At 41.3% G+C, this 144,179-nt stretch overlaps 3 protein-coding genes across 8 annotated transcripts; 1 reads left to right on the forward strand and 2 right to left on the reverse strand.

The window, feature by feature from the left end:
* The first annotated feature begins 2,252 nt into the window (after window positions 1-2,252).
* On the forward strand, window positions 2,253-26,681 carry gldc (glycine dehydrogenase (decarboxylating)). Its single transcript, XM_068311592.1, has 25 exons — window positions 2,253-2,679; window positions 2,794-2,872; window positions 6,309-6,444; window positions 6,808-6,972; window positions 7,220-7,297; window positions 7,890-8,037; window positions 8,306-8,502; window positions 8,657-8,753; window positions 8,982-9,087; window positions 13,250-13,389; window positions 13,477-13,557; window positions 13,772-13,869; window positions 14,305-14,389; window positions 14,484-14,525; window positions 14,879-15,021; window positions 15,724-15,799; window positions 18,839-18,964; window positions 19,201-19,350; window positions 20,435-20,547; window positions 20,748-20,889; window positions 21,502-21,613; window positions 21,730-21,825; window positions 21,976-22,148; window positions 22,279-22,359; window positions 25,114-26,681. The coding sequence occupies exons 1-25, from the start codon at window positions 2,392-2,394 to the stop codon at window positions 25,252-25,254; spliced, it is 3,093 nt and encodes a 1,030-aa protein (XP_068167693.1). The 5' UTR covers window positions 2,253-2,391; the 3' UTR covers window positions 25,255-26,681.
* A 144-nt stretch (window positions 26,682-26,825) lies between these two features.
* On the reverse strand, window positions 26,826-30,312 carry zgc:114041 (uncharacterized protein LOC574425 homolog). The gene is made up of 4 exons (XM_068311593.1): window positions 30,111-30,312; window positions 29,893-30,036; window positions 28,528-29,310; window positions 26,826-28,096 (listed from the first exon to the last, which is right to left on the reverse strand). Exons 1-4 carry the CDS (start codon window positions 30,310-30,312, stop codon window positions 27,909-27,911), a joined length of 1,317 nt encoding a protein of 438 aa, XP_068167694.1. The 3' UTR covers window positions 26,826-27,908.
* A 3,047-nt stretch (window positions 30,313-33,359) lies between these two features.
* On the reverse strand, window positions 33,360-66,736 carry jak2b (Janus kinase 2b). 6 transcript variants are annotated; one of them, XM_068310194.1, is made up of 25 exons: window positions 66,451-66,734; window positions 66,206-66,355; window positions 63,950-64,147; window positions 63,201-63,324; window positions 62,977-63,094; window positions 60,708-60,853; window positions 59,842-60,133; window positions 59,614-59,733; window positions 58,717-58,874; window positions 58,128-58,239; window positions 57,654-57,840; window positions 56,951-57,072; window positions 56,693-56,827; window positions 56,099-56,186; window positions 54,793-54,920; window positions 54,438-54,576; window positions 54,058-54,209; window positions 50,989-51,139; window positions 50,401-50,537; window positions 49,307-49,496; window positions 43,183-43,307; window positions 42,867-43,039; window positions 42,574-42,691; window positions 36,343-36,456; window positions 33,360-34,178 (listed from the first exon to the last, which is right to left on the reverse strand). In XM_068310194.1, the coding sequence occupies exons 3-25, from the start codon at window positions 64,143-64,145 to the stop codon at window positions 34,071-34,073; spliced, it is 3,333 nt and encodes a 1,110-aa protein (XP_068166295.1). In that variant the 5' UTR covers window positions 64,146-64,147; window positions 66,206-66,355; window positions 66,451-66,734; the 3' UTR covers window positions 33,360-34,070. The 6 variants fall into 6 exon arrangements, 5 of the variants coding, with proteins under 5 accessions (XP_068166295.1, XP_068166296.1, XP_068166297.1 ...); XM_068310195.1 differs by having other exon boundaries at window positions 63,950-64,176; XM_068310196.1 differs by lacking the exons at window positions 66,206-66,355; window positions 66,451-66,734 and having other exon boundaries at window positions 63,201-63,284; window positions 63,950-63,977.
* Window positions 66,737-144,179: the final 77,443 nt, after the last annotated feature.

Consider the following 144,179-nt stretch of genomic DNA (forward strand, 5'->3'; position numbering starts at 1 on the left):
GGGCAGAGCAGGATGTACTTCCTGAGGAGGCTGGCCTCCTTCAACATCTGTCCTAAGCTCCTTCTCATGTTCTATCAGTCCGTAGTCTCCAGTGTGCTGTCATACGCCATTGTGTGTTGGCGTGGGGGGGCCAGGAAAAGAGATATGGACCGTCTGAACAGACTCATCCGCAGAGCGGGCTCAGTGGTCGGGCTGAGCCTGGACTCTGTGGATGTGCTTCTGGAGAGCAGGACCATGTCTAAAGTTAAGGCTATCATGAACAACACCAGGCACCCCCTACACACCACCTTCTCCCAGCAGAGAAGCACCTTCAGCGGCAGACTGCTGTCACACAGCGCCTCCACAGAGAGGCTGAGGTCCTCCTTCGTGCCCCGTGCCATCAAGGGGTACAATGACTCTCTCAGGAGGAGCGGGGGGGAGGTGGCGAGGTCAGCACGGGGTTGAATGGATTTAATTTAATTTAATTTTATACTGTTTATATTTTTTTAAATTTTATACTGTTTTATATTTTAATTTAGTTTGATACTGTTTATATTTTAATTTGTTACTGTTTAAATTTTAATTTTATACTGTTTATATTTTAATTTAATACTGTTATATTTTTTAAATTTTATACTGTTTATTTTTTAATTTTATAGTGTTTATATTTTAGTTATAGTTTAGTATATAAATCCTGTTAGTGCTGCATGTGTCTGTTAGTGTAGTGTATGTCTTGCGGTACTGTATGTCCTGTGATGTCAGTGTTTCTTTTTCTCCTGGTGTTTATCCAGTATTATTTGTTATGTAATGCCTGAGCTGTGGATATATACAATTTCCTCCGGGATTAATAAAGTATCTATCTATCTATCTATCTATCTATCTATCTATCTATCTATCTATCTATCTATCTATCTATCTATCTATCTATCTATCTATCTATCTATCTATCTATCTATCTATCTATCTATCTATCTATTATTTTTCTGCCGCAAATGATGGTTAATATCTCAAATTATGCCTTATTAAACTACATGTGCCATGCCTATGGATAAATATGACTGTGACCTTCGTGCATTAAAGGAGATGGTGAACTGATAAAGACGTGTGCAAACACACACGTCTATTGGACTGAATGGATGATTCAAAACAGCAATGTACCAAAATCAATAGTTTAAATGTGATATGTAATGTATGAATCTGGTTGGTGATGTGTTGTAATGAGAGAGATGTTGTTGATTCAGGGGACGGGCATTTTACAAGCCAACGGCTTCTATCCGTCAACCCTTTGTGTTTCTTTTCGGATGTTGTTGTCGTTCCAAAACTGATGAAAGTGAAGTCTGCAGTAATACCACGTCTGGAAGGAGAAAAGATAAACTGACTACATATAAAATGAGACGCATGGAGCTAGAAGAACAGAACATTTCTATCTCCTCCTCCACCTGTTCCCTGCTCTCACTGCAGATCACAATGTCATCTCAAACATCATAGTCCATGGAGATTCCTGTCTGACCTCGTCTGTCAGCCTGTCCATCACCATAGCAACAAGAAGGGTCTCAGAGCTGATCCCTGGTGCGGTCCCACCTCCACCTTGTCCCACCTCCACCTTGACCTCCCCTGTCACACCTACAGCACACCTCAGGATGAACTGACCTCCATGGCTGTCCTACAGTCCTCACACAGGACTGTAGGACAGTGGTGATTGATCTGTGGGATTGATTTGACTATGAAGGACTATCCCATTCATCCATTTCAATCGTGCCGTCTTCCGCCTCTTTTCCAGCTGGACTCTATCCTACGCTGGCAACTCGTCCGGGACGCTGCGGACCTGGGGCGGGACGAAAAACAAACGTCCACCCTCGCAATATTTATGATCAATTTATAGCGAATCCTCCTAAACAGCACGTTTTTTTTTGTAGGTAAGAAGAAGCCGGAGACCCCGGAGAGAAACCCCTCCAGACAGACAGACTCCACACAGGAAGGTGTTTTCTCGCTGAGAGGCGACAGCATTGATAACTTTAATAACATTGATAACTTTAATAACTTTGATAACTTTAATAACATTGATAACTTTAATAACATTGATCTCTCGCGAGCCCAAACCTCCGTCCGTTAAGATCGGTTAGTTTCGGTTGCTCAGGTGCACTTTGAACTTTGCCCTGACCGTTACTTCCTCCTCTGGCTGGGAGGATGAGCGGCCACGTGAGAAAGTTTTCAGCAGCTGATAACCATGGTCATTGTGACGTCACTCAACAGAACGGCTGTGATTGGTCCGCTCGTCTGAAGCCGTGTTGTCCTATAAACTGCAGTAGTTGAGGGGTTGATTGAGTGTCTGACGGGGGACCGTCACCTTCTCTGAGTACAGGAAACTTTCGTTTGTTTTTTTTGCAGCTCGTCTTTTGAAGTTTTCTCGCCATGCAGCGCTGCGTCAAGACCTGGGGCTTCTTTTTGGCCAAGTCCGTTAATTCCAGCGTACCGTGTCGGCATTTGAGTGATAGAAGCCGCGTGGTGTGGAAACTTAAATGCAGGGTCCGACACCGAGGGGCATCTTTCACAACAGCATCCCGGGGACTGAGGACGTCTGCGGCGGCGTCCTCCAGACAGATAGAGAGAATATTACCCGCACATGATGATTTTGCAGAGAGACACATCGGTCCAGGTGAGCGGGAGAAGAGAGAAATGCTTGATGCTCTGGGAGTCGAGGTAAGGTTTACTCATTAAAAAAAAAAAAAAAATTTAAAAAAAATCACAAGAACTTTTATTGTTATTAACTGCGATGTAATGTTTTTATTGAACGAATGTATTTATTATTTTCAGTCGATCGAGCAGTTGATTGAAAACACAGTTCCACTCTCCATCCGTATGCAGCGTAGTATGAAAATGGATGATCCTCTTTGTAAGTTTACCTTCATTCATTTTTAAAAAAAAATGTCGATATATATAACAAAGCTGTGTCACACTCAACCCCCCTCCTCCCCCAGGAAAAAAAAATGTTTAAAGGGTCAGCTTAGTTATCCTTTTTTTTTAAAATTTGCTAATCATTCAAATAATTGCTCTTCCATTTTATTCTACATTGTGAGCTTTTTCCACGTGAAACCAGATGAAGCCGAGTGGGGTGGCTGGAATGTCGGCGGGGCCCCCTCTCCATTGTCCGTGCAGCAGCTCTTCCCCCGTTAAGTCTTCCTTTGAACATATTTGGAGTTGTTTTCGCGAAACCCGGCGAGCGGCACCAATCTCCTGATGGGAAGCCGATGCTCATAGGATGGCAACTGGAGTGTAAAGTTTCGCCGTGAGCTGCAGTTCCAAGTCCAGTTCAATCTGGTTACAGTGTTACCATTACATCACAGCCCGGGGGTGTTTCTTCTTAGGTGACTTTGGCTTGTTTTTCCAGACGTGCCACGCATGTTCTCCTTCCTGCAATGCAGCTTTTAATTGCCAAAGATTTCCTCAAACAAACCACCTAATTTAACACCAAATGATCCCGTACTCGATAAATGATGTCAACATATTTTTAAAAAAAAAAAATTGTGTTATAAAATTAAGTAAGCAGAGAATACTGTATATCTGTCCCCCCGAATGGGAAAGAGCTACTGTGTGATTTTTGAGATGTGGCCACCTTGAGTTGAATTAAACTGTGGATCACATGCAGATGATGAATAAATGAGCAGGAGAATAGGATTGTAGAGTTCTCCTCGTGGTGACTTTTCTTTTAAGTCATGATTTGTGATTTATCATCAGTCCGTTGATAGTTTAAACGTTCTTTTGTGATAGGGGTTGAGTTGAATTAAATTGATTTTGTCAGTTGTAAAAATTGGTGACTGCAGTATTTGTGTGTCCTATAAAGTAATGAAGTTATTGACTAATTTTTGGGATAGTTTGTTTTACCCTAAAGGCTCACGGTTGGTTAGTGACACACCCAGTCCCTTGGAAGGGAGTGTTGTATTGGGTAAGTTTGTAAGCAGGTCAAATTTTGTTTTGAATTCTAATCACCATTTACATAGGTGTGGGCCTATTGTTGGTAGATTTATTGGTAATGGTGGTCTTTCTACCCCAAATCCTCAAACTTATCACCAGACAATCGGATACTTTAGAATTTAATTGCCATTAACTGCTTGTTTTTGGAACAATAGAGGCACAGTCTGAAATGATAATGCTTTGATAGTCACAGGGTTTTGTGATTATAACTCATCAGTTTTCTGAGATGTGTACATAAAAAGGTAAATTTGTGTCCATATTGCAGCCCTATTGCTTGAATAATCTCTGGCCATCTTGTTTCTCAGGATAGAAAATATCTCAGACCACAGATCAAAGCTAATGCTTTGATCTATGGTGTTACTCAAACTGGCCTTCCTCGTCTTTCTATCACGGTTCCTGAGTGCACAAAATTTGAAATTTGACCTTGACCTAGTTTTCCCAATGTCAAGGTCATTTGATTTTCGATTTTTGTTTCATCTTTCTATCTGCAACGGTTGTGAAGATATTTGGTGGACGAACGGATAGACGAACACACAAACACTGACAATAACGATAAATCACCGCTTCGCTAGATGTAAATATGCCATGAGATTTAGTAATGTTGAGCATGCACTTCAGGTCGATTGGCCGGTCCCAAATTGCCCGTAGGAGTGAGTGTGTGTGTGTGCGTGGTTGTCCGTCTTTGTGTAGCTCCGCGGTGCACTGGCGTCGTGCCCGGAGTGTCCCCCGCCTCACGCCCTATGTCAGCTGAGTTAGGCTCCAGCTCCCCGTGACCCACTATGGCGGATGAAGTGGTAGAAAATGAATGAATGAGCTATGACCATGGCATGATCAAACGGCATCAAGTAGTACAGTATTTGAAAAAGCTACATTATGTGGTTAGGAGATGTTTTGCATGCTGATACTGTAATTTGTAAGCCATCAAACTTTTGAAAAAAAGATGTGTGACCTGACTACAAAAGCGGACTTCACTGGGTAGGCGTCTGCTCTCATTCCATGCTGTCAATTAAACAACAGGGCCAACACCCAAGTTCAGAGCATTTCTAAAATGGTGAAAATGACAAAAATTTCAGGAAGCAAATCATGAGATCCACATCACATCCAATATCGGATTAGGTTAAGCACACATAATTATTCATACCTGAAATAAGGAGGAAAATGTCTGACAAGGAAATGCTTAATAGATAAATACTGACAGGATTACACTTCCCCACATGCTTAGATAAATTTGATTCACAAATTCCAATATTTATAGAAAATTTGCATTGTCTCTGTTCTTTACAGTCAATCTGGTCCACCCTTGTGTTGGTCCCTCATGTGATAGTTAGGTTTCATAATGCAATAAGTCATGCTGAAGGAAAGAGCTGGATCCATGCTGGGTTTCTGCTTGTTCAGCTTTGAAGGGCTTCAGTTTCAGTGCCAGTGAGAGATTTTCCCGTCAACAATGGACCACCTGAATGATTCGGAATCAGCTGCCCCGCAGAACTCTGGTACCATGGGAAAGCAGTCACTTCACTGAAACAAAAATAGTGCTGTTGAGTATCCAAAAGCACCACTTTTTTTTGTGCTGAATCTGACTGGCTCAACAACCAAAACATTTGCATCTTTTTAGCCTTTGGAAGGAAGTGTAAACATCCACTTTCTTTCTCTTGTCCTCTCACATCCCTCTCTCATGAGCACTTATTAAAGGTGTCCTTCTTTTCTGAAAACGGGAGTAGTCAGGGTGCTTGGTTGGAGCAGGGACTATTGTCCATTCTTTGGAGTTGCTAGGCAATCAGGACAGCCAGAGGGATCTCAGAGTTTGGATATGCACTAGCAAAACTTCCGTGCAGCACTGTGGAATTTTAAGAAAAAAAATCCATGTGTTTGGTTTCCTTGGCTTTTGTTTGCATGATGAATTATGCGTACACTGTCTTCTGTTTCAAACAAAAAGCCCAGTTATTTGGGGGGAGGAGATTACTCTTAACAGTGTTGAATCTGACAACTTTAATCATGTCACATTGACCTTTCTTGAACTAACTAGAGACACAGTGTTCTTACTCATCACTTTTTACACATTTTATGATGCAAGTTGTAAATGATTATCACTGTTTTGTCAACATCAACTTCTTTTACAATTATAAACAGGTTTTGTTGATGCAAGAAGTTGACCTATTTTCATTAAATCAAGGGAAATGGAAACCAACGTTAAATATCTACTTATAAAAGTACTGGCATGTCTTAAGTTATTGCACATTGTTTTGCTCATGATCATTCCTACTTAAGATTATGTAAGATGATCTTTTGCTTTGAGGCTTAATAACATCTGGAGCATGTCGGGATTGACATAAAATCTGATCAAATTGAATACCTTACAGGTGAAAATGAGATTTTGGAATCCCTACAGAAGATTGCGTCAAAGAACAAAGTATGGAGGTCCTACATAGGCATGGGATACTACAACTGCTCAGTACCGCCACCCATCCAACGCAATCTCCTGGAAAATTCAGGCTGGTGAGTGTCCTCAGTTGATCCTCCCTGAGTGAATCTCGTGAAAATACGTTTAATTATGGTTTAGCGTAATTGGAAGCACTGCCACTTCTAATTATGCAGACTTCACTTGTGAGAGCTGTGTTTTAATAGGAAGCCTTATAACTCAATTTATTGTGATGTCTAGCATGTGAGATCTGAAGAGTTGGAACAAGACTCTTGTACACTTGAATCAATTGACTGTGCCCACAGTTTCTCACCCCCCCCCCCCAAAAGAAAATGTAGGAGTCTAGTCACACAACGTATTCCACTGTCGCATCTCAAGTCCTTCAATGCCAGTGTTTTTGTGCGATACCATTGTTATTCAGTTGCTTCTTTTGTATTCAGGGTAACTCAGTATACGCCCTACCAGCCTGAAGTCTCTCAAGGTCGTCTGGAGTCACTGCTCAACTACCAAACCATGATCTGTGACCTCACAGGAATGCCAGTAGCCAACGCTTCTCTATTGGATGAAGGAACAGCAGCTGCTGAAGCCATGCAGCTCTGCCACAGGTATTTTCAAGTCAGACTTGCAGTCGACAATATAAAGAAATGGAATTTTACGTGACTCAGAAGCATTGCAGCATAAGTGCAATCCTATAATAGTTGTTATATGTCAAAGAAACTAGACTGCATATGCATTATTCAGTAAGAAAACCTATTTATATTCTGTAAAGCAACAGTGTGTTGCTGGACAGACCTGAATCAACGCATTTTGGTCAGTTGATTTTCTGACTTCTTGTTTGTTTGTTCCTGATAGACAAAACAAAAGGAGAACCTTCTACATTGACCCACGTTGCCATCCCCAGACCATTGCTGTGGTGCAGACCAGAGCCAAGTATGTATGATATAAATCAACATCAAGAAGCTCTTGTCACAACTAATTTATATATACAGTGTGCCCTTGCAAATTCGCTCATCAACGCTTGCGACTTCACCTCATTGCGGCTTTTTGGTAGGCAGTCAGGTGATACCGTACACGCTTTCTATTGGCTCATGGCATCCGGAAGTGCGCTCGGTTCCGTGAGTCTCAGACTTACATGAGACACAAAAGTGCTTTAAAACAGTTGAAAAGAGTGTGGGGAAAAGTTCATACTTTAATATCAGTATGGGGAGGGTTCATAAACATTTAAATTACTGTAAATAATAAGATAAATTGTTGTTTTATTGCGGAATTCGTTAATGGCGTGTGGTTTCTGGAACTCATTACCCGTGAGGAACGAGGGCGCACTGTATAGAGAAGTCAAGTGGGTAACAAATAAAGGAAACAAATCTATAGTGAAAGATCCTCTGTATTGTAAAAACAGAAATCGCAACTGACAGCTTTCTTTTAAAACTGTAATCCACAATTAATCACATATTTTCCTTGTATGGAGATCACCGATGACTTCTTTTTTAGGAAAACCTATGTTTTCATTGTTATGTTGCAGCTACACTGGAGTAAAGATAGAGCTGAAGCTTCCTCATGAGATGGACTTCAGTGGGAAAGATGTGAGCGGTGTGCTCTTCCAGTATCCAGATACTGATGGCAGAGTGGAAGACTTCACTGCTCTGGTGGACCGAGCACACAAGGGAGGGGTAAGGGAGTGCGTGACTAATGGTTGTAAAATGACAAGATGTAACTTCTTGGAAAAAAAAAAACTCCAGTGTTGATACTGTATGTTTTGGGTTGACCCATTGAATATAACACATCTACAATGGATATCCGCTTACTTGATCCTCATGTTTCATCAGTAAGACTCATTGTATTACGCAATTTGTCATTGTTTGTTGTGCGATACAATTAATTTTCACACGAAAGGGAAAATGTGAGGTGCATCCTTCTTAATGTTCTCTCCTCGTCCAGGCACTGGCTTGCTGTGCCACAGATCTGCTGGCCCTCTGTGTGCTGCGTCCTCCTGGGGAATTTGGAGTCGATGTTGCACTGGGAAGCTCTCAGAGGTTTGGGGTTCCTCTCTGCTACGGTGGGCCTCACGCTGCCTTCTTCGCTGTTAAAGACAACCTGGTGCGGATGATGCCTGGCAGAATGGTTGGAGTCACCAGGTAATCCACAGCATTCAACATCTTAAGATAGCTCTAACAGGTTTTCTTTCTTGACAAGGTGCCCACTTCACAAATGCAACCTCATAGTAAATTCAATTTATCTGTAAAGCTCCCTTTGGAAACATATTTTAAAACTGATATATTTGCATTTTAGGGATGCAGCAGGTAAGGAGGTGTATCGGCTTGCTTTGCAGACGAGAGAACAGCATATTCGCAGAGACAAAGCAACCAGCAACATCTGCACGGCACAGGTATGAGCAGCTTTGATGTTGCTTCACCATTTCCATTCCAGTCCTATTTTAAACCCACATCCACTGTCAGCAAGCACCCACATATTTCTAAGCAGGGTGCTATTTTTAGGCATGCAAATGTGGGTATCAAAAAACTGAGCTGTCCATTCAATAGGCAAAGAAGCTTTTTTTTTTTTTTGACAAGACACTGTACTTTCAATAAGTTTTATATAAATCTCTCATCCTCAGGCTCTGCTAGCAAACATGGCTGCAATGTTTGCATTGTATCATGGCCCCCAGGGCCTCAAACACATTTCTGAGAGGACACACAATGCTGCTCTAATCCTTGCTGAAGGTAATTTTTATTACATCTCGCTTCAAAGCTGTGATGTATTGTAATTGTCAGTGTTCGTCTGTTCGTTGGTCCGTCCGTTTGTTCGTCCACCAAATATCTTTGCAACTGTTGCAGATAGGAAGATGAAACAAAAAGTAGATTACTTGGGCGGCAAAGGGGATGAAAATGAGATAATTACCTTGATCTTGAGAAAACTAGTTCGAGGTCAAATTTCAACTTTTTTACACTCAGGAACCGGATAAGATAGATAGACAAGGGAGAAGGCCAGTGTGAGTAAGACCATAGGTCAAAGCTACTGCTTTCATCAATGCCAGTTGGTCAGAGCACTAGCTCAAGTCAAAAGTCAAAGTCAGCTGTATTGTGAAATGTACCATATATGCACGACATACAGCACAGATGAAATTGCAGTCCTCTCTGACCCATGGTAAACAGTACAACACGGGCAGGACAGCACGGGCAGGACAACACGGGCAGGACAGCACGAAGTATAAGATGAAACACAAGGGATGGTTAACATCTCTATACACTCTAATCTCATAGGGGAAGTGACGTGTGCGCAGTCCCTGAGTTGACCTGGGGAGGGAGAGATAGGTAGTCAGGTGGTGGGGGGAGGGCAGGGCAGTATGAGGCTAGAGTTCAAGGCTATGGCAGGGGGCAGAGCAGGGAGGGAGTTGAGCCTCTTGACCGCCTAGTGAAAGAAACTCTCCTTGAGCCTGCTGGTTCTGGCCCGCAGACTCTGCAGTCTCCTACCTGATGGCAGCAGGCTGAAAAGGCTGTGAGAGGGGTGGGTGGGATCACCTGCTATGCTGATGGCTTTGCGGGTGAGGCGGGTGTTATAAATGTCTGTAAGGGAAGGGAGACGGACACCAGTGATCTTTTCAGCTGCTCTCACAATGCGCTGCACGGTCTTGCGGCAGGAAACGGTGCAGGTGCCGTACCACACGCTGATGCAGCTGGTCAGGATGCTCTTAATGTTGCCTCTGTAGAAAGTCAGCATGATGGGGCGTGGGGCTCTTGCTCTCCTCAGTTTGCTGAGGAAGTAGAGGCGTTGTTGGGCTTTTTTGGCCAGCGATGCGGTGTTGCGGTCCCAGGACAGGTCCCCGGAGATGTGCACACCCAGGAACTTGGTGCTGCTGACCCTTTCCACTGCAGCACCGTCGATGGTTAGTAGAGCATGCTGGGTGCGTGCTCTCCTGAAGTCCACAGCAATCTCCTTCGTCTTTTCCACATTCAGATAGAGATTGTTGTCCTTGTACCACATAGCCAGGAGGCCCACCTCATTCCTTCAGGCTGTCTCATCGTTGTTGTTGATGAGACCCACCACAGTCGTGTCGTCTGCAAACTTGACGAAGAGGTTGGAACTGAAAGTTGGTGTGCAGTCGTGGGTCAACAGAGTGAAGAGGAGGGAGCTCAGAACACATCCTTGGGGGGCTCCCATGTTCAGCGTGATGGTGCTGGAGGTGTTGTTACCAACTTGAACTGCCTGTGGTCTCCCTGTCAGGAAGTCTGGCAGCCAGTTGCATATGGAGGTGTTGAGTCCAAGCTGGTCCAGTTTAAAGATGAGCTGCTGGGGGATGGTTGTGTTGAATGCTGAGCTGAAGTCGATGAACAGCATTCTGGCGTATGAAACTTTGGTCTCCAGGTGGGTGAGGGTTGAGTGTAGTGCAGTGGAGATGGCATCATCAGTCGAGCGGTTGGACCGGTAAGCAAACCGAAAAGGGTCCAGGGTTGAAGGGAGGGCAGACTTGATGTGATGCATGACTTGCCGCTCGAAGCACTTCATAAGGATGGGAGTGTGTGCAACTGGGCGGTAGTCGTTGAAGCCAGATGGGGGCGACTTCTTTGGGACTGGGATGATGGTGGTGGCTTTGAGACAGGTATCGGACAACAGCCTGGCTCAGGGAGATGTTGAAGATGTCTGTGAAGACATCTGTGAGCTCATCAGCACAGTCTCTCAGGACACGACCAGGAATGTTGTCAGGACCTGGGGCTTTCCGTGCGTTGGTCCTTCTGAGGACTTGCCTCACGCTGTCCGGAGAAAGCGTCAACACCTGGTCGCCAGGATGGGGTGGAGCCTTCTGTGCCGGGATGCCGTTGTCTGCCTCAAAGCGCGCAAAGAAGTCATTCAGCTGATTCAGCAGAGTGGTGGAGCTGTTGCAGGACTGTCCGTAATGGACGAATCCCCCGCCACAGGTTCCTGGTGTCTCTGCTGTCGCTGAAGTGGGTGGTGATCCTCCTGGAGTACTGTCTCTTGGCCACTCTGTTTGCCTTGTGACTGGTTGGCCCTAGCTGTCCTTAGGCCTACCTCGTCCCCAGCTCTGAAGGCCACGTTCCGCGCCTTCAGGAGCCTGTGGACTTCACCTGTCAGCCAAGGCTTCTGGTTGGCTCGAACAGAGATCGTTCTGGTGACTGTGACATCCATGCATTTCCTTTTCACAGGTTTAACGCCTCTTACGAGCGGTCTGTATGTGGGCGTTAGCATAACAGTGGTGTGGTCTGACACCCCAAGGTGGGGGAGGGCGTGGACCTTGTAAGCATCTTTGTGTCGTGTAGACATTGTCCAGGATGTTAACTCCTCTGGTGGCAAAGTTGATATGTCTATGTAATTTTGGAAAACACTCTTGGGGTTTGCGTGGTTAAAGTCCCCCGCCAGAATGAGGAAGGCATCTGGGTGGGCTGTCAGCTGCTCACTGATGTGGTGGTAGAGTTCATTCAGTGCCTCACTCCTGTTGTTGTTGGAGGTGGGAGGGATGTATACTGCCACCAGCAATATGGCAGAAAATTCCCTGGTCAGGTAGAATGGCCGGCATCCGATGATCATAAGCTCCACCAGAGGAGAGCAGTGTGAGCAGACCACAGCAGCGTCACGGCACCAAGCATCCCTGATGTGAACAGAGTCCCCCGCCGTGGGTCTCCCCCCCCCCCCCTCGACGAGTGCTCTCTCAGCCCGGTAGCACGTTAGCCGGTCCAGCTGAATGGCACAGTCCGGGACGCTGTCAGTGAGCCATGTTTCCACAAATATAAAGACACAACACTCATCCACAGACTTAGTTGATGATCGGAGCAGGTGGATGTAGTCCAGTTTATTGTCCAGCGAGCGCGCGTTGGCGAGTGTGATGGTCGGGATAGCCGGCCAGTGAGAGCAAGCCACTAGCCTAGCCCGGATGCCTCCGCGCTTGCCCCGCTTCTGCTTTCACATGTTTCGCTGTGGCGCTTCCACTGCGAGCTGGGTGCAGGAGTGGGTGTCGGTGGTTGAGCAGGCCTCTGGAGCAGGCCACACTCGCGCAGCACTTCCGCGTCTGCTGGGTCTAAGTCCAAAAAAGTTGTCCTGCGCATGTCGAGCAGAAACTCACAGGAGTATGAGCACCTTGGGGTAAGTAGACATGACGAAGATGGACGTGACAAAGATGGACAAACACACGGAGAGACAAGACACAAAAAACACGGAAAAACCGCTGTATCGGGAGAGAGAGGAGCCGCTGCGTGTGCATGTGCCGCCATCCTCTGTATCCCCTTTGATCTTTGACCAATGCGAGTAGGTCAGGGTAAAAATTTGAATTCAGGGGTGTTGCGGTATGTTACAGTCTGTGACTACCTTGGTTCTAGTTGTCTTTTGTTTTTGCTTGTTTACTGCTAGATCAATATTTGATTAATCATAGCTATGGCTTGTATTACAAAACCTCTACTCAATTATTTCCTTGTTAAATCCAAAATCCAGGAACCAATAATAAAGTATATATCTAATATCATCAAGCATATGATAGATAAGTGACTGACTGATGAAACAGTAACAGAATTAGCAGAAACACCGTACACAGGTTAAACGGGTTATAAAGAGCAACCAAAGTATAGATTGAGTAAAACCACAACATCAACATAAAGCTCAGGTAGTAACAACAGGACAATTGAATAAGTGACTAGAAGATGGATTGCACAGTCATTAAACAGTTCTGAGTACTCTAGACCTTTTGACAACCCCACCCCTATCTTGTCATTTTTGAAAAAATAAAAAATTACTGTATTCCCATCTAGATCTTCTTCTTCTTTTCCTTTCGGCTTTTCCCTTCAGGGGTCGCCACAGCAAATCTATTTCCTCTATCTAGCCCTGTCCTTTGAATCTAGATGTAAACATTTAAATGTCCTGGATGTCACTATGTTTCAGGCCTGAAGAGAGCAGGACACCGGTTGCACAGTGAGATGTTCTTCGATACCCTGAAAATCACCTGCAGTGTGGCTGCCAAGGACATCTTTGAGAGAGCTGCACAGAGGCAGATCAATCTAAGAGTCTACACTGAGGGAGTGGTAATGCTTCAGATCATTTAAAAAAACTAACATGCACTCATGGTCCGGTAACATTAAAAAACAATTGTCCCTCCTGTCTTTCAAAAGCTGGGTGTCTCTTTGGACGAGACTGTGACTGAGAGGGACTTGGATGACCTGCTCTGGGTCTTTGGCTGTGAATCATCAGCTGTAAGTTGATGCATTGCTTACCCGTTATGTTAGTCACGGCGCTCCGATGTTATCAATCAATCAATCAACTTTTATTTATATAGCGCTGAATCATATCAGAAGACATTTCAAAGCGCTTTACAGACAAAAAGCCAACAATGCCCTATGTTACACAGTGACTCTCATTTATATCAGTAGCTTTGACGTGCTTGGATTTGAAATGCTCTCTCTTCAGGAACTGATTGCTGAGAAGATGGGTGAGCGGGTGAAGGGGATCATGGCAAGTCCTTTCAAGAGGACAAGCAAGTTCCTCACACACCAGATCTTTAACAGGTGGGTGTCACATTGCAACAAGCCCTAGTCTACCTCTATCTCAATCATGACACTTTCATGTTTTTATGGCATGGGGAGCTACAAATATCAACATCTGTTAGAAGCTGTCAGTACCACATGATCAAAATGGAAATTCATTCCAGTATGTTTGACTAGTATAAAAATATTTGAATTACTTAAAAATATAAGGGTTTTTCAGGACCTAACACCAATATTTTTTAATGTCTTCTATGACATTTAATGTCATCAATGCAATTTAAACAATAAGACTTCATTCATGTTGCCAGAGAAAAGTGTTTTCTTATTCACACAATGGCAGTAAGTAGACTACTCATGTTAGTTATGCATTCAGGAACATGGGGAATATTAGGATCTGGAAATATAATCAATCCCTTGATTCTCAATGTGTCTTCTGTGGTTAATCTTTGTCTGCAGTTATCATTCTGAGACCAATATTGTACGATACATGAAACGTCTGGAGAACAAGGACATATCCCTGGTGCACAGCATGATACCACTAGTCAGTATGACGTGAATGCAACGTATTGAGAAGTGAAATTTATCTCATAAGTCTTTTTTTTGTTTTTGGTACTAAAATCTTGGGTTTTTTTTAGGGCTCCTGCACGATGAAACTGAACAGCTCCTCGGAGCTCATGGTGAGTAATTCAGTGGGTGTTACTCACTAATAATAATAATAATCCTTTATTCGTCCCTCTTTGGGAAATTCTTTTTCACTTCACCCACACATGTGTGTTAATTACACACGAGGGTTACAGGTTACAGGCCCCTGAACACAACACATACTGCAATTAGTATACAGAGAGAGGTTTGAATGCATACTCACTGGTTTGCATGCCATTTTCTGTCAGGAAATTCTCCTTGCCAAGAAATTATTTATGGTTGCTGCCAATGGCCTCAGGCTGCAAATGGCCAAACCACATCCATGACAACTGAGTAACTTTTGAAAAGTGCATTCAGACCAGTTCACTGCTGTTCTTTCCTCCTAAAGCCAATCACTTGGAGGGAGTTTGCCAACATCCACCCCTTCGTACCTCTAGATCAGGCTGATGGCTACCAAACACTCTTCAGACAGCTGGAGAGAGACCTCTGTGAGATAACTGGCTTTGACAAAATCTCCTTCCAGCCAAACAGGTAAGACTACGTGGCTTTTCATACCTACTTATGATTACCATACCAGTGACTCGGCTGTAAAAGCTACCTTCCAAAGTTTTTGTGTTTATACATAGTGTCTTGTGTTGAACAATTTACAGACTTGAGACGTATTTATAGCGAAGTGCAAGATTATTTTTTTATTTTTCTGCTTATAGCACACTCACTCCTACTGCTGTCATCTCCAGCACTTTTATAAACAACAATTTCGACCTGGAGAATTATCATACTGTCACCCTCTCATATCACCTTGTCTGCCTGTATTTTAGTTACATGTTCAGAATACTCTTTGAACTGTGCTTTGTATGTGTTGTAAATTCCATGAGAATATAGATATAGATACTTTAATAATCCCGTAGGAAATTGCACCTATCCACTGCTCAGGCATTACATAATGAATAAATACTGGATAAACACCAGGAGAAAAAGAAACGCTGACACCACAATACATACCACAAGACATACACTGCACTAACAGACACATGTGGTATTAACAGGACATACACTAAATTATAGCTAAAATATAAAATAAAATTAAAATAAAATAACCAAAAATAAAAAGTGCAAGTGAAAATTAGCAGGAGGCCCACATGGTGGGTAAGGTACACCCTTCTTACAATGTAAGGCATCACTATCTAATATCACAACATCTAATATCCATATTATGTTTGTCTTGCCTTTCAGTGGTGCTCAGGGAGAATATGCCGGATTGGCTGCCATAAAAGCTTACTTGAACTCAAAGGGAGAGAGCATGAGAACTGTAAGTGTGCTCCTGTTGAAAAGAAGTCATTTGCAGTGCAGTCATAGCAGAAATCAGTAGGAATTGAATTATTTTCAATTTTTACTTTTCCTCTTTCTGTTACCTAATAATATTGAATTACATAATCAAATAAACCTCACGCTCTAGCTCATCTGCACTCCAAGCAAACTGTTTGTGCAGTGTCTAACAAAGTCAAAATATACCAAATATTTTTTTTAAAATAACTGTATACATATATGCTTACTTACTGACAGTTATTGAGAAAACCCAATTTACTTCACATTGACATTTTTATCGCATGAATTATGAAACTATAGCTTACAGATACGAACTTTCGTCAGCATTCAGACTTTTATACTGAAACAAAATAGCAATTCAAAATAATTTTTTTGCAAAGTGCAGTGACTCATGGCTCAATTTGCTTATGAATCACACAGCCACACCCAAGAGTCCATGTAGGCTGAGAAAATACCTTAAACTAACCACAACATGTCTCTCTTACTTCTTACTTTGCTTTTGATTTAAACCTTAAACATATAACTAGCTTTATGCTAAAGTGGAGCTGCGGTTGGGGGATTTTTCTACCATTTGACCAAGACAGATCAGAAAGTTTTATTTATGGAACACTCGTGGAATATAGCCCAAAAAGTTAAAGCAAGTTTCTGAGAATAGAGGGTCAAAGACAAACCATTATTCTGACTGCAGTGACAGGGCTTATGAAGTGTTCTCATTTTGACTGCAACATGACACAGATACAATAGCAAACAGTCAGGATCCGTGCTCTCAGTTTTCAATATCGTTTGGTAATCCATTTCGTGTACTCCGGTTAAACATTCTTCCAGTGTCATGATGTGCTGATTAGCTGTAGCTTGAGAGTAGGGCAAGATAAGGGTCTCCTCAGATTAAAGACTGGCTGACTCATGTCTTTTTATACATGTACTTTAAATTGGCCTTCGTTGTTCTTTGGAACGACTGCCTCATTCGTTCATCTCAGATAATGGTCTGAAACAGTCAAGGTCCAAACTAACGGCACAGTGCAAACAAAGAGGTTGAAAATACGGCAATTCCGCCACAGGCTACCTGCTTTCAAGATTCCATATTTGGAGGTTTTAAGACACTGAGACCTGCGAGTCAGTACTCTGACAGGCTCAGCTGTTTTTCCTGGTTCGTCAACCCACAGGACAACCCACAGGTCCAAGTTCTCCAGTGTTGCAAAATGTCAGAAGGTTAATCCTAATAAGGCATAAAATCTGTTGGTGACAAGTTACATATTTGTGTCAGCGGCTGGTGCCATCCAACACAAAATTCAACTAGTAGAGTTAGATTATTCCCACGTGAGTTAATACTCTACCACCATGCTCTTTTTCTATAAAGACATAATTAGTTTTACAGCATGAGTGCTGTACACTATTAATAATAGAGAAGCAAAGTCATCACTTGAGTGCAGATTGTGATTCTGAACATGCTGAATATTCCGGTGGTCTATAAAAAATAAATGGAGGTGATGTGCCAAATTTAAACTTATTTAATTCAAGGTGTTTTTATAACAGCAGTATTCTCCTGTTGGAATAAATATGTCTAGTTATGAAGAAATTCAGATTAATTTTTGATTACTTCTCGCTTCAAAGTGGTGATGTATTGTAATTGTCAAGTGTTGGTGTGTTTGGCCATTCGTTAGTCCACCAAATATCTTCGCAACCGTTGCAGATAGAAAGATGAAACAAAAAGCAGAGTAGTCAGGCTGCAAACAGGATGAAAATGAGATGACCTTGAAAGAACTAGGTCGAGGTCAAATTGAAACTTTTTGTACACTGAGGAACTGGATGAGATAGAAAGATGTGGGAGAAGGCCAGTGTGAGTAAGACCATAGAGCAAAGCTAGTGCTTTGATCTACAAATGCACTAGCTTTGATCTATGGTCAAAGCTAGTGCATAGCTTTGACCTACCCTGAAAGGTCAAAGCTATGCACTTGTCAGGTACTAATTTCAGGGTACCCTGACCTACCCTTAGCGGGATGTTGCAGTCTGACTGCCTTTTTTTTTATTTTTTTTTTTTTATACTATTATGATCCCTGAAGGGAAATTAAGAGGGAACACTCTAGTATTTGTCAAATAAATGCATGCATTTATACAGTGTGCCCTCGTTCTTTGTGGTTAATGCATTCCAGGAACCACAAGCAATGAACTATTTCCGCGATCGAGTGACAAACTATATCTTATTATTTACGGTAACTTAAACATTAATGAACCCTCCCCATACTGATATTAAACCACCTTCTATCTGTATTACCTTTTCCCACACTCTTATCGACTGTTTAAAGCACGTTTGTGTCTCACGTAAGTCCGAGACTCAAGGAATGTAGCGCACTTCCGGATGCTGTCAGCCAATAGAAGGCGTGTTCGATATCATGTGACTGCCTACTAAAAATCCGCAATGAGGCGAAGTCGTAAGTGTTGATGCGCGGATACGCAGGGGCGCACTGTATATTAGTGTGTACAGGCCCCTGTAATACACACACACACACACTCACACACAAGGGGAGCTATAAACATGCAGAGGGAGGTAGAGTTGCGGGCAGCTCCTTCATGGTGTGCCACAAAAGAGCAACTCTTAAAGGGAGACGGCGCCTGGCTCAAGGGCGCCTCGCTCAAGGGCGCCTCGCTCAAGGGCGCCTCGGCAGTGCTTGGAAGGTAAGCTGACACCTCCCAATGTCGGCTCACTCTCCCGTTGTCTGGGCGGGAGCGGGTATCTTTTTGTAGAACAGTTCAAGGAAGATCAGTAGACACGGCATGCCCCCGAGTCACATGGCAACATCTGTTAATACTTATGTATTTGTGATGTTTTTTTTGTTTTTTTTTAAATCTGCAAAATGACTAATTTTGGAACGAGGTCGGAAATGGTGTACTGTGAATTCTTTCCAAATTAATTGGACATAAAGTCAAACATCCACGCTAAATGCATCAGTTTGTTCATAATGTTGTCTTTATTGCCCATCCATGTGTTTATCCTGCTACACTGATATTCTTCCTTTCCCTTTAGGTCTGTTTGATTCCCAAGTCTGCTCATGGCACCAACCCAGCGAGTGCCCAGATGGCTGGCATGAAGGTTCAAGTGGTGGAAGTGGACAAGGATGGCAACATCGACTTGGCACACCTCAAGGCTCTGGTGAGAGTCGGACTAAATTAATGCACAAAACATACGAAAACAACTGTCTATTAGTTAGGGTAAACTTCCTTATGGAACATTAATGTCGTAATGTAATGGTATGAGAAATAGTTTGGGTTTTTTTTGGTATGATTTATACAGTAGTGAAATTATTTCAGGATTTCATGGTTGCTGCTCTTCACATTTTGCCCATTGTTGGAGGATTTCTGTCTTCTAAGTCCCACCATCTCTTTCAGGTGGATAAACACAAGGCGAACTTGGCAGCCATGATGCTGACCTACCCATCCACTTTCGGTGTGTTTGAGGAACAGGTCGGCAACGTCTGTGAACTTATTCACAACAACGGTGGTCAAGTGTACCTAGATGGAGCCAACATGAATGCCCAGGTAAACAATTCTTTTATGGCATAAAAATTCAAATGTCTAAATGGTACATGGAAAATGAAATATTACTCGACCTGAAGGCTAATACGATAAAGGTTTATAGATATTTGTTATCTTGCAGTAAATGGATACCCTTTGGCCTCTGATATGCAGATAATGATTTTCATTACAGTGTAGCGTCCACCAATCCCTGACAGACTTTCCGACCCTGCCCCCTCTGACTTTTAGGGCACAGTCATCACATGTGCAAATGTAGCTGTCGTGCTGTAATAATTTCACTGGTTTTGATCTAAGATGTTATACATGTAGTGTGGAACAATAAATGCTTAATGAAGCCACAACTATTTAATTAACTGGCCTCCTTTTCATTCACTTTATCCTTCGCTCAGTTTGAAGTTTATATGGTGTTAAGCAATGTTGGCTAAGTTTGTACAGTATTAAATTGTATGTCTGTCAATCTCTTGCTTTTTTTAGTCCTATTGTGCAATCTACGTTTTTCAAAAGCAGGAACTGTTTCAAATTTATTGTATAAGCATAGAAGTCTATGTAGGCTCAGGTCATGGTTTAAATCAATCCACTGGTATTTAAGAAAGTTTCTTGAAGACCTTTTGCCTCTCATCCAAGAGGCTTCTTCAGTTCTGATGGTGGCTGGTCTTGTCCCAGCTTATTAACCCTTTAGGGTGTGGTCAGTGCTATTCAGATTCCAAAGATCATAGTTGAAACCCATCTGGCTCTTCAACAATGGGTTGATGGGGTGCCAGGGGGTGTCAAAGGGGGGTTGCAAGTTTCACCGAGCTTTTGTTTACTAACGAGGGTCATTAACATGAGATTTATCACCTGGGTTGATGCAGCAGATTAACCACACCTCACAGGGTTAATAACCTGGGAGAAAACCAGCCACCACCAGGACTGAAGAAGCCTCTTGGATGAAGAGGGGAAACGTCTTAAAGAAACTTGTGGATTGTGTCCAGTGGATTGATTTGAAAAGCTTTGGATAAGCATAGAAGTGGGAGCCCTGATGCTAACCATGATGGGTGAATTTTCCAGCCACTGTGTCTAGCAGATGGATAATGTTCCTGTCTTGCAGGTGGGTTTGTGTCGTCCTGGTGATTATGGCGCTGATGTGTCTCATCTCAACCTGCACAAGACTTTTTGTATTCCTCACGGGGGCGGAGGACCTGGCATGGGCCCAATTGGAGTGTAAGTTAAAGTCAAAACGTTGAAGCCTCACTTTCAGGGGTTGAACTGGCATGGGTGCAAAATGTATAGCATTGTGGTGTCTAAAACAAGTGAAAATGTATTCACACACCTGCATGCTTATTCTGGAGAGGCGGGCTACCATCCTCAGTATCATTTTCACTTTGAGTACCTTCTTGAAAAACTGATCTGCTTGTCAACAGGAAGTCCCACCTTGCCCCCTTCCTCCCGAGCCACCCTGTGGTCTCCATGCATTCAATCAACACCAGTAGCTCGCTGGGCACGGTCAGTGCTGCTCCCTGGGGCTCAAGCGCCATTCTGCCAATCTCGTGGGCTTACATCAAGGTCAGCACAGACGATCAGGGATTTGACACACAGCTTAGTTCTGAAGTAGAAGCACTTTTAGGGGAGTTGAATCCGTTGAAGTTCAGATTCAGGTGTGCTGAACATGTTCTGGCCTTTTCTTCAAACAGGCACTCATGTCAGACAGACACCACTTCTGTCTGAAATGTTGTCCTCCCTGCCAGGAACTCGTTTCCCCAATCATTTTGTAAAAATTCACATGCAAATTATGTCAAATCAATTATCTTGGCACGTGATTTTCATGTCTGAGTCACCTTAGCTACAGAGTAAATTTGTCCTACACTGCCTGATAGAAAATGTTTAATGTTGTCACAACATCATTCATTAGGAGATTCCTTCAGAATGATTATAGTGTGGAAAAGCATCCAAGATAATTGAAATGTGCATTCTCTTATCTTCAAAAACCAGGGTTTCCAAGTATTTCACATTAAATGCACATTCCAGAACGTTGTAGGCTGTGTACCTGTCACCAGTCAGCCTTGCAAACGCCAAATAAAATGTTGCTATGCAATTACAAACCAGAAGGTGTCCAGTGGCTGTTTTAATAGTCTAATTTCATGACATGTATTTTAGTCACTCCTCTGCTTTGTTTAGATGATGGGATCCAAAGGACTGCTCCACGCCACAGAGGTAGCCATCCTCAATGCCAACTACATGGCCAAGAGGCTGGAAAATCACTATAAGATCCTCTTCAGAGGACGAAACGGTATGGCTGAAAAAGCATTTTTGAATATGGTGTACATGTCATATGTTGATTTTTACCATGTATGCCAATAAGGAACCGGGTTGCATTGTTTTTAAATATTGTGTTGGCTTGAAAAGGTTTTGTAGCCCATGAATTTATCTTGGACGTGAGGTCATTCAAGAAGACTGCATATATCGAGGCCGTTGACATTGCAAAGAGGCTTCAAGATTATGGTAGGCTAATTTATAGACATTCCTTCTTAAGTGTTATACAAAATGTATTATATGTACTTCTAGACTTTGAATATATACTGATTCTATTTTTTTTCTTGATCCATTAAATTATTTAAATACGTTGCTATACTTCTTGGTGTTGTTTTCAAGGTTTCCATGCACCCACCATGTCTTGGCCAGTGACTGGTACCCTCATGATCGAGCCCACAGAGTCAGAAGACAAGGCAGAGATGGACCGATTCTGTGATGCCCTGCTTGGTATTCGACAAGAGATCGCAGACATAGAAGAGGGACGGATGGACTCCCGCATCAACCCGCTGAAGGTGTGCTGATGACTTAACATTTCCATTCATATGAGGAAAAAGATGCATAAGATGCGCTAATGATTAGAGTGTGGAATAGATTAAACTGTGAGAATGCAGCCTGACCTCTAGATTTGTCAAATGCTTGCAGATGGCTCCTCACTCTCTGGCCTGCATCACATCCTCCAACTGGGACAGACCCTACTCCAGGGAACATGCTGCTTTTCCACTGGTGAGTGGCCCCACCAGTGTAAACTGCTCCCCTGCTTGATTTACCTACGTGCTTAAGAAATATACAGTGGTACCTCTACTTACGAAATTAATTGGTTCCGGAAGAAATTATGCAAGTCGAAAATTTCGTAAGTAGAAACGTGTTTTCCATGCAAACGTCCTAATCCGTTCCAAGCCCCCAAAAATTCAGACATGAATGTTTTATAAAGCAAAAAAATACATTGAAACATGTAAAAAATACATGTTACAATTAGATTATTACACAATAAATGAGATTTGTGCAGAACGTAAAAAAAAAAAGAATAGCGTAAAGAATAATAATGACGGTCATTTACCTTTTAAGTGCCGTCCTCAATGTTTTTTGCCCTCGTTGGTTCATGCGCTCCTATCTCACGATGCCGAACAACAGAGTGAATTCCAGTCCTCCTTTTGAACTTCAACTACCCACGCGATGCCTTAAACTTCCTTTTGTTTTAATAACGTGGCGATTGTAGATGCATTTCGGCCATATTTTTTGGCAAGATCAACCAAAGGCATCCCTTTCTCATGCTTTTCTATCATCTCGTGCTTTGTTTGTACGGACAAAAAACTTTTTTTTTTTCCTCTTCTCCGTCACTTTCTTGGGGTCCATAGCGAATACAAAAGGTTAATACAGTATATTTGCGCAAAACTATCAGAACACCTCATGGGTCGAGAGCCGAATGACAAGGACCCTGCGTAAACACCGATCCCTCTTAGCCAATGGGATGCCAGGAAGATTCTAGGTAATAGCCAATGGCAGAGCAGCTATGAGAATGGTGCGTTCAGGAACCTGTGGGAGCTGCGAGTATCAGCTGATACTGTATTTATCCCCTTACGTAAGTCGAATTTTTTTTCGTAACTAGAGGCAATATGTTCCTGCTGAGAAATTTCGTAAGTAGAAAATTTCATAAGTAGAGACATTCGTAAGTAGAGGTACCACTGTATTGTCTGTGTTGCCCTCTATTGGTGACAAGAATCTTGAACGTGTAATAACCTGATAAGTGTCAGTTATATTTAGGATATCAGGATATTTTGAGTTATTGATGAGAATGCATGATTGCTATTCAGTTGTAATGGTTATATTCAAATTAGGATAAATAAGAGGTTAAGCTATATTAATAATTTGTAGTTAAAGTATGCGCTTTAAACAATTAATTGCTGGTTAAATACTTTAAGCTGTTAAAAGTTGTGTATAACGGTATAAACCTGTCAAGTTAACTTCCGGCTCACCTGCTCTGAGAGGAAGTGGGAGGGCATAAAGCCGGCAATGATGCACAGGTGTACCAGCAAGTGAGGTGACAGCGTGCGAGCGAGAGCAAGCGAACTAGCGCGCGCGAGCTAGAGACGTTGCTAATGATGAACAGGTGTCCATCAATGAGTCATTGAGAACCATGGCGTGGAGCATGTAGACACAGAAGTGAGGAGACTGACTACCACGTTGATATACTTCTGTCTTGTTGGACTTTTAACGGTTCGCCAGACAGCATGCTCTCAACATATGAAATGAGTTGGTGACAGAGTGTGTCTGTAGTCTGCCAAAACGGCGTTAGCTGAGTTAGCATAGCCGCCGCCATCGTTGGAGATAGACATTCCTTTAACTGCACGGATGTCAGAGCTGAGGGCTTCAGCGGACGTTGTGGTTGTACGTGCTGAGGGAGGCTGTGGAGGCCAGTACTCCTCAAAGTTCATGGTTGCTGTGCTGGGTTCGATGAGACACCAGAAGAGGATTTCTTTGTGGTAGGACGCTGATTGATTTCCCACTCGGCGGTACCATATCTGAGCTCCAACTTTAAAGCGCGCCAACGATCAAAATGCAAGCTTGCTAAAGTGACTTCAACTAAAGAGTGCACTCAAACTACATTCAGAAACTAAGATGAAGAACTAAGACTAATTAATATAAAACCCTGGGTATTTGTGTTTGTATTTACATTCTATTTATTTTTCACATTAAAAGGTTAGTGTTTGTATTGAAATATTGGTAATATATGTTTGAAACTGATATCAAGTCTTTGTGTGTTTTTGCTTCCCGTTTATGGTGTTTTTGTGGAGTTTATATAATTATTAATGGTTAAATTCCAGAAGTATTCCCGTCTAGATATTTTTTTAGAAAGTGAGAATCATAATTTATCCTACTGTTACTTTACACGGAGATGTCTCTTTCACCATATAAGTATGAATATGAGTTTGAATAGGTTTACGTATTTATTTATAGTTAGTTTCACATTTTATGAGCCAATGGTGAAAGGGTTACAAACTTTTAAAAAAAAAAAATTGTTTTTTTACAGTAATCCCTCGTTACTTGCAGTAAATGTGTTCCAGGACCACCCTCAAAAAACAAAATTCTGTGAAAGAGCGAAAAAGTATTTATTTTATTATTTACAGTAATTTAAACATTTATGAACCCTCACCATGTTGCGATTAAGCCACCTTCTATCTATATTACCTTTTCTCACACTCTTATCGATTGTTTAAAGCGCTTTTAAGTGTTTCTTTAAAATACGGAAGTGCGCTGCATTCAGTGTATCTCAGAACGCAGCGCACTTCCGGATACTGTCAGTGAATAGAATGTGCGTATGGCTAAAAATCCGCGATGTAGTAAAGTTGGGCATCTTGAAGCGCAGATACACCAGAGATTACTGGATTCATTTTTGTGTTTTATCGCCTCACAGCAGATCACATGTAAGTCCAATTAAATGACTCTGCTCTCATTTGTCCTCCATATCTTTCTTTCAAGGCCTTCATAAAACCTGAATCTAAATTCTGGCCTAGCATCTCCAGGATTGATGACATCTACGGTGATCAGAACCTCGTTTGCACCTGCCCACCCATGGAGTCCTACGAGTCTCCATACGAGGAGACGAGAGCGTCCTCATAGATCGTTGCGATGGACCAGTCTCAATGTTTGCCCTGCATCTCTGTGGAGTTTCCACCTTTTTGCACACTGAAAATATGAGGAGGGTATAAGGGCTCAAAACACTCGATATTAGATTAGCTGGAGCAGAACCAGCTCTTCTGTCATCTCGCCCATATTTCAGATGTAGTGAAATAAAACTGACTTGCAGAATAATTACCTTTATAGTATAGTATATTATAAAACATAATAATGTGAGCTGTATCGTGGTTCTATTAACTATACATTCTTTGCTGTTAAGTTTTCAGACTGTTTTTTTTGAAGATTTTTCCCTAAAACTCTTCCATGAAACCAAAGGTGCAACCTTTGCACTATGCCACTAATCTTGTGAACCTACTGCAAGGCTGTTCTGTAAAATTTGAAATAAAGGACTAGGAGTGCAGTTGATTTCTAGACCAGTGGTTCTTAATCTATGTTCGATTGAACCTGAGGGGTTCGGTGGAGACAAAACTGGATACCAAACATACAGGAATCACTGTACGTTTGACACATCGTGTCAATTCGTGATGACACGCCCCCCTTTGCCATCACTGGCTGCAGGTGATCATGCTACAATTGATTAGCCTACCTGTGCTACATGGGATTTTGTGCACTCAGTAATCAATTTATGCCTGTCATGATGGTACGTCATCTGATTTAATATTTTAATTCATAGTAACTATGTTGAGCAAAAAAAAGTGGTCGGACCAATATGTGAAACGCGAATTTACATGTACTGTATAACGGAACGTGATGGGAGTCAGCATTCTGCATGATTTGCAACGTCAAGTTGAGCAACTCTAGTCTGGCACTGGCAAAAATAAAGGAACACTTCCTTAAGCTGCATGGAAAACAAAAGAAACAGACTTTGCTGTGAAAATGACATAAGAGTAGCACTTGCCAAGGAGAAGCCACACATGTCTGAACTGGTCTCAATAACAGCAGAAGTCACACTGATTTGCACGTAGGTAATTTCATGTGAGTTCATGCACTGTCAAGACGATTCATTAAATAACATACTTGAAACATACTTGTCATAAATTTGGATTTTTTTATTATTTTTTTTCACTAAAGGGCTCGGTGAGTGAGCATATGAAACCGGCAGGTTTCAGTACCTCCAACAAGGTTAAGAACCACTGGTTTAAACAAAGTACCCATTGTGCCTCAATTTTTATTTTGTTAAGCAGCTGTTTTGTCATTCCACTGTATTTTTCCAAATACCTGGCAAAACGTGGGTAGTACCTTGTACGTTTTTATTATGCATATTGTTTGAAACGCTGGTGTGTGTTGTAGCTTAAAATAGTAGTCTTGATTTTTAATCTTTTCAAATCTTAACTAAAGAAAAAAATGTAATAAACATTTGTCTTTAAATGTGAATGTTTTGTATAAAGCAGGTTGTTCATTTTATGCAACATAGCTTCCTAGTGCAGAGTGGAACACTTCTTGCAATCCATTTAGTCAGTATTTAGACAAATCCAAGGAAACTCCTTATTTTAACCTTTTGTTGAGAGGATATACAGACTCTTGATTGGGATGAAAATTATTAGTCAATTTCTAAATTTTGGGACTGTTAAAACTAAAGGGCCACCTAGAAATTCAGTAACTTTTTGATATTCCCTACTTTGTTCTTAAAAAACCCCAACAGATTCATAGTTCAGAAATGCTAATCAGATTTTCAGTGATTACCCTTTCCATTTCACAAATAATTTTAAGAATTTGATGTATAGAATGTCAAAATGGTCTAACAAATTTAGAGAAATGATTATCAGATTAGATAAGGTTGCACAACTGTTCTTAAATTGTGGGTCTAGTACCACACATTTTAAACAGAAAACAAATATCCTGGTATGAGCTTCCTGCTATGCTGGGCAACTGCTGGGAGCCTGAATGGGTTTGAAATGTGGCATTATGGGAGTGTGATGGAAATACAAAATAAAGAGACCAGCACAGTTTTTAGTAGTACGCTGTATTTTTTAGTAGACACTATCAGCTTTAACTCCTTGAAGTTAAAGCTGATACAGTGTCTAATTGGCCTGACCTGTAAGTCTAGCCATGACTTAGCAGTTCATGGAGGGTTCAGTAAGTGAACTTAACAAAGTATGTGTTTATGACAGATATGAGAAGATTCCCATCACTGTGGGTAAGACAATTAAAAAAAACCAAACATCTGAGACAAGCAAGTACCATTTGAAAAAATTCCATAATGACAAACATACTTTAAGGCATTTTTTTCTATTGACTATTAATCCAAAATAAAATACCATATAAATACCTGCACATTATGCAGACTGATTAAAAAACAAAACCTGACTATTGTTTTATTGTATAAAATAGCGTATATCTAAGGTCAAGAACTCAGACTAAGACAAATTAAAGAGGTCAAAATCTCCTTCAGTGAGAATTAATCATAGTCACAAATGTAAAAACATTTGTTTAAAAACAACCCTTTTCTTTCCATTAAGTTGAATCCAAGCTGAATTGCAAGAATGACAACTCTTCACTTTACCGAGGTTAGAGAGATACTAACAGTGGTTTGTGTGTAGATCTTTGTCACCAACCTCCTGTTGAAGTCAAACCACTCACCATCAGATGTGACAAAATGAGCAGTTTCTGCCACCTGAAGCAGAGGTGAAAAATTTCTAAGAAATGGTCTCCCAAGACTTTTCCTTGTCCTCCTGGTCAATAACTTGATGACCATCAGCCTGCCTACCTTTTCTCTTCTGAACAAGACGATCGACAAAAACGAGAATAAAAGCAGCGACAAGTAAGGAGGACCCTGCCAAGTAGAAAGAAGCGCTGTAATCCTCCAGCACATCAGCCAGCACACCTGAACAAGAAAAAAACTTGGTCTCATTTCCAATCTGGACCAATATGAATCGCAGCAAGTTGGTTAGTTCAGTCAGTTTTCCAAGCATATGTGAGCACTTCAAATGATGAACACTTCCAATGAGCAAACAAATACAATTTACTACTTGGAAAACAAAGAGTCATGAATGAGTGGTTCTAATGTTCAAATGGTGGTCAGAAATTTTGAAATAAAATGCAGTACAATCTGGTAAATATACTTGAGCCATTGAGGTAATATGCTGTAACCACAAATATTAAGACTTATTAAGACTTATTTATACCAAAGTGTCTTTGAAATTGTAAAACACAAAACGTTCCTATTGAGAAGTTTATTATATTCTATTTTTGGTGCAACCTTTTCTGAAAAGCATGCAAATGAAAATATTTTGGTAGTCTTTACAGTTTCCTCACCTGCTCCAAGTGGACCACTAAGGCAAGCAACGCCCCTAACAAACATGAGGAGAGCCAGTCCACTTTCAAATTCCTCCTGGGAAACAATGTCTACAATTGCGATTAGTTGAAGGGTCACTAGACAGCCCAACAGGAAGCCGTGGAACGTAGCAAACACCATGGTTGCCCAGTAGTTACGACTGATGGGTAGTAGCACAAGCATTATCCCCTGCAGAGTGACCACCATGGGAAACAGCTGCAGGGTCCTCACCAACCTCAAGTTTGATATCCAACCACAGAACAACCTCCCCACCAAATCTGCAAATGACATAACAGACAAGATGAGGGCTGGCCAGTAGCTGTCCGCCCCCAAGCTACGGGCAAAGGGTACTATAAAGGTAGGTGGTATTAAAATCCCTGCTCCCGCAAAGACGGCAAACAGTATGAAGAGGAAAAATGGAGGGTATTTTATCATTGAAAATTGGAAATGAATCTTCCTCTTCTGCGGCAGCACAGTAGGATTATTTTCTTGACCATCTGCATTTTCCTGCAGCATTTTTTGGACCATCTCTCGGGGTCTCATGAGGGCACCGCAGACACACACATTGAGCTGAAGACCTCCAATTATGAGCAAAGTGCCCTGCCAGCCGTACATCTCAAGCAGCCACTGGAAGAGAAAGCTGAGCAGGAGTGAGCCGAAAGGCTCTCCGGTGGTGAGGATACCGTATGCAATAGGGAGACGCCGATCGAAGTAGCCGCTCACCATGCTGCATGCACCAGTCCATGAGAAGGAAACCCCCATTCCTGGAAAATCAAAATTCTTTTAAGAAACTTTTAAATGCAATGATTTGAGACATTTGGTATTCTACCTAAAAAGACCCTGAATGCCTTGACGGATATTTTCAGTGCCCTGGCAGTTTGTCAGATGTGGCTTTGATTCTTAAATGTATGTTCCCATCCCAAAATGCAACACTATACCAACTTAAATTTTCATTTGGGTCGATCAAAAAAATATCAGATATAAAAATGCATAAGAAGCTACATAATGTTAGCTGGAGGCCTGAAGGGTGAAAACAGTTTTTGTAAATACTATGAATTGTATTCCAATCTATCTGTTTGATGACTTAAAGTGAAGACTTGTATGATTGCTATTTCTCTCAAGTAAATTTGAATAGTCATCTTTCAGTTCCCAGTAAACAGTTCTCAACACCTTCAGATTCATCTACAAGACATTATGGAACACTTGCGAACCGCTACAGACGAGAGTTAAAGCAACATGAAAAAATGACTCATGGCTCATTAAACTTGGTAATCCACAGAATTCAAATTATTATAAGGTATGAGGAGAGCAATGGTATATCCTACAGCTGACATGCTCTATGTTACCTTCCATAATGCCCACTGTGAAGTAGAGCCAGGGCAAACCAAGGTCCAGAAATGACAGCGTCAACCCTAAGGCAGCAAAGAGGCCCCCCATGATAATGACCACTCTCTGAGAATACTGGAGGGTCAGCTCAGTGGCCACTGGTGCTGGAAAGAAAATTCAAGCCTTGAAAAACAAATAATACAAAAAAAGAGATCTTACTATATAACCATGTTTTTACCTCCCAAGTTGAACATTAGACATGTGATGGACATGACCCCTGAAGTAGTGCCATTTGTGACTTCAAAGTGACTCTGTATGTCCAGGAAGAAAATGCCCATGTTCCTGAGGACACCAAGTGTAAGGCTCATGATGACAAAGGCTGACATTAGAACCACCCAGCCATATCCACCGTTCGGACGTCCAGCTCTATGTGAATTCATTTTCACTCAGCGGTGATCACCAGCCTGTGCAAATTATTTTCCTATAATAAAATGACAAAGGTCAAGGCTGGACTCATGATGAGCATTCACATCCCCCATACACAGATTTGCAGTTGCAAAACATGAAGACCAACATTAACAAAATTTTTCCATAGAAACTGGTTTGGCAGCATAAGGTGTACAAACATGAAATCCTATTAGTTTAGTCACAGAAACAAGACAGCACTGGTTGACAATCATAGATACATACAAGAAATTACACCAAAATCAGCCAGGGACATTAGCAACATGAAGAGACAGAGAGACACCTATAACTCTATATTGCACAATTGAAATACAAGGTAATGTCAAGGTGAGGCAGGACTAGCATATAACATAGTTATATAACATATAACAAGTGCATTAACCAAATCTTCCAGCAGCAGCAACAACACTGGTCCTGAGAATGAATCTGTTCATCTTGACTAAGGTTGACATCCTTACATGACTCAACCAGACTTCTAAAACAGAAAAAGGGAACTGTTGAACATTAAACAAGAACACATGGGGATGCAGTATCTCAGTCAGGGTCCTCAGACTGATTATTACATCCCGCTTCAAAGAGTTGATGTAATTGTCAGTGTTCGTGTGTTCGTTCGTCCGTCCGTTCGTTTGTCCACCAAATATCCACAGCCGTTGCAGATAGAAAGATAAAACAAAAAGCACATTACTCGAGCGGCAAAGGGGATGAAAATGAGATGATGACCTCGACCTTGAGAAAACTAGGTCAAATATCAACTTTTGTACACTGAGGATCCAGATAAAATAGAAAGATGAGGAAGAAGGCCAGTGTGAGTAAGACCATAGATCAAAGCTAGTGCTTTGATCAATGACATTAGGTCAGAGCACTTAGCTTTGATCTTTGACCTATGCAAGTTGATCAGGGTAAAATTTTGAATTCAGGGGTGTCGCGGGATGTTGCAGTCTGACTGCCTTGGCTCTAGTTTCCTTTTGATTAATTACAAAGTACCTTTGAAATAAAAGATGTTTCACCAGCTAATTAAACAAAATATACATATATTAAACCAAAAAATGACTCAACACAAGCTTCTCACTCAACACAGAACATAAGACATCCTTGACCCACCGAATAGTTTGTTAAAGTATCCAAAACATTCATAGAACTGAAATAGTTAAAATCTATTCTGATCCTTGTTTGACACGTTCTTTTTAAAACAGGTTCTGCGCTGCAGTCTGACGAACCTTCAACCTGTTTTTTCTCCTGCTTAAATAAATCATAATCTTTGCTTGGAACCGAAAGTTTAAAATCTGCCACTTTTTTTTTTTTTTTTAAATTCTTCCTGTGTTAGTTATATCAAAACGCCACTCACAGCTTCCACATTTGACAGACCACATCCCCACTGAATGAATAGCTGATCCATTCAAGCTTGATGGTTTAAATGAGAAGAGCAAAGAAAGCAGACAAAGTGTAGTCAAACTTTCTAAAATGTTAAGACATTTCTTACATATCAGAACATCAATACACATGGTAATTTAGCAGCCTAAGTATAGCTAGTACTGTACTATAATTTCTTGTCATTTGCTGTTTATGAAGAGACTTAATATCCTGCAGTGTTAACCTTCTAAATTAAAAGTTTAATTCATATTTATAACAGAATTCTACTGTGAATTCAAAAGTATTTTGAAACTAATAATGCTCTTATTGTCACAAAAATAATTCTGTAGAAAACAATGTCATCAGTTGAAAAAAAAATAGATACTTTACTGAAATTACTGTCTAACTTCACAAAACTCCACCTGCAAGCCCTCTGTCCAGTAGCAAAGAGGAGATGGCACAAGCAGGGCAGAAGTTATGTGAATTTGAACCCTGCGATGAAGTGTCAGCATCTGACCAAATTTGGTGAACACTTCTAACCTGAACTAGTTACAAAACTTAAGACACACATCCACACCACACGCAGAACATGCAGATTTTCAAAAACCAAACCAAAAAACAACAGAAAAAAAGTGAGTGACAATGCATTACAAAAATTTTAAATTGTTGTCGTTTCTCACCTTAAACGTTGTTTTACTCAACAGTAAGCACACCAAACTTTAAAAAAAACATCATATCCAACATATTTCCCCAACAGTCCTTCATGTCTTCAGAACACCTATCTTTGAAACACATCCCGTCGTACACGTCGGTGAAAACACATCTGTGCCCTACTTTGCTGTGTGATCTTCATTAAACCTACCTGTGAAGTGTACATGAGACCAGAAGCAATGGAACAGTTTTACACAGGTGTTGCTCATGAAGTGTACCTGACATGACAGAAATGTGGAAAAGCTCCACCTCTGCATAAGCACATAGAGTCTCAGTAAATATTCTACAAAATGTATATTTGAACAAAACGTTTTTTGGGAGAGATCAGGATCCACACTTTTTGATTTTTATTAACTGTTGTGGAATTGAGTCTTTCTGATGGTGTTTTTTCTGTGGTTGCTTTGGGCGAGTGATTGTAAAATTTTCCCCGCCGAGGGCCCCTGAAGTGGAGTGTGTAACAGCTTTCAGTGTGGATGTTTGTGTGTCACCATTACTACAGTATATATTGGAGAGCAATCTGTCTCGTTTATCATTATTCTAGACACGTTTTAACAAGTGTGATCTATTAACACGAAAGATGGAATGCAACATTTGTGGCTGATTTGCATCTTCTGCAGCAAATAAATCCCAAGTGAAGATGATGGATCGATCGTAACTGTCAAAGAAAGGCGTCAGTGTATATCAACGACCATCTCACAAGGATTTGAGTCAGAGTTGACTTGAATGAGAAGCATTTCCTTCACCTTTTAGTGGTTCCAATGTTACAGCCTTTCGTTTTTGGTCTGAAGAAATTTTATATTAACTGCTTTCGCAATAGATTTGAATTTTATATCAGTATATGCTAATAAGCTCAAGAACTACAGCAATCAATGGCAATAATATGTTGTTTCAAACATTTAAACTTTAAACACGAGAAGAATTTAAGGTAAAAAAATTTAAAAAATGCTTAACAAACTTGACTTGTTGACTGTTTATTTTTCACACAATCTCTTGACAAAACAAAAAACCATGTTTGAATCACAAATGTGTGAATTTCATTTTCACTGACATCTTGCCAGTAGTTCAAATATAGTATTTACTATACTTTCATTTTGTAATATTATAAAAATTTTCTTGACATATATACACAAATATAAAGTATTTATATACACACAAACAAATTAATATACAAAAAACAAAGACCATATATCTCCAGATGGGGGATGAAAACAGCCAGCCCAGCTACCTGTTTGCATGGATGTGGACACACACACACACACACACACACACACACACACACACACACACACACACACACACACACACACACACACACACACACACACACACACACACACACACACACACACACACACACACACACACACACACACACAGCTATTTTTCAGCAACATGAACAGTCTTTGGATCCAAGCCTCCATTTCCATTCTGCTGCTGGTCACTAAGCTGCTCCACCGTAAAAATGGTGGTTGAGTGTCTTACTAAAAGGCACTATAACAGTAGTGCCATAGTAGATTTGGGGCACGTCTCAGGTTCAAACTATTGTTTCAGTCATAATCTGCCACACTCTGGCACTCAGCAGGAGAAGCATTCCATTTTATGTTTTGAACACTAACAGGGCAACAAAATTAAAAGTGAGAGAGCAGTTGTGCACTTTGAGTCTCTGCTCTGTCTAAAACTCCTTACTGTCCCTGAACAAGTCGATACTCAATGTAAGCTCCTTGAAAGATGGACGTGAACAAGGGTCATTGTCCCAGCACTCCTCCATGATGTCATGTATCTGAGGGGAGCATAGGAAGAAAGAGTCAGTCGCGGATGAATCAGGATGGGCACATAAATTATTGAAATATATGTAAAAAAAATGAATTAATACAACTGCATATGAAACAGATTGCATCAATGTGTGTGGGTATGGTTCCATGTATGTCTTTATATACACATACAGTATTTAAGTGTACATAATGTATTAAGGACAGTGTTCTCGTTTGCGTGCGTCCTTTGATGCACATTATTTACAGGGACACACGATCATCAGACAGCATGCAATCCTGGGACGCAAGCTTTAAAGGCACTACCTTCAACAAAAATGTTCACAATTTTTTCATTTCTCCACTTAAATTGCAAACCTGGAAATCACCATTATGTTTTGATCTCGCGCGCGAGTTTCTCGTCACAAGTCTCACCTGCGTGATTCTGCATTAAAATTGACGTCTGCTTGTTTTACACGCTGCAGTGAGAACGAGGAGTTAGTTACCCTCCAGAGCAAGTATAAACCGTCGCTTATGCTTGGAGAGTCCTGTTGCGTTTCTTAGTCTGTTAAAGCGTTTTGAAATGTCTGCTGATGTGATTAAGCACTATACAAATAAAAGTTGATTGATTAATTATCACCATTACTCCGAAAAAGATGAAAAAGTTGCAGAAAATAAACAATTAAAAGTTAATGGAGAAAAAGAGACATATCACTGAAAGATATTAATGAAATTTGTGTGGAGATGGCTCTGTCAGCTTGGTGTAGTGTCCACAGAAGAATATATGAATTAAAGACAAAGAAAAGTCATTAATTTTATCTAACCACTTCATCTGATTGCGTGGGTCGCGGGGAGCTGGAGCCTATCCCAGCTGACTATGGGCGTGAGGTGGTGGAAACTATGGGCGCGACGCCAGTGTGCCCCAGAGCTACACAGAGACACACACACACACACACACACACACACACACACACACACACACACACACACACACACACACACACACACACACACACACACACACACACACACACACACACACACACACACACACACACACACACACACACACACACACACACACACACACTCACACTTTACTGGCAATTTGGATTAACTTTTAGCGCATGTTTTTGGAGGTGGGAGGAACCTGGAGAAAACCCACGCAGACAGGGAGAGAACATGCAAATTCCGCACAGAGCGGGACTCGAACCCGGAACTGCCTTGCTGTGCGGCGACAGAGCTACCCACTGTACCACTGAACGAAAAGAAAAAGTGAAAAAAAAAACTGTCTTGCATTTTTATTTCTAAAACTGCTTTTTCAAAAAAATAGCTACCAGGCTTTAACATTTTGATAAAATATATAGTTTTACTAGTTTTTGTATTTTTACTTAACAGTTGTAACGTCATTATCAATAAATGATTACAATTTTGTTTTAGTTTTTATATTGTACTACTGGCAAACTCAATCCTTGTGTATGCTTCTACCATATATTATGTTATTACTTTTGGGTTGCATAACAGTCATGTTGGGATGCACAAATTTTTCTTGAAGCACATCCCAGGCATGCACTACTTTCTTGAGGTAAAATGAACTCTGTTAAGAATGGGGAAAAAAACTACTCGACATTTACATGGATGACAAAGGGAGTCATCTTGTCATCTTGACCTGTGATGCTTTCACACAAAACAAAGATGTTACGAAGATCGAGGATGGTCAATTGCCAGAGCTGATCACGACCACCTGCCATAAAAGCTGGAGTGTAGAAGCATCTAGCTCCGCGGTGCACTGGCGTCACGCCTGGAGTGTACCCTGCCACAGTTGGCTGGGATAGACTCGACAACTCTGTGACCCACGTAAGCGGCAACACCAGTTAAAAAGAAGAATGAGTGTACTTGTGTTCTTTATCACAGTCGGCTGGGAGTCTGTATATTGAGTGCTCCAAACTAGAGCAATGAGTGCTTCAAAAAAGTAGTCTGCAAATGTGGCTACTGACATGCTTAAGTCTGTTTAATGCAGTGCACTGCTACAGGTATATTTGTTTTTTTCCCCATCTGTTTCCTGTAATTGTGGATCTTTAAAGAATTACACTCTTTGTTTTTCAAATACCAAGTACTGAAAAAACAGAAAAAACAAGCAGGTGTTCTATCATGGAATTATTGAATCTCATCAGAAACATAAACGTATTTTCTTACCTCTGTTGGACACCCCAGAGGACGAGGCAGCCTGCTGCCTGATTTGAGGAGCTCAATGAGGTGATAGACAATCAACTGCCCCTGCTTGTCGTTCCCCATCATGGACATAAAAACCTGAGTAGGGAGTGAAGACAGCCACCAACAAATTTATTTGGTTTACAACGAACAAGAACAGGTAAATGTTAAGTCTGTAAAATTGCAAAGACTTCAGCAAACACACAAAGAGCGCGTGTCAAAAACATATCAATGCACACAAGAAATTCATAATTTATTAATTGTATATTAGTCTGTTTTTCCACTTTTTTTGCATACAGTCATGTCCTATGTGTGGCTTCATGTCTTTGATAATAATTTAATTCACGATTCAAACTGACCACAGACAAGAAATTTTGGCTGCAGTCGAGTCAGAGACAATCTAGACATTATAGAGACAATACAGTTTATTTTGACGTATTTGTATCAAACAAAAGGGATGAAATACAGGATGGTTCTGCGTTTATGAAAACAAACCAGATGGGTAAATTGGGTGAGGACCATCAAGTAATTTTTACTTCGTCAAGAGGTTTGCAACTTTGGGATTTTGCTTTTTCAACTTATTTGAACTGTGTACTTTTTCCAAACTACCGGTATACAGTGCGCCCTCGTGCATTCGCGCATCAACGCACACTACTTCACCTCATCACGGATTTTGGGTAGGCAGTCACGTGATACATTCTATTGGCTGATGGCATCCGGAAGTGCGATCGTTCTGTGAGTCTCAGACTTTCATAAGACATAAAAGTGCTTTAAACAGTCGATAAGAGTGTGGGAAAAGGTAATACAGATATAAGGTGGTTCATAATCAGTATGGGGAGGGTTCATAAACGTTTAAATTACCGTAAACATTAAGATAAATAGTTTTTTGTTCTATTGCGGAATTTGTTAATCGCGTGTGGTTCCTGGCATGCATTACCCGCGAGGAACGAGGGTGCACTGTATACTAAACTGTTGTATGGGGATGGTGATTTACAGGTCGTTTCGAAACTCCCAAAAAGAACTTCTAAGCAGAATGACCAAGGGAGTTCATGTTAATGGTCATCATTAGCATACAAGGACTTGGTGAAACTTTCATTCAATTATTTATTCATTTTCCGAACCGCTTTATCCGCAGCAGCGGGTCACGGGGAGCTGGAGCCTATCTCAGCTGTCTTAGGGCGTGAGACAGGGCAAACTCCGGGCGTGACGCCAGTGCGCTGTGGAGCCACACAAAGACAGACAACCATGCACGATCACCCTCACACACTACGGGCAATTTGGAACGGCCAATTGACCTGAAGTGCATGTTTTTGGAGGTGGGAGGAAGCCGGAGATCCCGGAGAGGACCCACGCAGACACAGGGAGAACATGCAAACTCTGCACAGAACGGGACTTGAACCCGGATCCCCCTTGCTGTGTGGCGACAGCGCTACTCACTGCGCCACGGTGCCGCATTTAAACGATCCTTTTTAACACCCCCTGGTAGCCACAATGACCATCGTTTAGGAACCAGAAAGGTTTTGAAAATGGCTCTTGGAGTATGAATAGCACTGGTCATATCTCAAACGTTTAGAAACTGAGGCCCCCACCAGAACTGAAGAAGCCTTTTGGATGAGAGGTGAAACATCTTCAAGGAACTTTCTTTAAATCCAGTGATTTAAACAACTTTGGATAATCACAGAGCTATCGCAATACTACACTATAATCAAGGACTTACATTGAAGAAAAAACATATAAGTTCATAAGTATAATCAGAAAAATTGTAATCTAAGTACAGCGTAGCATACATTGCCTTGCAAAAGTATTGGCCCACCAAAAACTTGTTGTGTTTACAAATAAAAAAGTGAAAAGTAGGACGTCCAAATGTGAGACCAAATGACACACAGGTGAACTCTGTCATTGTTGTCATTTAGGTCAACATTGGATCATTCAGAAATAGACAGTGAACTTCTACAGTCGTTTGGCTGAGCTGAAAGAACAGGGGGCCAATTTACTTTACGATTTACTTTTCATTTTTTATTTGTAAAAACGATATAAAATGTTGAATAAATTTGGTTCCCCTTCACGATTGTGTCTCACATGTTGTTGATTCATGAAAAATATTTTCAGTTAGTTATCTTTAATTTTGAAGCCTGAAATGTGGCAAAATGTCAAAAAGTTCTTGTGGGGGGCTAATACTTTCGCAAGGCACTGTATGGATATATCCCCTGTGAATCGATTCCCCGTACAAATTAAATCATTAGTTTATTATTATTCTCACAGTAATGACAGCTCAATTTAGATTTTTGTGGGTGGTCCTGGTACGCATTTACTGCGGGTAATGAGGGATTACTGTATACTACAACAACAAAAATACAAAAAAAACCCACGTTGATTGGGGATGTTGTTGACACTTTGTTCTCTCATGTTTGATTTTATGCAATTTTTTGTTCTTACCTTTATGCTTAAAGTAGGGCTGTCACTTTAGCGCATTAATTATTATTATTTATTTATTTTATTTTTTCCGGACATGTTAATATAGCAGACTTCACACCTTCATCATATTTACAACATCAACAACAACATCCGAAAAAAAGGGCAGATAGAAGCCAACAGGCTTGTGAAATTCCCGTCCCCCAGAATCACGAAAAATCTCTCTCATTAGAATATGTAATCAAGAACTCAGACATTAAAAGTTTTCAATCAGCTCATACATTGAATTTTGATAGATGTTCATACCCTTATCCACTTCCAGACATTAGCCTTTTACCCTAGAGCAATAAATATGAGCAATAAAGACGGACAAGAATTGTTACTACACCAAAGATCAGAACAACAGAGTCATTTCAATATTGGGAGCTCTACAATTTTGGACACGTCAAGTATTACATGGTACAGTTGAAAAAATCAACATCATCAATGTCAGAAACAAGGACTAATGATCAAGACAAAAATGACAAAAAAACAAGAACAAAAAAACATGTATTTGTTATAACATGGGATAACATTACATTTGAGACTTTACAGAGCATATCGGTATCTTTTGACAATATAATGCCATGTGAAACTGTTAAGGTGTCTGCAACAAACTGTTTAATTCTTGTATAAACACTGTTTGCAGAAAGAGGTGATGGTGATCATTATATTCTTATGGAGAACACTGGCAGGGTCAACTTCTTGTTCTGACTATCTATGATGTTAACAAACCTTGTGTTCCTAGGAAGAATGTAAACATGGTTATACTCTAGGGCAGGGATTCCCAAAGTGTGGTGCGCGCACCCCCTGTGGTGCGCGAGCTGCCGCTAGGGGGTGCGCAAGTGTAATGGCAGCTGAGCACCTTGAAATACATAAATAATTAAATAAATAATTTAAACACTTTTTAATGGAGGATTAACAGTTTAAATATTTAAATTCATTCATGGAAAAAACATTTTGGGAAAATTTTAAATAAAAAAAAATACCCAAAATGCACTTGGCTTTTTCCTAGCTACGTGCTACCTTGTTGTGATAGCAACAACAATAATATGCCAAAATGCATAACTGGTTAAAAACGGGCAGTCTGTCTGGTATTAAATCTGGGAGAAATGAAAGAGGACAGGATACATTGGCTGAGAGCTGTGCAGTCCACCAGGCTCAAGAAATCGAGCAGGAAAAAGAGTGATGACGAGACAGGGGAAACTTAAAATGAGGAGCACAGAACACAGGAAACTCACCCGCAGGGGGTATAGAACACAATGAGACTCGTACTCGAAAGAGAAAATATGATGTTGAACCTGGGCCTGTTAATTTGATTTTTTGTGACGGAGTAGCATATTTGTTACCATTTAATAACTGTTAGTTTGTTAAATAGGCCTATTTGTTACATAGCAGGGCTCTAAATTGCGCCCATTTTGTTTGCATATGCGCCCAAATTTTTATCAGTGTGACTATTAAATATATTTGGGAGCACCGGTGCGACTAGGGAAAAAAATCTGGTGCACCTTTTTTTGTGAGACGGCACTCCTGCGGTCCTGCCAGGAACCAATGAGAGCGCAGCTGCAGCTGCTCTCCTGGGGGAGAGAGGCGCGGAACGGAGATGGACGGAGCGTCTCTATCGCTCCGCCACTGCCTTGCTTTTGGGTAGGTGCTCCTGAAGTCTTTGCTGGTGCTACTAACTTCTACATTTGGGAGCACCAGTGCTACCAAGAAAAAAAGTTAATTTCGAGCCCTGCATAGTAAGAACTGCTGTTCATCACTCATCTGTAAACGGCTCTCTCGGCAACCATTTTGACTTAAAATATTATTATTGTCATTTTTATATTGTTACTATTATTCTCCCCACCGTTTCTAAAGTGAGACATCATTAGGCCCATTATTGCACAATCTATTCTGTGTTAACAGGAGCCTATATTAAACTTGATACCTATATGGCTATAAAGACTACGCCTTTTCTTTCTTTCTTTTTCATGTTTTGGGAATTGAGGTTGCGTCAGCTAAGTCGGGAGGTAGAAGTGGGTGCGTGGACTGAAAAGTTTGGGAACCGCTGAGTTAGAGAGATGGCGATTAATTAATTACGCTGCAAATTAACGCGCTATAAAAATTAACGCAGTTAATCGTGAGTGGCAAGTCAATGCGCAAGCATTCTAAATTTGGCCCTTTGAGTGACCCGTAGATTGCAGTGGCACGTCACTTCGTACCTGTGCCACTAGTCAAAAGCAGAGTGACTGACAATAGAGATGGACGCGACACAGGAGAGCGAGGCAACGCCACTCGGACCTTTGGGCGGAAAGTTTATTTATTAAAAGAACACAGACGGGACTATCAACAAAAAAGCAGTGATTCTGCACTGTAGACGCCTCCGTCAGTCTGCCCCAGGGCAGCTGTGGCTACAAACGTAGTTTACCATCACCAAGTATGAATGAGGAGTGAATGAATAATGGATCCGATGTAAAGCGTCTTTGAGTGTCCAGAAAAGTTCTATATAAGTCTAATCCATTATAATTATTATTATTGTTGTTGTTATTATTTGTACCTTTTGTAAAACAGAATTTTCATATCACCAAAGCAGCTCCAGCCTAACGTATCATTTAAATGCAAAACATGTCAAGGACACAGAGTTGAACGTAAGCTTATCTTTTTAAAGGAAAAGCTTGTTGGCATCTTGCTCATTGATGTTGCCTTATTTAGAGGTGTGTTATATTATTCATTTTGAATTGCTGTATTGAGTCAGCTTTAGTATTCATTTTGATGAGAGTCTGCTTATGTGCCTATTTGAGACTCAGCCTTATTTAATTTCTGAATTTTATTTAACTGTATTCTTATTGCATTTTTGAGAAATGCACCTGGCCTAATTGGTTTGCTGATGTGCTTGGCCTTTTTGTTTTGAATTTCATTTATAAAGCACACTTAACCAATAAAAATGGATTTTAAATCTTATCTTCTTGGTGTATTCTATTGATTAGTCATGCACTACAATTTTGTAATGTCCTAGGATTCAAATTCTTTATTTGGGGGCCTTTAGCAGGTATGAGATTAAAATGTGATTAATTTGATTAATTACAAATCCTGTAATTAGATTATTTTTTTAATCGCCTGACAGCACTAGTTTATAGGCTTTAAGAGAAATGTGATTTTAGTTCTTGGTATGTGTACATATGTAGCAGGACTGACAATAACGCTGACTTTGAACTTTGAAAAGGGCCGTAACAGACCAGAAATTCAGGCTCACTTTCTCTTCCACTGAAGACTGCAGTGAGATGAGCTAGATGCTAGACGTGCTTTCCCCCTCCTATACAAAGAATTCAAGTAAGGGCCATAATCACACCCTGATTGGCCAAAAGGTACATACTATAGCACTTGAGCACTGAGCTGCTCTCGATCATTGTTTAAAAACCTGTCTTTAAATCTTGTGCAACACATGTTGTAAGTAGCATTCCAAACAACAAAGGAAAGTAGGTATTAACGAGTAGCAAACTGCTGAATTAGAAATCCAAATCCCCAAATCATTAAAAGTACACATAATAAATTAAAAGTGAAAGAAACAAATCTGTATGATTGCGAAAACTTTGACAGGTGGACCAAAAACTTTGTTTTTTGACTGTCAAAACTCATTGTTTGCCATGAAACCTTCATCTTCACAGATAATATATTTGAAATCTGTAAATACACACCCAAATAATAAAATTTTTCACATTTTCAACTCTTAGTGTCAAAAGCAGTGAATATTTAGATCAACAGGTAGTGAAACAGGTAACTTACTGCAGGTGGGCTACTGTTTTTGTCACTGTGGGTGAAGAGCTCATAAAGCACCACACCAAAACTCCAGACATCTGATGCCACAGAAAACCTGCTCTCAGTCAAGGACTCAGGGGCATACCTAGAGGAAATAGCACATGAGGACTATCAGCTTTTATCTGCGTTGATCTCTTATGAAAGAAATTGAGCTTTTAAGCAAACTATGCCCAGTATCACAGGGGAAAAAAACCAAAACAAAACAAAAAAATATTAATGAAGGACACTTTTTTTAAAAGTTAGAAAAACAGAAGTCTTACCAGAATATTGGACTCTCTCCTGGCTCTTTGACCATGTAGTACTCCTTGTCTTGAGGCAGAACTTTAGTGAGGCCGAAATCCCCTATCTTTACCCTCATTTCACTTTCCACAAGGATATTTCGTGTTGCCAGATCTCTGTGGATATACCGCTTACTTGACAGGTACTCCATACCCTGTGATGGCACAGAAAAAGTGCTGTATTTGTTGCAGCTCTAAATCTTCGTCTTCTCCATTTGGCTTTTCACTTCAGGGGTGGCCACAGTGAATTAGTTGCCTCCATCTATATAGTAAGTGAAAAGCTGTACAAATCAAGTACCTTGCATATCTGTGAAGTGTAATGTACAAGTTTCTTGTGGTCGATCCTCTCCTTGTTTTTCAGGAGGTAATCTCGCAGACTTCCAAAGGGAAGATATTCCATGATGAGACGAAGATTTCTTCGTCCTGAGAGGAGTAAAACAAGTTTTTAAGGTGTGGCGGACAAACAACAAAATAAAACAAGAACCAAGGTAGTCAGAGACTGCAACATCCCGCAACTTACCCTGACCTACTTCCAGGGTAGGTCAGGGTACCGTGAAAGCAGTACCTAACAAGTACATAGCTATGACCTTTCAGGGTAGGTCAAAGCTCAGACCATAGATCAAAGCTAGTGCATAGGTACATCAAAGTAGTAACTTTGATATATGGTCTAACACTGGCCTTCTCCCTCGTCTTTCTATCTTATCAGGTTCCTGAGTGTACAAAAGTTGAAATTTGACCTATTTATCGCAAGGTCAAGGTCATCATCTTATTTTCATCCCCTTTGCTGCCCAAGTAATGTGCTTTTTGTTTCATCTGTCTATCTGCAATGGTTGCGAAGATATTTGCTGGACTAACGAACGGATGAACGAACGGACAAACACAGACAATTATATCACCGCTTTGAAGCGAGATGTAATTATAATACCAGCATAAATACTGGTATTTTGCAACTTTCTTTTTGGGCGGAAAAGGGGATGAAAATGAGATGAAAACTAGGTCAAGGTCAAATCTAAACTTTTGTACACTTAGGAACTGGATAAGAAGGCGAGTGTGAATAAGACTATAGATCAAAGCTCTATGAAAATAGGTCAGAGCAATAGCTTTGATATTGGATCTATGCAAGTAGGTCAGGGTGTTGCGGGATGTTGCAGTCTGTGATTGCCTTGTTTGTACTGTTACTGCAAAGAGCCACATAATACACAAGGTCATGAGCAACACTCCATTCCTTGCACACACGCACTCGTGCACACACACACACACACACGCACACACGTGGTCAGATACTCATTTTGTATAAGAAGGCCTGATTCACAAAGCTGCACTAATTCATCCCAATTCTGTTCTGTCAGGTTGAGGTCAGGACTCTGTGCAGGCCAGTGAAGCTCTTCAATACCTAATTCACTCATTAAATGTCTTAATGGATCTTGCTTAGTGCTCTGGTGACTTCCTATCAGTGCATCATGCTAAAAGTCACTGAGCTCCTGAGAGCAACCCATTATAGCCTGCATGCCTAGGGCTTGATCTTGGGTTTTTTTTGCATGATTTTTATTGGGCAGTGACTGATGAGTTCATGGAGTGGTTTGATGGGGTCAGGTCAACAGCGATGACACTAATGGAATTGACAGAGGAGATCACTGACTGTATTGATAGTCAGAAATATGCAAAACAGACAGCAATTTGTACAAATAGGTGACTACAAATCAACCTGGGCCGACATTACCTGTGGAGTCCCACGGGGGTCAGTGTTAGGCCCGATACTATTCATTCTGTATATGTATGATATTTGTAATGTGTCAAATATGTTGAAATTTATTTTATATGCCAATGACAAAAATGCATTTTGTTCAAGGGAAAACCTTCAGCAGCTTTTAGAGGTCACCACTGCAGAAATGAGTAAATTAAAATACTGGTTTGACGTAAATACATTGTCTTTGAATCTGAGTAAAACCAAAAGATCATGCTATTTGGACACTGCACAATAGATGTACAAGTGCAAATCATGGTAGATGATGTTAAAATCGAAAGAGTTTATGAAAACAAATTTCTGGGCGTACTACTGAACCACAAAATCTGTTGGAAACCCCATATAAGTCACATATGAACAAAGCTTGCACGTAGTATTGCAGTTCTGGGTAAAACAAAGCACATATTGGACCATAAATCACTATACATCTTATATTGTTCACTTGTACTACCCTATCTAAATTATTGTACAGAGATTTAGGATAGCACCTATAAAGGTAATTTGAAACCATTAAGCATTTTCACAAAAAAGAGCTATTAGAATATTTAACAAGGTCGGCTATCTGGAGCACACCAACAGATCATTTGCCATGAAGTTTATGAACCTTGTTGAATATAAAATTGCAATAATAATGTTTGGAGCAAGAAACAATTCATTGCCACGTAACATCCAAAAAATGTTCAGTGATATAGATTTACTTTAGTAAATATTATCATCAAGTATTTTTTAATGAGTATTTTTTGAGAATAAGGGGGTAGGAGTTTAACAAGTTTACACTTCGGCCTACTCCTTTTCGGATAGTGTTCACACCATTCTGGTGTATTTATTATTGTTTGTTATTGTTATTTTGTATTGTTACTCAAAATAAATGAACTCATTTATTCATTCATTCATTTAAAAAAACACTTGCTGCTGAATCTGACCATGACCAAAGAGATATCTTCAGGAGGAACAAGACCGCCACACAACCACTGTGCATTCTGACGTAGAATGTCTTAATAGTTCAAGATTACAAATGTGTTGGTGTGCAACTCAACAGAGGGAAATGGAAGTGCAACACTGCCGACTACAAGTAATATTTATTAAGTATTATTTTTCCCCTTCCTTGAGTGGTCACCTTATTGTGGTGGAGGGGATTGTGTGTCCCAATGATCCTAGGAGCTAAGTTGTCTGGTGCTTTCTGCCCCTGGTAGGGTCACCCATGGCAAACAGGTCCTAGGTGAGGGACCAGACAAAGTACTGCTCAAAGACCCCACATGATGATTAAAAATATTGGAACACGTTTTCCCTTGCCCGGATGCGGGTCACTGGGGGCCCCCTCTGGAGCAAGGCCTGGAGATGGGGCTCGAAGGTGAGCGCCTGGTGGCCGGGCCTGCACCCATGGGGCCCGGTCGGGCGCAGCTCGAAAGGACAACGTGGGTCCCTCTTCCCATGGGCTCACCACCTGTGGGAGGGGACATAGGGGTTGGGTGCATTGTGAGCTGGGCGGTGGCCAAAGGCAGGGACCTTGGCGATCCGATACCCGGCTACAGAAGCTGGCTCTTGGGACGTGGAATGTCACCTCCCTGGCAGGGAAGGAGCCTGAGCTGGTGTGTGAGGTCGAGAAGTTCCGACTAGATATAGTCGGGCTAACCTCTACACACAGCTTGGGCTCTGGTACCAGTCCTCTCCAGAGGGGTTGGACTCTCTTCCACTCTGGAGTTGCCCATGGTGAGAGACGCCGAGCAGGTGTGGGTATACTTATAGCCCCCCGGCTTGGTACCTGTACATTGGGGTTTACCCCGGTGGACGAGAGGGTAGCCTCCCTCCGTCTTCGGGTGGGGGGCCAGGTCCTGACTGTTGTTTGTGCTTATGCACCAAGCAGCAGTTCAGAGTACCCACCCTTTTTGGAGTCCTTGGAGGGGGTGCTGGAGAGCGCTCCCACTGGGGACTCCATTGTTCTGCTGGGGGATTTAAATGCTCACGTGGGCAATGACAGTGAGACCTGGAAGGGTGTGATCGGGAGGAACGGCCCCCCCGATCAGAACCCGAGTGGTGTTCAGTTATTGGACTTCTGTGCTTGTCACGGACTGTCCATAACGAACACCATGTTCAGACATAAGGGTGTCCATATGTGCACTTGGCACCAGGACACCCTAGGCTGCAGTTCGAGATCGACTTTGTGGTGGTGACCTCGGACTTGCGGCCGCATGTCTTGGACACTCGGGTGAAGAGAGGGGCAGAGCTGTCAACCGATCACCAGCTGGTGGTGTGTTGGCTCGGATGGTGGGGGAAGATGCCGGTCTGACCTGGCAGACCCAAACGTATTGTGAGGGTCTGCTGGGAACGCCTGGCGGAATACCCTGTCAGAAGGAGTTTCAACTCCCACCTCCAGCAGAACTTCACTCACGTTCTGGGGAATGCGGGGGACATTGAGTCTGAGTGGACCATGTTCCGCGCCTCTATTGTCGAGGCGGCCAACCGCAGCTGCGGCCGTAAGGTGGTCGGTGCCTGTCGTGGCGGCAACCCCAGAACCCGTTGGTGGACATCAGCTGTAAGGGATGCCGTCAAGCTGAAGGAGTCCTATCAGACCTTTTTGGCCTGTGGGACTCCTGAAGCAGCTGATAGGTACCGGCTGGCCAAGCGGAATGCGGCTTTGGTGGTTGCTGAGGCAAAAACCCAGGCGTGGGAGGAGTTTGGTGAGGCCTTGGAGGACGACTTCAAGACGGCTTCGAGGAAATTCTGGTCCACCATCAGGCGTCTCGGGAGGGGGAAGCAGTGCAACATCCACACTGTATATAGTGGGGATGGGGCACTGCTGACCTCAACTCGGGACGTTGTGACTCGGTGGGGAGAGTACTTTGAAGACCTCTTCAATCCCGCAGACACGCCTTCCCATGAGGAAACAGAGTCTGGGTTCTCTGAGGCGGGCTTTCCTATCTCTGGGGTTGAGGTCACCAAGGTAGTTAAAAAGCTCCTCGGTGGCAGGGCCCGGGGGGTGGATGAGATCCGCCCAGAGTTCCTAAAGGGTCTGGATGCTGTGGGGCTGTTCTGGTTGACACGCCTCTGCAACATCGCGTGGAGATAGGGGACAGTGCCTCTGGATTGGCAGACTGGGGTGGTGATCCCCCTTTTTAAGAAGGGGGACAGGAGGGTGTGCTCCAACTACAGGGGCATCACACTCCTCAGCCTCCCTGGCAAGGTCTATTCAGGGGTTCTGGAGAGGAGGGTCCATCGGGAAGTCGAATCTCGGATTCAGGAGGAGCAGTGTGGTTTTCGTCCTGGCCGTGGAACAGTGGACCAGCTCTACACCCTCCACAGGGTCCTTGAGGGGGCATGGGAGTTCGCCCAACCAGTCTACATGTGTTTTGTGGACTTGGAGAAGGCGTTCGACCGTGTTCCTCAGGGGGTTCTGTGGGGGGTGCTTCGGGAGTATGGGGTACCGGACCCCTTGATAAGGGCTGTTCGGTCCCTGTACGACCAATGTCAGAGTTTGGTCCGCATTGCCGGCAGTAAGTCGGATTCGTTTCCAGTGAGGGTTGGACTCCGTCAAGGCTGCCCTTTGTCACCGATTCTGTTCATAACTTTTATGGACAGAATTTCTAGGTGTCTGGTTTGGTGGCCTCAGTATTGCGTCTCTGCTTTTTGCAGATGACTGGGTGCTGTTGGCTTCATCAAGCCGTGATCTCCAACTCTCACTGGAGCGGTTCGCAGCCAAGTGTGAAGCGGTTGGGATGAGAATCAGCACCTCCAAATCTGAGACCATGGTCCTCAGTCGGAAAAGGGTGGAATGTCCTCTCCAGGTTGGGGATGAGATCCTACCCCAAGTGGAGGAGTTCAAGTATCTTGGGGTCTCGTTCACGAGTGAGGGTACGATGGAACGGGAGATCGACAGGAGGATCGGTGCAGCGTCTGCAGTGATGCGGACTCTGTATCGGTCCGTCGTGATGAAGAAGGAGCTGAGCTGAAAGGCAAAGCTCTCGATTTACCGGTTGATCTACTTTCCTGCCCTCACCTATGGTCACGAGCTGTGGGTCGTGACTGAAAGAACGAGATCCCGGATACAAGCGGCCGAAATGGGTTTCCTTCGCAGGGTGTGCGAACTCTCCCTTAGAGATAGGGTGAGGAGTTCGGTCATCCGAGAGGGACTCAGAGTCGAGCCGCTGCTCCTCCGCATCGAGAGGAGCCAGATGAGGTGGCTCGGGCATCTGGTCAGGATGCCTCCTGGACGCCTCCCTGGTGAGGTGTTCCGGGCACATCCTACCGGGAGGAGGCCCCGGGGATGACCCAGGACACGCTGGAGAGACTATGTCTCCCGGCTGGCCTGGGAACGCCTTGGGATTCTCCCGGAGGAGCTGGACGAAGTGGCTAGGGAGAGGGAAGTCTGGGCTTCCCTGCTTTAAGCTGCTGCCCCCGCGACCCGACCCCGGATAAGCGGAAGACAATGGATGGATGGATGGATATACGGAATTCTAATAACACTTTTAACAGTTTTTTTTATTGTTGATTCATGCATGCATGAGTTAACTGTTCATTGGCTGGTTTAGAAGAGTTACAGCAAATCAGTGGTGTCGAACTGAAATTTAACGCGTGTGTCAGGTATATTTTTAATATCCTCCCCAAAAAGAAAATGTTTTTAGTTCTAAAAGAAAAAGAAAGGAGTGGAGAAAGAAGGTACTAAATTTCAGATCAACTCCACCTGCACTGTAGCAGACGCCTTTGTACTTGACAATGTTCTCGTGCTGCAGAGACTTCAGGATCTCAATCTCTCGCTCAAAGTCTCGAATGTGTTCTGCGGTGCTGTGCTGGAGTTTTTTCACGGCCACAACCTCTCCAGTGTTGTCTTGAAGTGGATCGTAGCGACACATCTCCACGCTACCAAAGTTCCCCTTAAAGGAAAGACAGATGGAAGTAAAACATCCCAATTTTCCCTTTTCACCAGAGTTCGCTTTTGGAGTTATTTTTCAAGTGAACCAAAAGTTAGTGCAAAGCAATGTCAGCTTTGCACTAAGAAATGGAGTCATTATTCTTTTTCAGCAGACAAGCAGAAAACACGTTTTAGTAGTAGTGTAGTAGTGGAGAGAAATTTGGTGGATTACTTTCACTATATCAGCAAAGGAGCTAATTTTAGAATCTCAATGTTTTCCTTTATGATTATCAAATCATAATATATGTAAATTTTCACTAAACACCTTTATGGAGACTATAATTCCATTTTAGTTTAACCACATTTACATAAAAATATAACATCTTTTTAAAAGTTGCTTTCTGTTATAAAATCTCAGTTCACATCAGTTGATTCAGTCAGTCAGTCATTTCCATATCACCACCGCTACATCCGCCGCAGCAGGTCACGGGGAGCTGGAGCCTATCTCAGTGGCATAGGGCGTGAGGGGGGGACACACGACGCCAGTGCACCGCGGAGCCACACAAAGATATACAACCACTCACACACACACTCACTCCTTCGGGCAATTTGGGACCGGCCAATCAACCTGAAACGCATGCTTTTGGAGGTGGGAGGAAGCCGGAGAACCCGGAGAGAACCCACAGACACGGGGAGAGCATGCAAACTCTGCACAGAGCGGGACTCGAACCCTGGTCAGCCATGTTGTGAGGCGACAGCGCTAACCACTGCGCCACTGTGCCGCCAGTTGATTCACCAAATTCTAATTTATTGAGGCAAGACTAGAAATCTAAAATATAACAACACACCATAAATAAAGGAAATGGTGTCTGATCTTATTAACATAGATTGGCTTTTAAAAGCACAGTTTGCCTATTTGTTTGCACCTTGCCCAGCTGCTGAAGGAATATAAGGTGTCTTTCTTCAAACTGTGCCGGATCGTGACTCTCAAAACCCCCCGTTGACCAGCCAGAACCCACTGTCCTGTTTGGCAGAATGTCACTGTCCACAATCAACTCATAATCTGGGGACACAAAGACAAAAATAAGACACATTAAAAAAAGACTGCAGTAGCATACAGTGCTGACCAAAGTAAATCCACATTTACCAAGAATCAGTCAGTCCAGACAAGCTGAAAATTGCAGTGCTTCATCGTCAATACCGTTTGTCCTGATACTAGGCTAATTATGATTCAAAAAAATCTCTGAACTTGACACACAGATATGAAATAAATAGTTTTTTTAACCTAAGGTTCACAGCAAACCAGATGAATTACCTCGACACAGCACAAACTGCATTGCTCACGCCATTCACTGTATCAGCTAAGAATGTCTAATCAAGGGAGAGATGAGAATTCTTTTTCACCCTCATGTTGCTCCATATTAAATATGTCTGTCTGAAATTGTTTCACAAGCCACATACTTGTGACCTAAATTCCATGTTTCTACACCAGAGATGTCTTTAGTTACACTTACCTGGTGTGAAGAGGCTGTGAAGGTCACGAATAACAGCACAAAAAGTGGGCCTGAACATGGGTTCATAGTCCATGCAGCTGGTGATCAGATTAGCTAGTTCAGTCCACTTTGGTGCAGGAAGCTGGTGATGGTCCTCATAGAAAAGACTTTTCTGCAAAACAAAAGAGGATAAGTCAAAATTTAAGTTAGTTACGTGCATGACACGCTGACGCGCTTCATTGTAATCAAAAGTCCGACACGCCACTTTATGTTTGATCTCTCCGTTTTATTTCCATTAAGTTTCTCTGTTCACTTAATGGACATCAAATAGCAAAACATTCAGACTTCACTGTTCAGCAGTCAAAAAAACTATTAATTCTTCCGGACAGAAACCTTACCCGGCCAACATTGGTTTCTACCCAAACATCATTTGGCTCGTACAGGGGGACGACCCTGTCAATACAGTAATTTAATAAATAACAGGCAGGTTGTGACAGAGTTTTCTCACTGATAGCCTGTAGTCTATATTGCGGGCTCTAACTTTCAACCTAACCCAAATTGTTAACAGAACTCGATGTTTACGAACGTTCCTTCCTTCCTTTCCTTTCGGCTTTCCCCTTCAGGGATTGCCACAGCGAATCAGTTGCCTCCATCTAACCCTGTCTTCTGCATCCTCTTCTCTCACACCAACTACCTTCATGTCCTTTCACTACATCCATAAACCTCCTCTTTGGTCTTTTCCTCTAGGCCTCCTGCTTGGCAGTTCAAAACTCAGCATGCTTCTACCAATATATTCACTGTCTCTCCTCTGGACATGTCCAAACCATCTCAGTCTGGCCTCTCTGACTTGTCCAAAACCTCTAACATGTGCTGTCCCTCTGATGTACTCATTCCTGATCCTATCCTTCCTGGTCACTCCCAAAGAGAACCTCAGCATCTTCATGTCTGCTACCTCCAGCTCTGTCTCCTGTCTTTTTCTCAGTGACACTGTCTCTAGACCTGTGGTTCTTAACCTGGGCTCGATCGAACCCTAGGGGTTCGTTGAGTCGGTCTCAGGGGTTCGGCACGATGTGTCGGGTGTTTTTACCAAACATACACGAATCACAGTGTACATTTGACACATCGTGTCAATTCGTGATGACACGCCCCCCTTAGCCATCACTGACTGCAGGTGATCACGCTACATCGATTAGCCCACCTGTGCTACATGGGATTTTGCACACTCAGTAGTCGATTTATGCCTGTCATGATGGTACGTCATCTGATTGCTTTCTTAATATTTTAATTTATAGTAACTATGTTGAGCAAAAAAAAAGTGGTCGGACGAATATGTGCAACGTGAATTTACATGTACTGTATAACGGAACGTGATGGGAGTCAGCGTTCTGCATGATTTGCAACGTCAAGTTGAGCAACTCTACTCTGGCACTGGCAAAAATAAAGGAACACTTACTTAAGCTGCATGGAAAACAAAAGAAACAAACTTTGCTGTGAAAATAACATAAGAGTAACACATGCCAAGGTGAAGCCACGCATATCTAAACTGGTCTCTCAATAACAACAGCAGAAGTCAAACTGATTTGCAGATAGGTAATTTCATGTGAGTTCATGCACTGTCTTGGTTTTTTTCTTTGACAAAGGTTACATTAATACACAATTCATTAAACACACCAGTAAAATATATACTTATGTCTTAAATTTGAAATTTTATTTATTTATTTATTTTACTAAAGAAGGGTTCGGTGAGTGAGCATATGAAACCGGCAGGGTTAGGTACCTCCAACAAAGTTAACCACTGCTATAGACCAAACAATACTGTTGTCTCACCACAGTTTTGTACACCTTTCCTTTCATTTTAGATGCAACTCATCTATCACACATCACACCTGACACTTTTCTCCACCCGTTCCATCCTGCCTGTACACGCCTCTTCACCTCTTTTCCACACTCTCCATTGCTCTGGATTGTTGACCCTAAGTACTTAAAATCTTCCACCTTCTTGATCTCTTCTCCCTGTAACCTCACTCTTCCACTTCGGTCCCTCTCATTCACACATATGAACTCTGTCTTACTTTGGCTAACCTTCATTCCTCTCCTTTCCAGGACAAACCTCCACCTCTCTAGCTTCTCCTCAACCTGTTCCCTGCTCTCACTACAGATCACAATGTCATCTGCAAACATCATAGTCCATGGAGATTCCTGTCTAACCTCGTCTGTCAGCCTGTCCATCAGCATAGTGAACAAGAAGGGGCTCAGAGCTGATCCCTGATGCAGTCCCACCTCCACCTTGAACTCCTGTCACACCTACAGCACACCTCACTACTGTCTTACAGTCCTCATACATGTCCCCATGAACATACATTGTGCGTTCATTCCCTGCTCAGAATTTTTCAAAGACGTAGATAATAGAAACACTGCAGGTGACGCATCAACAGGAAAGCCGAACAGACCATATGAAGTCCAACATTAGAGTAAACTTTTCACTTAGTCTTATATTTGCTCAGTTATTTTGACTTGATGTGAAATCTTAATCTGTGGGGTGTTAATGTTACACTGCTCGTTGTGGGTTGTGGCAGAAAGGGGAGCTGCAGTAGTCGGATACCGCGGCATGAGGATGTTCATATCCATGGATGTTTAGAAATCCGATGTTCGGATCTTAAGGACTACCTGTACATGTGGATTTATTTTATGATGTAAATTTTTGAAGTGCATATATTTTTAAGGGGTATGACAGCAAAGGATTTTCCTAGTTTTTCCACCAAAGTAAAAAGGTTTTTATAATGTAAGAATACAGGAGAGAAGATACTTTGTTACTTTCACTACTGATATTTTGGATATATGCTGTATATCGGACACTTAAGTTGTTAGTTTAATTCTGACAATAAACACATTTTAACGGAAATACAATGTATGACAACAAAACACCAAAGTGCATTTAGGATGAAATCCTCAACTCTACAACATTCAAAACACTATGTACCAAAATGTAAAAAAAAATCTCATACCATCACGAAACACAAGTTTGCTACCATCCAGCATCTTTTAAACTTTCCTCTTTAACATATTTTTCATCATACCAAACAACCTTACCTTGGCATTATCCAGTGTGGCTAATGGTTTCTCTCCACCACTGCAGATTTCCCATAGTGTGGTGCCAAAACTCCACTTGTCTGCAGCCAGGCTCAGGGAGGAAGGGTCTCTGATACATTCAGGAGGCACCCAGGGGATCCTCTCAATAAGGACTGATCACAAACATTTAATCCACCACTGTTAATCTACTATTCATTTTCAATTCATTCATTCCACTTTGAAGGCAGAATGTTATGATTCTACTACTGTACTTTTACATGCATTTCCTGTTATCAGACACATGAAGTAATCCACTGCTTATCATTGCAGTTACAACCCAGTTGAAAGATGTCCCCTGCTGATTCAAAAAACGTACTACAGTTAAACTGAGACAAACTCACTTTCTTTGGGTAGGACAGTGACGCTGATACCTGGGTCACTCAGTTTGATGAACGGAGGGTTCCCAGCCCTCCGGTCATCTTCTCTGATTAGGAGAACATTTTTAGCACATACATTTCCATGGACAAGATGCTTTTCCTCCTGCATGTTAAAAAAAGGAAAGATTAATGGGTCTGTCACAAACACACAGGAAGCAGTCTCTTTTCATAATTTCACATTAGTTTGCTTAACCAATTTGTGTAAACATGACAATGTGTTCACTTTCAAGTATGTCAAGCAAATAAATTAATATTCACCAATACTATGAAATTTATGAAAGATTTGTCATTAAGCCTGGCACTACACACTGTTTCGTACCAAGAAGTTCATGGCCCACGCCAGCTGTTTAGCCACCTCCAGCTTCCACATAATGTTTATCGAGGACTTCTTCTTCTTTAAATAAGTGTCTAACGAACCAAACTTCACATATTCCTGGACCATGATATCTGAAAGAAAAGCATTTTTTGCTGAGATAAGTGTTAAGGAAATTTTGCGATTCTCGTCAAATTAATATCACCCTAGATTAAAAAAAAAAGTATGTTTATGTGTGAAAAACACAAAACTATTGTATCATATATATTGTATGCATATGTTAATTTCAGTGAAGCCATGCACCTGATGAAACATGATAATGGAACTGGCATATTGACAAGTTCATCCCTCCATGTCACAGCCATAAAAACAGTTTAAATTTCTCAAAGCTGTGTGCTACACTGGTGCCATTTGATATATATAAACCATTTTGGGAATATGTTTGAAATTTTTGGGGAATTGTCAAACACTCCATTCTCAAAACAGTCCAAACTGAATATTTTCCACAAAAAAACAGGCAGGTTGTGACAGAGTTTTCTCTGTCACATCATACATCAGATTCCCTCCTCTTCTTCTTCTTTTCCTTTCGGCTTTTCCCTTCAGGGGTCGCCACAGCGAATCAATTGCCTCCATCTATCCCTGTCCTTTGCATCCTCTTCTCTCACACCAACTACCTTAATGTCCTCTTTCACTACATCCATAAACCTCCTCTTTGGTCTTCCTCTAGGCCTCCTGCCTGGCAGTTCAAAACTGTCAGGCATGAAAATCTGATGTATGATGAAGTATTTATAAGAGAGATGTAAAAATCTTAGATTGGTTTTGTTTTGGGCTGACAATGAAAAAGTTTACAGCTAGACAAAGTGATGTCTATATCCCTTTGCACTATATGCTGGAGAGAATGGTAATACAGGACCCAGTAGTGCAAGATGCTCTGCCAATAGAATTTTTGTACAAAAATTTTTAGAAATCATTTCAAAGTTCAGACCGATGAATACAAATCTGAAAAAGACAACGTAATCCAGACACATGCTTGGAAGCTTCAATAGATTCAGTCACAGAAAAATTCAGAGAAATATATAGAACAAAGAGGTTAAGCTGAAAGATACTATAATGCTAAGCACTAGCCCAGTATGCCTGTGGTTTTATCACTGCTCTTAACTGTGCGCTAAAAGAGATTGGTAAAAATGGAAAAACAGTACACACTTGATGTCAACTGAATTTAAGGACATAAGCTCGTATTTTTCATGTCACTCTGTATTGGAAGAATATGTTCTTAGAATCAAAAACTGAGGCGTGTGTAAGGTTGACTTACTTTCTTCTCCACAGACACACACCCCATAATTGAGGATCAGATGCTTATGGGACAACTGGCTCATCATGCTGGCCGCTTCAAAGAAAGACTACAGGAAGACAGAGATGATTCATTGGTCCACCAGACAAAATACATGAATTTAAGCCTGGAGCAAATCACCTGTTCAATGATATGTTAGGTGTATAAATTTGTTTTTCAAGTCAAAACACAATAGTCTTGTGCCAACATCAATACGGTCATTAAAACATCTATTCTTAATGTTTTACTTAAGTGGTAGTGAGTACAACCCACACATCTACCTATTTGCGGAAACACATTCAAAGGACAAGTCAAACAAAAATTGTTCAAAGTGACAGTCCCAACACACTGACAAAGAGAAGCAGTCAGGTACAATCGGCAAAGATTTTATGCAGCTTATGTCCTAGTAAGGCAGCAGTTGTCATTTGTCCAATCCCCACAGCTATTTCAGCCATTATCACATGACAAGATTCGATCAGTTAATTTCAACTTTTGTCTTTATAAATAATAGACTTGTGGCTGAAAAAAAATCCAGTGTCCCTTAAGAACAATCTTTTTGCACAGCTTTAAACCCACCTCAGAGTAATTCCTGTGGGCTTGGTCCAGGACTTTCATAACCACTTCAGTCTGGTGCACTAATCCATAGTCGCCCACCTCCTTGCGGATCCCTTTATGGATCTTTGTAAATGTACCTTGACCCAGACTCCCCATCTGAAAGGAAGATCATTAATGACTTGATCCTACAACCATAAACAGCAAACATTCTGTCCTAGACAGATGAGGAGAGATAATACTTCTGAAACATCGAGCAGAAAATCAATCTACAAATCTTACAAATTCAAGATCCTCTTTCTTGATCTTGTGAAACACCATTTGACTGATGTGTCGATGTAGTGATGGAGATATTGGCACTTCAGGGCTCTTGTTGCTCCTGCACACGAGGAGGCAGTACTTTTCTGTTGGTGGAGAAAAGGTAATATCCAAGCATTCAAAACATTATTGATTTAATCAGTTCAGAATTCAACCCATAGAGATGGAGTATGAAACATGAAGTACTTAGCGAAACATGTCTCAACATGTTTTGCTACGTACTTCATCATTAATGTCTGGGGATCTCCCAAGATATTTCAGTCGTCCTGGCTCTCTGTCACTCTCCAATAATGACTGGTCAGAATATGAACTTCACTTTAAATCACGCTTAAAAAAAAGACAATATTTAGCATCTTATCGAGGCACACTAGACTATAAAACATTAGCCTGCACAGCTCTTCATGAGGAGAAATGTAGTGAAGAAGACAGGCCTCATGATTACAATGCTCATTCACATTCAGTCAATGGATAAATCAAGATATCAATGTTTTTTTCCCTCTCAGTTTAAACATACAGTATAAATCAATTCTACCACTAACATAGGTAACAGTTAAACAAGAGCATTGTCCTGTCACTCAACTAGCAGCATATAAAGGCTTGTGCAAACATTAGAGCTATTCTCGCTATGTCTCTCACACTTAATAAAACCAGACACTGTTAGTTTTACCTTTGGATTTAGGCGGACAGCACTTGCTGAACTGAAAAATGACACTGTCAGAGCGTACAGTTTCTTTTTGGTAGCAGTTGAGGAGCTCCTGCAAGGTGCTGAAGTTTCTTTTGGTTCCACTGAGGTTAAACTCCTTTCTAGCAGACCTGGTTATCAGGCAGTGCTTGTATTCCACAGCATCATACATCTGGAAGTCATAAAGAGAAGGGCAGACAGTGAAAATTCAATGCCATTTGAGTCTCTCTGATGGAAGTGACTACTGCAACAGCACCTTCTCTGCTTTTAGGTGTGACACCTGCTTAGTGACTTAACTACACAATTAAAAGACACTGATGTGAAGTAAACTCTGATGATGATGTACTTTTCACTGGGAAACTGGGGAAAATGAGCCCACTTTCTTTCTATCTCTCATTCATTATCTCAGAAAAATTACACCAACAAACTTTAAAGTACTATAAGTTTTTTGTTACTCACCTCAACAGGGAAAGTCAGAAAATATTTATTATAGTCTTTTGGGCTACATCTCAGAATGTATAATCCTCGTTTGTTTCCACATTTCTGAAGCCGATTAATGGCAAACTCAATTCTGTAATAAAAAACATAACATGGTGTAGTCACAGGTTATTTTCCTGTATCTCAGCAAAGACATAAAATTATTACCTCTTGAAAACTGACTAAATGGAAAGCTCACATTCAGTTATTTGTCATGTAAAATAGTTTTTCCCAATAAAAGTATATAAAGAGATGTCTTCTGCAGTTCAGGTGTAATCAAAGCGAAAGACACAGGCATGTGAATAATGTAGCATAATAAATATGTGTGATTTGTGCAGTGATTTTAAGGCTCTAAAAAAGGGTCTTTTGTTATTCTGTCAGATGTGACGCAGTGAATGTATCAAAAATTAGCTTGTCATATAATTTCTTTAGGATTGTTTTATGATTAGGGTACATTGATGCATTTGAGATGGAGTAATTATTTTCCTCCTCATTCCCATGCAATTTTTTTTTAAAAGAAAATGAAATCTGTCATTAATGTTGATCGTAGAAAGAAATCTTCTTTACTCACGAGATGGGACCATGGCAATGGGAAGAGATAGCCTCCACAAGCCGAGGAGGAGCTACCTCTTTACAAAGGTAGTGATGTGCATCCGTCGTCAGCCGGTAGTAGCCATCAATCAGGGACACAAAAGACTTGGCTTCAGCCAGGGTGGGAAACTCCAGCTCCTGAAACACATGAAAAATCACTGTTAGATAAAATCCCTGCGCTTCAAATGTTCCTCACTTCTCACTGAGCTGTGTATTAAATTTCTCTTGCCGTATAGGCAATAGGACAGCCCAATGTTCCTCTAACTCAAGGGTGTCAAACTAATTTTCACTGACGGCCACATTAGCATAACGGCTGTCCTCAAACGGCCTGATGTAACTTATAAATGTAATTAAATGTAACTCAATGAAATGTAAAATAAATGTAACTACTCCTTAATGTTAAATAACTCTAAATTTATTACTTATTAAAGTTACAAACATTACAGTTAGACAGAAAAAAATATGCTCACTCGTTTCTGTTATAACATAAATCCTTTTGTCAGGTTATGAAACCCAAAGAACTCTATCAATCAAGGATCAAACTGTCCAAGTGAATAAAAAAAAAAAACTTCAAACACAAGTTAGGACATTAACTGTGTTCAAAACGTTTTTGTTAAATGTTAAATGGCCTTTACAACTGCATTGTGGGAAATGTGGTTTTTGGTCACACTTTTGACCTATTTATTTTTAGACAATGTGACCTTTTATGCTCTCGCTGGCCACATAAAGTAATGTGGTGGGCCATATTTGGCCCCCGGGCCTTGAGTTTGACACATGTGGTCTAACTGGTGAATTTTAACATTTTCCTATGGCTCCCAGAGAAAGGTGTTCAAAATAATGGTTTATGTCTGCTTACACCACAAAATAAATAAATTACCACATTTTTGCCATCTTGTTTGTTGATAGTGACCACTCGACTTTCTGTAACTCCATCCTTGCAGGCCTGTTTGATGCTGATGTCAGTGACATCAAGAAAGTCACACAAGGTTTGCAGATCCTAGACGGAGAAAAAATGTCAGCATAATTTAAAAATTCAGTTCAGCATTCCCTCCAGAGGGACCATAGGGAGGAAACCAACAAAGCTTTTGCAGCATTAATACATAACCTGGTCAGAATCTTTCAATTTTTCTCGACACCACTGGATGCCACTGTCTGCTGCCACCAGGATCAAGACCTGTCCGCTGGACAGTTTCTTGACCTGGAAAGTCTCCATGTAGAATGCTCTCTCCAGGGACTCTATGCTGATGAGGTACTTGAGCTTGAGGTCGCGAGCTGTTGTCCGACACTGACTGAACTGTTGGATGAAGCGCTTGAAGCGGAAGCGGATTCGCTTGCGTGTCAAGAAGTTGCATTCCTGGATCTGGGTTTTCATGTCTTTTGGCAAGAAGGATTTGTAACTTGAAGTAAGAATGAGGGGAGAATTATGTTTTCACATCAGCATGACAAATTTTGTACATCATGAATATAAAAAAATCTCATAATAATGCTTATTCCTGCAGAGTGACTTTGAAAGGTTAATTGACATGTTAGACATATTTTACCTCTGTTCAATGAAACAAAAAACAATTGCAAAAAAGATGCAGAAAAAAGATCCCTCATTTGGAAGAAGTCATAAATACATTTTGTGGAGAAGGTGATTACATTTTTACTTAAAATATGTCACTTGAAAAATATTAACGTGGTACTATACTGGATTTATTGGACAAATATTTTGTGATTTGAAACATAAATTGGTTAATTACAGCTATTTGAGTTTGGCAGAGTTCTTGTGATTGTAAAACAAAAAAAAGTTTTGCTGAAAAAGATCTAATATTCCCCAATGCAGAATTCCAATCCTGAAAGTTCTGCCTTGCGTTGTCACGAATTACTCATTAATTCGACCGGTATAACAGCTAAATTTCAACAAGTGCTCGTAACAGAATTAATTCCCCAAGAATTCAACTAAATGGAGCCTCTGTTTTTCATTTGTACCTAATGGTGTCGTAAATGTCCAGTGGTGACAGTTGTCTTTCCTTGGCTGTTCTTGTCATGTCGAGTACAGCCATACCAAGGCACTCCTCTTGAGTCTCATGGGAGTTGGGGATCGTCACCAAGCCATTGACAAAGTCATTCCTCCACTGCACACAGAAGTGACAGTCAGTTATGCCTGAGTATGTGTCCAACCTTTTTCAACCAAAGTTTGGATGTACCTGCGAGTTGTTACTAAGGCAGTAGTGTCAGGCAATTCTCACTTGTACAGTGTTTTTATTTTATTAATTACAGGTAGTCCTCATGATACGAACATCTGAGTTACGGACATTCTGAGATAAGAACAACTACAAGGCACCATATGAGACATGCAGTTCCCCTTTCTGCCACAATCCCTGCTGAGTAGCATCACTGCATATGCACATCTCGAACACTCATCTCCCCCAGGCTGTTCTGGTACGTGTGTGAGCGTCTCAGTGCGTCAGGCTTCATACCCCCTTGGATTCATTACCTCCTATCATCTCCGATGACAATGCTGCCACTCAGCAGCAATAACTCCTCCACTCTCCTCTTCCTTCACTCTCAAGATAAGTTTTTACAAGCTAAACCTGCAAATTGGTGTACAACAAGGCGAGGATGATCGATCGAAAGAAAATAAGAATAGAGTGTTTTATAGTAGATTTTGTGTTAAAATTCTAACTGAACAACAAATGGTGAATGCTGCGAGGGGGTAGGAGTGGTGACAGACCGATCACAAGGTAAATGAAAGATATCATCAATACTTTTTTTAGTCTTAGACTTTTGATCCCTATGACCATCAGGAATAACCAGCAATGCATGTAAATGTGTATTCACCTCATTTGCTATTTTTCAGGCCTTTTTAAATTGAAATGAAAAATCATATTATCGAATTAAAAAACAAAAAAACAAAACTAAAGTATGGCATACCAATGGTGTTGGTGGTGGTGGGGCTTCCACGGCAGGATACCCCCCTCCCCCAAACACACACACACACACACACACACACACACACACACACAAACACACACACACACACACACAAACACACACACAGTAGCAAACATGAACAAAGTGACACAGAAGTCAGCAAGGATTATTCCTCATAGACAGATATATAAATGAAATTTGTAAAGGGGGGAAAAATGTTCAACTACAACAATTCTAAAGGTGGTTAAAAACAAGTTCTATGTTGATGACAAATATTTTATGACTGCTCTAATGGAGTTCATGGTTTTATGTAACAAATACATAAATGCAAATGCAATGTTAAAATTTTAAATTTGACCTGACGTACAGTTAGTAAATTGATGATTTCCATGTGATAAAATACAATAAGGACCAAATTTATTATCTTAGCAAAGAGGACACCTTAATGGGATGAACATTACTGATATGGTCAGTGAACCTGCCAAGAATAGGGGAAATTACATCTCTTATAAAGATAAATCATCGTGCTCTTGCAAAATGATAATGAAGGGGTTTAGTCATGTTAGTTTTGCAACCTTTTTTGCACAAAATAAGTTTTGCACAGGTCTTCCACTGACCTACTACTTTTTCAGGGCAAAATAAAGTTACACGTTGGTGCAGCTTTTGGGCACAGCAATGAGCTTCAAATGAGCTTGAAATTTAACACTTGACTAGATCAGGGTTAGGGTTAGGGTTAGGTCACATTACTTCCACACCGTGGGACAATAAAGGGTTATCTTATCTTTCCTATTCATGATTTTGAGAAAACTGTTTCTGACTGCAACTTGTCAAAATTAAGATTTTTGTGTAAAAAAATGATAATATGGCTCTGACAACGGCTCAGCTCTGAGCCAGCTGTAATGTCTAAATTTGACTTAGAAAAGAGATGAAGGGACAACTATGGGCTCCTCCTGAAACTTTGTGGACAGTATGGATGTCCAGCTGACTGATATTTATCTCGTATGAAGGCTTTAACAATAAGTAAGTTTCAGTACCATGGGTGGCCATTCTGACAGACCACAGGTAACTGAAACAAATTCTTTTCATGAATGCCATCCATGAACAAACACAAGACTGTTAAAAACAAAGAGTTTAAAGGCAGTTAGGTCAGGGTAGACCTCCACCAAGTCCTGATAATTCAACAAAACCTTGTCCAAAATCAAAAACTCCTACCATACAGCAACGTTGGGGGGAAATAAACGACCCTCTATCTCTGGTGGAACTGTGTTTTTATTTGGTATTTTCTAATCAGTTTGTGTCATGTAGTAGCTCTGTGATGAATTACCTGGAAGAAGAGGTACGACATTACGAAATCATCTAAGACTGGGCTTTCTGACCCTTTGACAACCCCATATCTATACGCCCGAGATGCTCCTCCACTGTACCAGCCAGGGAAATAGAACCTGTATGAGCAGAAAATGCAGAATTCATCACTACAGTACATTTACTAAACAAGATATCTGAAAGGCACTGCTGTAGCAAAACAACTAACATGCTAAACTAATTTACCTTATTTTGAAAAACACATCCTCAGAAGCCAATTCATCAAGCTGAAATACGTGGTTAGGTGAAAACCACAAGCGATCTTGCTCTCTGAAGAGACCAAAAAGGCTACAGTAAAGTGGTGATATACCTAATACATACAAAGAAAAAGGAAACCACATTATGTTCTGTGAAAGTTCACTCTGTTCATTGATGTTCTTTTGATAGAGGTTAGCTTCACTGTTTAAACATCATGGACATGGTAATTGTTTTATGGACACACAATTTCCTTGTTCATGTGTATCTGTTGATTTGATAGAGTATGCTTGTAGAAACTGTGTTCATTTATGGGGAACTCAGAATACATAACATAGTATGTTGTTTCAACATTCAACATACGCGAACAAAGGGTCAATAAAGATTTACAAAATGTCAGTTGTGTTTGGTTTATCATCAAACACATAGCATACGATTCACACAACATGCTGGCTAATCTAGACCCCTCACCCCCTGCATAACCCTATTATGTGTATTAAAACATTATACTTAGGCCTCTTCAATCCAAAAGAAGAAAAATAAACACAGTAAACCTACCATAAGTTATCTTATACTTTAACAAAGTAAAATAGTTAAGACAGTCTGTCCACACTAAGTTTATTGAACACATAAGCGTTTTACTACCAACAGATTTCACCAAATCTTTGGACCTAAGACCAGATTTACAAGAAAACGAATGATGGTGCATTATGGGGGCCCACAGAGCTTCAAGCACTCACTGCATGCCTTGGCTGCATCTATACACAGCTCCTCAGCCACATAGTCCCCAGGTGGGTAGCTGAGGAAGTCGGCCGCTCCTTGGTTGCTGTGGTAGAAATGAAGTCTAAGAACAGCAGCTGGGCTTGCTTCTGGAGATTCCCGATGGGCAGTTCCATTTTGGTGCAACATGGTGCATGTGGCAGGAAGAGCATCCATAGCTGGCAGGGATTCCACCACAACATGCAAACTTTAATCAGCCACAAGCAAAATGTTGGCAACAGAATGATTTCAATCATTTTCAGCAAAGTATGATGAATTAAATATCATCTATGATAATGGTCACTTGATCTCAATCAGTGATACCAGTATTGCATGAAGCTGCAGTGAAGAGGATTTATTGTCTGGAGATGCTATGAACTCTGTAAATCTAATTTTTCTAAAAAAAATGGGCCCACACAGAGTCTCACCATTTAAAAACCATAAATATCTAGGTAAAACTTAATATTTATATGTAATAACCTCTATATATATTAGGACATTTTGTTTTTGGCAAGGCAAAATAATATTTACATTATTTTAAATAGCTGTTACTCAGCCCATCCATAGCCCACTGCCTCAAAGGCACTCTTATACACTTAATGACATCACAATTAAAACTAGAAAACTAGAGACCCTTTCTTGTCTGCCAGGTATCGAAGAGCAGTTTGTAATGACATGGTAACATAAATGTCCGGTCATGTCATAATGAATGTCACTCACATTCTTTGTTTATTTTCATGAAGAGAATTATTCTTGCAAACAACAAAAAAACCCACTCACAAATTACTTCAAAGTATGTCACACCAAAGAGATCCCAAAATTATACAGCAATAAATTTAAATTAAGAGCCATCATTTCAAATCGGATATACTGTAGTGTAAAATTTGCATTTGGCCAGGGAACTTGCATAAATAGACATTTGTAAAAGAAATAATTTGTATCTCAGAAGCAGCACAGGCTTCATCTCATGCAGTGCTGTATTAAAAAGTTTCAGACGAGAGATGTATAAGTGCATGCAAATTTACAAATCAGTTGGTCTGGAAATGGCTAATGACATGGGCGGTAAAGAAAATTGTTAGCCCAGTATTTCACCATTGGTATCTTCCTGACAGAAAATATCTAGTGGCTATAATGGCTAAAAAAGGTGTTTCCTCCAAATACTGACTAGAGGAGCATGAATATCCCTGCCATAAATGATAATGTATTACATATTCATAGTTTAGTGACATTAATTTTTTCTGTTGATGTCTTAGTATAAGCCTAATGACATTTGGCTTGATTCAAAGTTGTAATATCTAAATTCAAAACACCAATGAAGGTGTTAGGAAGCCAGTCACAATTTCTCAAATATCAAAGAGCTCAAGGCAATCAAAACACTCCAAAACAGGACATCCTATTCAATAATATAAGAAAGGCAGCCAATCTTTAAATTTGGATACCTGAAGGTAAAATCATAATATTTTACACTTGTCTAAAATTGTGAATATATCATCGGTTCTTTAACATAATCCAATGATACTTCAATAGTATCTTACAGAGTTAGGGTGAGCTTCTACGTGTTGGTTAACTGAGAACAAAAAACGATATGCAGAAATATCCAGCGTGAAGTTTGGTGTAAACATTAGCTAGTGGGAAAGTGGGAAAGAGGACATGGCGCACGTGTGTGTGTGTGTGTGTGTGTGTGTGTGTGTGTGTGTGTGTGTGTGTGTGTGTATAACGTATTCTTAACTTTTGAAAAGCACACTAAGAATCCGTGAAGATTAGTTCGAATCACTAATGACAGCTCTTCTAAATTCTTTAAAATAATATGTTAAATAGTCAAATATGGACAACTGGCGACTGTAAAGCGACAAATACACGCCGGAATGAGACTGTCACAACTTAAGGAAAGCACACATTTGTAGCCGCTGTTCCACTACGACATGGTCAATGCTCACGTATAGGTGTGTGGGGCCGGTGCGTCATTCCGAAACGACGGCTAAAATGAACATCCAGTCAAACATAAGAGCCTTAACCACTGAATTAGCTCGTCAAGGCCGTCACATTGTGCTCTATCGTTAGCTGTAGCTTCAACAGATTAACTTGACGTTAGCTCGAATACAGACCCCATTATTAGCGATTCACCATAAACCGCCCTATAAGACTATAAAAATGTGTTTGTACAACTTGAAGCTAGAAGTTTACGTCTGGGGACTTTGTGTGGCTACAACAGATGAAGCTGTTAACACATTACTCACCAGTCAACGCGTACTTTGGTAGAGGAGCCAGACGTGCAGCCACCTAGCCTGCTGCTAGCTGTCTAGGCCAGCGATGCAGCGAGGACTTTGACAGCTACGCCCTGCGATGCTTCAGCTTCTTTTCTGTAAACTCAGCGATTCAAAAGTTCCCTGAATCAATGAGAAACATTTTATAATCCAAATATCTCCGGAAATATTCGTATTCCCATTGCTCGTACAGCTGTCTAGCCTACTTCATAAGCTACCTCTGGTCATCCTTGCGTTGCTCATCTCACTCCACAGGAACTTCAAGCGTCTGTCTTGTCAAGCTTGTAACTTTAGCTAAAGCTGCGTAAAAACCCACGTCGTGTGCTGCTGGAAATTTGGCCGACAGCAAAGGATTCAATCATGTCCTTGCACAACAATTGCGCAATATCTGTCGGCCAATAGTGACATTATAAACAACTTATCAAACGTATAGCGTCAGCTCTGACAGCGCAGCTACGGTAACATGTTTGCTAACGCCAGTGGCAACGCAGGAGAGCTGAGGACGGAGTCTGCGAACGGACCAGCCTCTCCCACCGGACCGATGCCACCTTCAGGGATGTCGTAAATATCACACTTACTACAAAGACAAAATGTAACAGCAGTGACTGCGTAGCAAATGTTTTATGAATATCTAATTATTATTTTTAAAATACAGAAAGACACAATCAAATAGGTCTTCAAACCAATGCCTGCAAGATAAGTAGACGTAATAATGCAACCCAGCAAATGTTACAATTTTGAATGCTTACGCAATGAAGCCAGACAAAGTGAGCCTATGATGATCTACAAATATTTTTAAACCCCAGTTGGAAGTTCTTAATACAATTAGCCTCATGTAACATCACTATTAAAAGACTACAAATGGGTTCGGGTTTTATTTATTTTTTTGTTTTGCTAGAAAGTTAAAATTGAAAAAAAAAAAAAAAGTTCTAGGTGGAAGCACCTTCACTGTGTCCTGACATGATTTATTGAGATTTCCATTTGCTCAGTGGATGAGGATGTGACCGATGTCATCTCTCTCTGTATCTCTCAGAGCTATGAGTGATTGAGATACTTTTACAAACTTGTGGTGTGTCTAGGATGTCTTATATTTGGTGTCGAGTGAGAAGCTTGTGTTTAGTCATTGGACGTTGAATGTTGGAACTATGACAGGAAAAGGTAGAGAGTTGGTTGACATGTAGCAGAGGAGGAAGGTAGACATACTGTGTGTCCAGGAGACCAGGTGGAAAGGTAGCGAGGCTGGAAGTTTAGGAGCAGGGTTCAAGTTGTTCTATCATGGTGTAGACAGGAAGAGAGATGGAGTAGGAGTTATCTTGAAGGAGGAGTTTGTTAGGAATGTCCTGGAGGTAAAAAGAGTGTCAGATAGAGTGATGAGTCTGAAGCTAGAAATCGAAGGTGTGATGTTCAATGTTGTTAGTGGGTATGCTCCACAGGTAGGATGTGAGCTGGAGGAGAAGGAGAATTTCTGGTTGGACTTTGATGAAGTGATGCAGAGCATACCTAGAAGTGAGAGAGTTGTCATTGGTGCAGACTTCAATAGACATGTTGGTGCAGGAAACAGAGGTGATGAGGAGGGGAGTGGAAGGTTTGGTATCCAGGAGAGGAATGCAGAAGGAAAGATGGTGGCTGACTTTTGAAAAAGGATAGTAACAGCTATAGTGAATACTTTCTTCTAGAAGAGGGAGGAACATAGGGTGACCTATAAGAGTGGAGGTAGGAGCACACAGGTAGACTACATCTTGGGTTGACGGTGTAATCTGAAGGAGATCAGTGACTGCAAAATAGTGGTAGGTGAGAGTGTAGCCAAACAGCATAGGATGGTGGTGTGTATGATGACTCTGGTGGTGAGGAAGATGAAGAGGGCAAAGGTAGAGCAGAGGACGAAATGGTGGGAGCTGAAAAGGGAAGAGTGTTGCATGCCTTTTAGGAAGGAGTTAAGACAGGCTCTGGGTGGTCAGGAGGTGCTTCCAGATGACTGGACAACTACAGCTAATGTGATCAGGGAGACAAGTAGGAGAGTACTTGGTGTGTCATCTGGAAGGAAAGTAGATAAGGAGACTTGGTGGTGGAATGATGAGGTACAGGAGTGTATACAGAGAAAGAGGTTAGCTAAGAGGAAGTGGGACACCGAGAGGACTGAGGAGAGTAGACAGGAGTACAGGGAGATGCAGCCTAAGGTGAAGGTAGAGGTAGCAAAGGCCAAACAAGAAGCTTATGATGACTTGTATGCTAGATTGGACAATAAGGAGGGAGAGACTTATCTACTGTATACAGGTTGGCAAGAAAGAGACACAGTTTTGGGAAGGACATGCAGCAGGTTAAGTTGATTAAGGATAGGGATGGAAGTGTATGGACAGGTGCCAGTAGTGTGATGAGAAGATGGAAAGAGTATTTTGAAGAGTTGATGAATGAGGGAAATGAGAGAGAACAAAGACTACAAGAAGTGGCTGTTGTGGACTAGCAAGTAGCAAAGATTAGTCAGGATTAAGTGAGGAAGGCATGGAAGAGGATGAAGAGTGAAAAGGCAGTCGGTCCTGATGATATACCTGTAGAGGTTTGGAAGTGCCTCGGAGAGGTGGGAGTAGAGTTTCTGACTGGGTTGTTCAACAGGATCTTAGATAGTGAGAAGATGCCTGAGGAATGGAGGAGAAGTGTGCTGGCGCCCATTTTTAAGAACAAGGGAGATGTGCAGAGTTGTGGCAACTACAGAGGAATAAAGCTGATGAGCCATACAATGAAGTTATGGGAAAGAGTAGTTGAAGCTAGACTAAGGGCAGAAGTGAGCATTTGTGAGCAGCAGTATGGTGTCATGCCAAAAAGGAGTACTACAGATGCAGTATTTGCTTTGAAGATGTTGATAGAGAAGTACAGAGAAGGCCAGAGGTAGCTGTATTGTGTTTTTGTAAATCTGGAGAAAGCTTATGACAGGGTGCCCAGAGAGGAACTGTGGTATTGTATGAGGTAATCCGGAGTGGCAGAGAAGTGTGTTAGAGCGGTGCAGGACATGTATGAGGACCCAAGTGGTGGAGGGAGGTTACAGGGAGAAAAGGACAAGAAGGTGGAAGATTTTAAGTACTTCAGGTCAGCAGTCCAGAGCAACGGAGTGTGGAAAAGAGGTGCAGAAGTGTATACTGTACAGGTGTGATGTGAGATAGAAGAGTTTCAGCTAAAATGAAAGGAAAGGTGTACAAAACTGTGGTGAGACCAGTGATGTTGTTTGGTCTAGAGACAGTGTCACTGAGGAAAAGACAGGAGACAGAGCTGGAGGTAGCAGAGATGAAGATGCTGAGGTACTCTTTGGGAGTGACCAGGATGGATAGGATCAGGAATGAGTACATCAGAGGGACAGCACATGTAAGAGGTTTTGGAGATAAAGTCAGAGTGGCCAGACTGAGATGGTTTGGACATGTCCAGAGGAGAGATAGTGAATATATTGGTAGAAGGATGCTGAATTTTGAACTGCCAGGTAGGAGGCCTAAAGGAAGACCAAAGAGGAGGTTTATGGATGTAGTGAAAGAGGACATGAAGGTAGTTGGTGTGAGAGAAGAGGATGCAGAAGACAGGGTTAGATGGAGGCAATTGATTCGCTGTGGCGACCCCTGAATGGAAAAGCCGAAAGGAGAAGATGAAGAAGTATTTATTTTTGAAATGTGAATTCCTTTTTGTGTGAATCTCTTTTGGATTGTGTTTCACTGTGATTACTTTGTAATTGGGTTCCTGTGAATAAACAAACTTTTAGAAAAAAAAAAATCTCTCTTTATCTCTCTCTCTGTGTCTCCCTGTGTGTGTGTGTGTGTGTGTGTGTGTGTGTGTTTGTGAAATATGAAAGCAGTACAACTTAACAGCTTTTGAACTACGTTTTGTGGAAAGTGTGCTTTAGAGAGAATTAGCAGCTAGTACAGAGACTCACTCAACTGGTAAATTTTAATGACTCTCCATGTAGTTGTTCGAAACCTATTATCTATTGTTCAATCGGCCCCAAATCCAAAATTGGATGAGTGTTCCTGTTTTGAATAATGATTGGTGTCACACCAACTGAATAATGGTGTTCTGTCCACTTTAGCTGAATTATGCCTGATGCTTAATGTGTGAACAAACAAAATCCAGAAAACCTGGTAAACTTTACTAAATGAGAATTACCTGGGTGTGAAAAGGGACAGCGAATTAACACCTGTTAATTCGCTGTTGTAGATCAATACATTTACAACTGGGGCCACAGGTTTTGGTGATAAATCAAAGTAAAATGTTGTAGATAAAGAGAAATATTGACCTTGTGATGGTGTCAGATTAAAAGTCAGGGGACTACTGCGGTACTACAATTCACCCTGGGGGGTTGAATCCAATGGTTGTGAAGACCTATCATCCATAACCCATTGTTTGACTTAGGCACATGAAATGTCAGAGGATAACCCATATCATTAAAAATTTTCATCTACAAAGCACAATCTTTGTGCCAATCCATTTTCTACACTCATGTTGCACTGGAGAGATTTTCAAGTGATTAAATTAGAGAAGGGGTCCTGGAAAGTGAGAGGTAAAAAAGTCTTAAGTAGACATTTTTGTTTGAAGCATTAACATATGCCTGAACAACTATCTATGAAGATCAAAAAATACTGCGAGGAAAACATTTGTATCTTTTGGTAGAAGCCATGGGCAAACACCTGACACATACACACAAACAGACACACACCCAGACACATAGAGTGAAGTCTGTTCCAACGTATCCCTTTGGTGGATCTAAAACAGGATCACAGCTGGGTTGCCTCTGGCACAGAGAGGAGGTGGAGGGATAAAACAGGAGTGCCAGGTCGTGGAAGGAGGAAGTGAAACTACGGAATAGAAATAAAGGAAGATGAAAAAGTGGAGGAACTGAAAGAAAGTATTTCAGGAAATAAGGAGGGTGGATCTGTGCAAAGAAATGGGAAGTCTGAAAGGAGAGACTATGCAGAATTATATTGAATATACGTAAAGCAGCAGAAAAAGTTGTGGTATATTTCTTGTCTGAACCAACAAATAACAAGCAACATTTCATCCCATAGTTAAAAACATAGCTAATAACTCCTGTGAATACTTGCAAAGAGTTGGTGGGTGCATCTTGCTTGTAGCTGGACAGTCGGAACAAATGTTTTTAATTTGATTGGTTAACATTTGGGTACTTATTCACTCTATTTGATTAACGTTATGAAACTGGAGCTATGAGGCTATCCATGAAATAAAGATGGGGGAAATCTAACACCTCATAAAGGCATGTTCCATTTCCTGCTCAATAGCAAGATCCTGGGTAAGCGGGGAAAAGAATGAATGAATGAATGAATGAATGATGCAAAGGAGCTGAAAGCTGAATCTGCATATAAACTGTAGTGTAAAAACAAATTGCTTGAGGTTTACTCCAAACTTTCAGTGTAAATGCTTTGCAAGATTAATTTACACAAGACTCTAAATATGCCTAACAAAAAGGAGAGGTGGATTTCATTTGACTAACTGGAATTAAGTGTTAGTCATACTTCCTTAAAAGTATGACAAACATGTTCTTTTCCATCAATATGATCCTGAAGAAACACTGTGAATTGCTTTCGAAAGTTGCCATTCATACTGTTTACCACTAGATAGAGCTAGATGTCTGCAAAACTTCAACAGACAGGATAGTCAGAAGTGAATAAGTGCATGAAGAACAAAAAATAACATGGAGTGCAGAAGAAAAGTGCCTGAGAAAAAAGCAGCCAGTTGTGTTCTAATAGAAAAAAAAAAGACAGAGCTCAGGTAAAAATGTTTTATTTCATTCCCTAATGATTTGAAAAGTCTGAGGCTCTCTGTGCCTGAAACTCAGCACCTGCGTCTCTCTCTTTCTCCTAGACAATCATGCATGTACTCTAGGGTGGTGTCAATCAGGATGAATAATCTCCCTCGAATGCTTTCTTTATTTCACTGCTTGCCAGTCAGAATACCCTCTAAACAATTCACAGAATGGGACAGGTTACCATCTCGGTTTATATGGCAAGGGAAACAAGCCAGAATTGAATTCAAAACTTTGCAATTAAGAAAAGACCGGGGTGGAATAGGCCTTCCTTGCCTGCAGCAATTTTATTTAGCAGCCTAGACAGACCATTAGTCTGTCTATGTTTCCCTACATACACTGCAGGATGGAAGAGAATTAAAGATAGTTATTAAAAATTGAACAAAAACATAAAAAGGAAAAAAAAAAGAAAATCACGCATGCATGTGCACAATCAGGACCTGGTACATACTGAGGTAAGAAATGTCATCAATCATGACCTTAGCAGCTCGCCATGATGAATACGCCTGGTTCAAAACTGAATATCATATGATATTTCTATAGATCAAACTGCAGATATAAATTCTGTGCTCCATCATCTGAAGTGAGCGAGAGTTTTTGACAGAAACTGAACGATGTATTGCTGCAAATTGTCACAGTGGTACAACTGCTCTGAGTGAGCTTTTGAAGTCTTAACACACAAGCATTTTTTCAAGATAGGTAAAAAGCTATGCAGTATGAGACGTCCTGCTGACTCTTTCTTTTTTTTAACAGATAAAAAAATTTCTGATTATATTTTGTGCTTACATTTAAAATAATATTTATATGTTTGTCAACATAGGTATTTTTTGTGCAAATGCTGATTTCAAAAACACATTACTCAAGATGGTCATTTTTTCAACAGAGATTCCTCACTGTGGTTTATTCTAAGCTTTGAAAATGGGTCTAATTACAACATCCTAACAGAGTGTTTCATATTTTCTGTTTGTCTATGAATGCCTTCGCAAATGGCTTTAACTGTTGGTACAGTCTGTTAATGATTTAATCTGTTTTCATTGCCCCAAATTTACACCATGGAAAAACACAGTCTAAATTCTGGGAACATATTTCTTTGTAGCATTTTAAAGCCAAACTTTCATCAAGCCAATGACTGCTGGATGATGGATAAAGCATTATGCAACGAGGAAAACAATCAGTCAATATTGCCAAAGTGCCTAGTTGTAGCTGGTGGAGAGTTGATCCTTATGGTGAACTGGGCCCAAAATGACTATTGTATTTACTGGAAGAAAGTTATTGCCCTGTTCCTTCTGTCCTCTTCATGTTTAACAACCTGTTTACACATGAACCTGAATGTTCACACAAAAAAACATCCAAAATGTCTGCATAGTTGACCTCATGCTCAACATTTACAAGACAGATTGGTACTCACAAATGCAGAGGCAAAAGACCTCTAGCTAACAACATCTAAAAAAAACAAAAACCTGTTGGGCAGAGCTGAGAGACAATTATGACTAGATGCAGATAATCTTAGTCTTTTAATAGTCTTTTAACTGATGAAATGGATTGATGAATATTATCTGAATGATAAGAACTTTTTTTCATACTCTTTTCATCGCTCTCTTTCGTTCACACTTGATGTCTCATTCCTTCATGGAAAAGGGTTTTCAAATATTTAGTACATCTTAGATTTTACTTGGAAATGCCACATTATATTTGATCATGCATCTGAAACTAAAACATCATATATCAGCAGTATTTTATTGCAGTGCAGTAGCTGCTAGAAGTAAAGCTGCCTTTCACTACTTTAATACAATTTCACAATAATTCACAAAAATAATAATTAATGAGATAAACACAAGCAAAAAAACCTTTGCTGCAGAAATTTGCCTTTGCGTTTCAGACAATTTTACAAATTTTGAATTAAAAAAACTGGTTTCAAAGAAGAAAGTTTTACCATTAATGATATTTAGTGAAAAAATGTTAGCAGGCATTTAAATTGTCTGCCACTACTTTGATCTATAAAATTGTTATTTTTAGGTTTCATTTTCTAAACTTATAATATATTAATTCAAAAAAAGTATACCAATCAGATAAATGTTCACTTTTGTCAGAGCAGAGGAAAACTTCAGGTAGATTTGACGGCTTCAACTTTGCTCCATCTATCCATCCATCCATCCATCCATCCATCCATCCATCCATCCATCCATCCATCCATCCATCCATCCATCCATCCATCCATCCATCCATCCATCCATCCATCCATCCATCCATCCATCCATCCACAAACATGTTTTAGCTCTCTTTTTCAAAGCTCATCTTACCTTTATGAATACTTAAATGTTTTCTTGACCAGACGGCTAATTTAACACCAAAGGTAATAAAACTTCAACAGAATTAATATCTGGCCCAAAGCAGTAGGTTCTGCCTTCTGTTGAGTGAACAGTTTTCATTAAAAATACCTTTGTGTTATTCTGTTAGTGTTTGGCCAGGCACATACTGGACACAATACTAATTAAACAACAACAACAACAACAAATATGGGTTTTTTCAACTCTCTTATGTGGTTATAAGCCAAAACAAAGAAAAAAAGACATTATTTGACATTGTATTAAAAACATTTGTTGATTTTACTTCCAACAAAAATGTAAATAAGATATTTGTAATCTGTTTTAAAAATGTACAGTATGTTACTTTAAATATCTTTAGAATGTAAACTTCTTTACTTTTTGTAGTTTGTGTTGTAATGAAACATTTTGTGTGAATAAAATCTTTAGGAGTGACCTATTGTCTACAAATCTGTAGAAGGTTTTTCTTGACAGTGTGCTGGAGACAATACATTTGTCATCATGTATTTGTCATCATCATCATAAAAGCTTGCATACAAACCTCTTCTTTAGCTTTCAGTGAACCAACATGCAACAAGTTAGAGAGAACCTGCACACAGTCGAGCCTTCTTTGAGAAAAATATGAAGCATGATAAAATGCATGAATGCTACATATTCATCACAACTTCTGCAGTCACATTTTGTGGACCCGTCTCCCATACTGAGACAATACTTTGATCCCTACAAGGTTAACCATATATTTAAAGGAGAATATTACAGTGTACACAGAAAGGAATAAACATCCCACAGCAACAGAAGAAGTTTGTGTGAGTGTGGCCCTTAAGTGCCACATCCAAAATTGTATAAATAAATGAGGTCAAGTGTTGTGCCAGCAGTGCCAGAAGGCTATTTGGCACCTTGAGATCAGGTTTGAAACTCAGTTTCTGCTTTGGTATACACTTACAGTCTCTCTAACTGTCTTTAACTTTACTATTCTATATTGTCCAGTAAAATGATCTAAGATAATTTCTTTTATTCATTTTAACTATACTAATGCTGATGCTGATGGGCCATTTATGTTGGGTAGCAATGGTCTGATCATGCATACCTGATGTGATACACATGTGTGATTTTAACCTTTTTAAGTAGGAAAATATGTGGGGTGTCCCAACTTTTTCCTCCAGTAAAATAAATAATTTTTTTCATATCTTTTGTTTGTTGAGTAAAACAATGCTAATTTGTGTTGTTTAATAAAAATTAAATCTATTCCTTTTCTAGGAATGAAAAAAGCAAGATTGGACATGGATATACCAACACCCCATAATGAGCTGATTAATTAATTCTTTTTTCACATGACTGTTTATTGTATCCGGCTTGCCCAGGAGTGAATGACAGGTGTATACTGCATATCTCCAAAAATAATGAATTAAGTCAATAAAATGCTCTCTTTGGTGTCAGAAATGTGTTTGAATCTATTATCTGTGTCACAGATTCATTTTGTGATTTATGTTTAATTACAGCTTCAAGTGGCAATTTAAAGAATAATATGAAGTTTTCCATTAAAAACAAGTAATATACCGTCGGCCTGTAGGTGTAAAAATAAGTATGCATGATTATCTTCCTAAATGGGGCTTATGGTGAGCTGGAGACTTTTCCAGGGTGTACCAATGTCAGTTGAGATAGGCTACCGACCCTCTGAATGACAGACATTTCCCTGCTGTGCAGTCAAACATGGGATCTCCTATTCTTGCTGTCAAGAGTTTACAATTATTGCATTGCAAATCTGTGGTGGATGTTGTGGATACAGAACCATGTGTCTTTTGCAACCCTGAAGTGGTTGCTAATGTGATCCTGGAGTTTTCTTAGTTCTTACTGCTATAATGAGCCACATGTGAGGCAGCTTGTACATCTGTCAGTGCCCGGGCATATCCTCAAGGCTGAATGTTCAAAGAGGCTTCAAGAGAGGGAGGTTCGCCAATGGTACATTAATTTCACAGCCAAATCATCAAATATTATTCCCGAGGGGCAGATTGGAAGCAGTTGGGAGTAGTTAACCTATTCATTACCCCAGTTGCAGAAGCATTTAATTTGGTTTTGATAAAAAGTTGACCCACTGTTGTCAACTACTGCAAAGAGTACTCATGTTGGACCTTCTCCATTTCAGTTATGGTTTTGAGACATACTTGATTCCCCCCCCCCCTCCTGTTCCTCGTGTCTCTCCTGATTTCACTTATTTTAAAATAATGCGTAGGGGAGACAGACATGTGGGGATTTCGACTCCAGTCTACAGTACACAGTCACTGATTAACCACAGAATATAGTAAAAGTAGGCATCATGTACAAAGAATTCTCAAATGTAATTTCATCGGTTCTTTTCATACTATCAAACTTCCTTTCTTGCTTATTGATTTTACTTCCCACACATTTTCCCACACTTTCCATGATGCTGTGTTGTAAACATGTAATGTTTTCACCAGATTGCACTGCAGCTACTGTATGACATGCAGTACATATAGTACAATATTATACTCTCCAAAGTTCAGTGTTAATTTACATCAGAGTTTCACAGTGCACTGTACCACCCACAATCACAGATGAACCTAAGGGGGGGTGGATTCTCATGGCACCAATCATTTCCTTTTTCCCAAAGCATTCTCCCTTAACAAGCAGTATCTGCTTGATCTTGATCATGAATGTTTCCGTCAAGATAAATTAAAGCTCCTTATCCTTAGTTCATTATTATCAGCTAGTAGTATCTGAAGCCCAGTTCTCCAGTATCTAATTACATATCACATCATATAGTCTATCTGTGTGGCACAAATGCTCCTGACAGATTGTACTCATGTTACTTCCATCCTTCTTAGTATCTCTTCCAACTGACTGCCTCCTGTTCTTCAAGGCCAGGTATCTCTTAGGTTTTCTTCTCTTGTCCAGTCAATACTTATCCTGCCCAAGCAAGCATTCATTTTTGCAAATTGTTTTACAAACAAAATCACTTTGATTATTGATTATAATAGCTTTTTACATTTAAACTTTTTACACAAAAACACTGATGAGTAAAATTATTTCTCCTGAAGATAAACCTGGTTTGATAAAATTTCCAAAGAAGTATTTATAGAATCACAAAGCTCCCTCTGTCCCCTTAATGCACTACTTTAATTGACTTTGATGTAATTTTCTGATTCACTTCTCTGAATCAGTCAATATCTGATATGATATATGATACGACATTCACAACAGAAACTGCACCAATAAAGTAAATCATATTGATCAGTTTATACTCAGAACAACCCACAAGTTTAAAGTCATGAAATGCAATAACAAACACACAGACTAAGGTAAAATCTATAAGGAGAAGAAATTTATATTAATCCCCTTGGGGGATTAATATAAGGCACACACACACACACACACACACACACACACACACACACACACACACACACACACACACACACAAAAGGTCTAAGCATGCAAATTACAGAAAGACGGTTAAGTGATGGAAAGTCACATAGTGCCTTTAAAGCAGCTTGTGGGATTTGGCATCTTGCTCAATCATGCTCTTATTCCTTGCTCAGCAATGCTCAGGAGTTGAACTGGCAGCTCTCTAACTAACCGTTCACTGTCACGTATGTCGGGGTATGGACCCAAATGCAGGACACCAAAGGCAAAACTGTCATCCGTGATTTATTAACAAACTTACAAATTCTCCAGACAGACAAGAAACTCAAAATCAATAAAGACTACCAGGAACCAAACATGAGCAATGCACCAGCACCTAGCTCTCATTCAGCAAGGCTTAAAAAGCCTCAGGGTCCATCCATCCATCCATTTTCCAACCCGCTTAATCCGCTAACGCAGGTCGCGGGGTAGCCAGTGCCTAACCTGGCAGTCTCAGGGCGTGAGGCGGGGGACACTCCGGGCACGACGCCAGTGTACCGCGGAGCCACACAGAAACAAACAAACAGAAACAAACAAACAACCATTCACACACACACACACTCCTATGGTCAATTTGGGACCGGCCAATCAACCTGAGGCGCATGCTTTTGGAGGTGGGAGGAAGCCGGAGAACCCGGAGAAACCCACGCAGACACGGGGAGAGCATGTGAACTCCGCACAGAGCGGGACTCGAACCCTGGTCCGCCGTGTTGTGAGGCAGCAGCGCTAACCACTGCGCCACCGTGCCGCCCAGCCTCAGGGTCAATAGCCCAAAACAAGTTCAGGTGTGACGATAAGTAACAGGTGTGGAGCCGTGGCTCCAATCACAAGCTTGGCCTCTCCCTGCCACACAGCAGCACTGCCACACCCACCTGTGACAGTTCACACTCTATACTTTTTGGTCTTGAACCGGCCACTTTCTGCTCCCCAAGCCAACATATAGTGGACTGAACTACACTTGCTTTAGAAGTGTGAATGTGAAAATAAAAGGATAAAAAGGCTATATTGGATAGTGAGGGGTTCAAATTTATCACTATCAAAAGTTCAAAGAAGACACATCAGATGAATGTTCCCAAATTATGTAATGTTATCAAAACACTGAGCACTGAGTAACTGTCCTGTTATTCATAGGAATGAGAAAAATGGATGGTTATTCTCATCCATACGCCTGTCATTTGCATGTTCACACCAAAACCTTCCACCCCCATGAAGTCTGTGTCCCATTTGTCCCTACAGCTCATCTGTGGGGCTGTGTGTATATGTGGCGGTCCGTGTAATGTTTGCATACCCGTGTACATTTTTGTCTGGCTTGGACAGCTAATTCTCACTGCCAGAAAATATCCTGCAGCAAGAATTTGGACTTGAGAAAGTGTCTACTGCCCTGTCGATATGTGACACGGTGCCAAATAAGGCACACAGCCACTTTTGATTAGCATTGTCCAAAACTGCCCATTCACAGCTACAGTACTGCCAGAAACTGGTTTAAGTGTTTCAAGAAACTGCATATTGCCAGAAACAAGTCTGAGATACTGCAAACAAAAACCAGTAAAGTCAAAAACTGTTTTTAATGCATTAAACAATAATTATAAAATCATCAGTGGATACTGCAAAAAAAAAAAGAAAAAGTATCCAAACAATAAACATACCAAAGTATTAATGATTATTTTATGGTTGGTCTATAATTACAGAGAATTAATGAATTTATGAAAATCCATCAGAATTAATTTCTTGGATGAAGTGATATCTAATAATTCATACTTGGGTTATAGATATGCTTCTTCTTCCTCTTCTTCTCCTCCTTCTTTTGTTTTTACACAAAAACACCCAATGACTAAAATGGTTATTTCTCCTGAAGATGAACAAATACTAGTCACTGTCACTACCATACTAGTAGTGACAGCATTGCTACTATGATAAACATTTTTTAAAAAATTCATTTTCACAACCGCTTTATTCGCTGTCGTGGGTCGCGGGGTCACTGCGGAGCCACACAGAGACAGTGACCTGTGGTCATTCATTTTATTGCTACCCTTGTTCACAGAGAATGCTGGTTGTGTTTTGCTTTTATCTGCAGGATCTTTTCAATAACTTTAATGGTCGTTTTGTCAATATGGGTTTATTGTTTTTTGTGATGCATCATTTTGCACCATTATGCACCACCACCCGTGCTGTTATGGCTGCATACCCAAAGCCTTATCAATGATGACATTGGGCCCGTTTCACAAAGCAGGTTTAGTGGAAAACCAGGGTAAGTTAACCCTGAAATCAGGGAAAACCAGGTCTTTCGGTTTCACAAAGGGAGGTAACTTAACCCAGAGTTAGAGCAGTAACCCTGGCCTGTTTCATGAAGCGAGGTAAACCGAACCTCTGGGTTTGTTACCTCAGTAACAGACTCTGAAGCTAACCTGGTCGGGAGCAGGTTTTATTCCACAAACCCAGGGTTTCCTCTGACTCTGCCCCCTATCACCGCCACTTGCGTGGCTTCATTTCCTGGTTCTGTCAGACGGAGAGTTAATTCACAGAGATTTTAATTTTTCAGTATCGCGTTCAGATGTCCGGTCATATCCAGACAGCTCTCTTTATGATCGGTACCGATTCACGTCCCGATCCATCACACACACATCCACGACCTGAGCCATCCCCACATCTGCAGCAGTGCTATGTGTAGGTAGTGCTCTGGTCAGTTTTTTAATTTTCATTTGCAAATGGTAGTTTTTCAATACAATGTGGGAGATGCTCAGTGCACCTCGCCTTGAAAGTTTTACCCCAGTTTTTCTATTTCCCCGGAGAGAAAACTGTCAGAATCATCAAGGAGGAGTTCCACAGGATTCCAAGTGAATGATGTAGAAATCTGACAAATGAATTTGAAATTATATTCTCTTAATGACATTGTGCTACAACCTTCGAATTGGATTGTTAACTGATTTTTTTTTTTTAGGATTTCCTAACTTAATTGGTTGCACAGATGGTACCCACATTCCCATCAAGTAGATGGGAATGTGGGAACGTAGACTGAAAATTGTTTCAACATGTTCAAGACTGCATCACAGGTAACATCTGTCCAGATCATGTGTTATGCTGCAGACTACATTTCTGATATGGAAGTCTGGGTCTGTTCCTGACTCTTCGATGTGTGATCAGTCTTACCTGAGCAGCAGACTGTAATGTGATCAGTAACCTAAAGATTTGCACAATAATTCACTTGTCTTCATTGTGTAATCCAGTCTAATGAATCCACTATACATGACAGGAGAGAGCCTACGTCACCTCAGGATGATTCCTGCTATCCAGGATGGCAGAGCAGTGACAGACACCATCTGTCAGAATCATTTCAGAGTCACCATCACCACCATCACAGCGGGCAATAAAAACATACAATATGCATTCCCTTTGGTCATCTTTATGTCTGACAAATACAAAGTTAGTTTTTGTATTGTTACAATAGTTAACATTCCAATAGTTAACATGGTTCACCTGTGACCATTACCCACCTCTAACTTGTGCTCCAGTATTTCTATGTCCAGATCTGCCCTCCTAATCTGGAGGTTCTAGTAAGCCATTTCTATTTTCTGTATTTTTTTAGAAAGTGAATTCTATAAATTTCTTCAGCAGATAGATGAGGAAGACATTAAAACATGGTTGCATATGAATTCGACAGAATGAACCGCTGGTGGTCACTGAGCGACTATTTCACTTTGATAATCTGTGGAGTTGGGACCCTTCTACTACTGTCTGCTACTGTCTACTACTGTTCATGATCTGTTAAAAAAGGATGAGAATTTGTTAATACTTCGGTAGAGGACAAATGTCACACTCTGTATTCCACCAGAATGTGAAGCAATGGGAAGAGAACAATCAGTAACATAAAATATTAGACCACCTTTGTTTTCTTCAATTTCTTGCTAATTTCTTTTTATCAATTAGTAACTCCTGTGTGTATCATGTGAGTAAAACAAACAGAAAATAAAACTTGGAATACCTTAAAGAGGTTATATGCAGTACAATGCCACAGCCACTGATGTAAGCACGAAAGCAGGTTTGGCTATTACTGTATCAAGGAAACCCTGCAAACGAGCTGCATATGAGCTCTTGATTTCAGTTCTTAGATAATACAGGTATACACAATGGTATGAATATCCTTCTCAACTGTTTTTGTAACGTGCATAAGTCGATTTACTGTTTTATTTACACAAATTAAAACGTTTAAATATATTTCCTTATTGAACAGAACCCCTCCCTGAGTAATCACCTTATCATGATGGAGGGGATTGTGTGTCTCAATGATCCTAGAAGCTGTTGTCTGGGGCTTTTTGCCCCTGGCAGGGTCACCCATGACAAACAGGTCCTAGGTGAGGGACCAGACAAAAGACACCTCAGAGACCCTTAATGATGAAGACAAACAATGGATTACATTTTCCTTTGCCGGGCAAGATTCACCAAGACCCCCCTCTCGAGCTAGGCCTGGAAGTGGGGCTCGAAGGCGAGCGCCTGGTGGCTGGGCCTGCACCCATGGGGCCTGCTTGGGCGCAGCCCGAAAGGACAACATGGGTCCCCCTTCCCATGGGCTCACCACTTGTGGGAGGGGCCATAGGAGTTAGGTGCATTGTGAGCTGGGCGGTGGCCGAAGGTGGGACCTTGGCGATCCGATCCCCGGCTATAGAAGCTGGCTCTTGGGACGTGGAATGTAAGCTCTCTGGCAAGGAAGGAGCCCCGAGCTGGTGTGTGAGGTTGAGAAGTTCCGACTAGATATAGTCGGGCTCACCTCCACACACAGCTTGGGCTCTGGTACCGGTCCTCTCAAGAGGGGTTGGACTCTCTTCCACTCTGGAGTTGCCCATGGTGAGAGACGCCGAGCAGGTGTGGGTATACTTATGGCCCCCTGGCTTGGCGCCTGTACATTGGGGTTCACCCCGGTGGACGAGAGGGTAGCCTCCCTCCGCCTTCGGGTGGGGGGACGGGTCCTGACTGTTGTTTGTGCTTATGCACCAGACAGTAGTTCAGAGTACCCACCCTTTCTGGAGTCCTTGGAGGGGGTGCTGGAGAGCACTCCCACTGGGGACTCCATCGTTCTGCTGGGGGACTTCAATGCTCATGTGGGCAATGACAGTGAGACCTGGATGGGCGTGATTGGGAGGAACGGCCCCCCCGATCAGAACCCAAGTAGTGTTCTGTTATTGGACTTCTGTGCTCATCACGGACTGTCCATAACGTACACCATGTTCATGCATAAGGGTGTCCATATGTGCACTTGGCACCAGGACACCCTAGGCTGCAGTTCGATGATCGACTTTGTGGTGGTGTCATTGGACTTGCGGCCACATGTCTTGGACACTCGGGTGAAGAGAGGGGCGGAGCTGTCAACCAATCACCATCTGGTGGTGTGTTGGCTCCGATGGTGCGGGAAGATGCCGGTCCGACCTGGCAGACCCAAATGTATTGTGAGGGTCTGCTGGGAACGCCTGGCGGAATCCCCTGTCAGAAGGAGTGTCAACCCCAACCTCCGGCAGAACTTCACCCATGTCCCGGGGGAGGAGGGGGACATTGAGTCTGAGTGGACCATGTTCCGCTCCTCCATTGTCGAGGCAGCCGACCGCAGCTGTGGCCGTAATGTGGTCGGTGCCTGTCATGGTGGCAACCCCGGAACCCGTTGGTGGACTTCGGCGGTAAGGGATGCCGTCAAGCTGAAGAAGGAGTCCTTTCAGGCCTTTTTGGCCTGTGGAACTCCTGAGGCAGCTGATGGGTACTGGCTGGCCAAGCGGAATGCAGCTTTGGTGCAGCTAGGGCGTAAGAGGAGTTCGGTGAGGCCTTGGAGGACGACTTCCAGACGTCTTCGAGGAAATTCCGGTCCACCATCAGACGTCTCAGGAGGGGGAAGCAGTGCAGTATCAACACTGTGTATAGTGGGGATGGGGCGCTGCTGAACTCAACTCGGGACGTTGTCACTTGGTGGGGAGAATACTGTACTTCAAAGACCTCCTCAATTCCAGTGACATGCCTTCCCATGAGGAAGCAGAGTCTGGGTTCTCTGAGACGGGCTCTCCTATCTCTGGGGTTGAGGTCACTGAGGTGGTTAAAAAGCTGCTCAGTGGCAGGGTGGATGAGATCCGCCCGAAGTTCCTAAAGGCTCTGGATGTTGTGGGGCTGTCCTGGTTGACACGCCTCTGCAACATTGCATGGACGTCAGGGACAGTGCCTCTGGATTGGCAGACTGGGGTGGTGTTCCCCCTTTTTAAGAAGGGGGACTGGAGGGTGTGTTCCAACTACAGGTGGATCACACTCCTCAGCCTCCCTGGCAAGGTCTATTCAGGGGTTCTGGAGAGGAGGGTCCATTGGGAAGTCGAATTCAGGAGGAGCAATGTGGTTTTCGAGACTCATGACAACTATAGGAGATGTGTGACCAGAAAGGACTGTCCAAATACTTGCAACTAGCAAGAAAAGCCTATCAGTCAGTGGTTCTTCACACAGTCTTCCTTTTCCCTGAGGAAACACAAGCTCTCTATAGGTCATGTTGACCTATAGATAGTAGCTTGAAATTCATTCTGAGATACCAGACAGGAAAATAGTGATGCATGTCTTGACAAGAGAATCTGAGGGTTCCTTGTGAAGTGAAAAAGAACACATATTAATCATTTGGTTTGACAGTGATGTTATTTGATTTGAGTTTATATTAGAGTTTATGTATACATACATGTAAAACAGTGGTCTATGACAGCCTGTCAAGACTATTTGTAGGCTCTAGTCGACTTTAAGTAGCTTTTTGTGAATTTTTGTCCCTTTGTTATTCTCCTGCTATAACACTACCAGCTAAAAGAAAAATCAACAAATTTTCCTTTCCATTTAGAAAACGAAATGATACCTTTTTCAGTTACCTTTCTCCATTGCTTCCTTACACTGAGCACTCTTCTGTTTGAGTTTTGTTGGTTCCTCCTTTGTCCGCCTTTTTTAAAAAAAAAAATCATATTCCTTACCATCACACTACCAGTATTTAGGAACCTGGTTAACAAGCCATTTAAGCCCATCTTCCCTTCTGTCTAACCACACATGCAATATTCATAAATACTGTCACTAATGCATACAGTACACATTAAGGCTATCATTCTATCTCTGCTCATCTTCCCTTCTCTCCTTTCTCCTCTCCTGCCCACCCTCATCTTTCTGTCTCCAACTTTCAATTTCTCCTACTTCCTCTCTGCCCTCTTATCTTCTCAACCATTCAATCTCCTGCTCAGTTACCATCTGTGCACATAGAAATAGCATGACATCTTCAATCTTTTCATGTGATTTACTGGAAGGGAATGTGGTGAAAATTGTTTATCTTATTATTAGGATGCTAAATTCAGTGTCTAATAATTTGCTGTAATTCAGTCATGATAATTCATTCTAACAACAAATATGAATCTCACATTCAAGTAAAGACTCAGAGGGCTGTCTGGTGTTTTAAATATGAGTTGATGTGGAAGACTGCTTGATGCTTGATTGCTTTCAGAATCTATTGTTTGTTTTTCTTCCAACATCTTGAGGTACAAGTTAACTGTGTTGTGGCATCTGACACCAACATGTTGGCAGCAGTTCTTTGAAGTCCTGTAAGTTGTGAGGTGGGTTCTCCATGGGTTCGACTTATTTGCCCACCATGTCTTCACAGATTGGATTGTGCCAAAATAAGGAGAATCTGGCGACCAGGACAACATCCTGAACTTTAGTAATATACATGCATGAATGTGTACCAAGAGAGCTCTAATCTGTCATGTGAATTTCAACAGCGTTGTGTCAGTATGGTAAAGGAATAGAATAGTATAGAAACAGAAAGTATTATTCAACTAATATTCCTTTATTAATTTTCTTCTGCTTTATCCGCTGCAGCGGGTCACGGGGAGCTGGAGCCTATCCCAGCTTGTCTTAGGGCGTTATGTGGGGGAAACTCCGGGCACGACGCCAGTATGCTGCGGAGCCACACACAAATATAAACAACCACACACACACACATACACACACACTCACTCCTACGGGAAATTTGGGACCGGCCAATTAACTTGAAGCGCATGTTTTTGGAGGTGGGAGGAAGCCGGAGAGCCCAGAGAGGACCCACGCAGAGAACATGTAAACTCCGCACAGAGCGAGACTCGAACCTGGAACCGCTTTGTTGTGCGGCGACAGTGCTACCTAGAAAAACAATAAAGCAATAAATTGAAAAATAGCAAAATAAACCACCATGCCCACTATTAGAACTATCAGAGTAAATTTGCACTTTGCAACATAAAACTGTAAATTCATGTTAAAACAAATGACCGAGGAAACATTCTTTCTTTTCCCAGAGGGAACACAAGCTCTCTATAGGTCATGTTGAGCTATAGATAGTAGCTTGAAATTCATTCTGCGAATCATTTAATCTTCAGAAACATTCTACATTCTCTTTAGCACCTTGAATAAAAACTGTTTCGTAGTTGGTGATCAGTAAACCATCCAGATCTGCTGGCTTCCACAGCTTGAAAGTGTACAGGTTTTCTATCTCTTGAATGTTAGGCTGTCTTAGTCAATTGTTCGTGTTCAGTGATGAACTGAAAGCATTTATGCAGATATACTTCATTGCTGTAAGAAGTCCACAGATTACAGCAAAATTAAATGATTTTACAGTAAATTGTCAGATTTTCCTGAGAGAACTTGGATAAATTAAATACAGTGCATCAATAAATTTACTTGCAAAACCTATACTGTACTTTTATGAGCGGTTGTTATAATACAAGTAGAATATAAAGGGTTAAATAAATAAAATGATTCATTGTTGCATCTGTGGTCAGTGCGTATTGGACCATGTGTATTTAGACAGACTAAGAGACATAACAGTCAATTTATGCTTTTTAGCTGTTGATATGGCCCTGAATAAATGATGAAATAACTAATGGTAGCTCTGCTGAAATCAGTCGCATTTCATCGTCAATAGAAATGTACACACTGAGCTAATAAATCTCCCACACTCTCTGTTTCTCCCTTCTTGTTTGCTCTGCAGTTCGTCTTCTGTTAACACCAAACTGCTAATCAAGTTGATGTGGATGACTATCTAAATGCAATCACAGACAATTAATCTCCTTGCTGTGCTTCTATGCATTTGTGTGTGTTTGTGTGTGTGTGTGTGTGTGTGTGACACACACACACACACACATACATACAGTATATTACATACATACAGGTAGTCCTCAACGTACGAACACAATTGGTTACGAGACTGTTTCAAACAGTCTGTAAGCTGAATTATTTGTAAGTTATTCATGATTAAATTTAAATCTATAATCACCATTTGAGGTAATTTAAATGGCATCACACTATTCCCTAAGACTTACCAGTAACAATCACAGGACATAAAAACAATACATATAAAAATTGTAATATGTAACATTTACATCTACAGTATACCTCTGCTGAATTAATTTTATCCTGGGAGGTGTAGAGGTTAAGCCAACCTTTAATCCAATAAAGTATTCCACAGCACTTACAAGAATGATGCACTGATGCGCTTCCTGGTAATCAAAAGTCCAGGTTGGTTCGTACATCATTTAGCACCAACAGGGGGACAACCCCGTCAATAATTAAAAAATGTATATGAAATAACAAGCAGGTTGTGACAGATGTGTGTGATACAATCCAAAAAAAGGTTTTTTTTAGCCTTTTGAACCTGCTTTGCCTTTGGTTTGTAGATCTGATGATAAAGATTTCACTGTAACAAATTGTCATGTACATTAACAGTAAAATACTAGGAGCAGGATTTCCAGTTTTTTGTTTTTTTTGATTTAACAGTAAAAAAAAACCTCTAATCAACTTAACAGTATGTTACTGTAATAAATACACACACTGGATTACAGTATATTACTGTATTTTCTTAATTTACAGTAAACTACTGGCTGCTGGGTTGCCAGTAAATTAGTTTTTCTAGTTTGCTTACTGTAAACTTATTTACAGTTTATTACTGCTATAGTGTCATATATTAAACCACAGTATAATGCTCTAATTTACTGATTTTACAGTGTACTTGTGACAGGTTATTATGGGTTGTTTTTTTTTTCAAATTAGCAATGGAATCTCACAATACCAAATACAGTGCTAAGTAGTCACTTTTCTAAAAAAGAGCATATTAGTGGCAGTATGAATGACAGACAATCACTATGAAGTAATCACTGTTGCTACTGTAACCTTGATTAGCAACTTCAATGTGACATGTGCAATATATAATGAATGACTTAGCAACTACTAAAATGTAGCAGTGAAGAGACTTACAAAATACGACTAATGATGCAACCCATTATTTATTTAGGCTGCAGGGTGAAATGCAATTATCCACCAGAAACCCTATGAACAACTCTTGGAACTGGTGAGATGATGGTCTCTGTGTTGTCTCGGGGCGGATTTGGGACCACCATCACCTCTGTAGCAGATCCAAATGGAGATGGTCTCCGAGACGTAGCCATCGATGCACCACTGTGGGATAATAAAATGGGGGCTGTGTACATTTACCTTGTCAACAAACACGCAGGGATATGCAACACTTACAGCCAAGTGAGACAGTGTTCAGGTAGATGCAAGGCCCTATTTCTATCAGTGAGGCTTTTTACATCTGTATTTCAAAGAGAGCCGCAGAGCAGCTTCCTGGTTACATCTGTGGGAGAAGCACTCTGTAAACCACTTCATCCCTCCACCAGGAACTCCTTCCTACTTGCTGCAGACTAATGGAAATGGAAGGGGATTCAGTAGAATTTTGATCTTAAATTTGAAAAATAGTATTTTTACAGCACAAATACCCAAATGTTTGAAGTGAAATATAGCAAATTTAGCAGACAGGCAAACAAGAACACATAACTTAAGACAAACAGTATGAAAAGGTCATTGCTTCATTGATGTAGAGAGCTTTTACTGACCTATGTGAAATTCCACTCTAAGTCTATAAGATTCTTCAGAAGGCTGGACACACGGGGATTAACTGTTTCAGACTTCTTCTGAACCACTTTCCCTGTCCTCTTGGAGACCATTGTGCCGCGGCTGACCTTGGTACCTCTCTCTGGGTTGATCCCAATGAAGTACCTGAAAAATACAGCAGTCTGAGATTATAGGTTGGATTGAAATAAAGTCTACTACCATTTAGAGTAGGGCTGGATGACAAGAGCAAAATCGAATGTCAAAACATTTTTGCCCGAATACCTCAATATCAGTGTTGTGATGCTATTGTACAAATGACTATTGGTGGTTTCATATGATATTTGCAAACATGATTTTTGATAAAAATCATTTGTAATTTGGAAATTATCACCAAAGGCTAGAGAAAAGTATTAGAATGGCTGCAACAGTTTCATAAGTTCAGAGAACTGCATGTCTTTCCTGTAAAGCAGCCTTATTATCCAGCGACAGTCAGCTATTTTTGCTGCACTTTGTCTCAATTATGTAAAAAAATAAAAAAAAGATCTGTTGTGTGGTCCATTTTCCAACATGCTGACCCAGATGTGTGACATGCTCGCCTACCATCTGCTCTACGCTCATGTTATTTATACGTTATGTTGCTCCAGGATACAATGTAGAGTTGAGGGTCAGGAGAGAGTACAGAAGATAGTGCAGACGGTGAGATAAATGGCAACAAATAAGATTTATGCTGCAATAAAACACAAAATGACCACATAGATACACTTTATGTCCATGGGGTTTTTTGTTCAGCAACGGTGAATCAACACCAAGTACTTGGTGTGATTTTTGGATTTCAAAGTCACTTCCAACACTGTACTCTGTTCTGATGTTCCCTGCTCACTGGCATTTCAAGTACAGTAATCTTCTTTCGACACACTAGACGGAATAAATCATTGTACCCAAGACAGTGATGCTTTATTTCCTCTGGTGAAAGTCTTGTTTAGCAATGTATTTCTTAAGTGGTACACATGTACTACATTGTGATAATGAGTTCACTGAGCAGCTGAGAGTAATAAGTATTTAATCTTGGAAAGCACTGTGAATATTCATACTTTGATCAACTAAACCAGCCCATCATCTCCCGTCCTTTCATTTCATTTTCTCCTCATGTCATTTATTCATTTCCTCCTCCTGCTGCTCTATCTCCTTCACCTCCTCCTCACTTTTCTTTGCACTCCCAAAGGAGCAGGAACAGTTTGCATCTTAATTGAGGAGAAATCCCTTTCCCTTTCCCTGCCATTTGTTTGTGTCTTTCTCTCCCTCTTTACTCTGTTTGTCTCTGCATCATCAGAATTATGAAGCGATATCTTTACACACCAAAGGCCAAAAGGCACTACATAGTCAGAACTTGCATAGTTTAAACCTGCAACTATCCAAGAAGACAGCTTTGGTGTGACTCATAAAAAAAGGAAAACAAACAAACAAAAAAACAAAGTAAGACAGAAGTTGGTTTTCTCCTAAGCACATCTTTGACAGATTTTTCTATGTATTATCTGTCAAAATTATCTGTTTGCAGTGATCTTATGAATACTACAGAGAAACTATGGCAGCAGTCATTTACAGTGGAGAACAACATCAAAAGTCATTCCATGTTGGAAGAAGATGTTACATAAAGTTAGATAGATGCTGTAAATGCTACTGGTCGATAAAATAGAAAGATAGTGATTTGATGGATTGGTGTCTCAGGAATCAAGCGAGCCAGCAGTTGTTTCTGCTACACTGCTAATCAGTAGAAACATGGGAATGTATTCAAATGCAATCACTGATTATAATCTGCACCATGTGCGCTATTCTACATGTATCTGCATGCACAGATATACGTGTGTTTACCATGCTAATTACACTTTAACCCTCATGGTGCCAGGCTAAATATTTTTAGAGACATATTCATTTCGTATTCAATTCAGGATAGTGTCAGTAAAAATCATTTTTGTGTGTATGTTTTTATTATTTTTCCCATTATTTCTTTGTCTTTTTTAACACTTTGTAATTTGTGGTTTTGATAGGTGCCGCATACAAACTTGATTTTAAAACTACTGTGTCCACTTAACAATAAGCCTTTTGTGCTAAACAGACTATGCTCTCATGTAAAATTTGTGAGTGTGCTGCCATACATGCTTGTATTTATTTGCACATTTTAGTTAGATGGAGAAAGCTAGACAGAGGCCAGTGATTTTTATGAGGTAATGACTGAGAAAATACCAGTGTCTGAATTAGGTTAAAATAACTGGGGTAACAAACTTTTAAAATTTGCTGGCTTGTCCTCCATAATTTTGTACACCCTTGGTAATGACAACAACTGCTGCTTTCCTCTCTGTCTGTGATTTATCTATGTGCAGATCTTGTAATGCAATGCATCTCAGAATTTACATGGGATATGGGCTGTCTTTGACTACTTTGACTGTCTGATGTGTTATTTTGAAAACTATTTTGATTGACAGATGCACACCATGCAATGCAAGCCATGTTTCTGGTTTTCCAAAACCCCTGCTTATCCTCCTTAAGCCCTTTAAGACAGTGGTCCCCAACCCCTGGGTTGGGGACCACTGTCCGGTCCGTGGGTCATACCGGTCCGTGGGTCATTTGGTATCGGGCCGCACAGAATTAAAAAATGATTTACATTACTTCCGTTTTATTTATTTCGGAGTCGGAAAGATGTTTTATTTTGAAAAGTGACGTCTGTCACGCTTGACCGGTCTCGGTCACGTGACAGGTTACCCCTAAATTAAGCGCCCACCACCGGTCCAGTGTGCTGGATTAAAATCAAGGCAGATTATCCTGAGATCACCCAAAAAGTATCACAAACCCTGTTTCCATTTCCAAACTCCTGTCCTTGCGAAGCGGCATTTGTTTGTTTGTTTATTGTCTGTTGATGTCTGCATTTCACATAAAACCACTGCGGATGATTTATTATTAGACTACAGCTGTCCTGGCGTCATTAACGATTATAGAGCAAATAAAGGCCGGTCCGTGAAATGTTGTCTTAGATGAAACCGGCCCATGGCGCAAAAAAGGTTGGGGACCACTGCTTTAGGGCACAGACTAAGCTTAAAATGTGGTTGTATGTGAGAACAATAAGCAAGATAAAACACTGAAAAGGTCTTGTAAATTTTAATAGCAGCAATACACTAATGAGCATTAGTTATATAATAGACAAACAAACAAACAATGGAAGATCCAAAACAACTCAGTTTATGAATGCGCAACTGATGCATCGACACACAAAATACTAATAAGTGGGACGTATGAGAGAAACTCTTTGTAGCTGGAACAATTTCATATCATCAGTCACTGCATTAAGTGACTGTGATTGTTATCAAAACAATCTTTCAGCCACAATTTCAACAAAAAGAAAAACAGATCATTTCCACGACAGCGACATTTCTCACCTTACTTCCTTTATCTTTTAAGCATTATTTTGTAGGCATGTTGCTTTAATGGTTAGGACAGCTGAGGGTGTGTGGCAGGAAGCCCATTTTCCACCAGCTCACCGGCTATTTTATACATGTGTGGAGGAGTGTGTAAAAGTGGTAAAGGAAAAAGGGTGCAGCTTATCACCCAACAAGGACATCTACTCCACCGAATGCAGGGCAGGAGTCACCTGCATCCTCAGTGACACCTTTTGCCCTTTCCTGGAAGGGGGAAGATGTCTGGAACCGACAACAAATAATATAACCTTTATAATGTTCTGGATCACCACCAAAATTGGCTAGACTACCAGAATTTTTACAAAAAGAGAAAAAGAAAACCCTAAAACTTACATTTTTTCATGTCCTTTTCAGTAATCCTCCTTAGACACATGCGGATAAACTAAAACAAAAAAGGCAAGAAATATGAAAGACATAATGTCCATGTGGTTGTTGATATGATAAAAATAGACTGCAGGGAAAGACATTCATTTTTTTGGTTTTCAAATGATGGTGATGAAAAACAGTTTACTTTTAGATTTTAGAAGTAAACTGTTAGCATTCATACTGTATAAATGCAGTCTTATCAATTCATTACCTCATGCTGTTATATGCATCCAAACTATTAAATTAGAAACAAGATGTCCGTAAAGTCATGAGGTCATTGGAGTACTTGCGATCAAACCATTGATCATTTATACCACACATCAATAAATCTCTTGTGCATATATTACATCCTCAAAACATCACCCGTATACCGCCTCACCCTGTTTATAAGGATATTGATTTGGTGCTACTACCTCTGACATAAAATGTTCTTCATTAGATTATTGTATTTTGAATGGGGGGTTTTGTCTATACAAGTGTAGCATTACTACCATCATTGAGCTGTATAAAAGGGGATTTTATGTGTCTGCTGCAAATTTACCTCCCTTTGCTCTCAGTAGACTCTATCTACTGTTTTGCCTCAGTCTCAACAGTTCAAAGACTTTTTATGATAATGGATGACTTCTGTGATGCCTGCATCCAGGTAAACAAAACACAAGAATGGCAACCAATTAATCAAATAGAGAGACAAGTGATAATTTGGTCTGGAGAAGCATATCCCAAAGCTGGATAAACAGGTAGGCCAATTAATATTTTACAATTTGTGTCAGTGTGTAAACCCAGGGCCTCATGATTTTTCTCATTACTATGAATGTTTTATTCATTCATTCATTCAACATCACAGAGAAAAAAAAGAAGTAGGAGAATTTCTGTCAAAAGACAGAAAAAAAAGCAGAAGTTAATGTTATGCGCTGGTTGGTGACGTTCATTAGTCTGAGTTTGAATCGTCTGTGCGGTGGTTCAGAGAAAAAAAAAGGCTTTTCAGACGAAATAACATGCAACAACAAGTACCTGTAATGCAAATATTTCCCAAACATGACATAAGGCTTTCATGAAAAAGTTTCATTTTAAGCCCAAAAAAAAAAGGAAACTAGAAGGGTGTATAGTGCAGATAAGATTGTATTTATAAAATCTTAAGTAGTACTAGAAAATGTTTCATACTCTTCTCTTCGTCTTTTGATCAAGCATACTTTAAATCTTGGCATACACACAAAAAAACATGGATGTATAGATAAGATTATTCTTTCTTTCCTAACCACCCAACTCCTACATTATTATGAAACAAAATGTAAAATAAAGCATAAACAGTATGAAGAATCCTGAACTCAAAGATAAACATCCTTAATTACTGAATTATTAAATTGGATTCTCTTCTATATGCTGAGGAGACTGAAACCCTTTGGGGACTTTTAATATGCCTGATGGGGAAACTCATTTTCTCACAAAATATATGCTCAACCAGTCAGCTGTGTATAAGCATGCATACTTCATTTGGCACTCTGACTCACTGGGGCTTGCAGAAGGATTCCCGAGGCATACCTTCAGCAAGATTTGTTGGAGGGCGTCATAAACAAAGCTGAGCCCTTTCTCTCGCTTTTCTGCCTCTGTTTCCTCCAGGTGAATCTACTGTACCCTCTCCTTACCTTCACCTTGAGCAGCCTTTGCACTCTTGCCTCCCGTTGCATTTTTTCATCCATGACCACTCCCCTCCTATAACCTCTCATACTTTAGTGCCCTTCATCTCTTTTGCTCCATTTTTTCCCACACTTTTTTTCATTGCTTGTTGGATTCATCTGTTGGGTAGAAAAGTAAGTATGGCAAAAATAAACTACAAGATGAGGAATTAGGCAGGAACACAGCTGGGTTTAAGCAGTATTCACGTGTTATGCCCAGAATATCTGTCCTGCAGGTTTCAGTTAATTCTGCACATAACAAACAAATGATCAAATAAAGTCTGTGAGGGCCATTGAGATTTGTTGTTTTTGACATTATGTGAGAAAACAATGGGAGCCAGCAGTGACTTTTCTTTTCCCGCTCTGCGGCACTTTTTTGATCTTCTGTCCTACAGCTCCTTGATGAGATGCATGGAATATTTTGAAAGAAGGCTGCATGTTGTTTTCAGCCTTGAGTTATTGTTGAAGTCAATTCACATTCACTGTCAGCCGATCAGTGCACTGATTCCAATCACATCATTGACTGTTAATATAGTAAGATTTCAGGTTTCTTCATTCAAAAGACAAGTTTTATTTCAATGTCACTCATGCAATATTTTAATTGTTGACACATTTTAGTGGATGGACTTCTGATGGTTGGTAATGGTGTTGAGTTCCAATGGACAGGCTACAGCATGACCGCTATTCATGTTTTTTTACAAGTTCAACATTCTTTTTCGGCCTTGATGAACCCTCCAGAAAACGAACAAACAAACAAGCAAACAAACAAACAAAAAACAAAGAAAAAAACAGGGTTAAATGAATATTCTGTAGCAGGTAACCACTTTCCTCATTCATCCACTGTCAACCCTCAACACAGGAGGTGGCCTTCACCATCATCTGTCTTCCATGTATGATGTAGTGTTGGGTTCCCTCCCCAGGAAGCTCAAATGTAATTTGCATGAATGTGGTTTGCATTGATCCAGCCATCATCTGAACAACAGTCACATCAACTTCCATGGGGTGGAGGCCTACGGCTCATACATGAAACGTCTAGGTTTGATAACTCATTTTGACCTAATAATCACTTTGTTCAACAGAGATTTGCCATGACAGAGATTTTCCACAGACATTGTTCTCCTTTTTTCTTCTTCAGCCTTGGGGAGCTTTTCTTCAAAATAACATGTGCTTCCTGCAATGCATTGGTGATGTGCCCGGGGTGTATTCCATCCTGTTTGCTCATGGTAAACTGAGATAGGCTCTAACAGACCCGTGACCTGTGGGATAATGGTCTGTAAACAAAACCAATACAGTGGTATTATCACCAGGAAGATGGATGGATGGATGGATTGATGAACATTTTCTAAATGCAAACATATAAAAAGAAGGACATAACTCATGTAAAAACAGTTTTTGTTCTTCTTTTCCTTTCGGGTTTTCCCTTCAGGGGTCGCCACAGCGAATCAGTTGCCTCAATCTAACCCTGTCTTCTGTATCCTCTTCTCTCACACCAACTACCTTCATGTCCTCTATCACTACATCCATAAACCTCCTCTTTGGTCTTCTTTTAGGCCTCCTGCCTGGCAGTTCAAAACTCAGCATCCTTCTACCAATATATTCACTATTTCTCCTCTGGACATGTCCAAACCATCTCAGTCTGGCCTCTCTGACTTTATCTCCAAAACCTCTAACATGTGCTGTCCCTCTGATGTACTCATTCCTGCTACTATCCATCCTGGTTTCTCCCAAAGAGAACCTCAGCATCTTCATCTCTGCTACCTCCAGCTCTGTCTCCTGTCTTTTCATCAGTGTCGCTGTCTGTAGACCAAACAACATCGCTGGTCTCACCACAGTTTTGTACACCTTTCCTTTCATTTTAGCTGAAACTCTTCTATCACACATCACACCTGACACTTTTCTCCACCCGTTCCATCCTGCCTGTACACGCTTCTTCACCTCTTTTCCACACTCCCAATTGCTCTGGACATTTGACCCTAAGTACTTAAAATCCTCCACCTTCTTGATCTCTTCTCCCTGTAACCTCACTCTTCCCCTTGGGTCCCTCTCATTCACACACAAGTACTCTATCTTACTGCAACTAACCTTCATTCCTCTCCTTTCCAGGAGTTTATCCTTGACGCAGTCCCACCTCCACCTTGAACTCCTCTGTCACACCTACAGCACACCTCACCACTGTCTTACAGTCCTCATACATGTCCTGCATCATTCTAACATACTTCTCTGCCACTCCAGACTTCCTCATACAATACAACAGTTCCTCTCTGGGCACCCTGTCATAAGCTTTCTCCAGATCTACAAAAACACAATGCAGCTCCCCTTGGCGTTCTCTGTACTTCTGTATCAACATCCTCAAAGCAAATACTGCATCTGTAGTACTCTTTTTTGGAATGAAACCATACTGCTGCTCACAAAGGCTCACTGAAGCCCTTAGTCTAGTTTCAACTACTCTTTCCCATAACTTCATTGTGTGGGTCATCAGCTTTATTCCTCCATAAAAAACAGTTTTTTGTTAGTATCTGTAATAGCACATAATAAAGTTGCACATGCCTGAACGAAAAACTAATGTTAATTTTCACAAATGAGGAGCTCAAACAATAAAGGTAAAAATGTTAGTGTGTGTCCTCATAGTTGAAATTGTGGTAGTGTCTTTGTGGTGCTGAATCATAATACATTTAGTGCTGCCAAATACATTGCTCCTCCAAGGTCTCAAATATGTGTATATTCATGCAGGCATGTTCCTGAGGTCTGACATAAGACTGACTGTTGCACAATTATGCACACATTCAAAATGAGAATGACCCTAAATACTTTGTATCTATATATAGGCAGCACAAAGGCAGGTGTGATCACACAAAATAAATCGTCTCAATTGCTTTTTGTGGGACAGACTTAAATAAAGTGCTTTGCAGTGAGGCCTTCAGGACCTCGAATGGCAGTCTCTGCAAGTAAATGCCAAGAAAAATGCAAGTACACACTATTAAATGTGTGATTAGCTATCACACAAACACAACATATTACTGTACTTTCTTTTTATAGAGATAGAGTACAGTTTAGATTACTTTGATACAGTATTTACACATGGAAATATGGAAAAACTTAACTGTGTTTACATTTCCCTGCAACTTCCACAAAGTGGTGGAGACTATCAGAAAAAAACACATCATTGGTTAAGATAGAGGGTTCAGCTCAGATTTGTCTCAGACAAGAATTTCTGTGGCATAACTCAACGTAAGTGGACGTCTTTCTTCTGTCTCCTGTTGTTGTTATCTCTCTAACTCATACTCATACGGACTCTCACTGATTCTCTGCAAATTGCAAGAAGAAGAGAAAAATCAGAGGATACTCTAGACCAGATGATCTCTTCTATGAAAGAGTTAAAGAGCAAGTTAAAGAGCGACTTTGATAAGTTAAGGAGTGACTTTGATAAAAAGTCGGAAGAAAAGCTATAACCGGTGATTGACTCCATGGAAGAAATGAAGGACAAAGTGAAGAAAAATGCAAAAAGACATAGATGAAAAAGACCGAAGAATTGTTGTCTTAGACTAAGGACAAGAAAGAAAGGATGATTTGGAGGAAAGCATTCGTATGAATGATGTGATCATCAATGGCATGAAATTTAAGCCGAGGAATTATGGCCATGCTGTGGCCTGGGGAGATGGAACAGAGCATGACGCTGACATCGAGACCGTGGAGCAAGTGATTTCTCAACTGAGGAATCTGGAGATAACTATAGATCTGTGCCAGATTGAGACATGTTATCCACTACCATTTGGAGGTAGGAGACCACCTGCAATGCTGATAAAATTCCAGAATCGTAAACACACAATTGCTCTTCTGAAACAAGGCTTTAAACTGAAAGAAATAAATGTCTACATTAATGAGAATCTCACTAAAAAGAATGCTAGTATCATTAAAAACGCTTGACAACTGAATAATGGGTTGATCGACAACACCTGTACAAACAACTGCAGGATCTTCATCAAAACATAGGGTCTTTCTCTTTCTCTTTGGTGTAGTTGTTAATACACCAAAGATCTGTACAGCAGAATCACTTCAATAGTGGGAGCTCTACACCAATTTTGGACACGTCAAGTATTACATGGAACAGTTGAAAAACCATTTAGCAACATCAATGTTTGAAACATGGATTAATGAACAAAAAAACATGGATTTCTGCTTGGAGGAATAACATTAGGTTTGAGACTTTAAAGAGCATGTTGATATCTTTTGACAATATAATAGCATGTGTAACTGTTAAAGTGTCTGCAACAAACTGGTTAATTCTTGGATAAACACTGTCTATCTGCTGAAAGAGGTGAATATAATCATGATATTCTTGTTAAGACCACTGGCAAGGTCAGCTTCTTGTTTTGACTATCTATGATGTGAGCAAACCTTGCTGTTCCTAGGAAGAATTTAAACATGGTCATGCTCTAGGTTATATCTGGGACAAAGACCAATATCTGCACTCAAAAAAATAATACTGCATGTTACTTAATTCAATCAGTGAAACATTTTTACACATATAAATATTGACTAGATATGAAAGCTCTCAAATCTGTTAAAACAAAACCCGAGTCATGAGTAATATCTAAGTAATATTTTCTAGTACGTCTGAACGAATTGATTTGGTTTAATTACCTACACAAATTGAGTAAATGTAACTGAATTTGGAGGAGTCGCACCCCACAATGAGGGGGGACGACGCCCTGCTCAACGTCGCCTTGGCAGTGGCTGGGAGGTGAGCTGACACCTCCCACCGTCAGCTCACACTCTGAGGGATGTCCTGGTAGGAGCGGGATTCGAACCACCGATGGCTGGGTGATCTGTCTTCAAGTCCGCGCCCCAGCCTGCTACTGAGTCCGTACCCCAGCCTGCTCATACCCCCCAACCCCAGCCGGTTCCACACCTGTATCCCAGCTGGTTCCTGAACCTTCTCCTGGTCCTGGGCTTGGACTCCATTTGGTCCTAGAGCCTGACTCTGACCCTCCCCTGGACCGTTTTTGGGACGTCGGGGGCCGTCCCTTGAGGGGGGGGAGATACTGTCATGGTTCGGTGTTGCTGCTCTGACCCAACTGGGTCAGAGCAAAAACTGAAGCAATGTCTTTTCAAAGCTTCTTTATTCCGTGGGTTATTGTTATTGAGGTAAAGTAGGGGACTTAAACTATCGTCATAAGTTTAAAAAGTTTATTCCTGACAGCAAGTCTAATACAGATATCCGGGCTCTCCCAGTGTCCCTGACTGCCGGTACTACACAGGTCTTACATCAGACGCAGCTGAAGAAGAGCAAATTCTATCTTGGCCTGGTCAAATTTAAACAATTCAGATTAACAATATGCATGAGGGGATGTGGTGTTTTCTGGACCAATCCGATCTTGACAGGTTTTCGGCTGCATCTTCTCGAAGTAGTTTCCTTCTCCGGTCTCATCCTGTAAACAGTCATGCCTACTTCCTGATCACCCCATAAGTGTAAAGACTTCCATAAATGGAACTGTTACCCTGGGTGTCTGGGGGTGTGTAGGTGTGTGTGAGTGTGTGTGTGTGTGTGTGTGTGTGTGTGTGTGTGTGTGTGTGTGTGTGTGTGTGTGTGTGAGATTAGATAAGTTTGCCTACGTCCTCCAAATGGAACTGCCTCTGCAACCGTGTGTGTGTGTTGTATGTATGTGTGTGAGTGTGCGTCAGACTAGAGAGAACTGAGACCGCTGTCTATGTCCTACGTGTGTGTAACAATGTGGCAATGTCTATAGCCATGTGTTTTCAGCTGGAAACAATGGAAGCTAACCTTCCCTATGAGCCCTAGGGACTCAGCAAAGCTTAATTATTGGGGTCTGTGGTAGCTAAAACAATATTACCAACCCTTTTACCTCCACAGCCCTCACATGAGCAATGAGCACAAAATTAAAATCAAAATTACCAACAAAACTGTCCCTGCAGTAGCGTGATCATGTATTAGCATTAGCAACATTGTGAATGTGAATTGTAGACCCTGACTACTTCTTAGGGTCAGCTGTAAAATACAAGAAAGACAACAACATCCACAGAAAACAAACACCCCCTTTTTGGCCAATAGAGAGTCTAGCAATTCTATTTTGATACGTCCAGACGTTAAATGTTTTAACGAACATAATTAATCCTGTCAATGGTTTTTATTGGGGGTGATCCAAACAATGATTGACTCAGTCACCTGTAATTTGATTTGTCAATTTATACTCATCTGGAACTCCACGTGGGATGCCAATAGCATCTGTGTAGACTGGACTGTCCTCCAGCATTGTGGTGAATGAGCTCAGGTGTAACCATGTTGTCACCTCAGCCTCGGACACATTGTAAATTTGTATGGGAGAAATGAGACACACAAGTGCACATCTTCCTGCCCGGTTTGGGACAAGAAGTCATTTGTATCTTGGTTTTACTCTTGTTAATTAACAGTTGAGCTTGAGCCAATTGCAACTGTATTTTTCATAAGTCAGTTTCTAAATCAGTAAATTTCTTTTGGCATTTCTCATAGAAGTGGCAACATCTCTCTGTCTCTGACTTTGCTCTGTCTTCAACATCCTCCACTGTCTTCCTTATGAACTTTCTTTTGCTCTTGTGATCTTCCAACAGGGATTGCTGATATCCCCTCTCTCTCACTTCCTTGTCTTACTTTTAGTTCCTTTCTCATCTTATACTCCACTCTATCTCTTCTCTGTCTTTACCTCTCTCTCAATATTATTACCATTTTTAATTCAAATAGAGTTTGACGTGCATCATCTGTTTCTTCTTCCTCTTCAGTTTTAAACACTACCTCTTTTATATGCCACAGAGCTTGTTGACTAGCTGGACTAGCTGCGACATTTGTGGTTGATGGCTTATTTTGTGTTTGCTTTAACATTTCTCCTGAGCTTAAGGCCCACTGGTGAAATGTTCCACTCTACTTTGAGTTGGCATGTTCCTGAATGGAATGTTAGCCTTGTTTTCAAAATAAAATGCCTCCCTATCTCTAGTAAAACTGTTGTTCGTGGGCTCCGTCACTTTGAAAAGCTTGGACAGGAGGTCCTCATGCAGAGGGATGTAAGCATCCAGATTTCCAAAAATGTGTGTGAGCTCCTCCTCAGACATAATGGAGAGCTTCAGCATCGAATCGTGGTACGCCTTGCGTGTGAGCTGGAGGTCCTCAATCAGGTCCTGTTCTCCACGAGACAGCTCAAATATGGCCTCCTGCCGCTTGATCTCTTTGGTGGAGAAAGTTCCTTTCTGGCGGACGTCTAGTGTTTCAGACCACAGCGTCCTCCTTTTTGATGGTGTTGGGGCCGCTGCCTTGTTGCAAGGCTTATGGGGCACGCCTGGTGCCTAGCCATCGCCCCTGAATGAGGCCTGGATGGTTTGGCCGAAGCGCCGGACATCCCCATTCTTCACCGGTGATATGAGGCTGGCAAGCAACGTCACCCTGCCGAGAGGACGGACATGCTGGGTTCCTCTGACTCTTTGTTGGCTTGGTTCTGGCAGTCTATCACTTGCAAAGTCCGTTTGATAGGCACCAAGCTACTCAGTTCATCGTAAGCCACCATAGTTTACAGTAAAAACACAATATCCTTTTTTTAATCCTCATGAATCAGCTCCAAGTAATCCACAGCAGAGAAAAAATGTGACCAAAATTAAAGGTTGTGTATGAATAAAGGAAATAAATTCAATAAATAAATACAGTGTCCCACTAGGAGGCTTCTCATTCTCTAGTAGGACTCACACACCCTCTACTAACTTTGTTCTTTAGTGGAAGTGGCAAACCATTCAAGAGAGCTGTTCTAAACAGTGTCTCAGTTACCTCATTGTTGGCGGGATTAGCTCCCGTTGCTGCTGACCATTTGGCCAGGCAGTTGTCATAATACACAAATGGTTCCTCCTTACCATCCCATGGGAACGAGGTAGGGGGTTTCCACGGGGTGCCGGGAATTTCTCTCTCAGCACATTAAACAAGGCTCTGGCATACGGTCCGAACGGTTTCTCTGCTACCACACCATGCAAACCTGCTGCTGTTTTTAACAGCTGAAATTTTCATAGGGGTTAGTGCAGGTCCTAAACATTGCAACACATCTCCTGCTGCTAAACTTCGGCCTGAGGTCATGGCTAACATGTGTCCAATCCATTGATCCGCTCCTTGAGACAGAGGTGGTAACTTTTTAGCCATGCCTTTGACATCAGCAAATAAATGGTTTATATTCTCTCAAATTATCTTGCTAATCGATTCTCAGGGGCATCTGACGATAAGTCTTACCACTGCACGTGTGTTGCGGGATACCTTCTTCCTCCCCTTCGTCACGAGGGTGTGCTGCTGACTTAATGTACCATTCATTCTCACCTGCACTTATTTAAAATTTAAAACTGCAGTACAAGTGGTACATGTGTTGTAGACCAATCACAGACAAGATTTGAGAGAAAAATAATTTAGAAGCATTGTCTAAATGTCATTGTTTAGTTTTTATTTTAACATGTGTCATGGCTCTGTATTTGTGTCATGTCGCTCTGCAGTACCCGAGTGTGGCAGGGGGCAGGGCCAAACTTGTGGGCAGAGCATCATCTGCACACCTCTGTCCCATCAGGCTGATTAGCCTGAGGGTCTTAAGCTTCTCGTGATCTGTGCCAGAATATTCTTTTGTGATTGGAGTGTTCCTCTGGAGTGATCTCCTGTTTCTTGTGTTTAGTCAATCAATCAAGTCTTATTTATTAAGCGATTAATCACAGCAACAGACATTTCAGAGCGCCTTAACAGACAGAAAAACCCAACAGAACCCTCTAGAGCAGTGGTTCTTAACCTTGTTGGAGGTACCGATCCCTGCCGGTTTCATATGCTCACACACCGAACCCTTCTTTAGTAAAAAAAATGTTTTTTTTTCTTCAAATTTAAGTACAGTATTGTCTGCACTATAAGGCGCACTGGATTATAAGGCGCACTGGATTATAAGGCGCACCTTCGATGAACGGCCTATTTAAAAAAAATTTCATATAAAGTGCACTGGATTATAAAGCACACTGGATTATAAAATGCATCTGAGAACTCATCTTCAATGAATGGTCTATTAAAAAAAAAAATTAATAAAGAACATTGGATTATAAGAAATTGAGAAAATTAAAGGCTTTTAGGTGCGGAAAAATACTGTATGTTTTACTGGTGTATTTAATGAATTGTGCATTAAAGTAACCTTTTTCAAAGAACAATACCAAGACAGTGCATGAACTCACATGAAATTACCTATCTGCAAATCAGTGTGACGTCTGCTGTTGTTATTGAGAGACCAGTTCAGACATGCGTGGTTCCACCTTGGCAAGTGCTACTCTTCTGTCATTTTCACAGCAAAGTCTGTTTCTTTTGTTTTCCATGCAGTTTAAGGAAGTGCTCCTTTATTTTTGCCAGTACCAGACTAGAGTTGCTCAACTTGACATTGCAAATCATGCAGAACGCTGACTCCCATCACGTTCACTTATACAGTTCATGTAAATTCACGTTGCACATATTCGTCTGACCACTTTCTTTTTTTGCTCAACGTAGTTACTATGAATTAAAATATTAAGAAAGCAATCAGATGACCTACCATCATGACAGGCATAAATCGACTACTGAGTACACAAAATCCCCTGTAGCACAGGTAGGCTAATCGATGTAGAGTGATCACATGCAGCCAGTCATGGCTAAGGGGGGCGTGTCATCACGAATTGACACGATGTGTCAAAAGTACACAGTGATTCGTGTAAAACACCCGACATATCTGGTGTTTTGCCGGCAAAACACCCGACACAAAACACCCGACACATAGTGTCGGATGTTTTGACACATCATGTCAAGACAAAACATCGTGTCCGGTGTTTTTTCTTGACCTCCGTCTCCGCTGAACCCCTGAGACTGACCCACAGAACCCCCCTCTCTAGATCAGTGGTTAAGAACCACTGATCTAGAGAAAGCATAAGCGACAGTGGCAGGGAAAAACTTCCTCATCGAAGAAGAAACTCTGGGCAGGACCCAGACTCTTTTGGGCGGCCATCCACCTTGACTGGTTCGGTGGAAAGAAATACAATGAAGATAAGGACAGGGTAAGAGAAAGAGAGAGACAGAGAAAGAGAGTGGCAGATAAGTCAAATAGAGTCAGTGTATTTATGTTATGGTTAGGCGATTTGATGCAGGCGCTTAAGTGGAGATGGGAAAGTCGTGCGTTCACCGACTCCTGGGTTGTTTTCTTCAGTACATGGCCACAACATGTAGTAGTTTAATTCAAAGCACAATTAAAGCTGCATGGATGACTGTTTGGTGGCACGAAGGAAGACAGGCAGCAGGACCCGAGCCGATGGATTGATGTGGGGTGATACTGGTGGGATTAAAGGAGCAGGTCCACAGTGGATGGATGGATGAGGGGTGAACCTGAAAAAGCCTGTGAGGACATAGAGCAGAGACTCCAGGGAGGAAGTCGAGTTAGTAGCGTGTGATTGAAGACTTGGAGAGCGAGAGGTCGGAGAGGAGGAGGAGTAACAGTGTCATAGAGAAGAAGGTGAGAGGAGCTCAGTGTGTCTTGATGTCGAGTGTCCAGCGGAGTAGCTTCTTAACAAAAAGAACTTAGCAGCCTTACTGTAATTTTTTTGAAAAATAAATGTTTTAAGTCTAGTCTTAAATAACAAGAGGGTGTCTGCCTCTCGAACATGGTGGGGAGGTGGTTCCACAACAGGGGGCTTGATAGCTTGGCCTACTTTTGTCGATTCAAGGAACCACCAATAGGCCAGTATGTTGAGAGCGTAATGCTCTAGATCAGTGGTCCCCAACCCCACGGCCGCGGACCGGTACCGGTGTCGATACCTGGCCATGAAGGGCTTTGTAAGTGAGGAGGAGTTTTTTAAAATCTATCCTAGCTTTCACAGGGAGCTAGTGCAGAGAAGCCAACACAGGAGAAATATGGTCTTTGGTACCAGTCCTGGTCTGAACACGGGCAGCAGCATTGTAGATTAGTTGAAGTGTCTTCAGTGACTGTTTGGGGCAGCCTGAAAAAAGTGAGTTACAATAATATAGTCTGGAGGTGATGACAGCATAAATTAGTTTCTCCACATTGTTCCTACTTTTGTCGATTCAAGGAACCACCAATAGGTCAGTATGTTGGCTAATTTTAGCAATGTTTTGGAGATGGAAAAAGGCTGTTCTAGAAACCTGTTTTATGTGTGAGTTAAATGACAGATCCTGATCAAAGATGACACCCAGATTCTTCGCAGTGGTTTTGGCCTCAAAAGTGATGCCATCCAAGGCAATTACAGGATTAAGCACTAAATCCCTTACGGTTTTTGGGCCAAGCGCAATGACCTCAGTTTTACCAGAATTTAGATGCCCATTGAACCACTAAACTGTTATACCTGGTGAATGAAGCACCAGTGTGTCACCTGGGGAAAGAAGCGCTTCGTGTTTCGAAGCACTTGAGTGTGTCAAACGTCATCAGTCACGTGTTTTTTCCTTACTTGAAGTAGGCCTCAAAGCAGTGGTTCAGAAAGAAACGCCTACAGAGTCCAGGGCGTTTATCGGAGCCCGAAACAAAGTGGACCTCAATAGCTATGTTCATTCGATTATTCCAGCATTTTTATTTACCCTCCTGGATTTCTTGTAAGTTATTTTGTAAGTAATTCCTTTTGAGGTGATTATGTTTGTTACTTTGCCCCCCATAGTGGTTGTAAGTTGTTACTTTATGTGTCAGTATTTTCCCAAAAGGTTGTTTTCTGTTTGAACTTCTGTCAATAAATCTTTTTTTGTTTGTCTGCATGTATTCTCAGTTTAATCCCATAAAAGGGGTCAACTTTGTATGAGATCAATCCTTTTTTAGTCTTGCAGCAATTTTTTAATATATTTTAATGCATGCATGGGACCACCACCAGTCCTCTCTGGGATCTAAGTTGTCAGTCTTTACTAGAATTTTCTATTGTGGACCAGAGAGGGAAGTGCTGCACCTTTGAGTTAAGGGGGGAACCAAAGGGAGACAGGGAGAGAAAACAAGGTAGTGGATAGACAGGCAGTGCTGTTTGAGTGGAAGAGGTTTGAGCTGTTTTATCATATCTTAGAACTGATACCTTAATACCAATGCTATAAAGCACCAGATTAGTGGAGGTCCTGCCAGTATAGAATAGGCCACCAGAAGAAAACAGTGCAGAAGGAAGATAGAGGGCATGAGATTGTGATGTCCGAAGAGAGACTCATCACATTTTGGCTGGACCCAATGGTTCTCAACAGACTCGACAGATGCTGGTAAGCCTTGAACCAACATGCCTGTGTGATGGACACCAATGCCCAGAGAGGCTACTAGAGCCCAGCAGGGCCAGGCCAGCTGACCACCCCCTACCCCAGGCAGCCAGTAGCCAGAAGCCATCACCCGAAGAGCCACTGGGGGTGCCGAGAACTACGTAGACCTAGAGACCAAGAGGAGGCAGCTGCTGCCACCGGCAGGACGCACAAGACAGGCCCAAGGGGCACAGGGTAAGGAGATCCACCCGCCACCCACCAAGCCACCCAGCAACCATCCCGCTCCCAGACGCAGTGATGACTGTACACCAGCCAATGCCCCCCACACTCCCGTGCCAGCCCTCTGCAGCCCCAGCCCCGGGCCAGGCCACAAGTCCCACACACCACCCCAACCCCACAGCAGTGCCGCAACGTCGCCCCCTGGTCACTACCGCCCTGCGGCGAGTCAATGGCCACGACGACAACCAGCGATCCCCAACTAGCAGCTGCCGACAACCATCGACAACCACAAAGCACCCGCAACCAAGCCAAATTACCCAACAGCCCAAGCCAAGATGTGGGCCCAGACCAAGCAGCCTGTCCCCAATGGAAGTCCCCAGCCACAAGGCCCCAGAGGGCCAAGCCCCACCAGAAGTGCCATCTCCTGTGGAGTCACCACTACACTCCTAGTTAATAAGCTTCCCCGATCCCAGACGAGGAAACATTTTCCAGACCCTGCGCAGTCGTATCTGTCACTGCAAAACAGCCAGCAGTAAATCAAAGGAATGTACAAAGATTCAAAACGTATACAATATTTTCTGCACTATAAGGTGCACTGGATTATGAGGCACACCCTTAAAGAATTGTCATGTTATGTCATCTTCAGATTACCACCACCGTAGCGGGGCACGGGGAGCCGGCGCCTATCTCGGCGGCATAGGGTGTGAGGCGTGCACTCTGGTCACGATGCCAGTGCACCGCGGAGCCACACACAAAGACACACAACCATGCACAAACACACTCATTCCTACGGGCAATTTGGAACGGCCAATTAACCTGAAGCGCATGCTTTTGGAGGTGGGAGGAAGCTGGAGAACCCGGAGAGAACCCACGCAGATACGGGGAGAGCATACAAACTCCGCAGAGAGTGGGACTTGAACCCGGGTCCGCCGTGTTGTGAGGCGACAGCGCTAACCACTGCGCCACTGTGCCGCCCACTTAATGAATTGTTTATTTTATCATTTATTTCATATATAAGGCACACCGGATTACAAGGCGCATATAATAAAAAAAATTGAAATAGATTTTAAAAACTAGTGGCTGTAATTGTCCACTAGCTACAGCATTCATGACTGTGAGTACCTTTTATCAACTATGAAAGATCCCTATTGTTATTTCAATGAAGCCATTCTGGACTCATCAAGGAAACCTGATCGCTTGATCACTTTGCTATCTTAGAAAGAAGTCAACACGCTTGGGTTTTTTCCTTAGCTGCTTAGATTTACTGATAAAAGTGCTACAAAATACTGTAGTACAAAATTATCTAAAAAACATTTTCAGTTTTGATTTTATTTCTATAGCTCTCAGTGACGTGTGGTGAGGTTCACGCAGGTAAGAGCCAGACAAAGTGGCGTATTTGCCACTCTGTCTGGCAAAATACGCCATATTAAAAAACTTGACATTAAAAACTGGTTAAATTCATTACGACTGGCCCACTCAGTTCGAACAGGGCAGATTATTTCCTGATCTGAAGTTCGAAGCAGATATTTAAGCTCCGACGTTCGTCTTCGTTTATCAATTAAATATTGTTTCAATCGATCGGTAGTCCAGTCGGAGGTGAGGTGCAGCATTTTGCTGCTGCACTGTGTGTCCTAAACAATTTTTAACCAGTTTTTCATGTCAGGCTGCTAATTTACTGGCAAATTCAATGTTGTTTTACTCATAGAACTGACTTAAATGTGGGTGTCTCACTGCCGTGAATCTCACAGCACGTCGCTGCAGACAGGATACACAAACCTAAATGCGCCCCCCGTAACGTGTTGTTTCTGGTATCAACTACATTTGTAAATCAATTGCTGCACACCACACACCTTTGTCTAGCAGTTACTCAGCTCTTGAAATTTCAGAAAAGGCTGGAAGTTCAGCTTTGAGGGTCTTTCATTCCCCTTTACACCAGTTTCTCCGTGTGTTTCCACAAACTAATTGAATGGACCATCACTAGAATCCAGAACTGACACTCGACAATAGCATTTTTTAGACCAATTAAGTTTAAAGTGGGTTATTTCCGGCGCCACAGTAGTTGGGAAATACTGAGATCAGTCAGTCAAACTTTATTAATAGAATTGTTGAAAATCCCCTATGTTTTGCTATACAGAATCGTAGCCAGACATCGGTGGTCTCCACTCCCCTCTGCCGTCAGACAGCAGGTCAGTGAGAAAGGCCCCTTGACTACCGTTGTTAGGGGGCGTAGGCCCGAGTACCTTGTGAGGGTGCCCTTGGCGGCGTAGTGCCACATAACTGCTGGCCAGAATGCTGGCTTTTTTCCAGCGATCATGTTTTTAACCAATATTAATATAAATATTAATCCATATATAAGACGCACTGGATTATAAGGCGCACCCCGGATTTATGAGAAAATTATAGGCTTTTAGGTGCGCCTTATAGTGCGTAAAATTCTGTACTTGGCCCATCTGTGTGCAATATGGACCACTATGGCCCCTGAGCCGGAAAAGTGCTACATCTACCAGTGATCTCTGGTTATTGACAAGGGTATCATTGTTGATGTGCACGGTTCTTGAATCCCACTAACCCTAAAACAATCCTTTTAAGAGACATTCCTGTTTGTGTCACTGGTAAGAAAATAGAAGATAGAAACATGCCTTTTGGACGCACAGGCAGACACACACATACACACACACACACACACACACACACACACACCACACACACACACACACACACACACACACACACACACACACACACACACACACACACACACACACACACACACACACACACAAACCTTTGTATGTGAAAATCAATACAGCAAGTTTAGTGTAATGATTTTGTATACATGTGCTTGTGTGTGTGTGTGTGTGCCTGTAGTGAATACATGGAGCTAATTTAAAAAAAACTTTAAGTGTGTTTGTGTGTGCGTTGGTGGTGGTGGGGGCTTCATTGTGAAGAGGGGGGCAATCTTTGTAAGTGCTACTCTGAAACCTTGAACAGTCTTCTCAGTGTGCGGTTTTCCCTAGTGTATGTGTGTGTGTGTGTGTGTGTGTGTGTGTGTGTGCGCGTGCGTGCGTGCGTGCGTGTGTGCATGTGTGTGTGTATGTCACAGGTCATAGAGTGTCAACAATGGAGAGAGATGAGTTCCACATGAATGGTTCACCACCTCTGCTGCTTCTTTTTGTCTTTTTTCATGTCATCCATCCATCCATCCATTCCTCCATCCATCCATTCCTCCATCCATCCATCCATCCATCCATCCATCCATCCATCCATCCATCCATCCCCTTTTATTTCTATCTCTCTGGAGCATTTTCCCTCTCAAACAGTGTTGCTGTTTTCACCCCATCCCCACCATGTTTACTTTTTCAGCACACGTCCTTCTAACTACCCTTTTCTACATTTTCATTTTCTGTTTTCTGTCTCATCTGTTTGCAGTCTGTCCCACTGTTGTTCTCTTGTATATGAAATCAAATCAAATCTCATTTTTCTTTGGATTCTCACTTTCTTAATGTAATCTGTCTTTTACAATAAATTCATTTTTTGTAATACTTGCTTATAGTAGTGCATGTACGCATGCAGGCACACTAACAAACAAGCACAGAGATTTATATACCTGTTTACCTTCCCCTAGATGATTAAAGCGTTTATCTAATAGGTGTTAAATAGACTGGATTAATGTGTCTCCCCCTAGTCAGATTGTCTCAAAGCACTTTACAAGCAGTTCACACAGTGGTTGTAAATAACAACTGAATTAGCCCGCACTGACATGACATTTCACTTTTTGGAGTTGAGAGGTAACTGGAAACCCTGGAGAGAACCCACACAGACAAAAACATATTGTAAAAAAATACAAACTCCGCACAGAAAGGACTGAACCCAGAACCTACTTGTTGTGGAGACAGCACGACCAACTGCACCATTCTCCTGTACAAAAACCTAACTCATCCCTTGACAAATGTTTGTGTTTTGTGATGTGAATATATATATCTGAGTACACATACCCCCCCCCCCCACACACACATTATTATTTTTACAAATTCTGACCTTTTTTGCTCTTGCGAACCACGTAGAACTATGTGGCGGGCCACATTTGGCCCCCGGGCCTTGAGTTTGACACATGTGACCTAGACTGTGGCTACAACAATCTTACATGAAAACTTACAGTTTTCATTGAACAACAGCAAGCTGATGATGTATATTGTGAATTCCTGCAGGTATAACTTAGAAATTTTACAATGTAAGTCTATTTACACTTTCAGCAAATGAATGTTTTGTAATACAAATCTTTGATCTATATTTGGCTAGTTGGTTTCTGGCTAACGTTTTTAATTTAATGTTTTACATTTTATTAACTGTACTAATCCCTGAAGGGAAATTAGGAGTCTACACACAGGTTAGTAGGTACATGCATCTATATCTAGTGTACAGGCCTGTAAAACACACACATACACACATATACACACACATACACACACACGCACGCACGCATGTACGCACACACACACACACACACACATTTAAATATACTGTATATTAAAATATAAATATACTGAAGTAACCTGAATATTTAGCCCTGCTGTCATTCACAATGCCATCTACACTGCACAACTGGTGTGATTCAGTGCTTTATAAATAAAGTTTACCTGACTGTTGTTGTTGTTGAATGGTTAAGAGCTCCTTGAAGTGTTTTGTTCTTCTTCTCCTCAAGGATTAAATAATATGCAGCAAATGTTTACCTTAAACTAATCTTGAGTTTAAAGCAATTGTGTGAAATATGAGTGACGTTGATTTTGGAACTATACGTACATGTTTTAATAGGATGGTAAATGTTTTTATTCTTATTTGTTTTACAGTAATGGCATTTTATCTGCTTTTAAGGAGTTTCTGGTGATTTTCTTAGAGTTCTGTGGTGGTCAGATGTTAAGACAGGTGAAATGATGTATATATTTTTTTAAAGCTGACATATAATCGAGAAAAACTTAACTTGAAACGACCTGTAGCTTTATTTTATTTTCTTAAATTTTGTTTTTATGTTGTCAGGTTGCCCGTAGGAGGCAAATGATGTAGGAACCAATATTTTCAGATTGGGTTTCTGCCCAGAAGCCTCAACTGACTCCAAGGCTTAACGCTAAACTCTGAAGTCGGAAAATTTTGCTATGTTGTGTTAAATATTGGTTAAGTAAACTCAGAAACTTAATGGAAATAAAACAGAGTAATCAAACAAAGTGGTGTGTTAAGCTTTTCAATACCAAGAAGTGCATCAGTGTGTCATATATAGACACACACAAATACAGTATTTAAATGTATACAGTATAAATATATATTTAAAATGTGTGTGTGTGTGTGTGTGTGTGTGTGTGTGTGTGTGTGTGTGTGTGTGTGTGTGTGTGTGTGTGTGTGTGTGTGTTTATGTATGTATGTACTAATTATATATTAATGAGCTGCAAAAGGATTTTGGCCTCTAACAAACCCTCATATTCATGGCGTTGAGTGTAAACTGGATTTCCTCAATCCTTATTCATTTTATCACTGTCGCCTAAAGTGGAAAAACCCTAGTGACTTCACCCTAGTTGCTTGTCATGCACACACCCCTCAATCCAGTGTTACACATCTCAACCACCTCTACCCTTCCACAGAAGTGCTTGCGTATTTGTTCATTTTTTTCTGCTGCTCCCTCTCTATTTGCTAATCTCAAGTTTAAATAAAACACACACGCGCGCGCGCACACACACACACACACACACACACACACACACACACACACACACACACACACACACAACTCTCTCACGTAGATCGTATCACTTCTTAACTTTTTCCACTAGGGGGCAGTAGAGGGCTATGGCTCAGGTATTAACAGTTCCACACATTTTCGGTAACTTCCCTGAGAGGAATGCTACAGGGAGGTGAAAAAATTGCATTCATGTACTGGACCAGTGGCACTCACACTGTGTGACCAATCACAAGCTTTTCATGTGCTATAGCTACTGGAAATGTATATGAAAGGCCCCGGTATTGTTTAGGTGTGAAATCTAGTCTCAACATGATGAGAAGTTAAGGGGATGTGGATTTGTCACTTAGTTCAGCCGCCTCTTTTTCAGTTTTGGGTGAAGGGAGTCTGGCTTTACAGAGGTCCTCCATATCCAAAACAGGTCAATTTTCAAAGATTATTTCACGGCTTTGGGGTTTACTTTTCAGCGGCATATAGCAGAGGGTGACAGGGTGAGAATGGTGAGAAACATCCACAACGGGGAGAGTGCTGATCACAGACTTATTAAACTGAATGCATAGTTTATGGACACACACCCATGCACGCACGCACACACGTACACACACACACACACACACACACACACACACACACACATGCACGCACGCACGCACGCACACTCACAGAGCATTTTTAAATCTTGAACAAGACAGAAAGCTCCATTCCTTCTCTGCTACTTGATCCTCCAGCAAACACAGCAGAAACCAAAGTGCTTGATTTACTTAAATCTCAACAGTAATGTGCACTGGAGTCTGTTCCAGCCTGTTGAGGCGAATCAAGTACCTTTGAACTACTTCAAATATTTGAAGTGAAAGTGACATTGTTAATATAAACAGATTTATGTCTGGATTTGCTGCTCCCTTCCCCTTTGACTCTCGAAAGTTAAAATCTTTTTTTTTTTTTAAAGTTTGTCTTTTGCATTTTGCATGTTGACTTGCCAGATTGCTCTTTCTTTGGATTAAGGTACATATTTCTCAGTGACATGTTTCAAGCATGAATGTATCTCTTTTAATCCATTTGCTTTTTGCTTCATTTCAGTCAGAGTAAAATTTGCAATTGAGAAGTAAAACGTAGTGCATTTGATTTTATGTTTCAGTGTCTGCATTAAGCCAACAATCAGAAAACAAATCACAGCAAAGGCATTTCTTGGACAATAATACAGACAGGACAATTCCGCATACAGAATCAATGTAGATTCCAGCTGGCCAGCAGGTATCTTCTACACAGCGGAAATAAAAAATAATAAATGAGGCTGATGTACACACAGACAGCAGGTGATTGTGCTGAGACTTGATTTTGTATCAATGGATAAGTTTAATTATTTAGAGCTTATAGGATTTTACAGGATACAGTGCAAAGGAAAGAGGTCTTTCAAAATAAGCCAAACAAGCAAAAAGCATCATAATGTTATGGCATATTGTTATCATCAAAACAGCTTTTGCACTGCTTAGTTGTATTTGGATTTGAGTGATTATGCAGACAGTGACAGATGTTGCTTCAAGCTTTACCCATAATTTCTTCATAATTTGAGTCTCATTAAGTAGTTGGCTCCAACTTGGCCATAGCTTGATTTTTTTTTTTTTTTTAATCAATGGCCATTTGATATTGAGAATACTGTAAAACATGTTTTCTTAAACGTGTATCACAATTTCAACCAGACCATGAGTTGTGTTGTAATTTGTAATCTCTCTCAGTCTCTGTCTGTCTGTCTGTCTGTCTGTCTGTCTGTCTGTCTGTCTGTCTGTCTGTCTGTCTGTCTGTCTGTCTGTCTGTCTGTCTGTCTGTCTGTCTGTCTGTCTGTCTGTCTGTCTGTCTGTCTGTCTGTCTGTCTCTCTCTCTCTCTCTCTCTCTCTGCCGTCATCCTGCTGTCATCATGGTTGGGAATGATGTAGGGACATTCCCTTAACCATTATCAAGCTCCACTACCCTTACAGAGGATTGGAGGTTCTGGGGGGAGTAAAATTCAAATCAGAAGCCCAAATATGTTTCTGTGTTGGAATGCTTAACTTCCTACTGGGGTCTAAGGGACCAAAACTAAGCTGAATTTTACAAATCATCTCCCCACCTAAATATTTCGATGAGCTCACTTGTAAACCTCACACTGTCATGTTTTTTAACTCCACCCACTACCTGTCAATCAAGTGCCTAGAAGGAATCATGTGAACAACATGGCGTAAGGCATCTGGCAGTGAGGCTTATATGCTCTTTGTCCATCACCACTATGTCCGGTTTGTTAGCCAGCAGCTGTTTGTCAGTCTGGAAGCTGAAGTCCAACAGGATCTTAGCCTAGTCATTCTCAACCACCTTCGGTGGTATGTCCCACTGGGATTTGGGTAGTTCTAGTCCATACTGGGTACAGATGTTCCTGTACACTATCACAGCTACTTGGTTGTGCCTTTCCATGTATGCTGAGCTGGCGAGCATCTTACACCCTGCTACCACATGCTGGACTGACTCTGGGGCGTCTTTACATAGCCTGCGCCTTGGGTCAGATCTACTGTGGTAGATATTGGCCTCTATTGCTCTTGTACTTAGGGCCTGTTCTTGTAATGCCATTATCAGTGCCCCTGTGTTGTCTGTCAGTCCAGCTTTATTCAGCCATTGGTAGGTCTTCTTGATATCAGCCACTTCCTCTATCTGACGGTGGTACATGCTGTGTAGGGGCTTGTCCCTCGATGCTGTCTACTCCTCCTCCTCTTCCTCCTCAGGTTTCTGCTGTCTAAGGCATTCACTGAGCAGTTCATCTGTTGGGGCCATCTTCCTGATGTACTCTTGGATTTTTTTGTACCCGGTATGGACTAGAAGTACCCAAATTCCAATGGGACATACCACGAAAGGTGGTTGAGGACGACAAGGCTAAGATCCTGTGGGACTTCAGCTTCCAGATTGACAAACAGCTGCTTGATAACCAACCGGACATAGTGGTGGTGGACAAGGGGCAGAAGAGAGCAGTGGTGATAGGTGTGGCAATTCCAGCTGATGCCAACATCAGGAAGAAGGAACACGAAAAGATCAAGAAGTATCAAGGGTTGAAAGAACCAGTGACATGCGGTCAGGGGAGGCAGGTGAGGCACGGCCTCACCTGCCATCATGAAAGAAAAAAAAGGAAAATGGAATAAATACATTAAATGCTAATATTTATCCAGTGATGTGTATTATAAACTTATTTTCCGTTTAACGTCACCAATTTTAGGATATTTTTCTCAAAATCGCTGAATTTTCACATTTACCGCTGAAATACGGAGCAGAGACTTGTGGTGAGGCACTAGCCAGCCGTGCCTCACCATGGATTGCGCAATAGCTCACATAGCTGTGCTGGTAGCTATACAGTGAGACTGTAATGCTATCTCTCTATATGTCGCTATTAAAATCTTCAAACACATGTGCTCTATAAACTAAATTCCTGTAATTTAGCTAATGTATATAATGTAGAGTGTTTTTTTTGTCAACAGCTGCATGTGTATAACGTCTTCATTGAGTTGAGCGGTCCTGAAACCGCTGTTAAAAGGCTCTGGGTGAGGCACAAAAACACCCGACCGCAAGGATAGGCGCTGGTGATCCCAGGGATTCGTCTTGGGACTCCTCAGCCAAAGAAAAAGTGAATGCAGGCTACGATCTACATTAAGTCAAGTGCAGCACTTTTTTTTTTACGCTCGCCTATTGAAATGGAGGATTACATATTACAAACTGAAGGAAGATACGGACAATTTCTACAAACAAGTTGTTGATGCGTTTGTTCAGAGGGAGCGGCACATGGACTTCGTTCAAAAGTAAACCTGACATATTAACAGGCATTTAACAACATTATGGTTTTTTTTAAATCAAATACGCTTATTTGTGTGTTACAGTTTGTATGTGTAAATAATTCTGCAATGAGACTTTAACATAACCCACTCACTGTTTGTGACGGAGCGGTAGAGACCGCTCCATCCATCTCCGTTCCGCACGCCTCTCTCCCTCGCCCAGGAGAGCGACCGCAGCAGCGCTCTCATTGTTTCCTGACAGGACCGCAGGAGCGCGGTCCCGCTCAGACTGTTGCACGTACATTCTCGGGTGGGTCCACGTCAAACAAACTGTTGCTGTAGTGCGTTCGAGGGTGCACACTTGGCGCCTACGCGTTCTCCCCACACCCACACAGAACTTGATGAGATGCTCACCTGAGGATGCAGCGTTAGTCCGTATCCGGTTCAGGGGCCAGACCGAGCCACTACCTGCAGTGTGGCTTAAATGGCGTAAAGTGGGGCGCTGTCAGGCCAGTCGGTACCTGGACTAAACCAATTTGTGGATTACTGGATTGTTTTGTATTTTGCAGGCTTTGATAAATGTTTAAACAGCCATATGATGAGCATTTATGTTTTATTCTGTTCTGGTTTATTTTGTAGAGCAGGTTTTTCCCTTTCGGGTTAATTATGTCAGATATTGTAAAACCAACCCTATTTAATTGTTGGTTTGCTAGGGGAGGGGCATGGGGTTATTTAAGGAAAGCATTTCTGCTTTATGAGGGAAGAGTTGGGAGCTGAGAGTTGGGAGTTGGAGTTGTAGAGTTGGAGCTAGAGTTGAGCGTTCTTGAATATTATGCATGGTTCCTATTGGTAGTGTGAGTTTTTTCTGTATATACTTCTTTTTGTTGCACTGGGTTTTTGGTTTTGGGAATTTTGATCTGCACTGTAAATATTTTTTTCATTGCTTGTTGTTGGTGAAAATAAAACCCCCATCAAAAACGGATTTTTGATGATGACGTCGGTGCCTCACCAGCCATGAACCTCACCGCACGTCACTGGAAAGAACAGCTGGAACATATGTCGAAGATCAAGGTTATTGTGGTCCCCGTGGTAGCAGGAGAACTTAGGGCAGTGACCCCCAAACTGGAAGAGTGGCTCCAGCAGATTCCTCGAACAACATCTGAAGCCTCAGTCCAGAAGAGTGCAGTCCTAGGAACAGCTAAGATACTGTGCAGAACCTTCAGACTCCCAGGCCTCTGGTAGAGGACCCGAGCTTGAGGATGACACACGGATACCACCCCACAAGGGTGAGAGGGACATTTATATACATATATATATATATATATATATACACACACACACACAGTATATAGTATATTATAATGGATGATTTAAGATATTTAATTGAAAGCAAAAATATTATTAGTGTGATTTTTTGCAATGATGAATATTACTATCAGTCACAACTGAAAAATTAATTAATATCTAATTAATATCTAATGTCCTTTTTTTGTTCTTGACCATCTAGGCTTCCATCACTCTCTGCACATCTATTCGCTCCATGGTGTGTGTGTCTGTGTACGTGTATGTGTGCTTGTACACATGTCTATATGGATGCTGATAGGCCCTTGTACTGAAGTGCTAATGGCCATAGGTGTGATTAACACCTACAGTAACCACATGGTCTGATAGTGTTAGCCACACTGCTAACCACTCAGTGTGTGTGTTATTCAAGCTGTCATCCACCCTCTAGACATCTTTCAGTGAAAACTCATTCCAGTGAGAGCATTGCTTGACTTGGAAGGGTTTATTCATCCTTAAAAATGAGCAGTTAAATGCTCACGATGTCATGTTTTTCAAGTCAGTATCATCATACGGTTACTGTCATTCTAACCTTTAACACCAACTGTTTCAAGTATAATTCCACAACAGGATCACTTCCATTCAGGGCTGCAGCAGTTCTATAGTTTTTTGATAATTTTGCATGATTCATCACTTGGGGAAGTTAGGCAACATATATTGATTTGTAGATTTTAAATAAATTAATCAATTACATTTATTTAATTTGATTCTCTACATTTAAAGCCTCACAAAATGTCTTGACATACTGGGTCTGTGCTTTCCAATCAACACATTTCTAACTTCTGTATTTTGTGAAGTTACAATCAGAAACAGATACAGTGTTTCATCACATTATGAGAATATTCAACATTTTTTTTCTTATTTATTAAATTGACCAAACTTATGGATTAGTAAAGAATTCAATGAATGAATGAAAGAATGACACGTAAACCTTAGGTAGCCCCTTTTCGAACATGATATGCCTTGGAAATAAAATGAATGGTTTGTATGGGGAATCTGGCAGATTTTATAGTACCAAAAGTATTTTTAGGAGTAGTGTTTAAAACTGAGCTCCAACTTAACATCTACAACCTTAATTCTTTGCTTTCTTAGTTTCCATGTGCACCGGAATGAAACCATAACCATGGATAGTTGAGACTGACTGCATTGATTACACTGATCACAATGCACCAGAGTATATCTTAAAAGTTATATCCTTAACTCACATCACATCAATCTGATGTGCCCAGGGCTCCAAACTCATTTAAGCCCTTAAAAAGTTCTCTTGATGAAGCAGAAAGACATGCAGAGAAGACATAAAACAGTCGGGTAAACACAACTTTGAATCTCTTTCGCTACATAACTAACTGTCAGTTGCTCTCCATCATCATAAATGCTTAGTAATTCACCCAAATTTTCCCACTCCCTGCAGCACTGTGCAGCTCGCAAGAGATTAGTTCATTTGCAACTAATCTCTTTTGCGAATGGGGTCATTAGTATTAGTAATTGTGAGTGATTTCATGTTATCCAGATGCCACTAGATACCAGGATGTGGTGAATTACAGTTGATATTTGGACTTGGCGGTTCAAGAAGCAGCCATTCATTGGGCTATCATTTATTGGTCTTAGATGCTGGGTTCCTGATACAATTAGGTGTTAAGGCTATGGAAGCAAATATTCATAATTTCATTCACAACTCCTAAGAAAGCAGCTCTTTTTTCAGATTTATTTCAAAACAGGTCCATGAAACTGACCCTAAAAGAGAAAATAGTTTTTTCATTACTCAATTTTTCTCCTTTTGGCTTTGCCCTTCAGGGGTCGCCACAGCGAGTCAGTTGCCTCCATCTAACCCTGTCTTCTGCATCCTCTCACACCAACTACCTTCATGTCCTCTTTCACTACATCCATAAACCTCCTCTTTGGTCTTCCTCTAGGCCTCCTGCCTGGCAGTTCAAAACTCAGCATCCTTCTACCAATAAATTCACTATCTCTCCTCTGGACATGTCCAAACCATCTCAGTCTGGCCTCTCTGACTTTATCTCCAAAACCTCTAACATGTGCTGTCCCTCTGATGTACTTACTCCTGCTACTATCCATCCTGGTCTCTCCCAAAGAGAACCTCAGCATCTTCATCTCTGCTACCTCCAGCTCTGTCTCCTGTCTTTTCCTCAGTGTCGCTGTCTGTAGACAAACAACATCACTGGTCTCACCACAGTTTTGTACACTTTTCCTTTCATTTAAGCTGAAACTTAACGCATCACACCCGACAATTTTCTCCACCCGTTCCATCCTGCCTGTACACACTTCCTCACCTCTTTTCCACACTCTCAATTGCTCTGGACTGTTGACCCTAAGTACTTAAAATCCTCCACCTTCTTGATCTCTTCTCCCTGTAACCTCACTCTTCCACTTGGTTCCCTCTCATTCACACACATGTACTCTGTCTTACTGCGGCTAACCTTCATTCCTCTCCTTTCCAGGACAAACCTCCACCTCTCTAGCTTCTCCTCCACCTGTTCCCTGCTCTCACTACAGATCACAATATCATCTGCAAACATCATAGTCCATGGAGATTCCTGTCTAACCTCGTCTGTCAGCCTGTCCATCACCATAGCGAACAAGAAGGGGCTCAGAGCTGATCCCTAATGCTGTCCTACCTCCACCTTGAACTCCTCTGTCACCTACAGCACACCTCACCACTGTCTTACAGTCCTCATACATGTCCTGCATCCCTCTAACATACTGCTCTGCCACTCCAGACTTCCTCATACAATACCACAGTTCCTCTCTGGGCACCCTGTCATAAGCTTTCTCCAGATCTACAAAAACACAATACAGCTCCCTCTGGCCTTCTCTGTACTTCTCTATCAACATTCTCAAAGCAAATACTGCATCTGTAGTACTCTTTTTTGGCATGAAACCATACTGCTGTTCACAAATGCTCACTTCTGCCCTTAGATCAACTTCCACTACTCTTTCCCATTACTTCATTGTATGGCTCATCAGCTTCATTCCTCTGTAGTTGCCACAGCTCTGCACATCTCTCTTGTTCTTAAAAATGGGCACCGGCACACTTCTCCTCCATTTCTCAGGGATCTTCTTACTATCTAAGATCCTGTTGAACAACCCAGTCTAGTCCTTTTTCTCTCTCATTTTCCTTGTTCATCAACTATTCAACGTACTCTTTTCATCTTCTTCTTCGACCAACACAAGTCCAATTTCCACTGGAACCCTGTAGATGAACAGCACTGATGGCGGACGTTGTTAACCCGGGCCTCGACCGATCCAGTGTGGAAGTCATAGATTTGATTTACATGTTTGATTTGGCAAAAGTTTTACACAGCATGCTCTTCTTGACACAACCCTCTGTATTTATCCAGGCTTGGAACCGGCACAATAAGACACTGGCTTGTGCCCTCTCACTGCTACAATCTTTCATTACTCCAATTAATGCTGTTAATGCGACATTTAACTGTAATGTGCCAAGAAAAAAGATCTTTTCTGTCTGTCCACCAACCACAAAGCTAATGTCCCAGATCTACGCCACTGGGATCCAATCAGAGCACACAATCAGTCAGTCACTGAGTTGCAACACTATGGTGACAGGTAGGAAACAGAAGCACTCGCTTAGAATCACACAGACACACACAGACACACACACACACACACACACACACACACACAGACACACAGACACACACACACACACACACACACACACACACACACACACACACACACACACACACACACACACACACACACACACACACACACACACACACACACACACACAATCTCACACAACTGTGAGCTGCTCTTCAACTGGTATGAGAGAGACTTCTTCTTTTCCTTTCGGCTTTTCCCTTCAGGGGTCGCCACAGCGAATCAATTTCCTCCATCTAGCCCTGTCCTTTGAATCCTCTTCTCTCACACCAACTACCTTCATGTCCTCTTTCACTACATCCATAAACCTCCTCTTTGGTCTTCCTCTAGGCCTCCTGCCTGGCAGTTCAAAACTCAGCATCCTTCTACCAATATATTCCCTATCTCTCCTCTGGACATGTCCAAACCATCTCAGTCTGGCCTCTCTGACTTTATCTCCAAGACCTCTAACATGTGCTGTCCCTCTGATGTACTCATTCCTGATCCTATCCTTCCTGGTCACTCCCAGAGAGAACCTCAGCATCTTCATCTCTGCTACCTCCAGCTCTTTCTCCTGTCTTTTCTTCAGTGACACTGTCTCTAGACCAAACAACATCGCTGGTCTCACCACAGTTTTGTACACCTTTCCTTTCATTTTAGCTGAAACTCTTCTATCACACATCACACCTGACACTTTCCTCCACCCGTTCCATCCTGCCTGGACACGCTTCTTCACCTCTTTTCCACACTCTCCATTGCTCTGGACTGTTGAGCCTAAGTACTTAAAATCCTCCACCTTCTTGATCTCTTCTCCCTCTAACCTCACTCTTCCACTTGGGTCCCTCTCATTCACACACATGTACTCTGTCTTACTGCGGCTAACCTTCATTCCTCTCCTTTCCAGGACAAACCTCCACTTCTCTAGCTTCTCCTCCACCTGTTCCCTGCTCTCACTACAGATCACAATGTCATCTGCAAACATCATAGTCCATGGAGATTCCTGTCTAACCTCGTCTGTCAGCCTGTCCATCACCATAGCGAACAAGAAGGGGCTCAGAGCTGATCCCTGATGCAGTCCCACCTCCACCTTGAACTCCTCTGTCACACCTACAGCACACCTCACCACTGTCTTACAGTCTTCATACATGTCCTGCACCGTTCTAACATACTTCTCTGCCACTCCAGACTTCCTCATACAATACCACAGTTCCTCTCTGGGCACCCTGTCATAAGCTTTCTCCAGATCTACAAAAACACAATGCAGCTCCCTCTGGCCTTCTCTGTACTTCTCTATCAACATCCTCAAAGCAAATACTGCATCTGTAGTACTCTTTTTTGGCATGAAACCATACTGCTGCTCACAAATGTTCACTTCTGCCCTTAGTCTAGCTTCCACTACTCTCTCCCATAACTTCATTGTATGGCTCATCAGCTTTATTCCTCTGTAGTTGCCACAACTCTGCACATCTCCCTTGTTCTTAAAAATGGGCACCAGCACACTTCTCCTCCATTCCTCAGGCATCTTCTCACTATCTAAGATCCTGTTGAACAACCCAGTCAGAAACTCTACCGCCACCTCTCCTAGACACTTCCATACCTCTACAGGTATATCATCAGGACCGACTGCCTTTCCACTCTTCATCCTCTTCAATGCCCTCCTCACTTCATCCTGACTAATCTTTGCTACTTCCTGGTCCACAACAGTAACCTCTTCTAGTCTTTGTTCCCTCTCATTTTCCACGTTCATCAACTCTTCAAAGTACTCTTTCCATCTTCCCATCACACTACTGGCACCTGTCAATAGACTTCCATCCCTATCCTTAATCACCCTAACCTGCTGCACGTCCTTCCCATCTCTATCTCTCTGTCTTGCCAACCGGTATAGATCAGTCTCTCCCTCCTTACTGTCCAACCTAGCATACAAGTCATCATAAGCTTCTTGTTTGGCCTTTGCTACCTCTACCTTCACCTTACGCTGCATCTCCCTGTACTCCTGTCTACTCTCCTCAGTCCTCTCAGTGTCCCACTTCCTCTTGGCTAACCTCTTTCTCTGTATACACTCCTGTACCTCCTCATTCCACCACCAAGTCTCCTTATCTACTTTCCTTCCAGATGACACACCAAGTACTCTCCTACCTGTCTCCCTGATCACATTAGCTGTAGTTGTCCAGTCATCTGGAAGCACCTCCTGACCACCCAGAGCCTGTCTTAACTCCTTCCTAAAAGTCATGCAACACTCTTCCTTTTTCAGCTTCCACCATTTCGTCTTCTGCTCTGCCTTTGCCCTCTTCATCTTCCTCACCACCAGAGTCATCCTACACACCACCATCCTATGCTGTTTGGCTACACTCTCACCTACCACTACTTTGCAGTCACTGATCTCTTTCAGGTTACACCGTCTACACAAGATGTAGTCTACCTGTGTGCTCCTACCGCCACTCTTATAAGTCACTCTATGTTCCTGCCTCTTCTGGAAGAAAGTATTCACTACAGCCATTTCCATCCTTTTTGCAAAGTCAACTACCATCTGTCCTTCTGCGTTCCTCTCCTGGATACCAAACCTGCCCATCACCTCCTCATCACCTCTGTTTCCTGCACCAACATGTCCATTGAAGTCTGCTCCAATGACAACTCTCTCACTTCTAGGCATGCTCTGCATCACTTCATCAAGGTCCGACCAGAATTTCTCCTTCTCCTCCAGCTCACATCCTACCTGTGGAGCATACCCGCTAACAACATTGAACATCACACCTTCTATTTCTAGCTTCAGACTCATCACTCTATCTGACACTCTTTTTACCTCCAGGACATTCCTAACAAACTCCTCCTTCAAGATAATTCCTACTCCGTTTCTCTTCCCATCTACACCATGATAGAACAACTTGAACCCTGCTCCTAAACTTCTAGCCTTGCTACCTTTCCACCTGGTCTCCTGGACACACAGTATGTCTACCTTTCTTCTCTGCATCATGTCAACCAACTCTCTACCTTTTCCTGTCATAGTTCCAACATTCAACGTCCCTACTCTTAGTCCTATACTCTTGGTGTTCCTCTTCTCTTTCTTCGTGCGAACGCACTTTCCTCCTCTCCTTCTTCGACCAACAGTAATCCAATTTCCACCGGCGCCCTGTAGGTCAACAGCGCCGATGGCGGTCGTTGTTAACCCGGGCCTCGACCGATCCGGTATGGAAGTCATAGGTTTGATTCGCATATTTGATTTGGCAAAAGTTTTACGCCGGATGCCCTTCCTGACGCAACCCTCTGTATTTATCCGGGCTTGGGACCGGCACAATAAGACACTGGCTTGTGTCCTCTTGCGGCTACATTGGTATGAGAGAGACTAGAGTTGATAAAAACTATCAAACTTGCGTTTATGATAAAATGTCATCTGAATTCCTTCATCAACGACATCTCAAATGTGTGGACAATGTTTGTGAAATTAAGGTGAAGTCCAATCTTTTTCTTTTTTTTTTTAAGAATCTTTGTTTGGTGGAAAATATAATTGTTGATATAATTTTAAGCTGTTTACATATTTCACATCCAGGTGGAGAAGCCAATATCACAATAATAAGATAAGGATTTTAAAAATGTATTATTTTGGAGTTGTACGATGAGATTCCTGGAAAAGTTCTGAGGAAAACTTCAAATGGTGTCTGAGATAAGCTGTAGGCCAGTCATGTTTGTCCAGGTTACGACAATGTCATTCATTCAATATTGTGTCAAGACAACAGAAAAAACTATATTGAACTTTTATGAATTGTTCATAGACTATGGATTTACATACTGAAGGGCAGTTGATATATATTGTATTGTATGGGTAAATGCTTATTATTTATTCATTATACATTGTAAATGAATAGTAAGAAGCCACACTGAGACGCTCTGCCTTGCTACTACTATGGCAGGCTTACAATGCAATGCCATAGAAGTGTATATGGAATGATTGAATTGCCTGATATTGAAATGTGTGTAAATACTATAGCAAAACTGCTTCTCTTTGAAATCTTTGAAAGGATCTATCAAAACTCAACATCCATCCATCCACTTATATATTGTATTGTAAACAAGATTATTATGATTGTGAGCACAATAATCATGAAATAATAATGATGGATTTTGACAAACAAAAAGTCAAATAATCAAATAATCAAGAAAAGTCCAAAAAAATCCTTCAGCTTGCTGTTAAACAAGCCAACTTGGAATGTGTTCAGGTTAGAATGTGAGTCCAATATGATGCCGAGACTGGTTCCCATTTAAGAGCACAACTGTCACCAGGGTTGCGATTGAATTCCTTGGCACCAAAATCACTTCAGAAGCAAATATTAGAACATTCTTCCAATTGTAGGCTTGACAAAATATATTACCTGTACCTTGAATATGTTAATTTTTATAGACAAAATTAAAAGGGAGAACCTGCACAACTTTCATCTGTCATGTTTAATCATATGGACTTGTTTTTCAGTAAGCCGATGTGGCTTCAACACCTAAATTCTCAGGAAATAGGGCAAATGACATTGTAGAGTGTTACATAAAAATGGCGCACAAAAATGAATACTGCCTGTCACAACATGACTTAAACGACGGACATTAGAGGTTGAGCCCATAAAAACCAGATGCTGTAATTCCGCTGGACCCAATCTCTGTTACACACATGAAAGTAACGGTCATCAAAAGACATCAAAATTTGTGTGACTGAACAGAAAAAAAACGGACCCCAAATAAACATACACTGTAGCCCATGTCTTTGATGTCCACACAGACTGGCTTGTTGAAAACTGTTCAGATGGTCTCAGCAAGTCCTTCAGACTGAATGGTGTAATAGGTGATTACAGTATTTTCTGCACTATAAGGCGCACCGGATAATAAGGCGCACCTTTAATGAATTGCTTATTTTATAATTTATTTCATATATAAGGCGCACCGGATTATAAGGTGCACATAATAAAAAATATTAAAATAGATTTAAAAAACTAGTGGCTGTAGTTGCGCTATCCGTCCACTAGTTAGAGCATTCATGACTGTGAGTACCTTTAGTCAGCTGTGAATGGCCCTATTGTTATTTCAATGAAGCCATTCTGAGCCTCATCAAGGAAACCTGATAACTTGATCACGTTGCCATCTTAGAAAGAAGTCAACACGCATATTAAAAAACCTGACATTAAAACTGGTTGAACTGAGTCCACTCAGTTCGAACAGGGCGGATTATTTCCTGATCTGAACTTTGAAGCAGCGATGTTTGTCTTCCTTTATTAAATATTGTTTCGATCGATCGGTAGTCCAGTCGGAGGTGAGGTGCAGCTATTTGCTCCCTGAACAATTTTTAACCAGTTTTTAATGTCAGGCTGCTAATTTACTGGCAAATATGACGCTGTTTTACTCCTAGAACTGACTTTAAAGTCGGTGTCTCACTGCCGTGAATCTCACAGCACGTCGCCATAGACCGAATACACAAACCTAAATGCGCCCCTCCACGGCCCGCCCAGAGCTATCAACTACATTTGCAAATCAGTGCAGCACACCAGGTACCGTTGTCTAGCAGTGACTCTGCCCTTGATATTTCAGAAAAGGCTGGATGTTCATCTTTGAGGGTCTTTCATCCGCCTTTATGTCAGTTTCTCCGTGTGTTTCCGCAAACTAATAGAATGGACCGTCACTAGAATCCAGTACTGACACTCGACAATAGCATTTTTTAGACCAATTAACTTTAAAGTGGGTTATTTCCGGCACCCGAGTAGTTGGGAAATACTGAGATCAGTCAGTCGGTCAAACTTTATTAATAGAATTGTTGAAAATTCCCAATGTTTTGCTACGTTGTCGTAGCCGGTCACCGGTGATCTTCTCAACAGGCTACTATGCCGTCAACCAGCAGGAGTGAGAGTCAGCACTTCGGCGACCCCCCTTGACTACCGTTGTTAGGGGGCGTAGGACGGCCTGAATACTGTCTGAGGCAGCCCCTGGTGACATAGTGCAGCATGACTGCCGGCTTTTTTTTTCAGTGATCTTGTTTTTAACCAATACTAATATTAATATTAATCCATATACAAGGTGCGTCGGATTATAAGGCGCACTACAGGATTATGAGAAAATCATAGGCTTTTAGGTGCGCCTTATAGTGCTGAAAATACTGTAATCAGTCCTCCCATAGCAACACACGAGTTTCTGGGAGTCATGAAATATGATTTGCATGTCAGATAAAGGTCAATGTTTTTCTTATTATGACAGTCTTGACAGTTTGTCTCTTTTTGCCATCCCCTTTAGCTGGAATTTTTAAATCTTTTTAGCGGTGTTTCTTTTTCTTCTCTGTCTGTGACAGCGAAGCATTAATGGCATTAAAGAACATGTCAACATGTCATTTTCAGAAGCATACTGCCAGCCTTGGTGTTCCTTTTTTTCTATTCTGTGTATTTCTCCTTTCCATAACAATGAGCTGAAGTGAATTTAAAGGGAATGTTTTAATTTCTTGCTTTGATAGTAAAGCTTATTAAGACAGAATCTGGCAATTTTTTGTAACTTCATATAATTTGATGGGAAATCTATAGCCCTTATACAGTGCAAATGGGTCAACAGTAAGCCAACCTTTGTGCTACCTTAAATATTCTACCATCATACTCTAGTAGGGATATGCAAAAAACTCAAAAAGTTTTCCTTGTTTATTATTATTAGATAGATAGATAGATAGATAGATAGATAGATAGATAGATAGATAGATAGATAGATAGATAGATAGATAGATAGATAGATAGATAGATAGATAGATAGATAGATAGATAGATAGATAGATAGATAGATAGATAGATAGATAGATAGATAGATAGATAGATAGATAGATAGAGTGTCCCCCGCCTCACGCCCTATGCCAACTGGGATATTTGGGCTTAATAGTGCACCAATTAAACTAAATAACAGCTTAGCATTCAAAAAAGCTTATGAAAGCTGAATGGAGGAGGAATGACTAAATAAGTGACAAGTTTAATGGTTTAATAAAAGGGATAAAATCTTTTTAAAATAGTGAGGATCATTAATTTTCATGTATCATACTGTAAAATGAAGGTTTAAGAAAGAAAGAAGAAGGAGCAGAAATGCAAATACATGAGGCTTCTCGACTGACGTTAGCCTACAATCTGAGTCACACAGCATCGCTGCAATCACACAGTTTACTGAGGCAGGCCTAAGTGGGTGTATAGTGTCTGGATGTTTTTGAGAATGTCTTCTTTTCCTTTTGGCTTTTCCATTCAGGGGTCACCACAGTGAATCATTTGCCTCCATCTAACCCTGTCTTCTGCATCCTCTTCTCTCACACCAACTACCTTCATGTCCTCTTTCACTACATCCATAAACCTCCTCTTTGGTCTTCCTCTAGTGTGTGTGTGTGTGTGTGTGTGTGTGTGTGTGTGTGTGTGTGTGTGTGTGTGTGTGTGTGTGTGTGTGTGTGTCTGTATGTGTGTGTGTGTGTGTGTGTCTGTATGTGTGTGTGTATAAATAGTGTGGTGGGCCGTCAGGGCCGGCAAAGCCTTCTCTGCTGGCCTAACATAACCCGAAATCATAATATTTCCGCGAGTCTCGGAAAGGACTTCCGTTAGACACAAACTTGCTTTAAACAGTCAATAAAGATGTAGGAAAAGGTAATACAAATAGAAGATGGTTTAATATCAGTATGGGGAGGGTTCATAAACATTTAAGTGACCGTAAATGATAACAAATAGTTTGACACTATATCACGGAATTTGTTATTCACGTGTGGTTCCTGGAACGCATTAACAGTGAGTAATGAAGGCGCACTGTACATACATGTATGATTATATGTTATATAATAACATACAAACACACACAGACACACACACACACGCACGCATGCACGCACGCACGCACGCACGCACGCACGCACACACACACACACACACACACACACATAAAGTACGCAGATCTGTCATGCATTCAAAAAGAGTGAAAAATATTAGATTCATCAAACTTTGGGAGAAAGTATGTCTCCTGTGACATGTTCTGTCACAGACCAGGCCTAGTAGCCATCGCAATTCGGTCAAACAAATGAAGCAAACTGATCTTGTGTAACTGGTTACAACTTGTGTCTTTCCTTGATCAAAATAAGCCAAAATAAGCATCTTTACATCCTGAAGGCTGCTCTCTCTCTCTCTGTCCTTTTCATCTACCTCATTGGTCTGCTCTCTCATCTCTCGCAGCATCTTCTCTCATTCTTTAAACTGTTGAAATAAACAAACAGCATATAACATTTCAATAATACCCTGTTTATTATAAACATTGTTAGTGGTGTTAAAATTAATCGAGGTAATGTTAACGATACCCTATACCCGGCCAGATATATCATCATGAGAAACATGATGAAATGCATCAGTTAGTGTCAAATAGATATCACAACAAATATTAATATTAGCTTGCTGACAAACAGAATAAGCTAGTTAAACTCTCACAAGATAAAGCATCACTTTATAAATTGAACGATAATGTTCCCGTGAACCTTTGGATTGACCGATTCCATTGCAAGATCAGATGTTTAATGCATGGAGTTACAAGCCAAGCACAAACGCCCAGTACTTGTATTTCTATTGGCTGCTACGTGCATGACTTTGCTTGTTTCCCGCCTATGCAACAAAGTACTTTTGATGGTATAAATGTCAGTTTGTGTGTGTTTGTGTGTTTAACACTTTCATTATAAAAATGCTCAAAGACTTCCTGCATTTCAAGACAATGTCTCATCTTTATGTGAATGTGTGGTGGAGGGAAAAGCAGCATGAAGGGAGTATAATTTTTTTCAAAAAATTGATTATTTCTAATACAGTCCTAATTTTCTCTGTTCTACCTTGTTTATCTGTCCTTATCTCACTTTCTGTCGAATGCGTCGCAGTTTTTCTGACTTGTAAATTTTTCTCACTATCGCTGATGGGTTTTCAAACATCTATAAAGGAAAAACTTACCAGCTTTCCCAAACTCAATTTCCTCCGCAGGCACGTTGAATCATCTGCTTAGATGAACACTTAATGACAATTTCCTCAAACACTGGAGGTGTCTCAGTATTACTAGAATGCAGATTTCTTCCAAAGTGAATCAATACTCTCTGCCATGACTGGTAATTACTCTGGTGACCTGGCAGAAACACAGCCACTGAACCAAAAGTCCCTCATTTAAACTACTGTTTATAATAAATAATTGTGTTGTTGTAGTTATATAGTTATAGTTTTCACCAAGGGACCAGGAAGTGATCAATTCAATAGCTTAGGGACCCATAAACAAAATAATGGCACCTGAAATGCGGAGACAAATCTGTTTTGCATATGTAATTCATTTGGGTATAATGTTGTGGATGTTCATGAAAAATGAGCTCAGTTTCACTGATATGGATTTAACAAACAGAATTTAAAAGGAGTCCCACAGTAGACAACTTAAACAATTGTTACCTCAGAATTGGATCTTTTTGGATGATGCGGCTTTTGTCTTGCCCAATGTTTTACTGAGGTGTCGAGAAACTGGTTTTTCTCATTGCTAATCATTAACCATGGTCTTCCTGAATAAAGTGAACTGGCAATTACTTGGATGTTAAAACAATCCAAAAAAAAATTCTAACTTTATCCCTGTTTGGGTCATTAAAAATTTGTCCGTAATTCTTTCCTTCCAAAATCCACATTTCATATAAAATGCACAATCTATTTTAAATATTGCCTGCAGCTATTCATTCATTCATTCATTCATTCATTCATTCATTCATTCATTCATTCATTCATTCATTCATTCATTCATTCATTCATTCATTCATTCATTCATTCATTCGTTCGTTCATTCATCTTCTTATCTGCTTGTTCTCCTTTTGCTGGTCACGGGGGTTGCTGGAGCCATCCATCCATACATCCATCCATCATCTACCGCTTATCGGGTCTGGGTCATGGGGGCAACAGTCTCAGCAGGGATGCCCATACTTCCCTCTCCCCAGACACCTCCTCCAGCTCCTCCTGGGGGAGCCCAAGGCGTTCCCAGGCCAGCCGAGAGACATAGTCCCTCCAGCGTGTTCTAGGTCTTCCTCGAGGTCTCCTCCCGGTAGGACATGCCTCCCTGGGGAGGCGTCCAGGAGGCATCCAGAAAGATGCCCGAGCCACTTCAACTGGCTCCGCTTGAGGCGGAGGAGCAGCTGCTCTACTCTGAGCTCAAGATACTCAACTCCACATGGGGTAAGGACTCTCCACCAACCTGAAGAGGGCACACCACCCTTTTCCGGTCAAGAACCATGACCTCGGATTTAGAGGCACTGATCCTCATCCCACTCACGTTACGCTCAACCGCAAAATGTCCCATTGCACGCTGAAGGTCCAGGTTTGATGAGGCCAACAGGACAACATTGTCGGCAAAAATTAAAGATGAAATCCTCTAGTCCCAAAACCGGAATCCCTCCAGATCCTGGCTGCACATATAAATTCTGTCCATAAAAAGTATGAACAGAACCGGTGATTGAGGGCAGCCCTGCCAAAGTCCAACATGCACCCGGAACAGGTCTGACTTACTGCCGTCAATGTGAACGAAGCTCTGGCTTCGGTCATACAGGGCCCGGACAGCCCTCAGCAAAGGGCTCCGGACCCCATACTGCCGAAGCACTCCACACAAGATACCACGAGGGACACGATCGAATGCCTTCTCCAGATCCACAAAACACATGTGGACTGGTTGAGCAAACTCCCATGAACCCTCAAGCACTAGATGGAGAGTGTAGAGCTGGTCCGGTGTTCCACGCCCGGGACGAAAACTGCATTGTTCCTCCTGAATACGCGGTTCGACTGTAGGTCTAAGCCTCCTCTCCAGTTCTCTGGAATAGACTTTCCCTGTTTGGCTGAGGAGTGTGATCCCCCTATAGTTGGAACACACCCTCCGGTCCTCCTTTTTGAAAATAGGGACCACCGCCCCGGTCTGCCAATCCAGAGGTACTGTCCCCGACTGCCTTGCGATGTTACAGAGATGTGTCGACAGTCCCTGCACATCCAGAGACTTGAGGTACTCAGGGACTGTCATAGTTTCTGGAGCCTATCCCAGCAAATTTAGGGTTGAGAGGTGTGAAACTATTAGCATTAAACAAATATTGACTTTCAAACAGCTGTACTTACTTTGTATCATCATCATTTGGTGTGGATCAATAGTAAGCATGCAGCTGACCGATATAAAGTGGACCCTCGTTTAACACGGGGGTTACATTCCGAAAAGTATCCTTGCTAAGTGAAATCCGTGAAGTGGTCCGCTTTATTTTTTACAGTTATTATACAATACTGAACTACGTATACAATGAAATCAAAGACCAAAACCTGTTTTCAGGCCCAAGCATTAAAAAATAATTAAAAACAGACATTTTCAACAAATAACTATGATAGTTTTTATTGTAAAATAATATTTTTAATAGTCAGTGCGAGGTTGGACACAGTGTGATTCACGTGTTTTTCACCGTTCCTCTAATATTGCGTCTTCCTCACTCCGCTCCGCTGTAGTGTCTTTTTCTGCTGAAGGCTGTGGTACAGGTGTCTTTTTCCGAGAGAAGAACATAGTTATGGGTAATTGTTGCCACTCTTTTTTGTTATGGACAAGAAAATAATTTTTATAAACAGACTGCCACCTTTGATTATATTTGAGTATATTATATTTCCTTACAATGGTCTTGTTGCGGACAGTTACAACCCTTTTTTCATCCTTGTTAAAACTTATTGCTGCTGTCCTCCTTATGTTATTTTCCTCCTTCCTTATGCAACAAACTGAAGATTAATTTATTCCGTAATAGCGCCCAGCCGCCGCATAGCTTCTACCTTCCTTCAGCATGTCCAGAAGTTTAACTTTTTCTGCGATTTTTACCATCTTTCTCTGCCTTTTGGGCGCATTGTCAGGTGCTTTTGCCGATGCAGAGCGTTTCTTTGACATTGTGGGTTTTGTCAGTAAATTTTTGTTGAGTAAATTTGCAAACTTAAATTTGGCAAGCTGTAGAGAGACGAGGCGCCTAGACTGTGTACGTTGGTCAGTCCTTTAGCCAATCAGGATGCAGAACAAAACGCGCTGTTAAAAAAAAGCATTAGAAAACTGCATTAAAAAAATCTGTGAAACAGCGAATCTGTGTAAGTTGAACCGTGTTATAGTGAGGGTCATCTGTATCTGAGCACATGCAGTTTGGGATTGGCTCAAATAAAATTGTAGATATTCCAAAATAAACAAGTGGTTCATTGCCTGTCCATACGGGACTATAAATTGGATTTTGGTGAAAGGTTGATACAATATAAGGGGACTATTGTGCCTCTACTTAATGTCATTCTTGCTTGATATGATTTCCTTAAAAAAAGAAAAGAAAAAATGTTTTTTGCCATTTCAATACATTACTCTTTTTTTTCCCCTTTTGTCTAAAATCACCTTTTCCCCCTTTTAAGTTTTACAAAAAGTTTTTGTCTGCCCTCATATTGTCAAAAACAATATTGTGACATTTTGAAATGAGACCCTTCATGTGACATTTTCATTTCTGTAACATTTTCAGGCATGAAAGTATTTGAACAACTCAAAGTCTCATTCTTCTAAAATATCAGTGGTTTAAAAGCTAACTAGTATTTTGACTTTGTGTGTGTGTGTGTGTGTGTGTGTGTGTGTGTGTGTGTGTGTGTGTGTGTGTTTGTGATTTTTTTCTTTTACAGAAAACATATCGCCAAAATCAGAGAGAAAAACTGAGTAGCTGTTGCTTGTTAGAAAAAGGTCATTAAAGTGATGAGGCTTTTTGTAAAAAGTCTGCTAAAAGGTACAACAGAAGAATTGTTTCATTTTGTCCTCACTGAATTTAGATTGCCTAATTTACACATGAAATGAAGCGGCATCTTATTCCTGTGTTGGTACAGTGCACGCTGGCTTATCAAGGGACTTTATGTTTTAGCGTGCTAAGATATTACTAATGGTTGTAAATGATTTTAACTTGTATGCAATTACTAACTACTCAGCTGCACATGGCCATTTTATGGCCATTTTGAAAACAAATATTTCACATAATATTTAAACCATTGTCCTCCATGAAATAGTTTGGCTTAGCACAAGACAAAGCATGTTGGTTGAAAATGATGAGATGATCTGTATGACAGCAACAGAAAAAACTGTAATGAAATCACTGAGGCAAAAGTTATAATGCCAATCCAAACAGTAAAGAAAGCTGGCTTCAAGCAATTGGTTTGAAGCTGTACTCCAGATAGGAAATTCCATCAATTACCGTATTGGCCCGAATATAAGACGGTGTTTTTTGCATTGAAAGAAGACTGAAAAAGTGGGGGTCATCTTACATTTAGGGTCTAGACATTATACCCATTCAAAACGCTAGATGGCGCCAGATATCTTTAAAGCGAATGCTGAACTTAACTCCCCAGGCCAAAGCTCTGTCACGAAGAACAAAAATAAAACTAGCGGTAGCACGAAGAATAAAAATAAAAAATAGCGGTAAGAAAGAAAAGAGAAGAAAATAAGGGAAGAGATAACAGAAAATGGAGAAACGTAGCGACAATCTGGAGAAAACTCCCAGTGGGCCTAAGATCGGCTAGGTTAACCGGCAGCTGAGGAGAAGTTATGATGCAAACTTCAAGATGATGGTGATAAGTGAGGCAGAGTCTTCAAACAATTGCAAAGTGGCTGTGAAATATGGTGTCACAGTGTGTAATGTACGGAGATGGAGAGCTCAAAAAGATCGCCTAAAAAATGCTCACAGTCAGAGAAAAGCTTTCCATGGTCCTCAGAGTGGCCGCTTCCAAGAGCTCAGCAGGAGGGTGTGTGCGTATGTGGACGAGAAATGCCCATCAGCGGAGCTGTCATTCACCTCAAGGCCGTGGAAATAGCCAAAGAGCTAAACATACCCACCGCTGACTTCAAAGCAAGCCTCGACTGGTGTAAAAGAATGATGCGGCGTAATGGACTAACGCTGCGACGCAGAACAAGTCTAGTATAAAAGAATGATGTGGCGTAACGGACTAACTCTGCGACGCAGAACAAGTCTAGCCCAGTTCCTGCTCTCTGACTTAGGAGAGAAGCTGTTGTCTTTTCAGCGCTATGTGATCAACTTAAAAAAAAACACTCTTACCCATTGGATCAGATTACCAATGCTGATCAGACACCTGTGTTTTTTGACATGCCAACATCTGTCACTATACACAAGAAAGGTGAGAAATTTGTTATTATAAAATCCACTGGAAATCAGAAGAGCCACGTTACCGTTATGTTAGCCTGCCTCGCAGACGGAACCAAACTCCCTCCGTATGTCGTGTTCAAAAAGTCTCTTTTCAAACTTGAGTCTTGAAAAAGAGGGGGTCGTCTTATAATCAGGGTCGTCTTATATTCGGGCCAATAGGGTAAATATTTTTCCAAGATATCATTCACACACTTTTTTTGTTTGGTGCAGTGAGCAGCACTTGACATGCATTTTAAGGTGTGATATATTTATTTAACTCTAATTGTGTCCAATTGTATTTTCAAAATGTTGTCAATATGAAAATTATCATATTGTTACCACCAAAATTCCCTCAAATATTGTTATATTTCTTTAGACAACATGCTCCACTCCTACTGGATACACACATACAAACAAAAGGAAGAAGAGAGCAGAGAAGTCATGACAAACCGCTTTGTTTCATCATTCAGTATCACATTCAGATGCTCAAAGAACTTGAAATCATCTGTATCTGATGGACAAACTGCTTCCTTCAATTATCAAAACACAAATTCATATTGACAAACCCACAGTTCAGTTAATGCAAGGCACAAAATGTGGTTGGTTAGGTCTAGGAATACACCATTATGCTTAGAACATACGCATCATGAACACAGATTTCCTGTGTCAACCACAACTCATCACAAGCCTCCACCCTTTTTCGATACTATATTGTTGGAACTGCCATTGATTATCTCATGTCCATGGAGACTTAATTATGTTGGTGTTAGTTTAAGGTTAGTATTGTTAATATTTAAAATACTTTATTCCCTTTCCCTATTATCTTAATTTTCTTCAATGTATATTTCCCCTGTTTCTGTATGTTCTTATATTTAAATGCTACTATAACATTTAAATTTCCCAGTTTGGGTGAGTGGGTGGGTGGGTTGGTCGAAAGATAATATTTGGTAATATTCGGTAAGTTTGATTATTCGGTAATATACTGGTGATGCCTCAGAGCTGTGTGTAGTTAGATCGATTGCTCGGTGATCCGTTGGTAATGCCTCAGGGCTCCGATAGGGGGAGACTCGCTCTGCTGCTTTGTTCAATACAATTAGCTGCGTGTGGTTTTCCTCAGTTCTCTCTCACTATCATTTCCCTATTTAAGGGCACAACATCTGCTCTTTTAAGTATGCAGATTTGCCTGTGCCATCGCCCGACGGTGATTGGAGAAAGCGCACCTGTTCCCTCTCTTGATTGGCTGCGCCAAGAACTCACCTGGTATATAACACCCATGATGGCAGTTGCTCATGGGCAGTGGGGCAGCATTGGTAGCAGGGCAGCAGACAGTGGATCCCCGTCATCTTCAACTTCCAACGAGCCATATACGTTGTTATATGAACTGTTTAGTTTTGGTGAAAAGTAGAGTTGGACTGCCAGTTTAGTTGGTATCCTTTCCCCATGTGTGTTTTTAGGAAAGTAAGATCCTGTTATTTGTTTTCTGTTAGGTTAAATATTATTTTGAAGATAGGATTGTTTTGATTGTTGTTTTGGCCTCGGTCCAACCCGAAGTGAGTTCAACATATTATTTGACATATATTTAGTCCTTGTCAATAAACTTTGATTTTCAATATATACTTTAATTTGTTTGTGGCCACTTGGGACTTGAGGATGATGGGAGTCATTCATGTTATGGCTCAAGCCCTCCTAGACTGAGCGTAACAGTTGTGCATAATAGACATACTTAATGATGCAAACTATGCATTTAAACTTTCAAAGGGTCATATTTTTTATTCTATTTAGAAAAGCAACAAAAGCCCTATAAATTTACCCTTCTGGTATACATGGCACTTGACTCCTTTACAAGTCTGAACCATTCCATAGACGTGAATAATTTTTTCTGCTACAGTTTGAGTCATACACTAAAATGCTTTTGGCCACCATGTTTAAGTGATGTGTGTCATACTTTGTATAGCCACCATAAAACGGTTTATGTTTCAGTTCATCATCTCTCTTGCAGAACAAACTTAATTGGTCTTCCTCCAATAACACAAAATGCTAATATTTTCATCTGTCTAATCAACAAGTTTGTAATTCACTTAGAATTTATATAGTTGATAGCAAGAAGTCTTGCCTTTTCTAACTGCTTTTATTTCATAGTACAAACTTTATTGGTTTTGTATGTTTTCTTGCAAACATGTAGTACACAGTGGAATAAGACCTCATCTATATGACAGACCAGCAACTCAAACTGAAGACTTCCAACAGTGCTTCAGTTCCAATTTATGCCCCTTTGAACCTTACTGCAGCACATCAGGAGCCAGAGGGCAAACAAAACTGATTGTAAACAGAATGAAAATCAGTAACCTGTAACAGTAAACACCAGAGATTTCTCTAAGGCAAACAGGTGAACAGCATTTTTTCCCACTTTGTGAACATCCAAACAGCAAGAGAGGATAATGCAAATAAAATAAACCCCCTACAAACAAAATATATTCACAAAACATGCATAAATTAATCTTAGTGGTGTTTTAAACTAAGAAACTTACTGGCCTGCAGAATGTGGTGAGTGCACACTACAGTATCTTATATTATGCCACAGAACCAGTCATTTTTTCTCTGCATGTGCCTTCTATGTGTGCATGACCACCACAGCATAATTATAACACCCCCCCACTCTCTCCCTCTTTCTCTCTCTCTCTCTCCATCTCGCTTGTTCGAATCATTGATATATCAACACCATTTATATTCCACAAATAAAAAAATGTCCACATGAACCAAAACTATGATCAAATGTGTTTTCAAAGATGTAAACACATGTGAAAATGCATTCGCATGTTAAAGCTTCTTGCTTCAAATCCCTGTAACAATCAACTAATGAAGTTTGTCATGCTGTACATGCTAGCACACAGTATCTGTTCCCTGCATAACATTCCCTGTGTGACAGTATTACCAGCTTAAAACTCCTGCAGCTAATGTTATAAGAGGTCCAGAGTTGTATACGATTCAACATGCCTCTGAGACGAGGCAGCCTCTCAAGCCCTCTTGCCTGTGGAGAACTTCATATCCAAGGCACTTGTAATACGGCCTCATTGTAGCACTTCAGATAATGAGCAACCACTTGAAAGAGCCTCGTGGAAGACACGAAAAGAGTAACATTAACAGGGAATGCTCGTTGTGCTTTTAAAGTGTTGCACAGAAAATAGCTTTCAATCATCAAGGCCATTCCAAAAGTTCCTTTATGTCCAACTTTATTTATCTCGTTTAACACTCTATAATCTGAAAGTAAATTGATATGCAAAACATGGAGTGGTTGTATTTAGTATACATGGGTGTGTTTTGGTCATAACAAGAATTAAATGATAGGGGAATCATCTTCCACTCCTATTAAATGCCAGGTGTGCTTGCACCTGCTTCATTTCTATCTGAACAGCCCTGGTCACGTCGCTAATGTACAGATGTTTCATTTTTAGACGATTGACCCTCTGCTCCTGCTGTCTCCTAGTCCCCTGTCCTGTGTTTGTGACTAAATACATCAAGCATTAACTAAAGAGAATTTCATCCAGTGTTTAAATGGGCTTGCAATATGTGTGCAAATGAACATTCTTATTAATAGGGGATACGACATGGACGCACATATAAATGATCAATGAGGAAAATATTAATTGTATTTGTTATTCCCAAGAAGTAGAAACAATAGTGTTTAAGGATTTTTGCAGAGGGTATAGAAGCCTGACCATTAATTATACAGTATATCAGAATTTTAAGGTATTTTTTCTGTGTTTTCCTGCACATTGTATTGGTCACACTTTCTGTCCAGTGAATTTTTTTTTGGAGCACAGTAGCTGTTGTGATAAATCTGGAGGCAGTAGGAAGTGTTATCGTGAAATTTCAAACACAGAAGAAAATTTGTTAAGTTTTGAAACAAGGACCAAATGAGAAACTAGAATAAACACTTATTTGTGTAGTTTGTTGACAGCCATATGTACCCACTATCACTAAATAATGCAGTAATGTTATATTAACTGTGGATAGCAATAGGCTAATGTCTGACCAGACATTTTTAATACCAGCCATTACATGTACTCACAAATGGGCACAACGCAAACACTGGACATTAAAATGACAAATTATTAGTTGGACATTAGCCATGAGTCTTGTGCAGTGCGCCCCTTGATGGTGTGCAGGAGATAAAGTTCTACATTGACCATAATTGAAAAGATGAACATATTCATGTTTAAGCCATGCAAGCATTTTCCTTTACTTTGCTAATTAGCCCAAATCTTACAACTGTGTGATTCCATATAGACTACCTCATGTGCTGTGTGACCAGTATGACACTTAACAGATTTGGAAAAGAGTACCTAGATCAGGGGTGTCAAACTCATTTTCACCGAGGGCCACATCAGCATAACGCTTGTCCTCAAACGGCCACATGTAACTAATAAATGTAACTGAATATAACTCAATATTATATAACTACTCCTTAAAGTTAAATAACTGAATTAATTACTTATTCAAGTTACAAACATTACAGTTGCACAGTAAATATGTTTGCTTGTTTCTGTCATAACATAAATCTTATTAATTTGTCACGTTATGAAACCCACATTAACTCCATCAATCAAGGATCAAACTATCCAAGTGAATGAGACTAATAACATCAAACACAAGTTAGGACATTAACTTTGCTCATAAAGTTTTTGTCAGTTAAAATGGGCTTATTGACTGCATTGTGGGAAATGTAGTTTTTGCTCAAAGCACACTTTTCACCCATTTATTTTTAGGCACTCTGACCTTTTATGCTCCCGCGGGCCACATAAAATGATGTGGCGGGCCACATTTGGCCCCCGGGCCTTGGTTTTGACACATGTGACAGACCATTACAACCTGACATATCATGCCTGATGACTAAGGCTGAATGGGACTTGTTACGCCCTCCTCTGATGGTCAGGCCACCAGCGTAACAAGACAGCAAGGGTGCGAATGAAGGAGGCAGGACAACCAATGTTACTATTTAACAAAGATTTACAAAAAAACTAATATCTCCACGGGACACAGCATGGACACACATAGACCCCAACCCCCTAAGCTATGCACTGGTCACTAAAGAGTCCCAAAAAAAACCTAAACCCTTATTCCCAAAATAACCCTGAAACTAACCCTAACGTGACAGGCACCATAGTGCCCCCAAAAATACAAGGGTTAGTGCCAGCACTCTAACTGGTGTATCTAACACGGTTGACTACATGAGGTGGGAAACACGATGTATACCTGCAGGTGTCTAGTTAAGTTACCTACCTCTTGGCTCTGGCCCTGTCTAAAGGAGAGAAGAACAGAACAAAATTAGAATGACATATCAAACACAGGCAAAATATGGTCAAAAACCAAAATTATAACAAGACTGGGAAACAAGATAACAAATGTTAACTGGAAAAATACAACAAGCCAAAAAATGAAAGCTGCCACCTCTCGCCACAGAGTAAACAACTGAACTTATATAGAGACCATGGGAGAGATGATTGGTGAATGCTTGATTGATGAGCAACTGGTTTCAGCTGCGAAGGCCTTGTTCGATCACACAAGTGAAACCTATTGAGAGAGACCGATCCAATGAATACAAACACAAACCAAGGGGAAACAACATAAACAAACATAACATACCTCATAACATACCCTCCTTCTCCTCAAAACCCACTGACCCCCTCTGTGCAGCAGCGGAGCTGTCCCCCTCAGCACCCCTTCCCATGAGCACCCCTCCTCCCCCCATACCACCACCTATTCTAATTTCCTCAAGCCCACCTACACCTATTGCAGCAAGCCCCCCTCTCTGTCACAGACACATTCCCTCCACCCCCCAGCTCCCACCACCATCACAGTCTTCTCCCATCTTCACGGCAGACCAGGTAAGAGGAGAGCTGAGGAAGCTTCGGCCCCGAAAAGCAGCAGGACATGATGGGGTGAGCCCCCATCTACTCAAGATCTGTGCCGCTGAACTCAGGGAGCCACTACAACGGGTCTTCAACCTGAGCCTGCATCTCAGGAAGGTGCCCACCCTCTGGAAGACGTCATGCATCGTTCCAGTTCCCAAAAAGAACCGGCCCAGCGAACGACTTGCGACTGGTGGCGCTCACATTGCATCTGATGAAGACTCTGGAGCGGCTCTTCCTCAATCTCCTCAGGCCTCAGGTGAAACATGCTGAAGACTCTTTACAGTTTGCCTACCGGGAAAAGGTCAGTGTGTAGCATCCTCCACATGCTACACCAAGCCCATTCGCATCTGGACAAGGAAAGCGGCACTGTGAGGATCATTTTTCTGGAATTTTCAAGTGCCTTTACAGGGCTCGAAATTAACTTTTTTTCTTGGTAGCACTGGTGCTCCCAAATTTAGAAGTTGGTAGCACCAGTAAAGACTTAAGGAGCACCTACCCAAAAGCAAGGCAGTGACGGTGCGATAGAGACTGCTCTGTCCATCTCCGTTCTGCGCGCCTCTCTCCCTCGCCCAGGAGAGCAGCCGTAGCTGCGCTTGTTTCCTGGCAGGACTGCAGGAGTGCGATTTCACAAAAAAAGGGGCACCAGATTTTTTTTCCTAGTCGCACCGGTGCTCCAAAATATATTTAATAGTCGCATTGATAAAAATTTGGGCGCATATGCGACCAAAATGGTCGCAATTTCGAGCCCTGGTTTAACACCATCCAGCCCTGTATACTACAGGAAAAACTCCTACAAATGCGAGTGGATCCCGGCCTGGTTGATTGGATCCAAGACTACCTCACCAATAGACCACAGTTCGTCAGGCTAAAGGATGCCACGTCTGATACTGTGGTCAGCTGCATTGGTGCTCCACAGGGGACTGTCTTGTCTCCAATCCTCTTCTCCCTGTACACGGCAGACTTCTGCTATAACTCAGAACTGTGTCACATCCAGAAGTACGCAGATGACACAGCTATCATGGGATGTATCAGGGACAATGAGGAGGAGGAGTATAGATGCCTGGTGAAGGACTTTGTTGACTGGTGTCACAGCAACAGCCTGGAGCTCAACACCTCCAAAACTAAACAGCTGGTCATTGACTTCAGGAGGGACAGACCCCAACCTAGACCAGTTCTGATAGGAACGGAGGAGGTGGAGATTGAGCAGACCTATAAATATCTTGGACTGTGGCTAGACAACAAGCTCGACTGGACCAGCAACATGAGGCAGCTGTACAAGAAACCATAGAGGATGTACTTTCTGAGGAGGCTGAGGGCATTCAACATCTGCAGGAAGCTCCTGTGGATGTTCCATCAGTCTGTGGTCGCCAGCGTCCTGTTGAACTCTTCTCTGGGAGAGATAAAGAAGAAGAGAGTCCACACGAGAGCTGAGGGATGACACAAACAATGCACCAAAAACAGTGCAAACACTATAGACATTTCAATATACCCATACTTAACCAGGCCTGTTTATTTTTATTTCTATTCCTATCTATTATTTTCTATTTGTATATTCTTGATGGGTTATTTATTAATCTTTCTATTTGGTGTTGTATTACTTTCTATGTGCTGGTGCTTTGTGTAATTACTATGGTGTGTGCGACGGAGAAATTAATTTCCCTGACGGAACCTTCTTAAGGGCTAAATGAAGTTATACTCTACTCTACTCTACTCTACTCTACTCTACTCTACTCTACTCTACTCTACTCTACTCAGAGGATGTATTTCTTGCGGCAGCTGAAGAAGTTTCACCTCCCTGTGAAGATGCTGGTGAACTTCTACACTGCTACCATTCAGTCAATCCTCACTTCCTCCACGACAGTTTGGTTTGCTGCAGCCACGGCCAGGGACAAGTCCAAGCTGCAGCGTGTCATCCGCTCTGCGGAGAAGGTGATCGGATGCAGCCTTCCACACCTCCAGGAACTGTTCGACACAAGGAACTGTAGACGTGCAGCCAGGATTGCTGCTGACCCCTCTCATACCAGCCACAACCTGTTCCAGACTATCCCCCCTGGAAAGAGGCTATGGTCCATCCGGACCAGGACCTCACGCCACAAAAATAGTTTCTTCCCCACTGCAGTCAGCCTCATGAACAATGTCCCCTCCCAGGTAACCATCCGCTCCTCACCACTCTGCAAAGACAGTTTACTCTTTGGATTTCTTTTCTTTACCTTTACACCAACCATATATACCTGTACATCACCTTAATGTAAATTGTAAATAGTTGTTTTTCTATTTTATTCCTTATTCCTCATTATTCCTTATTGCTTCTCTTCCATCTTTTAATGCACCGACACCACGTCAAGTTCCTCGTGTGGTAAACTTTACTGTACCTGGCAATAAACTATTTTCTGATTCTGATTCCAGCAATGGTTTCTGTTTGAAAGTGGACAATCAATGTAGTATCCAAGATGTTCCTTGGGCATCTGACAAAAATGATCTTTAACTAACCACATAAAGTTCTGTTCATGTAGTCAGCTAACAGAACTATCACTTCTCTAAAATTTCTTTTCCACTTGCTCTTTTGACATGTGCCTTTTCCGTTAACGTTAGTGTGGTACACCCAAAATTGTGTGACCACTGTTGTGTCGATTTTTTTTAATTGATTTATCTTCATCTATTTATCGTTAATATTTAAAGAATTGTAGGAAGTGTAGGCAGCGGAATGTGGAACCTTTGTCACGGGTGCAGGTGTACCCCGGGTTGTCTAAGGTGGGACCCTCCTCCCACACCTCAGACGTAACCTGAACGACAAACTGAGCGGTCCGTGTCTTCATTGCTGCTGCATTTCATCTGTGTTTCACAAGTCAGTATTTGGTAGAAGTTACCAATTTCAACTGGTTAAGAGCTAATGTCGCACGGAAAAGTGTCAGAAAGAACGTGTGACAGTGCTTTGGGTGTTTCTGTTAACTTTGTGAATCGTGGAAATACCGCCAAGTCGG

Source organism: Antennarius striatus, chromosome 3 (assembly GCF_040054535.1).
Source record: "Antennarius striatus isolate MH-2024 chromosome 3, ASM4005453v1, whole genome shotgun sequence".
Classification (NCBI taxonomy): domain Eukaryota; kingdom Metazoa; phylum Chordata; class Actinopteri; order Lophiiformes; family Antennariidae; genus Antennarius; species Antennarius striatus.

What these genes read in the sequence shown, in the direction of transcription:
- gldc (XM_068311592.1), top strand. Translation starts at nt 2,392, where the DNA reads ATGCAGCGCTGCGTCAAGACCTGGGGCTTCTTTTTGGCCAAGTCCGTT. An exon ending in GTGGTGCAGACCAGAGCCAA is followed by an intron (nt 7,298 to 7,889) that starts GTATGTATGATA and finishes GTTATGTTGCAG; the next exon opens with CTACACTGGAGTAAAGATAG. An exon ending in AGAATGGTTGGAGTCACCAG is followed by an intron (nt 8,503 to 8,656) that starts GTAATCCACAGC and finishes TTTGCATTTTAG; the next exon opens with GGATGCAGCAGGTAAGGAGG.
- zgc:114041 (XM_068311593.1), bottom strand. Translation starts at nt 30,312, where the DNA reads ATGAATTCACATAGAGCTGGACGTCCGAACGGTGGATATGGCTGGGTG. An exon ending in TCTAATGTTCAACTTGGGAG is followed by an intron (nt 30,037 to 30,110) that starts GTAAAAACATGG and finishes TTTTCTTTCCAG; the next exon opens with CACCAGTGGCCACTGAGCTG. An exon ending in CACAGTGGGCATTATGGAAG is followed by an intron (nt 29,311 to 29,892) that starts GTAACATAGAGC and finishes TTGATTTTCCAG; the next exon opens with GAATGGGGGTTTCCTTCTCA.
- jak2b (XM_068310194.1), bottom strand. Translation starts at nt 64,145, where the DNA reads ATGGATGCTCTTCCTGCCACATGCACCATGTTGCACCAAAATGGAACT. An exon ending in AATTGAAAGATTCTGACCAG is followed by an intron (nt 59,734 to 59,841) that starts GTTATGTATTAA and finishes TTCTCCGTCTAG; the next exon opens with GATCTGCAAACCTTGTGTGA. An exon ending in AACAAGATGGCAAAAATGTG is followed by an intron (nt 58,875 to 59,613) that starts GTAATTTATTTA and finishes CATGTGTTTCAG; the next exon opens with GAGCTGGAGTTTCCCACCCT.